The sequence below is a fragment of the Anser brachyrhynchus genome (assembly GCF_964034855.1).
Source record: "Anser brachyrhynchus genome assembly, chromosome: 14".
Classification (NCBI taxonomy): domain Eukaryota; kingdom Metazoa; phylum Chordata; class Aves; order Anseriformes; family Anatidae; genus Anser; species Anser brachyrhynchus.
This window is the reverse complement of record NC_137709.1, coordinates 3,892,153-4,034,074: the sequence shown is the minus strand read 5'-3', so window position 1 is coordinate 4,034,074 and position 141,922 is coordinate 3,892,153. Positions and strand designations below refer to the sequence as shown.

Here is a 141,922-nt window from a genome sequence, read left to right as displayed (position 1 = left end):
TGAGTGATGTCCAGGGGTAAAGCCTGGCAAAGGGAGTGGAAATGAACTGGGACTCTCCAACAGCTTTTTCTGATACTCTTGGCAGCTGAGTTTAGTGCAGAGAAACGCCTTCACCTTCAATCCTGCCTTACAGGAGCAGAGGTTCATCTCTGGCTACCCACAAGTACAATGCCTGTTATTTGTCCACCCATAATGGCCTAAGGGACACACATCTAATCAAGCTCTTACCAACTCTCAACTCTTATTTCACTTTGAAGCCTGCTGTTCCTATTCACATGCACTGGGATGTTGAAAAGCTCTCCTAACTTTCCACTAATACCAGATCATCTGAAAAAAGATTTTATCTCTGCCTACAGACCTTGTGCTGCCCAAACATGGTCAAGTCTTGATAACGCTTGGAAGGGAATTGGACATTCTCACACCCAAACTGATGATATCAGCACTTTAACTGGTCTGAAGGGAAGATTTTCCTCTGATTTCTATAGGTGGAGCATCAAGCACTAAGAAAATCTGTGATTTTACTGAGTTGCTTTCTTTTTCTCTCTACAGAGAAGGTGTGACAGGCTGGTACATTTTCCTCCCTCCACCCTCAAATCTGCCTGACACCTCCTAGAAAAGAGCAGCCACACTTTTTCTGCTGGGAACTAAACTGAGAGAAAAAAACTATGGATAAATGGGGGCTTGCACCTCCTAAGGTGATGGGAGAAGGCAGAAGGTCCCCGTAGGAAAAACAGCCATCACAAAACTTCTCTGCTCTGCAGAGAAAGCTCCCGATGGGTGCAGGTTTGAGGTTCAGTACCCTGCCCTGTTGTTCCCTAATGTTTTATGGACAGCTGTTTTACCATGGAAGAACTGGGGAGTTCCCCCCAGTTTCTGGAGGACAGATGTCTGCTGATATCTGCTGAAATCCTGATATCTGCTGCTGAACAAACACAGCAGGACAAGAGCAGCAGACGCTGCCCTGGGCCCTGCGTGTGGTCACTACGTGCATGATGTCGGCCAGTTTGCTGACCAAGCAGAAGTCTCCAAGCCTGGCCCTCAGCTGGCCACCTCCTGGGTTGACTGGCAAGGCAGCAGGAAGGTCATCTTACCATGGGGTCCCTTCTCATGGTCCCTCAGAGCTGAATGCTTCTGTGGGATAAAGGCCGACAGTGGGGGCCATGGGATGCTCCAGGGGTCATCTCCCCGTCTTGCCCCAAAAAGCAACAGCCCCACCAATGCCACTATCACCAGGTGCTTCTGCAGCCTGTCCTAAGAAACCCCCCATGTCTCCAAGTTCCTGAGAACCACCCATGTCTCCAGGTTTATACCTACGTCAGTAGCCCTAGCAGTCACTCAGCTGTCTTTTGCCACCCTCCCTCCCGATCAGTCATGCTTTGTCTGTCTTTGGTTTTGTTCTGCTCCTCTTTCTGTTCTCTCCCCACTGTCTGTTCTCTCTCTAATTCCTGACATTGATTTGTTTCTTTTCCAGCATTGAGTCTAATCTGAGCTTTTCAACCTTTCTGTTCCTCCTCAGCCTTTATTCTGCTCTCTCCCCCTCCCCGTTCCTCCTCTTGTCAGCCTCAAGCACAGACCAGGCCATGGAAGGCAATCTGCTCTGAAATCCTTTCCAAATAGTGTTTTCCTTCTAGGAAAGAATCCTCCCCTCAAAATAATGAAAATTTCTTTTAATTAGAGAGGCCACCGGCCCATCATTAAAATTACCTTCTGCTGACAGGATGCACTTAGCTGACTGCTGATTTGCTCAGTCAATGAGGCTGCTGGATTTGTTCATTAATTCCAACAGAGGAAAAAAAAAAAAAAGGCACACAGACTTGGTTCTGCACTTAAACAGCACCTGTAATTACAGCAGCACATCTGTAGGTAAGGCTAAGGCAGTGCGCTTCTGCAACCTGTGATTTTCCAGCTTCTAATCTTGCACTTAAGCACCAGATGAACCAAAACTTCTGCTCCTTGCTCCTCAGCAGGTCTCTCTCATCTGCAGCGGCACTCCGGAGAGGCAGGAATGCATTTCTAAGCCCCAAAGACTTTGCAGGACAATTCCCTTGTTTCATTTTTGCATCTTCTGTTAATGCCAGTAATTCCTTGGTTTCCCTATGATGGTTTTCAGATTGTCCAGGAGGGCATTTTTTTGGCTAAATTTGGATGTCAGCTCTTATACCGATTATCCAGCTAACTCCTGTAAATATTAACACACTACATTTTCCTCCTGGCTGGACAAATACACTGATATAATAATCTAATGGCTGGGGGGTACCTGGGGTGTCTCACCCTTAGCCTCCCCATGGTATGTTACCTCCACCTTTGTATCCTTCTGGCAGTGGATGGGCTTCCAGGAGCGGCACGGAGGGATGGTTAATGCAGGTTCCTGATGTTCCTCAGGAGATATCCATCAGTGCCTCTATGTTTGAGGGGATGGAAGGAAACAATATTCATTGATCCTGTCTGATTCAAGAGGAGACAATGTCAAAACCCTACAGGTTTTCGAGCTGGGCACGGCCCTGACCTTGGAGGTGCTGGGAGAGCTCTGGTAGCGGGGCCAACCCGCCCCGGGCACTGGTCCCGTCTTGCTCTGGGAGGCACCCAGCCAACAAGCCAGGCTGCTTTGGGGTCCGTCACTAAGGCTGTGCTGCATCACCCCGGGCAGCCGTCCTGGCCAAAACACCCCCAGGCAATCCCCCTGGGAGCAGCTTTTCCAGACGCTGTTTGCAGCACACCGGCACGTCAAGCAGGTGACGCTGCCTTCCTTAGGGCTGCGGCAAGCTCACAGCACGCTGCAGCAAACCTGCTCAAAGGAGATTTACTAACCAATCTACTGAATTGGTGAAGGCAGACTTAAACAGATACTTCCTTTTTTTTTTTCTTTTTTTTTTCCTCACTAAGTTTCTTTTAAATTACAAACGCGCTGTCTCCTGGATTAGTATTTCTCCTTGTTTAAGAGATGAAGGCTGGATCTGAGACATCAGCCAGCCTTTTGTTGGCTGAGATCCCCAGGGGCTGAGACAGGCTCATTTCTAAATTCCCACTGCCACGCAATAGCAGGTATTATTTTGTTGGTTGTTCAGAAGTTACATCTGAGTAGCGTGGCTACAGAAGGAGAACACGGGCCTGTAGTGCAATAAGTATTGTAAAATGTACGCAGATTCGTCACTGCAGGCTTTTCTCACAATCAATACGATGGCACCAAGTGCCAATTATCTGTTACAAGTTAATCCTTTAAAAGCAAATGCTGTGATGGCATGTTGATGTGAATGCAACACGCTGTCCCATGGGGATAGTGCCACGTGTCACCTTGCAGGGGTACGGCTGTGACGGGTGTCCTTGGCTGTGGCAGGCCTGTGAGAGACCTGTCACAGCTGGAGCAGGCACCACTCAATGAATTATCCTCTTTCTGGTAAACACACAGGCATACACACAAAAAGCAGAAACACAGATATATTATATAAAATAAATGACAGTATTGGACCTGAGGATATGTTGCTGACTCCCTGGTATAATGAAAGCAGAAAGCAATTTATTTATTCCTGCAGGAGAAGGGTATTTAACAAAATTACAATTTAAACATTATTTATAGGGTAACCTTGTCTCCAAAACCTTTTACAGTGGAAATAAATTAGGGATCATCCATCATGAGCCAAAGCTGCCATTCCAGTCTCCTCCAGCATGGTTTCATAGCAGGCTGCGCAGTTCCCCGGGAGCTGGTCAAGCACCTGGAGCTGATCTGATGTCTGCTGCCCGCGGCTGTGCTGGGTTAATGCACCAGCCCAAGTCAGCACCTTGGTGGGGAAGTCTGGAGATGCCTGCTTCAGGTAATCAAAGTCGGATCCCCAGGGCTTGTCTCCACTGAGACGTCAGAGCACACCGCCAGGATGTGAATTCTCAGCACCACGAGCATTGCATTAAAGTGCTCTTGGTCCCCAGTAAGATTAATTTCTCCCAGTTCAGCCCAACCCAGTTGGCCTGAGCTCAGCGACACCCAGGCAGTTTCGGAGAGGAACAAAAGTGCTGCTGTGGCAATGAACGCACAAAGCAGCAACTCAGCAGTATCGGCTCTGCCTGCTCCTTCAGACATGCCAGATGGGTCTTTGGACATATTTCCATTTAAAGGCGGGCGAGTCATCCTCCCTCACTTCCTACCCACTATCTTATTTTAAGTAATGAATCACATGTTTTACTTTTTCTTCTTTTTTCCTTTGTGAAGCTGAAAACACAGATCAAGCTTTTCTAGTCCTTTGACATTCCAGAGTTCTGCAACACCAGCAGCAAGTAACCTCTGCCACTACTAAACATTATTTTACCATTGCTAAGTGTCATTTGTCATAGAGAATGTCGCTTTTCTGATTTCTTAAAATATTCCCCATGGTGATAGACTTCTTTTTTTTTCCCCCAGTTAGCAAACTCATTTCCAATGTTCAGAAATAAGGGGGATGCTCCACTCTGCAATTTCAGGATGAAACTGGATGTCACACCCAGGATCTCCCAAGCAACGGCTGAAGTGAGAAGACCACGTACTCTATTGGGGTGTTTTGTCTCACAGAAAGATTATTTTATAGACTGAATAGAATGTGAGACCTTGGACACTTTCTGTGTGAAAAAATGTCAGGGAAAAGCAAAGCAGTGAACAAACCTGCCCCAGAGCCAATTGATTGCATGTCAACAGTGCCTTGCATGTGGTGTCCTTCAGCTGACAACTGTGTCATTAACAGCTGAGCGTGCTACATCTGCTCCAAGGTGCCCAAAACATGCCAGACTGACAGCTCGTCGCTTGTGTTCTTTATTGCTATTGGGCCTGTGAGAGATAATAACAGGGAATCAATTAGCAGACAGATCATTTAAGTCATATGCAACTCGTGTGGACAAACACCCCCAAGTGTTTCTCAGCCTGTGGCACCAGCATTTTGTCACCCCAAGGCAGCAAGTGTTTTAGGAGAGGAGTCAGAGGTGATGATAGACAAGGACAGTTTGGACAATTTGGGCAATTTGGGCAAGAGATTGCTCCATCACACAGAGCCATTGTGTTTGGTCCATCCCGCAGAAGAGGGATTTGTTTAACCTTCACCCAGCTTCCAGGAGCCATGTCAGCCCCAAATGTGATGCTTTTAAAACTTCCCTGTAGTTAAAACCCTTCTGGACTTGGGGGAAGAGGGGCTTCTGTCTCAACCCTGTCGATCAATTACCTTTTACAGGCAGCGAATAATTTCCAACATAAATAATAATAATAATAATAAAAAAGACTCATGGAGAAGAAACTGAAGGTAGGAAACCTAGAAAAATAATTGCCCACTGGGCCAGCCTGAAAGCTGCAGATTACTTCATGAGCTTGTTCAGACTGCATGCAAGTACCTAAGACTTTTATCTTGTAACAGGTAAAATAATCAATACCTACCCACTTTTAAAATTTAGTGACAATAATGAACTGGTGAATATTATAGGAAAAGCCATGGCACGTTAGGTATTCCAAAGGACTCAGGTAAGTACTACATTCTTTAATACAGTTTTAGAGGAAAGGCTTTAAGAACCTTTATCAGCATAAAACATATTTTGAAATTCATGGAAATTAATAATTGGCACAGAAAAGTCAATTCCATCTAAGTGGAATGACTTAACCCTGCTGGACAGTATTTTTTACTAACTATAATGGTTAATCTGTAAGTTGAGAAAGGAAAATTCTTCTGTTGTTAAATGTAATGGAACAAAGAGGGAACCTTCTCCAGCTGGCGGGGACTTTATGGAAATAAAATAAGGGGGAAGTTCTATAAAATAAGGCCCATTCTCCAAAATAAAACCAATTAACCCAGAGTAAATTGAGGAAACTGAGTCAGAGAGATTTCCTTATGACAGAGCTAGGCACTGGGTTTCGGTCTGGCCTGAGCCTCCAGCTCCTGAGCAAGTATTTTCTTTGCCCCAGGCCCTATGGATCTGACATGAATTTCCCATCTGAGTGCTTTATTCTGAACTATTTGTGCTGTTTTCACACATGTTCAGTGGCTGACTCCAACATATAGCTCTGCATACTGATGGCAGAGCCTAGGGTTTGGATTCTCCTCCCGGAGGCTCTGGGTGACCACAGGGACAGGGCGCAGGGTAGCACAGCCCTGTGCTGCAATGTGTTGTTGAATTTGTTCAATTAAATGTATGAATTAAACACTGGGAGAAGCGTGGCAAAGCTCTGTGTAGTTTAATTTATACCCTGACATTTGTTGAGCTTAAACCTGCCATTCTTGCAAAGAGTGGTCAAACCCCTTGTACCGCGGCAGATGGATTTAGCAGAAACTTCCTCGCTCTTGGGTCTCAGGAGAATTTTGTGCTTTACAGAGTTGCTTGGGATGCATCTTTCTGAAGCTACAAGCCAGCTTCTGGTAGCAATCATTCCTTCACAGGGAATTCACTTTCTTATTATCAACTGCATCCCTGTTAGCAAATAGAAATGAGGCTCCCTGCCAGTCAAACCAAACAATTTCTGCTTAAGCCAGGTACATGTCTTCAAGCTGTCTCCTACCAAGGACTGCAAACAAATCTCTCTTATTTATTCTAAATTCATTTTATCCTCTCTGTGGCTAGTTTCTTGCACTTTTGCTGTTCTTTACTGAAATATGAGACCAGGGGCATTGGCCGCTTACCCTGTTACAATAAATGGGTCCTTCCTGGTTCCCTACTACGAGGAACCCATCTTTGCAGAGTCTTTCCCTTTTCTGGGGTTTATCACATGCTGAATTTTTGGGTTCTACACTGGAAAAAGCCACTGGATCAAAGTAAAAATGGTCACCAAGTCTTGTAGGGTTTCAAGTGAAAGCCATGCAGACCACGTAATGACATAGGGTTTGGTTCTTTGGGTTACAATGGGTGAAGATTGCTCACTATTGCAACTTTAGTTGCTCACTAAAATCTAAGATCAAATGTAATCTCCTCCAGCCTGTCTTTACCACTAAAATGAATGTTTCCCCCTTGACAAATTGAAACCACTACATCTGTCTCCCAAGGTTTTCTCTGTGATCTACTCAGCCTATGGTCATTTCTACTTTATATGTATAATTTGCCTGGTTACAAAACTGCGCTCAGAGACACGCTGTCCACCTGTCATTATCTTCCACAGGCTCCAACACAGAACTGACAATGCAATTTTTCATAGAAATACTCCTTCCTTCCCATCCTGAACTCCTTGGGGCAAAGAATGGTGTGTTTTTTCCTGTGCTGTGCCTGACACAGCAGGGGCCAGATTTGCAGTTAAGAAGCATATAATAGGATCTCCAGCATAATATGGCATAATGAGTGATAACAAGCGGAGAGGTAAATGATGTCATTTGGTGCATGCTGTCCCTGTGGTTCCCTATTGTAAGCTCTTTATTGAACAGTCTTGTCCTCACGGTTTCTTACAGATCTAAAAAGTTGTCTCTATCATTATGCCTATCTCGGTGCCTATTTAACACTTTTCTACAGCTCCTCTTTCTTGCCCCTTGTTCTCAGCCTGCTTCAGGGAGCATGCTTGGGTCCTATGCTCCTGTTTATCCCTTTTTTATTATCATTTCCCTTGCTGCTTCAATGCCCAGATTTGTAAGCCATGTGGCCAGTCCCTGCCTCTAAATGCCAACGTGCGGTGTGGGAATGCAGAGAGGCAGACAGGCCCCCAGAGCAGAGGTGGCCCTGCCAACATCCCTTCTGCTTCCTCCACTGCTAAAGAAATTATACATATATCTTTTCATTATCACACCACTGCCAACTCTTCCTTGGCTCTCATTAGCAGCTACTCAGGCTCCATTTGAAATACTCTTTCTAGACCAAAACACGAAAAGAGAAGGCAGCTTTGATCTGCCCTGCACCTCACAACTGATGCCTCTGCCACAGACCTGTCCGCCCTCGGACCCACCAGCGAAGGGGCTGAGGACTTTCACGTCCCTTTTGCTTATCCTTTGTCTCAGGGTTTAGCTCCCATAGTTCTCAGCCCTCTTCCCATCTGTGCCACCTCCCTCTACTTCCATCTCCAGTCCGCACATTTGAAAACAAGCAGCAGAAGCTAATACAAAGCTGCTTGCTTATATTTCTATTAATCATCTTCCCCGCGTCCCATCTGCCACCTCTCTCTTCCAGCCTGGCCCACCCAGTTCCCAAATTTACAGCACTCACAACGTAAGAGTTAATCAAACCCAATCTCTCAGCAAAATCTCTAGCATCTGCTGCTCCGTATTTGGTTTCCAGCAAGGGCTGCTCAATCCCAGCCGCATCTCCGTTGTTTGTACCATGGTTCCCATTAGATAAAATAAAGCATGTAATTAATTAATTGGTACTCAATCTTGAGAGTTCCACATGGATCACTAGAAATAATCAAAATAGCTCTGCTGTGTGTGAAAATATCTTTTGACTGTTTTTTTCATTCGATCTATAATTTGCATGGTAGCAGTAGGCAGAAGCCCCAGCTAACCCCAGGACCTCATCACTGCAGGCTTGATCTGAAGCAGATGAGAGCTGCAGTCCACACCAGACAAATAAATGGAGGCAAAGGAGCAGGAAAAGCTTCTCCATAGCTTATTCCACATGTGCACTTGGATAATACTTCCATGAGTGTGGTTTTCTAACAGAAAAAAAAATCAGAATCAGTACCTTCACCTCTACCAGGCTTACCTATTTTAAAACAAAATTTCCCAACAGTTATTCGATGTCAAAGAAGAAATTTTTAACTTCATAACCACAATGTGTGATTCACCCCAGATACTAGCAGGGCTGGAGGGCAAAGTCCCGAGAGCCAGAGAGTTGCCTTCTATACCAGACCCCCCTGTGCTTCCTGAGTTTCTTCCCAGCGTTCGCCCTTGGGGGAACATCCTCTCCTGTACGGCATCTGTTTGCACATACCCCTCCTGGATTTCAGAGAAGTGTGAGCCCTTCTTGCGCTAACATCATTGCTTTACTGACATCAACCCAGCGAAACAGTGGGCATGGGGACACCAACGGAAAACCTATTATCCATGAGCCCAATCCTGCTTCTACTTTCTTTTGGAGTGTGCTACCTCAGGCAGTTACTTATTTGACATTCATTATTTTGTTCTGGAGTCAAGCTGCTTTAGATCTATCCCTCTTTTCTTTCCTTTGCAGTGCAAGTCGTGTAGATGCATGCATAGCTCTGAAACAAAGTGCCCGTTTCTTCCTGCGCAGATAAGCCTGGTGCCTTCTGCTGATGGTAATTCATAAGCCTACAGTTCTCAGCAGCAGGGATGTAAAGGGAGAGGGTTGGGGTATGTTTAATAAAAATACATCTTATAATGTTTACTGACCAAAGTGGCATTCGACAGATGCTCCATCTTTAGCTATGTTTAAATTATTCCCTAAGCAAACAATACAAACTGCACACTTTATCTTACCAAATGCAAAGATAAACAGAACATGCAAAATATATGGTCCTGGTATAGGATCCCATACAAAGATCACTGATTTATCCTGTGCTTAAATATTTTCTGCACAATGTTTGCTCAGTAATTTATTTCTCCATTGGCCACTACAAATTAAATGTCAAAAACTGTTTATCTTACGAATTTTCAAGACTAATAGTGAGTCTCCCATTTCAGCTTAAATAATATTGCCGGTGAGATATATCTTGATGGATTGCCTAAATAAAGCCAGCTACAGAGATAAAGGAAAACCATGAGCTGCTTTCTTTCCCCGTTTTTGTTAGTTTACCAGAGAGAAATGGGAATAACGTGATCAGCACTATTCTCCTTAAAACTTCTGAGGTGGCCCGGTGCTTTAGAGAGGAATTAAAAATCAGCACCTGCAATGGATTAAACCAGAGCAGCTTTGCTGCTTTCAGGTCTCTGCGATGAGAAGCCCTCTGCATCAGCCCAAGCTGGGCTCTACGGAGCTGCCAGAGCCTGGAATAAGACTGCAGCTAACAGTCTGTGCGTGCACTTAGTGGCAATGCTTCCCAGTAATTAAATTATTTGCTCACTAGTTGTAAATGGGCTGAGACTGACAAAGACCTTTCATACACGTATAACCACCATATGTTAATTTGCAAACAAGTTATACCAACTTATTTCTCATGAAGCTTAAAAGGCAATTTAGAAACATCCTGGCAGCACTGCCAAGAGCTTCCTATCATATTTGCTGCAAAAGTACAAGTTGGGTTGTTCTCTTCTTTTCTTGAATCTCAAACACAAAGCATTTAAAGTAGCTCTCCAAAGCCCAAGAGCCATCACCTACCTGTTGCCAGCAGGTCCTGCTGATTGCCCCGGGCTTGCATCCCACCGCCCGGATGAAAACATGAAACTAGTCAGGGAAGCTCTGATACTTAATTTTTGTATCTCTCTAACCATGTCCCTTCCCACCGAAAAAAAAAAAACTATTTAAGAGAAGCAGAACAATAGAATAAAGCATCAGGGAGCTAATGTGTCTGATTCACAGTAGTGTTTCTCCAGATTCAGGTAATTCCTCTCAAAACTCTGCTTCATAAATGCAGAAAAACTGAATACACAGACCAGCAGTATCTCCAGGGAAATGAGTCTCCAGGGAAATGGATTGAGGAACTGAGTTCTCAAGGGCAGTGAAAAAAATGCCAACAGATGCCTAGCCCTTCTTAGGTCCTGCACTAGGTCTAGTGCATCCTAAGCACTAGAGATGCTTGGGGAAGCCAGGAGGTGAGGCTGCCGGGGTGACCTACATGGGCACAGGTATTGAGGGGATATTCTGGACTCACCTTCCTGGGGGTGGAGGGAAGGGCAGGCAGCATGCACCCAGGCTCATTCCTCATTTGCAGGTCATCAGTGCCCACGGGTAAATAAATAATGCTTTGGTAGCTGCTTAGCTCTGTCTTTCCTGCTGGAGAAGTCAAAGTGCATTGCAGGTCCCATGGGGCTTTCAGCGAGGGGCAAGGCAGTACGCAGGAGGAGGTGGATGAGTGGGAGCCGAGATGCCCTCAGGGGCAGGAGGGACCAAAACTGGAGCTAGTCGGATAACTGGGATGCTTCTCTGGCTCTTCATGCGTCCAAACCCTTGTGGTGAGGGTGGACCAGTTGCAGAGACTGAAACAGATGGACATTTATGATTAATGAGCTTTCTGTCTGAGGATTAAAAAAGATCTTTGAACAGCAAAAGGGGCAGGAAGGACGGCAGAGACACCTTCCTGAGGAAGAACAGCACAGTACAAAGTAACTTTGTTTTCACGTCAAGAGAGGCAGAGAATTATCCAGCTTGAGGGTCCCACCGTACCTGCGGGTATTTCCAAAGGAGCTGAAGAAATATGGCCTCATTTCTTTGCACAGCCAGGGGATTACTTGTTCTGACTTTGCAGCAGGGATGAAACAGCTGTGTACAGAAGTATTTTCTCTACTTTTCCAAATGTTCTCACTAACTCTCCACTGGAATTCGAGGGCTGCATACTGAACCCTTCAGGTACGTTACTGCCCAACTGTCCACACTCCAAATGACCCATAGGTCAGGACGGTGTTAGAGAGGGTAGCAAAGAATCCAGTGTAGCATCTCTTGAGCTTTATGATAAATGCTTTTAATAAGGGTTAGACAGAGGCTCTGTACAACACCGCACATAGCTTACCTGAAGCAGGAGTCGGGAGGGGACAGGAGATGGGACATCCTGGAGGGTCCATGCTTGAGGCAGCTCTGGGACAGTTCACATGGACTCTTGCATCTGTAGAAATGTGGGGAAAAGAATTTGGTTATAAAAACACAAAACCAAAGCAAGAAATCCACCGTATGTTACCTGAGCTGACTCCTGTCTCTGATTTTAGCCTTTTAGTAAGAAAGCCCTCAATTTCTCAAAAAGAACCTGAAGACGAGGAATTCAGCAATAATAAATGATAAATAGAAAACAAGTAACCTGCTTGGAGTTAAGTACATTAACTACATTCCAAATAACAGCACTAAAATGAAGGTAAGAAAAATGTGGCAGATCCCACGTGTTCTCCAGGAGCTACGTGCATAAAATGGTTCCTTTGTTTACATAAACAGTTTTTCCAAAATTTTTGACATTTTTCAAATATATACTGTGGTCACCCGACACACTTTCTTATTCCTGTGACTTGGTCATGACAAGAGGAACTGCTCTGACTCTGCCTTCCATTGATCCACAGCAGCCATGCGATTCCAGCTGCCAAACAGCGCTTGGGAGTTAGAAGAGTTTATTGTTGAGGAAACACAAACATATACATGGTTGGTTCATTAGGACTCGCAAGCTAGAAAATGCTTTCAAAACGCCCTGAATAGAAATATAGATTAGGAGAAGAAATGTCATAAAATGCCTCTTTGAACAATGCTGTCAATGAACCCAGTAGGACAAATACTTTTATGATATGTTTGTTTGTGAAAGAGACTGTGAAAGTCATTATTCTGCAAAATTCTTCTGCAAGACGGTATTACACAGAGGTATGAATACAGGCCCAGGAATAGGAGCAACCCAGATTATCCTGAATATCAAAATGTGCAATTGTGCAGTGCCTGCAAAGGAAATAAGGATAACTTGTTATTGCATAACTGTAGCCTTATTATCATCATGACTCATTTATTATTTTTACAGCATAGCTTCTTCTAGTGTCAGACCCGCAGTTATCTCCAAATAAGAGGCTTATATTCAAGTTTTTGTAAATCAAACTTGGAACAAAGAAAATTTTGCAAAATACATTTTGTTGACCTTTTGCTGGTGCCTCCGTGTAGTCTGTCCTAGCCAAATCCCTACGTGCCTTCTTGGACAAACAACCAAGCTCCTTCCCCCAGAATTACACACTCATTTTGCAGACTCTTTATTTTTAGTTATTCCATTAGAAAGCAACAACAACAACGTAAGACTTAGCTGAACAGTGACCCCAAAACATGAGAAACTTGCAACCTCTTCTCATATAGTCTATGAACTGAAAAAGGGTTCAGTTACTTGGCTAACAGAAATATTTACCCAGCTCTAGGGAGAACACTCAGCTGAGGACCCACAGATTGTTATCTAATAACTCCTCTGGTGATAGCTTAATATGGAATTTGGATGCAAAAGCATAGCTGAATTTCAACAAAAACAAAACAGAACAGAAAAGAAAAAAAACATTGAAAACCACTTCCTTCTGGCCTAGAGATACTTTCCTTGTTTATGGTATAATATTCTCTCAGTGTATACAAGATTACTCATATTTTATGTGTTTATAGACATAGGTCCCAACACATACACAGGTATTGTGTGCACTGCCGAGATGCAGAAGAAAAATATCTGAGATTTTGGCATCCTGGGAGAAGTTTTACCCAGCTCCCAAATGTCACATGGCAGTTAAAATGGAACTACACTCATGTTTTTATTCAAATAACTACTCTAAAATTACAAAAGATAACTACTACCTTTCAGCATGAATAAACTTGAATACATACTAAAAATAATCTTGCATTAACTCCTGAAGTTACTGCCTTCTGGAAGGTGTAAATGGGTAGAGTTTGCTATTACATGCTTTACATAACCATATGTCAAAAAAATCAATAGAATGAAAATTGCATATCCAAAAAGGGGATAAGTGGATGTGCAGCATTTTGAGAGGCATTTACACACACACACACACACACAATTTAACTCTCAAGTCTTCTAGCTAAGCCCAAGCTTTATGACACAATTTATGTATTTTTTTTTCTCTTATCAGTTGTCATCATAATTTTAGGGAAAGACAAAGAGGTCTTTTAGGAATTAGGATATGGTCTTCTCCCCTGTAATTACTACAGTTTGCACTCAAGAGGGCAAGTAATCTTGGTGAAATCAGTGCACGCGTTTGTGGAGTAAGGCAAGCAGAATCTGACCACTAGTGACAAATGAACTCTAGTGGCAGACCATGGTTTGAACTATGACCCAGTGACAGGATCCTTTTAAAATCTTTTTTTTTTTTTTTTCATATCGCTCCTGTTTTTTTTCCGTGAGCCAGCTGTATGACGGATGAACTATTTCCTTGAGCACCTCTGGGTGAAGTTGGCCCTGGGCGGTGCAAAGAAGAGGTTCCCCAGCCACCACACCCCCTCCTCCTCTGGCACCCTCCTCACACCTCGCAGCTGGCCCTGGGAAGCCAGGAGCAGCAAGAGCAGGAGGGGTCTGGTTCTCGTCCCCCCATCCCCGTGCCACAGTGATACCTCCCGGTCGAGGCGCTCCATATTATTCCTCACTTAGAACAGCAAAGGACGTCCCCATCTGTCTCTGCTGCCAGGGAAGATGCTGAAGCTCCTGCAAGTTCAGAGAGGATTTATTTATTACGTGCCACTTATTTATTTTATATTAAGTTCTCTCAACACAAAGTGTGGCAACAGGAAGAAGTACAGAGCATTGAAGGAGAGATGCACCCCGCACCTGACACTTCAGCAGTTTCTTGGGGGTTCCCTGAGGCAGAGGAGAGCTGGCTCGCTTTTCTTTCTCAGAACTCAGAAGCAAATTTTCATTCTTGAATCACGCATTATTTTCAAAAAGTACAGCTGCTGAGATTCAACAGGAGAATATTTGAAACTGTGAATAATAAAATATTTATTGAAAACAGTACAGCAGAGTAGAGCCTTTTATTCCTAGAAGATACCATGCAGACAGCTTCTTCCTACATGCAAAGATGAGTTCCGTAGATCCAAGTAAAGCAGTACTGCAAGAAGGCAAAGTGTAATACAAAATGAAATCATAAGTACTAAGAGTCTGAGAGTTGTTGCAAAGGGTGACTTCAGATCATTTAAAGCATGGAAGACTGTACCTTACTGTAACAGAATACTTAAGGATTTGGGGGGGGGGGGGGGGGGATATAGTTTTAAAAATGCTCTAAAAATAACTTGACCTTAATCATGCCATTTCTGTACACCTCTTTAATTACAAAGGCACGTGTTATTTATTTATTTATTTATTTTTAATAATGGTATATATCATTATACAATATTTCTACTCCCCAAAGATATAGGCAGTTGTATCCGAACTTTCAAGGGCTTTCCCTGACAGAGGGAAATGGCTGTGATCCAGCCTCCTGAGTGTCACAGGTGATGACACCCAGCCTTCTGTACGAGATAAGATGGATGTTAAGCTTGGTGCAAAATCACATCCTGAAAGGCATCCAGTTGTAACTAAATGAAAACAAGACCTAAGGGCCATTTTCTTAGTAGTTTGTTCCAGCTGCTAATTCCCCAGCTTTTAAGGATTTGCAACTTGGAAAAGGCCATTAGCTCTTGCAGGTACTTCTTCTGGCAGGTGGAGAAGCCCTTCAGTATGCAGCACGTCTCCCATGAAGGTGTACCTAGAATCACCTCCCAAGCTTCTTTTTGCTAACGAACCAGATCAAGCTCTGAAACATTTTTCTAGCTGACAAAACATTTATTTAGCTTCTGACTGTAATGATTCTTTGTGGCATTAAAACCTAATCATTTGCACCAAATAATAAGCCTGAGCATTGGCTCAGCAGGTGATAATGCTATGTCTATGTGCTGTGATCAGTACCTTTGGTTATGAGTCAGAAATGCAAAACCTGATGGACACACTCAGCTTTTACGTGTGGGAGCTGTGACGCTTAACTAAGACAAGTACCATAATATCTCCAGTACAAAAAGCCAAGGGATGCTGCCTTTGCCATGTAACAAACTTGAATTTAACAAGTTGTTAGATTGTTAAACAGTTTAAAGGGTTGTGCAGCACTGGAATAGGCAGCCCAGGGAAGTGGTTGAGTCACCATCATGGGACGTCTTCAAGAAACACTTAGACGTAGAACTTAATAGCACGATTTAGTGGTGGACTTCAGTACTAGGTTAAACATTGGGCTAGATGATCTTAGAGGTCTTTTCCAACCTGAATGATTCTATGATAAGTAGACTGTATGCAATTAGTTGAAGAGCCAAAAAAACATGATCACACAGTTAAGGACCTTTATCACTGGGAGCAGTCGCCATCACTATCCAATTCTCTCTACTCACTTGTCTTAGCAAAGCAGTATGAGTTTATGTCTTATAAAATATAGACCGGATAATTATCATATGTTCCATATGTTGTAGGTCATTCCCACAGCTGTTGATGCTTAATCTCATGTCTCCTGTTTCTCCATGAAGAGGCATCCTACCAATTTTTGATGCATATCATATATTGTGTAGAAGAAAAGGATTCCTTTACTATAGTAAAAAATACAAATATATATATATATATAAATAAATAAATTAAGAGAGAAAGAGAGAGAGAGAGAGGGAGAGAGAGGGAAAAAGAAAAAAAAAACATTTTGAACAGCACAGCAAAACATTTTAATTGAGCTAATCCAAAAATAAGCGCAGTCAAAAAAAGTACCAAATTCTCTCATGAGATGGCAAAATTCATCCAGCTCTGAATTTGTGGGGTGTACGCTGGAGCAGAGATAAGAAATGATACAAACAGAAACAGTATGAGAAGGGAGGGTATTTACAGGAGATGTGATAAGCAGCATAGTGCCTGCCAGACTGCTTCGTGAGGAAACCATTGCAGGATCCTTCGGCACTGACTGCGACTTCACAATTTCAAACCCAAGGTGACAAATTCCTGGGGCTTCGACAGCCTCATGTTTGGGGGAAGGTAACGAGAGCATTTTGTCAGAAAAGTAGGTCACGGCTCAGTGGGAGAGGCACGTTGTCACATTAAACTGTGAAGATTCATAGCTTCCAAGAGGGTTTCAATTTTTTATTTTTTTTCCCTGACGTTATTTCATTTAGCAAAGTAGAATCCATATTGTAAGCAAAACAAGATGGTTGCAATTTATGGGTCAGCCCATTGTTCTTGCAATGGCTTTGTGAAAGAAGAAAGATTGCACTGTCTTGTTACAAAAGACAGTGATTTTGGTAAGTAAGCTCAATTGTCTGAACAATATTCTGCAAATGAGTGTAAAAAAATATATCAGAGAATAAAGTGTGAGTCATGCAGAATTACTCAATAAGAAGCAGTAAGTCAACTTTCATAGGATTTGGGTAATGTGGATATCTCTTGAAATTACGCCTAACTGCAGCAACAGTCATGATGGAAACAAGAGCCAGAAAGCAATAAAAATATCCAGTAGTTTCAAGAGTAACAAGTGGAAAACTTCAGGTGACAAAACAAAACAAAACAAAACTCAGCCAGGTCATATTTCCGATAGCTCGCATGAACACTGCAAAGTGAGCACAGAAATTACCCAAAGAGGACTGAGGAACTGTGGTGCTTTGCCCCTATCCCGTCAGGAACAAGAGACTAATGACAGGAGTGATTGAGGCTGGATTTTGACACTTGAAAGTACATAGAGTAGGTGTAGAAAAGATTTCAGTTATGCACACAGATGGAAGAAGTAGATCACTGGAGAACTGAAGTGTGACAGTATTACGACAGATAAAGTAATTTATTTTATAGGAAAATGATTATACAGTTGAGAGTCTTTTTTTTTCTTTTTTTTTTCTTTCCCAGCAGAGTGAAAAGGAGAGCATATCTGCTTTTCTTGCACATGATCCACAAGATGTGTCATGTGCTTCTGATGGTGTCAGAGAGAAAGAAAATGGTTTAGTGAGTGGGCGCACATTTGGATTTCTACCTGATTGACAACGTGCAAGTCAGGGAATTGGCCCAGCATCAATGAGTGTCTAATTAATTTTGGCAGTAAATGCCACCAACACTGATGGAAAATGGTCATGGAACAGTTTCAGAATCGATACATTATCTTATATTTAAAAAGCCACCATTGAAATTAATAATAAATTTACTAATTTCCTGTCCCAGGCTTCCTCTTGTTGCATCTGGAGCTTCTTCTAGGCTTAGGAGTGATTTTTTCCCAGTGTTTCTCAAGGGTCCATTCGATGTAGTGATGAAAATAAAAACCAAAATGCTGGGGGTCACCCTCTGGGAGTTACCCAGATCTCAGTGCGAACGTCCTCCCAGATCTGGGAAAATATGCTGTTTGGCTCTGAATTTCACAATTTTGTATTACGTTCCAGCAGTCACGCTATGCATAGACCAGAAAATATTTTGCATTAGAGTGCTAATGCTTCTCTCTTTTGCACCAAGTGAAAGCACAAATAAAGCAGGATGGATTTCAGTTTTCTAAATCAGAATGATTTGTAACCTGGCACACCAAGGGCAAATACTCTCTTGTAGCCAATCCAGGAGTTTCACATAAATAAAAGATCGGATCTGAAATTTTACTAGAAAAGGATGGAAGACAAATCTTTATAAATAAGAATTACCTCGAGGTGGCTCAAAATTATTTCAGGAATTAATTGCCTTTGAATTGGCAATTAGATTTAGCCACCAGGTAAGCAATTCCTTCTTTTATAAAGTAAGAGCTCAAAGGTATTTGTATTTTAAAAATGGAGGGGAGAATACTTGTTCAAAATATATATTTTTTCCTGCTAATCTTCCATAATGTTATCTGTAAAACACATGCAGACAGCACAAAGCTATCAGAGCCCTTCACATTCTTTTGTATATTCTTCCTCCGCACACCTCTGTGAGATAGAGAAATTAGGAGCAGAACAAATCATCAAAAGAAATGTATGTGCCTAAATTCCCTTCATTTTAGTACTCTACATATTTTCTGAGGATCTAAGTCCAGAGACAGCAGATGGTCGTTTTTCTCAGATATTTAGGCACCTACACATGCAAATAGGTGCCCAGGGGTATTTTCAAGCAAGTCCAAACACTTCACTCTCTAAATAACCATTAAGAATATCAGTGCAACATTTTCATCCTACAAGATTTTTCTTAAATATCAAAGGGAAAAAATGACTCTGTGGAAATTTGTCAGAAACTGAAAGGATGTGTGCCTCCGGGCTAGAAATAGGGCACCACATAGATTTGTGATGTTGTAGCCAGATGGCAATATGAGACAGGGCAAATCAATGGCAGTGGCTCTAGGAATAACCTGGCACTGAAAGAATTAAAAATCTACGCGAAACTGCTTTTAAGAAATTCTGGAAGTCTGAAATTTCCCCTATAAACGTTCAGCCATGAGCCCTCTACAAAAAGAAAAGACCGAGGCATCTCAGAAGGGAGAAGACCAGACAAAATAACTGTTAAAGAAAAATAGCAATGTTTACCCCCCCCTCCCATGAGCTTGCAGTGTGTACTCTTACTCCGGCAGAGCTCTCTACTCAACCTAGCAGGCTGTGCTGGGTTGTACTAAGCTGCACTTGCTTTTTGTGAGCCTTCCTTTCACAATCTTGAGTTGCCACAGGGTGCTGCACAAAAGGAGCATCTGCACCTTATGGCCACTACAAAGAGTTTGGTGCTGCCCGCTTTGGCACCTAGTGAGCGTCCCAGCCTAGGGAGGAGGCCAGAGGTACAGCATCAAGGAGCTTCCCAACCAGTCACAGTATATATTAAAACAAATATGTCTTTTTCACTTGTGAGCAGCATGCTTAACATTCCTGCACTCTCACGTAAGTACTGGAAAACAAGACCAAAGGCAGCCCTCAGCTTCAGAGGTGTTTGCTGGGGACAGGGAGGAGTAAGGCGTTCCTTCTATTCTTCAGAAGGATGTGTGCTTTTAAAGCTGCTCCTGCAGGAGACAGTTTTAAACTTAGAGATTTTTTTAGCCTCCTGATAGTTCAGCAAATTAGTTTACAGCAGAATACAAAGGGAGATTAGCTTGGGGAACAATTAGAGTTTTAAAATGAAACAAAAAGTTACAGGGAAAAGTCTCTTAACTATAATTCATATTTCTGTCTCAAAGGGAATTAACAGAATTTTATGACTTTGATCTTCTGAAAAATGGGTTTCCTAACTATATTAGTCATTTTTCTCAATTTTAGATATGGATTCGATGAGAGATAAAACCTCAGCAATTTAAAAGGGACAGTTCCGCCTATATTTGTCACAATTTCCCTACTGAAAAACTCAGAAGTTCAGTAAAAGAGATTTTGTGGCAGACAATCTGTTATAATTAATGAGTATTCATAATTAATGGCTGGCCTGATGTAGCCTTTGAGAATGATCACAACCTTTCTCTCTCCTTAAAAATTTAGCAACGGGTTAAATGATAGCAAGAGTTGGATAATTCCACCATTAATCAAAGTTAATAGCTTGCAGTTCTCTCAGACTGCACTAACTGTACTAATTATTATAAAGCATGAATTTTAATAACAGTACTGTGCTGTATTTCTCACAAGCATAGGTTCAAAACTAATTAAATACAACTGGAATGTGTTTGCCTCTATATAGGCAAGGTACATTACTGAGGAACATCATCTTACTGCCTCGTCTCCAAAAGGAATAACTTGATAACTCTGCTTTCCTCTGCAAAGTTAAATATCAGGTGAAGTTTTATTTTACCAACCGCGGTATAAAAGATGCAAATATTTCAAGGGTCTAAGATTTGAGGTATTTCTGTTAGCTTTATATTTCACGCACTTTTCCTTTTATGACCGCTGTTATCAATGTGAAAAGGATAATATTGTTATCCTAAATAATTTTGGTTATTGAGCTTGTCGAATGCATTTCCGTGAAGTTATAGCAATTGAATTAAAACCAATTTGTTTGCTCCGTGAAAGAGCAGATATTCCAGAAGCAACAAGATTTTAGATGATTAAAGTAATCTCTGTTACGGGCTGATGGATTTTCTTTTTAAGTGTATTCAGTAAGCATATTCGTCCAGCCGTCTTTGCTGCATTTTGCATTTTACGTCTTTGGGGCATTTTCCAGCTCCCCTGGGTGCTGGTCAGTGAACACCAGGCTGCCCCGTGCTCGAGTGCTGGCACGGAGGAGCCACCGCCCCACAACGGAGCAGCTCTCCCAGCTGCTCTTTGAAAGCTGCTCAGCATTGCCACATGGAAAACAGCATTTAAAGCACCCCTGCCCTTGTATTACAAGCCTGGTGGCCGGAGCCACCCGGGCTCTGGACGTGAGGTGAGGACACGCAGGTTTTGCTACCAGCACGGCCTGCGTGTTGCTGCTGGGGGTGGCTGACCAGCTCTGCTGCTCCCCTTCTCGGTTCGAGCTACAGCCTCCCAAAGCAAGGGCTTGTGCCCAGCTCAGTGCAGCCCTGCCCCGTTTCACAGCTGGGGGCAGCTAGCTTGCCTTGACTAATAATAATTACAGTTTTAGGCAATGATTGCTGAGAGCCAATGACACCAAGCCAGGAAGCCACCGGAGTAAAGAAAGAGGGTGAGGAGCCAGGCCCGACACGGCTAAGCCCAGCAGATAGGAAAACCAAGACAAATTTGAGTGCTTTCTTCCCCCTCCAGCAGACCTTGCTGGCTGGGCTTTGCTCTCACAGACCTCCATTCCCACCTCTTCCTAGCAGCCAGGCTTTCCCCTCTCTCCTGGCTTATAAAAACCCATCAATAACCTAAACCAAACCTCACTTCCCATAAAGGCCTGACCAGTAACCACCCAGAGAAACAAGGAGACGGTGGTCCTAGGTTTAAATGGGAGCCTCATAAATCTGCAACATGAGGAAAGGGCCCAATTACATCAGATTCAAAGCTGGGCCTGCTGCAGGCCAGGACATTTCATAGTCACTTATAAAATTAACCTAAACATGGAACTCTGATAATGTACATCAAGTCCACCAAAAGGTGGCAAAAACAGACACAGAAACCTGGCCTACAAGGCTATGAGCCTTTGTCCTGCTTTTGGGGCAAATACATCCAGTGAACAATGCAAACGTTTCAGCTCTGCTGTAGAAATTGAAACTACAACTTTACCCTCAAGTCCTCCATCAGTCCTTCTCCTGTACATCTGTAAGTCTTTTTGGGAAGGGAAGAAGGAAAGGGGTTGTTTTTCTTACTGATTTCATTAAAAATAAAATAAAAATTGAAACAAATCCTTTTGTTCTGCCACCGTCCAGGCGACTTCAGTCGGGGAGACAAGAGTTCAGCTGATGGAAACCGTGGGTGTGGAGTGGACGAGGCAGCCCCATCCCTGCCGCTGCCAGAGATGCTCTCGGTGTGCTGCAGAAGGCTTCTGCTTAACTCTGAGAAGATCTCAGAGCTACAAAGAACCAGCAATGTGATCTGTTGAGTCAGACCGTTATGAATGATAAATTAGAAATTATAAAACTGTTCTTTTTTATCAAGCAGCACACAAACAATTAAACATCAGCGCTCTTCCCCGGCCTGCTGAGGAACACTGTGTTCAGTTTTCTGTTCATTTTTTGCAGTCAGAGATGGAAATGTGCCTTAAAGCAGTAGCCACGCAGAGTTTGGTACTTGCCAAACTAAAGTTTATCTAAACCTCTGAAGTTTATGCCTGCTCTGAGAAGGCTGATGTGCTGCTCTTACATTCGATTTAATTCCTGCCTCCAAAGGGCACCCAAGAACCCATGAGTGAGCACCATTTGTGTGAACAATATTTCTCTGAGCTAACACTGTAAGCAGGCTTAGCTCACACCAAGACCAACAATAAAGAGTCGACCTTGAGCAATCCATTTGCTTTACTACCTTACACAAGCAGGGAAACACGCACACCACAAGCCCTAACAGTGCTCAGAGGGAGAATTTCCTACGTCGGGCAGGGAAGCTGTGCTAGCTGGTTTGTTACTCCTTTTTTCTTGCATCAGAGCACCTTGCCACCTTCCGTGATCAGTGCTCAGGACCTCTGCAGGGTGAGGAAGTATTATCAAGCCCATTTTTCAACCCGGGAGGTGGGCTGCAAAATGGACCACTTGTATAGGACCTGATCAGAGTGATAAGAGGCTTGGCGTGTGCGCAGGGAGGCTAGGCTGCCCCTTGGCTATAAAGGAAACTTTCATATTTCTCTCTGGGGATCACCCAGCTTTCAAAACTCACCCTCACTACTTGGGGTTGGCTCCTCTCAAAATTTACAGTCATCGAGGACCTTAAAAAACAAACCAAAAATCAATAACTCGAGAAGAAAGAGAAACCCCATCTACCCAACCTGTCATTTACTGTCTGGCAGAAACTGCCACAGCTTCCCATCACTGACAGATCATGCCCAGATGTCTGCAAAAAAGGAGGAACCGTTTCTGACACCAGACAAGCAAGAAGCAATGAATAAAAACAAGCTCCAATAATAAAACGCCCCGTGATGATCTGTGAAGCTTCCCTAGCAATCCTCGTCTCATTCCAAAAACCTAATGCTCGCAAGAGTAAGGTAGGGAAAAATAGGGTGATGCCAGAGAAAGAGGGTTTCTAGCTGGGAGTTCAACACTTTCTCAAAAGCTGGTGGGCACATGCAGTCCTGCCTGATCAGAATTCCCTGCATGAAGCCAATGTTATGGTTAAATGGGAAGTTTTACAACATACAGGTGGGACATGCAGAGGGAGAGCTACATGCAGGTGGGACGTGCTTTGTGCAGCAGCCTGGAGAGAGGCTTTTTCTATTCCATTTGAGAAGAGAGAGGTATAGAAGAAAAGAGATGAAAAATGCTGTTCCCCACAGCCTCCCCAAATACATGGGATGAATGAAGGATTTGGGCAGAGCCCTGATAAGATGCACACAAGCTCCCATCTCCTCTGGGTCCGCAGACTTCTTTGGACACCTTCTAAATGCTTCTGTTTCAGCTGGTGAAAACTCACCCTGAGAAACATAATGTTAGAACTCAGTTTTAAATATGAGACAAAAGATCCTAAAAAAAAAAAAAATAAATAATATTTTCAGGCTTCTCAGCACTTGGGCCAATTTCTTCAGGCATCCAGATTTGTGTTTAAGCACCAAAGGCAGCATCCCCTCATTAGGTGTCTGGTGATTAGCTTTAAGACCCTGCCTTTGAACATATGGTCCTCAATATTTGATTCCCAGGCACTTGGAAATAAGTGTTTTACTTCAGAGGGATTAAAAAAGGAAACAACCTCTGTATATTATTTTTATTTCCTCTCCTCTTTAAGGTTTTAAGGCTGCTTCTAAGTGACACTGGAAAATTACAGCCCATGATTTGTGATTTCTGGTCTGCTAACAGAAACAATCCCCCCGACTGCCACTTACTCCTCAGAGCAGAAGAATCGTAACGCAGATTGTAAATGGTTGCATTACCGAGAAAGATAATGCCTCTTTCCACTCTCATTTCCCTCGGTTGATATTTATCATGGTAGGGGTTGCGTAAGCGTGGAAGAGACAGATCATGCATTATTTACCGCTTTGGAAACGGGGAAAGGCTCCAGCCTTCCACCGCACAACCAAACCCCAAGCACTGGTCACCCTCTAAGATTTGCATCCTGTTTGTTTGCAGCTTGGCTCAGTGTTTGTTAAAGCAAACGCGATGGCCCAGGCCACCCAGAGAGCTCCAGCAAATGGTGCTGAGGTTCACAGGCGCTGGTTTCCCTTCTTTCAGCCCTGGGGATTTTATGCCAGGATTTGTATCAGGCTACGGCAAGACTGGGCCAAGCTTAGGCCGCAGCTGCCACCACGTCACCATGACCCTAAATAAATGGCCTGGGCCCAGCCGGAGGGACAACATCCAGGTGGGTCACCCCAGGCTGAGCACCCAGAATGGGTGAGCAGCCCCTCAAGGGGCTGAGCAAGGGGCTGAGGGGCTGAGCAGCCCCTCAAGGGGCTGAGCAGCCCTTTTACTTGGGCAGAACTGACTGCAGCAGAAGGAGCTGCTGGGCACGGGCACCCGAACGAAGAATTTGGGTCTCTCACAACACAGAAATGGTGCTCAGCCCTGTCTTCATGACAGCAAGGGCCCACAGGGCCCCAAGGCTCATCCCAGTGATGCCACCAGGGATGAGGACGCTGGCCCAGCTTCCAAGCGTGCCAGGAAGCCACAGCGCCGTGGGGTTTATTGCTGCTAAACTCCAGCCACCGCCAGAGCCCCGACGTGTGTCCTCACAGCACCACTTCCAGCGCACATTAAAACCTTACCAAAACAGGTCATTACGTGCTGGAAACCTTAAACAAAGAGAAATAGAAAACAAGCAACAATAACAAAGGTACTAAGTAAGAAGTAAGTTAATGAGGAAAAATTACAAGGAACTGAAGACTTTAAATGAGCTTCCAAATTAAGGGAAACAGAGGGAAAGGATCAGCTCTTATTTTTTGCAATTAACGTATTATTTATGGCAATTTAGGTTTTTTGAGATTAAGCCCGGATATGGTGCTGTTGAAAACACATTTGATTTACTCCCAGGGCTTCTCATCTGTTTCTCTATCAGCCTCAGACAGACAGCCAAAAAAACAGGAGGAGTTTTACACACTCCAGAGCCTGCACGCACACAGGGCGCTTGTAAAACACCAGAGGATTTATTCCAGCACTGGCTGCCAGGTGCTTGGACCGTGACCATTAGCAACAGTCCTCAGCCCAAAGCGATGGTACTGGTGCTGCACAATTGCATCCTCAGGGCAAAAAACAAATATTTCGAGAGCACGAGATAACATTTTGTTGGAGCAAAAGGGAAAATATTCTGGCTCTGTGTCCGCGTTTGCAACCTGCATGCAAACGGGAGGGAAAGGGGAGGCTCAGAGCCCTCCTGGCAGTGCCACCTGCCCCTGGGGACACCTCTGGTGGCTCCCAGGAGCGTCCCCTGATGTGCCACTTGGGCACATCCATGGCAGCGTTTTCCCCCTGTATTTCAGAGTTGGTAACGTTTGCAGACAAGCCTTTTTAATAAACTTTGTGCTAAAGTGGAACACGTAGACTCTCCTTGCTATTTATAGCGCTCAGCCCCCAGCTGCCTTTCTGCTTTTCCTACGGACTAACAAACTCAACAAAATAAATAAGCAAAGAAAGGACGCAAAGTTTGGTTAAACTGGACAGAAGTTCAGGGAGGAAGAGGGGAGGGTGCTGGAAAGACATCCAGACCTCCAGCCATCCACGTCCCGCTGCTGCTCCAAACCTCCCTGACTGCAAGGAGACATGATAGGTAAAACAGTTGCAAACTATATTAGCTTTTTTATGACTCTGTTGACTTTTCCAGCCCCTGTGCTGGCTGCCTGCCTCTCTGTCCTGTTCTTTGAACCCATGCAGAGTAAATATGTGTAACCACGGTTGCTCTGCAGGCAGGAGAAATGTCCCCAGGAGGAGCCATGCCTCCTGCTCCAGTGTTAAACAGACAGGGAGAGGAACCCGGGCTCTTTGGAGAGCAGCATGTGGGAGTCAGCTCACTTTGGCTGAAAAGGGGAAAAAAAAGGAATAAAATAAAATAAAATAAAATAAAATAAAATAAAATAAAATAAAATAAAATAAAATAAAATAAAATAAAATAAAATAAAATAAAATAAAATAAAATAAAATAAAATAAAATAAAATAAAATAAAATAAAATAAAATAAAATAAAATAAAATAAAATAAAATAAAAACAGCAGAAACTGTAGAGGAACATCTCCCTTTGAATTCAATTCTTGACTCAAGGCTTGGAGGCAAACACATGGGTAGGGCAGTTCCAGAAGCAGGAGGATGTGGGCATGGGGCCATAGGGACATGAGAGCCATCCCCTGCCTCTGAGACAGGCTGGAGGCCCGCGGGACTCCCCCAGGCACTCACAGATTGCCAGAAGGTCAGGAAGATGCTGCACAAGGCCTTGGAGAGCGTTGCCTTTAAGCAGAGACTTTGTTTTCTTTGATTTAAGTCTGCTTGACCTGCGTATTTCTCCTCTTTTAATTCCCTCTCTCGTGGCGGAAACATTTATTATGCTAATTGAAATGTTTAACCTCCCTGGACCGTCAGCTGCAATGGCTCGTCATAAGCAGCATTAATGTTTGCTGGGACTGGTACCCTGGGGATGGAGAGCATGTTTGACACTTTCTTCTGTCAAGTTCCCAAGCTCTCCTCTCTTCCCTGCTCCTCTCCACCCCCCCTTTGCCCCCTTCCCAAGTGGCACTGAGCTAAACCGAAGTATTAACCGGGCTTATCTGATGCACGGGAGTGAGAGTGTGAGAGGGAGCTGGCGAGCAGCCAGCAGCTAATAGCAGCATAAAAGCAATTTGATGAAAAAAAAATTAACATGCTAATTGTCAGGCTGGAGAGGGTGCTGGGGCCCAAGTGAAGAGAAAAAAAAAAAAGAAGAAGAAAGGAAGAAAAAAGGCGTCTTCTATTTATGCTAGAGAGAGCAATTTTAACAATAGAGGTCTGAGGAAGAAAGAGATTTTGAAGCAATTTTCTTTCTGTCCCATCCCCTGTTACCCTCCCCCGGCTCAGAACCTCTCAGCAGAGCCCCGGGCTCTCGCAGGGCTTTATCGGCGGATCTCTTCCCTTAGCATCATGTCACTGCCAGACACGGCGGACTTCAGAGCCCGCCGGCGGCACCACCGTGCAATTCCTCCCTTCCCCCGGTAGCAAGTGACGCCGCAGTGGAGCCTCTGTCGGGAGGAAAAGTCCCGTTTGACACAATTCTGCACAGTCCCACTTCGCAGCGCCGTGAGGCAAGGGCAGAGAAGAGGTTTCCAAACTGCCACCCCCTCCAATTTCTGGGGAGGCTTTTTGCTCTTTCTTTTTTAAACAAAGGGACCTTGATCTTGGATTTTTTTTAATTTATTTTTATTTTTTGTCTCTCAAAGAAGCCAAAAGGAATGCCTAGAAGGCTAAAGCAGCAAGCTCATCTGAACGTTGGCTACCCGGTGCGCTGTTAACTGGGATTAAGAAAGTCCACCAATGCTTCCCAGCACTGGGATTTCGGCAGCGAGGAGGATCCTGGGGGAGCAACCGGCGACGGCGAGCCCAGCAGGATGCCAAAGCGGCAGCTGCCTCTCTCCGCAGATCCCGTTTAACCCCGGATTCGCGTGCATCCCACTTCGGAAAAGCACCTGGAAGCCCGCTGTGCCTGCCCCTTGACGGAGAGCGAGCGGCGCCCGCCGAAGCCCCGCTGCCCCCCGAGCGCTCCCATGCACGCCCCGTGGCCCCGGAGCCCCCACGCCGCAGGACCGAGGTACCCGCACCGGTTTTCCTTCCTAGCCGGGGATGAATGCTGTAACTAGGAGCCACGGAGATTTAAAAGAAACTCCCTAAGCCGTGCGAGGGAATTAATTTGCTTTTACTCGTAGACAAAATGTGGCTCGCTCTCAGCCTTTTACGAGCAGCAGTGTTATTCCCTTCCTGTGCCAAAGAGTGACCGTGTGTGCTCTCCTTCTTTACTTCTACCGTGGAGGAAATTTAAGCAAGAACATGTATAGTGAATTGCTAAATTCAACCAGTGCCACCGAAGCTCACCTCATCATTCAGACCAACACGCCCTACCTAAGCAGCACCCAGAGACCCGTGAGCTCCTCGGCGCTGTACATGTCGACAGCCAGGGTGTTAAAAGAAGGGGAAATAAATAAGCCCGACCTGGTGACTTACATCATCCTGTTTTTCTTTCTGCTCTTGACTGTGACGCTCATTGTGCTCTTCATAAACTGCCAGCTGAAAAATTCTTTTTTTGCTACTCTTCCTTACGACAGATCCCTCCGAGAAGCAAGGAGCCCGTGGAGGACACAAGCTGTCTGACACGAGAGAGAAACAATGTCTTACCACAGTAGCGGGAACCAGAAACCCTGTGCAATAAGACTTTTTTTTTTTTTTTTCCATATGTCAGTGAGTGGATTCAACCCTCTTTAAAATAATAGGCTGCATCGCAGGAAAAGATTGCTGAAAAAATATGCCATATGCAAATCAGAATAGCTGTAAATAAAAAGCTCTACTATGAACTAAAGAGGTGACGCTTTAGCAAATTTATACGGTTTCATGCAAAAAAAAAAAATGCCCCTTGTTTCCAGTTTAAGCTCTATATGTATGCAAATGTCATCATCACCCCATTCAGTGCCCATACAAGGATATTTGCATTAACAACAATCCCTGATTTGTGCATCTGGTGGAGCTTGTTACCCACGTTTATGAAGCCATAGCATTGAATGTAAAACACGGTGTATTTACCTAACGGCTCCACACCGAGCAGGAGAGTTTACTTTCCAGACCTGTTTCTCTCAACTGCTGCTGAAAACGCTCGGTAATGTAACGGGAGTCACGCCTGGCAGCGGGAGAAAACTAAAAAGGTTTATTTAGGTTTTTGGTCGTGATTCTGCTAAGGGTGGTTTTTTGATGTTTTACTGCATCTTCAAGGAGGTTTTAAGTTACTACCAGTTATGTGAACCACTAAATAAATATCTAGGTAACTTGTTTTCAACTTTCTTAAGCTACAAAGGAAATTATTCACCACGGCACGAAACCAAAAAAAAAAAAAATCAGGATGGAGAGAAGGAAGGAGAGAAAATAAACATCATTAATCGTATGTAAACTAATGAAAGGAGAGAACAGAGTGCTCTGAGTTCAGTATAAAAAGCAGTATGAAACTTCTGAAACCACAAAGCAGTTTTATAGGAGCAGTTGCTTTCACGCACGGCATCTCCACTCCTTGCTCTTTCTAAAAGTCCAGAACAATTAGAATCATGCTTTATCTGTAGGGCAACAGCATGACTGATTCAACATTCGTTACTGGTAACACACTGTTTTAGATTAATTAGCAATCTGGTTTTGTACTAAAAGCTATAGTTCTGCTTCACCCTGTTAGCAGACATGCTATTTTATAGATAACATTTTTTAATAAACTTGCACTTACAGTGCCATAATTCTAGATCATGCAGCACAAATCCCAGAACAGTATTCATGTTTCCCACAGTGGGCAAAGGGCTTTTAAATAATAAAAATAAATAAATAAAACCACAGTGTCTCAACAAACGGCTGAACTGGGGGTAGCCAGAAACTCTCTTAAAAGAATTTTTTACTCCAATTTTTTCTAGTGAATCACCTATCAAAATAAAGGAGTTCAAGTGGTGTTAGAAGCTGTGCCCCTAAATGCATTGTTAACATGCAGAATACAGCAGAAGTGCTGTGTGTATATATGTACATAATGTATGTAATCCAAACAAGAAGATTGTACAGTGCAATTATACATACATGCAGGCTTCACTCAAATACAAAACGCGGATACCTGGGAGTCTGTCTGTAAACTCTTTTACACGGAAAGAAATTGCACAGTTGGTATACTTCCATGTCATTGTCTTGGTTACCATGTTTTATCATGCTCAAAAAAGTTAGTCTACTAGACAGCAGGCTTAAATATTTTATTCCTTGACAGGTGGCTGATTTTTATCTCATCTGAACCAAACTTAACTGGTGTAATTCCAAATAATTACTCTAATGTTGAAAGAGAGAATAAATTTGAGTGTGTTTATCTCAGCCCATTTTGAATAAATTGAGTTTTTATCAAATCAGGCATTTCTTTTACTTTTAAGTAATGACAGCTTGTTTTCAGCCACCAGCCATAATGAGCTTGGTCTAAGAATTTCTGCTGGCAAAAGCCTCAAAACCTGATGAAGCACGTGTTACATTGCACCACAGTGCACATTTCCTTTTACTAAAATGCTCTAGAATAACCCCAGAATAATCCCATCCACACCCCCCCAGCCTGAGATTTGGAATAGTACCCCCAGAAGAAGCTGCCATGCTCAGGGTGCTGATGTCCTGGGCAAGCTTTTAGGCGCACAGCCTGCGGTGCTTTCCTCGATACCCAGAGCCACTGCAGAAGAAAGCTCTACCAATGCCATTTTAACCTATGCATGAAATACGCGTTAAGAAAACATTAGATATTTTCTCTTTTACCAGGCCCCAGTTTCCAGCTGACCATAAAATCCACTTCCCGACCACTGGCATGCCAGGAGAGGCACCAAGAAGCGTTTGTTCCCTTATTGTAACCACGTTATCGGGTGCATGACACCCCCAGGGTCCCTAATGTACCCTTCATCCCTTCCCCTTGCCTGCTGCCTGTCCCATGCTTGCCCTGACCCAAACACAGCATTCACCGGGCCTTTACAGTGAGACCCCTTCCCCATGTACCTCTCAACGAAGCCTCTCCATGCTCAGAGCCTTGTAGGGCCCCCCCCTGCGATGGCTCCGCTGCGAGGCGGACGGGAAGGCGACGAGCTCCCACAAGAAGGACAAGTGACACGCCACAAGTCCAGGGCACGCTGCTTTGGGAAGCAATGCGGCCCCATGCCAGAGAGGCTCTTTGTTCTGTGTTTTGCTTCTGAGGGACGAGTGGCTCCCATAAGGCTTGGAGAGCATCCGTACCCTTCAATACCCAGCCACGCGCTCTGCTGCACTAGGACCCATGCTGATGGACGTTGCACCACTTCTTCCTCCGACCAGGGAATCGCTTCCATCCAGCAGAAGTGACACCTTTTGCATCTGATGCCACTCTTCCTATAGGTTATTATTCTCATTCGTTTTCAGTCTGCTGGCTTTAACCCTTCAGACCACGGATGGCTTGGAACCCAGTTGCCCAAGCTGGTGGCACGGATGATCTCCGAGATGCGCTCCCCACCGGGGCTGAGCAGACACTGCCAGAACGATGCTCCGCTGCTGAGCACCCACTGCTCTGCCTGAACGCCAGCTGGGGCAGGCCAGCAGGACCCATCCTTCTTGTTTTTCCTAGGTGCAAAGGGGTTGGGGTGGGCGTTCACCTCCTGCTCTTCCCTTTCCCCCAAGCACTAACCAGAGGTTGAGCATTTTCTACACCGTGCCCAACGGCCATCAGGGCTGACACCTGGAAAGGACTCATCAGTAGGACACACAAGGCTGTCATAAAAGCAAAGTATGCAGCAGGGCAACAGGCAAAGAATAAAATTTGTAAGCTAAATATTTAGTTTCCATTCAGGACGCCTCAGGTTGGTGCTGGACGCAGCGCTGTCTGCACGGCCGCACCATCCACGTGGTGTCAAACCACAGAGCCCCAGCAGTTTGTAACGGCACTTGCTCTAGTGCTTCTAGTAACTGCTTCTAGTAACATCTTAAAAAGAATTGAAGAGCCCTTATGCCAGGACACCACTTGAGAACAGGAATCACCACGACGAGGGCTCCTCCACAGCTCAGCTCTCAGCAAGAGGAGGAAGGAGGGAGGCTGGCAGTGGCACGAAGCTGTCAGCAAACGCTGAGAGCAGCGAGCGGTCAGCCACTCCGGAGTTACACCCTGCAGAGGGGTTTTCTGGCTTTCTGAGCTCACAAAGATGAATGTCAACGAACAGCTGGGTAGGACGTGATCCCGACTGCCCAGGGACGAGCGGTCCCGCTGGCCTGGCCACGTACATGGCAGCGTGAGGCCTGACCCGACACCAGCGGATGGGTTCAGTGACGTTTGGTTCTGCTCTGTTCTGCGCTGCTCTGACCACGGCCTGTGTTCTCCTAACCCTTCTGAAAACCAGGAGCTTTTTCCACCTGGTGTTTGGATCATTTAAAACTTCAGCAACGAGATCAGATCGAGAAGAGGAAAGGAAGGCCCGTGGGGCTGTGCTCGCCACGCAGGTGGCTGCAGCAGTTTGCTCTCTTCCTAGCCTGAGCTCACCAGGCCCCGAGCAAATACACAAACCAGAGGCCGAAGCAAAAAAGTTCTGTTTAAATCCGTTAATCCATATAGAACGTCTCCTGGGCAGCAAGTTACACAGCCATGTTTTTGCAAGTTCTTTTTCTCCCCTTTCTCATTTTCACCCTCCTGACAACATCACATCCCCCCTCTGGGGCCAAGCCTTTGCCCAGGGACCGAGCGAGCGGCATACCCCAGTGAATAACCTCCGTGGACACAACCTGTTCACTCCTGATTTCCAGGACCGGGACACTGGAGACTCTTGCAGAAAATTAGAGATTTCTTTCTCCAGACTTCTTTCAGAGCGAGACTGTTCAGAGACCTGAAATCTCTCCGGTCTCAGGACACAGGGCTCTAGCGGGCTCTCACAGAGAAGTTTCTATTTTGCCTTGCACTGTCTCTAAGATTTCTCCGCTCCAGCTGAAGTCTAACTCGCCCACACTGCTCTGAGCTTTCTCAAGAGGCTGATGAGTTTGCTGAGAGTCAGCTCGAGATTTAAGACACTTCAGAAAATGCGATTTCACAGGAATGACTGGATTACACAGCACTTCGTATTTAGTCCTGGAAATAACAGTGCTGTTTGCAATAGATGAACAACTTCAAAAAAAGAATGGAAAAAGCTTGTTTGTACAGAAGAAAGCACACCTGTCCTCAGAACAAAAGAGCTGTCAATTCTAAAAGTTTTTCTTTTTTAATGTTTTATGGAAAAAAAGAGGAGACAGCAGGTACCTGCCCTGCCTTTTTTTTTTTTTTTTTTTTTTTTTTTACAGAACTGATCAAGCAGGGACCAGCTACTCTGCACCTACAGCTGCTCTGCCTTATCAGCAGTTTCCCTGTCACATACATTTAAGGGAAACATCGGGGCTAGCAAACAAAATATGTCGGATATAGGAGAAGTAAACATTGCACTTCTCATACGATTTATTTTTTTGATAGATCTGTCTTCACTTCTTGTGGTACAACGAATACTTCTAGGGTCCTCGAGCAGATGTTGGTGCAGAACTGCCTGCTGTAGGAGTGCCCAGCCACCAGCTCTAGACCCGGTGTAACCATCTCACCCAGAAAACAGGACGCAGGACAGCTGCGATGCCGATTTCTTGCCTTCTTTAGAAGAGCAGCTGATTATCAAGACAGCACAAATTTAAGGTAGCAGGGAAAAAAAAAGAAAGGTTTGGTGCCTGGCATACTCTGCTGGGCTCTGGATTTCTTGCCTTCAGCTTATTAAATTAACTTTTAATTTTTTTTTTTTTTTTTCGGTCAAGTTCAATGTTACATGCTGGCTATGGCTGCTATTTTCCTTTTAACCAGACCCCAGATACCCTACAGCAGCATTTACCAGCCAGCAACGCCGCAGCCTCAGACACACCTTGGGAAGCAGAGGACTTGAGGACTAAGAGGACTGCAAGCCAGACCTGCCCTTGTGCTCGCACCCAACTAGAGCCTAAAAAATGTTGTTTACAGAAGTATTCATACAGCACACTTGACCACGTGGCCCTATAAGGCAGTTAACAAGAACAATATATTCAAAAAGAATTCGACGCAAACTGCCTGGAAATTGTAAAATGCTGCAGCACCCATCACATGGGCATTTTATGCATTTGCACTTGGGCCAAGTTTTCTTTCATTAAGGCTTGCTCCCTATTTTCAAATGCAAAAGCACCAAGAGAAGGCAGTCAGCTGAGGCTTCTTTCTTACCAGTGATATTCAGGTCTAGTCCGGCACATCCTCAATGCACGATGGGCTGTTTTCCCCAGCACATCAGAAAACCTGGGCAAGCAGTAGCTGCAAAAAAAATTTCTGCAGAGAATTAAGGTTTCCTACACACTCCCCATGCACAGGTAGGTGGCCATGGCTCCAGTTCCCTTCATTTGGGTAGGGGAAAGCACACATAAAAGGAGGAAAAGAGCATTTTTATTTATTTATGGCTAAAGGACACTTGTTCTTTTTTATAACTTTCCAACTCCTACAAGTCACACCTGATCCGAACAGCTGGGAGCAGCAGCGAGACGTTAGGGCTCAGAGTGTATTTTGGTGGATTTAGCGATAGCTTCACACTGTGGGGATAAATAATTTCCCAAATTTTAGTTTCTGTTTTGAAATCTGCTCTTCCTGCCGCACAGTGAGAGGCCTGGAGACGGATACAAGTCCAATGACATGGGTCTTGTACCTCCAACTCTATACCACGTGCGCGTAGGCTGCATTTTTCAGTCCAGGTAAGCGATGTGCCAGCATACAGTTTCTTTCTGCGTTGCTATTACATTTGCCAGCGGCTGGAGTGCGAACCCAGAGTACAGAGCTACAGCCAACCATCTTCACTGTGCCTGTATAAAAATGCACAGGATGACATTTCTTTACTTAGAAGTTTCTACACAGATACCCAAAACTTCAGGGGAATGATTACTTGTGTTGAATGTTATTAACCCAAATTGCTAATGCTGGCTGCCTACCAAACACGAGTCAGCACAAACTAACTCTCTTGCCAATACTCATCAAGCAGAAAGATGATGCAGTATCTAAAAACGTACATTTAACCGAGGGGCTGGTAATTTACAGGTACTTTGGGATTGCTACAAATGCCTCAGTGCACACAGAATATAGCAGGCTCTGCATCCCAAATCAGAAGATAAGCTGTTTAAGAATTTAGGATTAAAGCCAGTGCCATCAGTGAGCATGGTCCAATGATTTTTTTTATTATTGTTTTTTAATGCTGGCAGTATTTGGAAAGCACACCAGGTATACACAGCGGACCTTTCTAGTAACAGCAGGTGGAACAGATTCTGCTCTGACTCGTCTCACCCCTTGTCACACCATCAGCTGTCACAACACACAACCAAATACACCTCCTTTCCCCTCCAGCCCTCAGCTCGCTTGTGTTCAGTGCAAAATTCAGTGATACAGGCATGTAATTAAAGAGGTGAGCTCCCTAGACAAAATTCATCGATTTCCTGTTATTTAGCTTCTGTGTAAAACTTCCTGAATGCTGATCAAGCAGGGGGAAAGTAAATATTCTGTAAATATTTGTCAACTGAGCTCTAAATTGCATAGGCCTATCCGGAATTTGGAAGTCAAGCGGAATCAGCGTTTCCACAACGCCAAGTGCTTCAGGAAAGCTGCCTGGAACATCCCCGTTCTGTACGCCAACTCCAGACCATCACCAGCATCCTGCTGCATGGATCCACGCATGGACAGGACCAATCTAACTAGAATGTCTCATTTCCCAAATTTTCCTAACTTCTTTGGAACAGCTTTTCTATGTAAGTAGAATTTCTTGGGATGGAGTCAGCGAAGGCAGGGATCACTGCACTAGACGAGGCAGGCAGATCTCTCTTGGCACAACACACAGGCCACCCAACATCTTATTACTCTAAACGCCAGTTACATGTTTGCCTTCCTCTGTACTCAGTGAACAGAAGCGGCCTCTGACTCACTTAACACACACCGCAGGTTGGGGTGGGGTGGGTGAGGTGGCGTTTGCCCAAAGCTTTTTCTTTTCTAAAAAATAATTTAAAAAAAACACCCAAATAAAACAATAATCCATTTCTGAGATTACTTTGGCTAGCTACTCACAAGGACGTTAACCATCAACTGTTAAAATACTTCTAAATTTCCCAGAGTAATAGGATTAACATAACCTCTTAAATTCTATTAAATAATGTTTTAAAGCTATTAATAACCAAGATTTTTTTCTTACTTTATAGAAAGCTATTAACACAGATCCAAGTTTCTGGAAAACCAACCAGCCACTGCAACGTGTAACTTGAGAAGTTACTAACCTGCAAAAAAGCCTCTATCACGTGGGCAGTACTATCACAGCAAATCTTTTGTCAACTTTTCATGGCCATTATTCTCTTGGAAGAGCATGAAAATGGGATGAGAAAAAAAAATTCCCCTTTCTCCCTTACATCTCCCAATCTCAGTGGAAGTCTCTTCTACCTGTCTGAGCGCTCCTTAGTACAGTGCAGTTGCACACTTATAGGAAAACCAAACCAAACAGTTACTGAGGAGACTGAGAACTTCGTGGAGTGTATCCGGAAGGTGGTGGTCTGCTAGCAAAACGAAGCCCCAAAACAGGAAGCACAAAGACGACAGTACTGGTTTTGATTTGTCCTTTCTGTAGATCTTACATGGAATGGCAGATTCGCGTGGAATTGGGGTTCAGTATTTTTGCACTCGTCCTACTAAAAAGGGGACTTCTTTTGACTCATGCACACGCTCAATTACTATTTCATCCTCTGTTTCCGTAGTATCTTGATAAACAAGAGAAATGTTTTCTTCTCCTCAGTCTTCAAAAGTTAGTCTAATACACAGTAAAAGAAAGTTTGCTAAAATGCTCCTAAATTTCTATTTTATTGGAACAGTAGTTGAATTTCAGGAGATATTCAAACAGCTTTCTTTTCAATGAAAAGGCCATTGGTCATCAGTCTAAAGCAATTCAGACATGATGAGCGGCTGTTTAAAAAGGTTATGGTCAACCACAACAGTAGAAACTTAAAAAAAAAAAAAACAAACCATTAACCACCCCCAAAACACACTAATCAGAACATTACTTACAGATACACATTGCTGTACTACCGTTGCAACTATTTTTATAAATATCAGCAAATCAATATAACTCCTGCAATCAGAATTTTTGGCTGGCTGTATTCTACAAGCCCCACAAAAAAAAGAGCTCTTAAATACGTGAACAAAATAATTTAGCGTGTTTCTGAGGGAACTGCAGCAAAAAGCTATAGGAAAACACTTTAAATTATAAGATCACATTTGTATTAGGAGGAACACGTACATGGTAATGCATCAGCAGTGAGTTGCAAGAACTCAATATAAGGCAACCCTTGTAAATAAGTATTTCAACACATACTGAGATACAGATAAAGGAGATCAGAAAAATCTGTAGGTTTTTTTCGTTTGTTTATTGAAATATGAGCAGCAGTATGCAAAAAATATCTTTAAAACATAACATAGCAAAACCTAGTAATTTTAAAATTAACAAAATAAAAAGATGTTTAGAGTTAAATGAAAAACTCATTGCTAGAACTGTGTTTCCTACAATGTAAACAAAAGCATAAAGGTTATGCTTGCAACAAACACAGAAGCAGGTTTATGGAGCAGCACAATAAAGCAAATTTATGTTGTAATCTGATGGTTTGGTCTATTGATTTCAATTCAGAATGGGTTTCCTTCCTAAACAGAAACTTCACAACTACAAGAAGTTAGTCACATTTTTGTCTTTTGATGCAAAACATTTAGCGAATGTTTTGTTGGTTTCTCTAAAGACCATCACTAGCAACACTTTGGGCAACTAAAACAATACACTGGAAAAACATATTTTAAACTAAGAAAAAAGCTTGACACATTTCAGTGTTTGTCTAGACTTCCACTACAAGAGTAGCTGTCCAAGAACTGACAACTTTCACACTGTAATACTGTGGGGAAAAAAAAAAGTCATAGCTTCAGGCAAAATCCAGAAGAATTCCAATATTTTAAACAGTTCCACACTGAATCATGATGTGTAGGCTGTTTCATCACTGTTTTGACTAATGGGCTGTTTTGTTAGGCTTGTCTCTCATTGGTCAGCCATATTAGAAGTTTCATTTTGGTTTCCTTTGGTCCTACAGATTTTATAACCCAATGTCAACTCTTCGTGTATAACTGCTTCATGCCTAACGCAATTAAATGAATGTAATACTTACACAAGGCACTGGATTGACTGCCAGCAAGACTGAAGTTCTTAGAGAAGGAATATCCAAGCTACTATCTTAGTGACTATAAAAGCAAACCCTGAAAACTTCAGCATATGCCTGTTTCAGGCTCTTTACTGGTATTGCCAAAGCTGTTAATTAATGCTGTGGTTGGTTGTAAAGTAGAAACATGACCCAAAAGGAGAAAATACGCTTACAAAAGCCAAAACAGTTTTGACTGAAGAGTAACGTTCAGTCTAAGCTGGGTTATACTGGAAAGGCCCCATCTTCCACTACCACACTACTGGCTCATTCAATTTCTCCATCCCTCCATTTAGGATAAGTGACTTATACACAAGTACGCTGCAACAGAAGCAGCAACTCTGGTATCACTCACTTGAAAGATAATTAGTGTCACACAGTTCTCATCCAACCCATCCATGCACTGATACCTGAATTTTGTATCAGCAGCATAAACTAAGCAGGATTAGGACCGCCATGAACCAGTAGTGCACACAATTTGCTAACTAAGAAGCTCTCAAAAAAGTCCTACTTAAAAGGAACAGAGAAGCAGAATATAGGCAAATCTTTGTTGGTCTGCCCTTGCAGATATCCTTGCAAGGATATCCCCAGCACTGCATATATTACAGATCAAGAATATGTACACAAGCACAGAAATGCCAGAGTACTTTAGCACTTAATGACAGCATCAGAAGTGGGTTAACTAGAGAGTATTGCAGAAATTATGGTTCATTGCATGGGTAGCCAATCTAACCACAACACTAGCACTAAGCAGCAGCTCTGACTCACAAACTCCCACTTCAGCACCCATTCTTGACTCATTTAGTTGGCCACATCCAAAGAAGTGAACAGAGATGAAGCCAGGTGAAAAACATTTTGGATAAAGCAAGATCTTGTACCTACAACTGAGATCTTTCCTTAATCCAACGTGCCATGACATTTATTATAAAAGCTAATCCAGCAAAAAAAAATCTGTAGTGTCAGATATACATATTCGGCAACTTGAGAAAAGCCAGGTCTAGGGAGTGGAAAATGCAAGTCTGATCCTGTGGCCATCTGACTTCGCATCTTATTCAATCAGCAGAACCATCTGCGGGTTGCAATCCCGAAGAATGAAAGAGAAGGCCCCAAAGATGAGTGGCAAATATTGATTTTTTTTCCCCTTCTCCTGAGGATGCACTTGTTTGCTTTTAAACACACTGGAGAAACTGCTTAAAAAAAAGAACAAAAACACCAAGTAATATAGAAATTCCTGTACAAGAGAACATTAGGGTTCTGCAGAAGTGTTACAGTTTATCTTTATTCCTTTAAGGCATTTCATAAGAAACATTTTAATGACACGTAAACAACTTTATTCCTTTAAGATGATCTGTTACTTAGGTACCATATGATGCATGATTTCCACATTTGAGCAGAAACTGACATTCAATAGAAGACAAAAGAACTTGTGTAAGCAATCGATGTCTCAGGATCGCAGTAGTTAACTGCAGCGCATCTTTTAGTGAGCATTTGCATTTTTAAAGTTTTCAGTCTCTCCCCCAAACACTGAACTCTTTCCTGAAGAGGAGTTAGGGAAAGAGTAAAAAAGAAAATGAGGAGTTCTGCATGCAAAGGCATTTTGTACATAATTAACTTCTAATTCTCTTAGAATATTTCTTTCAACCTCATTTTTTTTTTAATTATTTTAAAGGGGAAAACTATGCATATGTTACTTAACTGATTTCTTTTAGTGTTTAGCACAGTGTTTAAATTCAGTAATACAACAGTACAGGCAACAGGATTCCTTACATGACAGAGAAATTTCATCATCATATTAATGCAGTCCTTGAATTCCATAAAGCTGCCAATTACAGTTTTGAGTCTTCTGACTGAACACCTGCCTTTAAGGTCAGGCTCAAGACCACTTTTCACGTAGGCTACAAAGAAGTGATTACTTTTGGTCATTACCAACAGGTCTGTATTAAATTACATGATCTGGAAGTAAAAGCTTCTGCATTCAGTTACTAATTTGCTAAGCCACTCACAGTCTTCAAAGAGACTCAAACTCATACTGAAAGTGAATTAAATAGTGTAATCACTAATACTGCATAATGTCTACCGAGAGATTAAAAAGCTTAACACAGATCAATTCCAGACAGGTAAAATAAGCTAGAACACCGAAAAGAAAACAAAACTTATTCCTTCGAAAAAGTAGTAAGCACTGCCATTTACAAATTGTAGTGTTTATGTTAAAATAGAGAAAGGTACCTAAAAAGAAATAGGCCTTGGCAACCACATCCAAACGGCATGAGTGTAAATCAAAGCAAAACAAGAATTACTACTCCAGAAACGTGCAAGATGTTTATCTTGTATCAATTACTATTTAAAATGGTGGTTAAAAGCAATATTACAAAACTGAAGTGGGAAAAGGCTAAGAACTGCTACTCTGCATTAATATACAGTGTGTTTACGACAGCATTTTCCAATAGACAAGTGTTTTTACACCACTCCAATATTTGTAAAAAGTATATTTCATGTGTACACTTAAAAAAATCATTGTTCAATCTGAGGCAAATTAGCCATAATAGTCTAATTTTGCTTATGACAGATGTCAACCTTAATTTGTTAAGCAACTATACTAAAAATACAGCTTGCAAGCTGGAGCTGCACATGTTCAAACAGTTTTATAAATGTTTAAAAAAAATCCCAAACTATGATATGTATTTATTTTTCTGAAGTCAGTCTTCATAATTCTTGTCCCTACAGGACAAAGAGAAAAAAAATTTCCAGTTAAGACATATGCCTGTTTAAGTTCTACTCCAAGTAGGGGAAAAGTGTTCTGAATTTTTCAATAGACTTTTTTCCCTTAGGGCTCAACTGTCACTTAAGCATCACAAGAACAAATTGAAATGTAAAACTGATCAGCTATACACAATGGAATTGGTCACAAAGGGATTTAAAAAAAAACAAAAAGTTAAACCGTAAGATCCATTCTCCATACAGCTCACAGTATCCATACTGGAAGTTTCTCTAGAGTTGGAGCAAGTTCACTAAAAATAATGCTGAAGATAGAATTTCAGCACTATGAAACAGATGAGATGGGATTAAGAGGAGAACCCATTTGTGTAAGTACTTTATCCAGCCACTGGAGGGGCCCATGAAGATGAATTTCTATCCAGCACGGGGTGCTCGTGACATCTTGTCGATGATATTCAGCTCCCCAGCCCTATAAAAACGAACAAAATGTTATCAATCAAGTTGAGAATATAATCACATTTTAAAATAACTGTACTAACAAGCGCTAGAAAGTAATCTAAGATATTTATCTGAAGGTAATTCACAATCTAACAACAAATCTTATCTTTAGATATGAAAAAAACTCAGGTTTGGAAGGAGTGGTAGGGAGGCTGTGCTCAGAAGCCTTAATCAAGACCTGGAGTCATTACGTGAGCTCCAGAGGGACTCCTCGCTCTAGCTGCATCTCTTCTCTGTTTCTCCCTTCTGCTCCCTGTCCTCCACACTCTCAAACTGAACACTGTTTATCACCATTGGCAAAACAAACAATTGTAAGATTTTGAGAAACGTGTCTCATCCTGTGCTTATGCAGTATTTAACTAGCTGGAGTTCATTTGGGTCTGTAGGCACCACTATGACATATACCTAAAGAGTAGGACAGCGTATAACATATATAATGATATATCTGGTTAGCTTGAAGGAAGCAGGAGCCCTACCATGTTTACTAACTCAGGCCAAATAGCAAGTGCAACAGGTACAAAAAGATCCTTGAGGCAAGATCCGCAGAATTCCTTTGGTTTTAACAAGTCAATTTATAAGTGGTACAAAGATTTCCTACTGCATTTCATTTTAACCTTGAATACATTGTATCGAGGTTTCTTTTTGGACAAAATGTGACAAAAACTGGAGAGTCAATCAATTCTGAGGAAACATAACTGTGAGAATAACAGGACAGTTTGGTTTCATGAATTTAAATTATTTTATTTCCGTATTACCAAATACGTAATTATATAACTGTATGGAAAGTGTTAAACTATTTGACGGAGTTGCACATTTTTTTATTCACTTACGCTCCTCTCTACTCACATTCTTGTAATGCTCTTGTAGTTCATTTTGCTCAGATCTTGAGCACAAGCTCAAATCTCTTTTAATAACTTTAGAGTAACTACAATGATTAAAACCCTGTCCAGAATACTTAAGTAACTAAATACACAGCCAATATTCAACAGGCAAGCTGTGCTTAACTTTTCACGGACCAATATCCTAATTTCCTTCATTTTTCTCTCCTAATTCAGCATTTTCAACATATTTAAAATCAAAATAAAATATATATATATAAAAATAAATCAAAATAAAAAAAAATAATCAAATCAGGCTCAGAACTGCTTTGCTACATCGCTATGGTGCTACTGTAAATTATTGCTGAGTACCCAAATCCACAGTAAGTTTAAATGCCCCACAAATAATTTCTTTACCTTCACAAAACTCATTCGAATGGTGCACATTTTGGTGAGTTCATATACTGCTTCAAATCCGTGGTTGACAGACTGAGCTAAAAGCTGAGCAAATTCCTGATTGTTAAAAATTTTCAGACTGCATCCACTAGGAATCTTGCATACAGTTGTTGGATGAAAGCCGTGGTGGTAGTTGCAGTTCCTGCTCTGTACAAATATGCTGCTATCGCTTAAACACTCAGCATAGACTTCCCCACCAACATAGTAGAGATGAACACCTTGAAAAAAAGTTAAGAGAAAAATGTTTCAATTTTTTTTTCCAAAAAATACAGTACTTAACCCCCTTGAAATCAGAGACAACTACGTAAATTTTCTGTTTAACAAGTTTTTTGAAAAAGCTGTTTTGTCCCAACCGTCTTATGCCCACAGTATAACACATTTTCAGTTCACAATACAACAGGCTTCATTATACATCAACCACTAGATGTCCTTCTCTCGTCAACTACAGAATAGAATGAAAAAACTACTTCCCATGTCAACAGCTATTTCAAGCTAGTTTCCTAGAGAACTTATGCAGATTTTAAAACTGCATTTTTAAAAAACTGTTGGCTTCCGCCCATGGGAATTCCAAAGGAAATAAAAGAGTCTTCGGTGCAGGGGTAGTGATAGACATGAATGAGAAAGTATATCCCTAGTCTGCTCAGATTTTCAGCCTATTTTTTCAAGCAAAGGGAGATGTGAGTCCCATTATCTGTACAACTTAAATAACATCAGGTATTACAGACTTTACAAACCAAGGTAGACCCTAGATTTATTACAACTGCCTGGTTTCAGCTACGCACGTAAATAATTCCCTCTCTTTATATTCTGAAGCTCCTACTAGAACACTACATCTGACTCAAAATTTAAACATAAAAGCCTTTAATCCTTTCAGTGCCTGACCATGGATTCCCACTGCCACTTTTCTGCCAGATCTTCTCCCTTTCCCCCACCCGCCACTGCCATACAGTTGTGTTTTGGTTCAGTTTGGTTAAGTCTTGCTTGAAAGGCTCTGAGAATCAACTGCTGACTATCCCATCCTTTACCAGGCGAGGCTGTAGCAAGCCAACAGATGCAAGCTGATCTTTTAGACAGCAACAATGTTGTGAACAGTGCTAGATCCACTAGGGACTAAGGCAGAATGAGGTTTACACAGAGGAACCCTTGGCTTGATCAACTATAAACAGCTGGCAGAAAATCTGGGTGAGCAAGAATACATCTTCACTACACAACCCTATTTATGGCACGGAGACCACCACCACTTGCTAGCTGAATTATTTTCGGTAAAGGCCTCCTGAGGGATATAAAAAGAAGGGAGCTGTATAATGTAACAGTCTGAGAAGAACACTGATACTTCAAAAATAATCCAATGCACAATTAGAAATAATTTATACTTGCAATATAATACGTCTACAGAACAAGTTCAGTGAATAGAATTGGGTAGTTTTTGGGAGGCAAAAAACCCAACACCTTCCAAACAAAAGCCACACATTATCTTTTATCCCAAACCAATCTGAATTTTTCTCACGATTGCTACCATAAAACAAAGTTTTAGCTTAATAACTAGTACTAGACACATAGCATTTTAAAGCTCCAGATTTACTCGCAGTCACTACTACTCTATGTGACCTTGGATCCATTTTAAATTTAACATTTCTCTGCCAATACCATCAAAAGTGGTCAAAGCAAAAAAATCTGACAATCATTTTCCCCTACTCCCATCCACCTCAAAAAAATGAGTTGTTCTCCATTTATATTATTTACCCTTTTTAGACAACAGAATTGCAGAGATAAATTTCTAAAAAATATCAATATACGTCTAGCAGTTTCCAAAACAACTGAAAAGTGTTGCCATGTTTATAGTAGTTTCTAATTAAAAGCCTCATAAGGGACAGGACAGACCTTGAAGATACGCTATTAGCAATAGTGACTTGCATCTGGAAATCTGAAGCCCAACCACACCAAACAATTTTAGCTGCTAAAAAGGCCTCTGGATTGGTGCAATAGAAATCAGGTTCTCTTCTGAGGACTTCGCCAGTTAATTGCAAAAAAGGGCATGCTCAGAAAGGGAGCACTACATTTTAAGATAGTCCAAGCACATTCCATCAAGGATGAACACTGCGCATCTATACATGCTATCAGCCAAACATTATGGGAAAACTAGAAGATCTTGCAAAACCTGCTGTCTCCAGGAATCCCTCCCACACACATACACACCCATGGATTCACTCAGACAAATGAGCCCTTGCAGTTTTACATTAGCACTTCAAAGTCCTGCTGCCAACTTAGGCAAGATATTTGAACATACTGTAGACAGCAGTGTAATACCCTGCATGAACAACAAAAATAAAAAGTCTATCTTTGATATACTGTAAAGTGGTACGAAGAATTTGATTTACGAAGCAGATATAAAACTTCAGAAGTCCTGCAGTGTGTTTCTTGGTGCTGAAATAAAAATTTCTATGTACAGAATATCACTAACCATAACAAAAAGCCCCTATGACACTACAGTTTGGTAAGAAAGAGTTAAACTTTTAAATTAGTAATAAAGAAAAGTGGATGCCATTTCTAAACCAATAAAAATCAAACCATGCCTAAGTAACTTGTCTTCAGATACTGGAGAAGTAGATAATAAACCACAGAATACCTCAGCTTCTCTGTTCTGCAACAATGACTACTCACAAACAAGAACAGAAGTAGAAACCAAGAATTTAGCTTCCCAATCATGCATAACACGACAAAGCTTTACCTTTCCCAATATGTCGTCTAGTGTTCTCAATTGTTGAGTTGCGATTAACATTTGAGAGCAAACCTAAGCAGAACCTGTTCTTATTATTGGAGGGATCTGTAAACCCATCTACTAAGACACTTGTAGAAGATGCATGAAAAGCCTCTCCAACACGATTATTTAATTCGTAATACACGATCGAACACCAGTGTTTGGGTTCTTCATAGGCAACAGGCTGAACATCTGAAATAAAGCAAAATGGAAATAACAGTTTATTTAAATGTCAAAATATTAAATCTAACACTGTAAAGCAAGTCTTCCAGAATATCAATAATCAATAGCTTAGCCAACATTTGTGATGGGCAAGAACAGTCCTGATTAAAGTCTTAATTATTTTAACATATTTTCATGCATTTCAGCTAGTCTGTTGATTTTAATCACTTTCCTATTTTAAGTCTGATATCAAGAAAAAAAATACACAAAAAATACAAATGATTGATACCAGGTGAAACATTATTCTTCTCTCCACTTTTATTTTTTTTTAATTATTGCTATTTTGGCAATTTTCAGAGCCTTTGTGCATATACAATTCTGACAGCAACCAAAAGTAGCAGGAAAAACCTTAATTCTGAGAAAGAAAAAGTTCAGTTCATCATAAGCCATACTGCAGATCTGAGGCATTAAAAGCAAGAGAGGCAAATGAGCAAGGCAAGTTTTGCTTCTTAGTTCTTACTGTTACAACTCCAGTTTTTCTTGGACTACTTCCACTTATCAACACAGATTTATTGCATCATTTGAAGTTATGCATTCAAGTCGGTTGTGAGTACTAAGAAGCCAAACAACATTACTTTTGCCCCATACTATACAACTTACCTCTGGTAGATATATTTGGCATGATCTGAGGGATCATTGTATTGCTTGTGTCCATAGACTGAGAGTTATCCTGCCCCATCTGATCATCAGGGGGCATATATGCAGGAGGTGGAGTATCAGCTACAAACAAGAAAAAAAAAAAAAGACTGAATAAACCTCAACCATTTCAATTATTTATTTATTTATTCACTTTACAGTCATAAACACATTAAAATATTCTTTAATAGGAGATATTAAAACATTTGGCCCAGTTTTCAAAGCAACATGAAGACAATACAGCCAGCTGTCTTTACAGCAAACTTCAACAGCTGTATTCTTAGTTTAGAAGAGACAAGGTTAGACAAGAGAAAAACTAAGATATGTGCCTTTTTTTTTTTTTAAAATAACTGCACTTCTGCAGCTGGGCAAAATGACTATAGCTCCCACTTTTTGTAACACTAACACTAGCTTTCGCACCCACCGCTCCACTCTGTTCAAAAAGAAACAAGGAAGAGGTAGAAATACTAATGTTATTTGCTATAGCCTAATGAAGGCCTACACCAGACAGTTACTTTTTCACTGCTTGTGTAGGCTGAGTTCACTGCACAAGTGTGCATCTCTGCATCGCTCCCTCCATTCAGCAGCAGTTAGTCTACTAACACACTATTATCCCCTATTTCTGAAATACCCTCTGGATATCACCCTTCCTACTGATCTCAGTCAGTCCCCACTCAAGAGGGATATCGTGCTGACTGGATACTCTTTTTGCAGCAATGGGCAGTCAGAAAGAAACAAGATAAGACCACTGAGCTGCTGGAAAGATGAATTCTTTAATTCATTACCTTCACTGCTTTCTAAATCACACCAATAACCAGTCAGATTCAACATGGCTTCTTCCCTCTGCCCCTTTCAGTCAGGCTTCCCCCCCATTTTCACCCAAATCAGTTAAGGTTGTCCCACTGAGAATTTACTCCATTTTTTTTCCAGTTAAATACCATATTTAAGTGTTCTCATTCACAGAAAGACATTAAAAAAAACTTTTTGCTAAGCCTGTTGCATCAGCTTTCTTTTCAATGCTTGACATTCTTCTAAAGCGTGCGTCAGTTATTCTACATCGAAGCTGTGCAAAATAACACACTACTATGGTATCTGTGACAAAGAATATTTGGAAAGATAAAACAATTAACTCTAATCAGCAACAAATCCAAGATTAAAACTCCTTAACATGCAAGCAACAAAGCAATTTATTGTAAGTACCATGAATTCCTGAGTTAAGTCACAACAGGTCTTAGCGCTGCAATAAAACCTTTCAATTACTTTTATTAAGTTCACATTTATGCTTACGTGTACTTACCTGGTAGCTGAAACGGACTAGATGGTCCAGAGCTGGCTGGGGAGCTTGGGTAAGTGCTGCTGGCTGGAGAAGGTGGATAGGGACTGTTTGGCGAAATGGAAAATGGAGTGCTGTTGGGTTGCTGGAAAGAATCTGGAAATGTCGCATTATGTGGCATATGTGGTTCGTTGTGGCTTAGGTTCCTGAACTGAACTAGTAGGCTGTGCTGTGGATTGAATTCACTATGTCTAGGCACTAACACTGGAGGTAGAACTGAAAAAAACAAGCAAACAAAACCCAGAGAAACTTAGATTAAAAACTGAAATAGAAAGAAAAGGATATAAACCACGTGCTCGCCATGAAAATTTCAATACCGGTATGTGTGGAGAGAAGAGGACTCATCTGTCATGACACCACCCCATCCTCTCTCCTTTATTTTTAAATTACACTTTATCATGGACTAAAACTTTACCCTTGCAAAAAAACAGAGCAGAAGTACACTTATATTTCATGCAACTGGAAGCTATTTTTTTTTCATTAAAAGCAGTTCACATGCAGTGCATAACGAAGTACTGATTCGGAAGTGCAAAACCCACTGGATCTGCACAATCAAAGCAGTACAGACAGAAATCCAGACAACATTACTACGGTCGAACTATATAGCTACATTTAGACCTTTTCACTGAAGACAAAGAATCTGTAATACAGTATACAACTATTGCTAAATTGGAGTTTGAACTTTTAAATTCAAGAGTGCTGAAGTCTGGAATTCAAGGGCTACAGTAGAGCCCTTGAGCACAACGATCAGTTGCAGCAGAGATGCAACCATTTCGTGGAACAACGGAAGGCATTTTCACCACACCTTCCAGAGCAACCTAATTCTTCTCTCCCACTCGTAACCACAGTCCTCCCTCCTCACCTTCTCCCAAGGCAATGTGTCTTAACAGCAGACTTGCAACCTGACACAAATGTGGTACCTACCTTGATCTACGCAATCATTCCTAGTTCTGTTCAGCTTTGCTGCCTACTGGTGGGAGTCAATGTGGGGAACACCAAATGCCAGAATTTTTTTAATCCCCTCGGTTCATGTCACTCACTGATGAAATATTAAACCCCTGAGAGAATGCTACCAACCTCCTTGCAAGGACTGAGGTTTGTAAACAAGTGTCTCAAAGAAAACAAGGTCTTTTGATTATTGCCTTCCTACTTTTTGGTAAATGCGGACTTCACCACTAAGTTTTCAGGTAGCAGGCTGGGGGAAAAGCATGATTTGCCACCAAGAAAAACAGTACAGAATGGACAACACACCTCACCATAACCCCGCAAGAAAATTACACTTTTGAACGTTACTCTTCCAAACTCCCTCTTACACCAAATTTAGTTCATTGTATAGTACTGAAGTGAAGAACACATGTGGCTCCTGGAGATTTTATCCAGCTGTCAGATAGCCATGCTCAAACATACCTGGGCTCTCCACCCTCTTATAGTGGTATGGATTGATGCAGACTTCCTTCTGTTTAGATCCAAAAGGAAATTCACAAATATCCAATGGCTTCAGCTCATGATGGCTTTGGAGATCAGGCCAACGCCAAACACGACAGTAAATTACATGGGGAAGGCCTTTTCTGTGAGAAACTTGAAGTCGTCCATCTAAAGACCGGGGGATAGTAACACACTTGCTGGGCTGTCCTGGACTGCTCAAGGCTTTCTCCAGTTCTTCCATAGCACCCTTTTTCTTTTTCAGCTTTTTTACCAAAGCATCAACAGCTTTTTCTGCCCATTTTTCTTCTTCATCTCCTTGTTTCCAGCCCAACAGACGCTTTACAGCTGGGCTAGTAAAGGAGAACAAACTGGCCATTGACGTCATTTGACACAAGTCTTCAAAAGGTTTGTTGGGTTTTGTCTGTTTTTTTTTTGTTGTTGTTAGGCTTTTTTTGGATGTTTTTCCTCTTGTTTTCAAACAAATGTCAGTGTATATCAAAAGCAGTTACAGCCACTGATGAGCTGTGCTTGGACGCTGACAAACGAACATAGATGCCAGTGATGAAGTCTTCACATCAGAAATAACGATCAATTCTTCCAATTTAGCACTATTAAGAAGATGAGTAAACAGGCTATTAGTAAAGAATAAGGCAAAACAAAAAAGCAGATATTAAAAGAATTCCTATTTCAACCCTAGCCATTGCATCTGATTTTGTTCCAGAACAAAACCCCTAAACTATCCGAATCTCTGCCTAAAGCTGAATAAAGTAATACGTGATCAAAGCCCCCAGCTGCTGCATTTCTGATTAGTGGGAAGAGGGACAGTTAGAGGACCAAAGAGGCAGCATGGTTTCTGTCAACAATATTGTCCAACCATTCCTTAAATCCAAGAGCTTCTTCCTAAAAACAATTTGGGAAACATGCTGTAAAACTTGTGTTACATCCCTGTCACGGTGCTTCACGAGAAGACAGACTCGCTACCAAGAAACAAGGAAGAGGCACGGTGGAAGGAGCAGTTCCACACCCATTACTCCAGAGAAATAATCAGCTTCTCAAATGGATCTTTATTTATCAAAAGGAGAAAATACTAATGTATCTACTAGTTCTTGAGCTCTGATTAGGTGTTCCATGTTTTTCAAAGAGTATTAAGACATCCCCAAGCCAATCCCTCATGAGCCGTTCAGAAAGGTGGGCAATCTTTGCAGCCATGGCTATTTTTATGTTGCACTTCCTTCTATCTTCTAAGAAGAATATTTGAAGCACTGGATATTTTTAGCTGTTGGCAAAAAATAAAGAAATCTTTTCCGTTCCCCAGAAAAGAGGAGGGGGGAAGGCATGGCAGTAAGTCCTAGAAACGCGACCTTTACTACTGTGTGCCCCAGAAAGGGGAGAAGGAGCAGAACAATGCTGCACAACTCACGCAGCGCTCATGAATGGCGGGGTTTTCTACCACTCACCAGCTCTCATGCAAATCCTTACAACACCACCCCCCCTCCCAAATTAAGGAGTAAGGATGACAAGAGGAAATGATGTGCCGTGGCAAAGAACTGATAAGAACTTGTAAAATCTCTGGTGAATACTAAATAAGCAAGTATAGACAATGAGCAGCTGGCAAAAAGCAAGAGCAGAGCTAAGAGAAAGGATGTCAATAACAAAAGATGTTTCCTTTCTTGCTACAGAGACTGCCAAACAACACTGTCTCTCAACTTTTGATAAACCATGGTGAATTAAAACACCTAACATACCTCAGGACACCAAATCTGCACTTAAGAAGGGGGAAGGAAGAAGATTTAAGAACCTCTACGCTGGTTCCCTTAGATTCCTATATTTAATCAAGCGGATCTTTTCTCCTCCCATCTTTGATTAATTAAACGTTATCTGATAAGGCTTTCCTACACGTTTAGACACATTTAAAAACACGCTTAAAGACACAGATGGGTACTTTCCTTTAGCAAAATTAAGGACCAAAAAAATGCCTTTCAATAACCCTAGCAACTTACTGCCTTTTGGTATTGCAACCGCAAGACAAGTGCTGAAGCCTACACCAAAGCAAGCAGTAAGCATCACCAGCCAAAGGTACAGCAAGCACCCCCCGACAAAGCATTTGTACTGCCCCACGTGTAATTGTTCTAGGCCTTCTACTGCGGAGGGACAAAGTGAGGAAAGCAGGGAACAGACCCAAGGACACTTGGCTATGATGAAAAGTTTAAAATCTTATAAATGATTTTCACAGGAAAAATAATCCACTTATTTCAGCCAGTAGCTTAACTCCACTGGTGGTACTTTGATTCTTCAGCTTTTCTTCAACACTACGAAAAAAATGGGGAAAGAAAAATGAACAAAAACAAAACGAAAAGAAATTTAAAAGACAGATGCCTCTAACTGTCTCAGCAGTCCTTAGGAGAAGGTATTGCAAAAAGGAAAGAAAAAAAGCAATACCACCAACTTTCTGAAGAAATATCAGGATGTGGCAGCATCTTCAGTAGAAATTTAGTTCCCTAGAACAATTACACATGAGAACCTCTGCACCCTTCAAAGTAACAGGAAATACATAAAGGGAGAAACTTGGCCAAGAACACGGACTGAATTTATTCTTTTACTGAGGATAAAAGTTTAGAGTTCTAAAAAGTAAAAGCTGTTTATGGTGACAATTAACTTACTTCCAAGCCCTGGGTACATTCAATAGTTGGAAGATTTCAGCAGCTGCTCACACCCCTAAAAAAGGAAATGAACCCACCTACAATCTTAAGACCAGCGAGAAGACAATTAAAAACTTCTATTTCTGTTTCTCAGCTATGCTTTCAAAGAATCTTAAGCATCATCAAGGCAGAACATACACTAAAAATTCCTACAGTTAAGCTCAAAATAGATTTCGAGAAATGCTCGTCTCCTGTCACTGGTCTATTCCATGACAGCTGCCCCATCTATACTGTGCAATCAGGTTTACTGATGTATGATTCTATTCTACGATTGTGTATTTTTTTTTTCTTTTAGTATTTCAAACACAACAGTAACATGGAACAACAAGGAACAAAATTTTACTGGTTGTCTATCATTTCAACGTCATTTACCCACAACTATTCTCTTAGAATAAACAAGCAACTCAAAGCAAGGAAAGCTGAAACAGTTCTACTAAAGCAATCCATTACAATAACTGGTATTTGTAGGGCAAGTCAAGAGAATTTTGATAAATGACTGTCTCATAAACAATGATTTCAGAAAAAGTCTTTTTGAAGTAACATAATTAGCTCTCAAAACTTTACAGAAGTCTGAATCCCTATCAACAACAGCAAAGCCTAGTAAAACAAGTATTCCTGAAGCATCCTAACAATTTGATCTGATTTGTTTCATCTTCAGAAAAGTTTCCACATACACGCTTGTACTATGACCACTGAAAAATGAGACTGCTGAAGTTGAAAACATTAATATCATTTATAGTAAAACTGTTCTGCCCCGCCCACGTAGCTTTCTAGACTCTCTTGCTCAAGAGCATTTTTACCTGTTCAAGAGCAGCGAGGGCAAAAAAGAAACCCTGCAACAGACTCCTGTACTGACAGGCTTCCAGAAGTGTAAGAGACACCAATTGTACCTCATTGTAGGCCCTCTGGAAGCTCATTCTGGAACAAAAAATACTGAAGGTTTACAGCTTTTTATTATGAAAACAAACTAGTATTAAGAAGCTTCATAAATTATTTGTAGAGTAAAAGTATTTCCTTCTTCGAAGCCATTTAAGGTCACAAAGCAGTAGGTTCAGGAATTTATGTACAGGAACAAAACATTTTCATGTGGAAACTACAGCTCTTCTAGGATTTTAAAACTTCTGAATGAGTTAATACATTTAGAACATTTACTTGCATTTGATGTAATTCCAACACCTAATTATTGAAAGGTTTCTAACTAATCATGGCATCTGCTGTGAACTGCTTCACCAGATCATCTATATTTACAACCAGTTTCTTCCAAGGGCTCACACATGCACGTTATGAGCCAAGATTGCAGCACAACAGTGCATCACCCTCAGATGAAGGCAGAAAAATATGCTTTAAAGAGTCACATTTTCATTCGTAGTGCTGCAAAAATTGCTCATACTGCTGTACCTCTAGAAGCAACAGGCAAACAACTTTCACAGGCAGATTTCTTAAATTTCCTCGGGAGGCAGAGGGTCTATTACACATCACCTTTTATTAAATAACTTTTCAACCAAGCTACAAGTGAACCTTGGCTGAAAAACATTACATTGAAAAACAAACAACAACAACAAACATTTACAGTCTCTATAGAGTAAAAGCAATGCATTCCATGAGGTGACATGAGGGAGCTTTGAATGGGCGAACACAGAAGGAAGTAATTGCTGCTCCAAAATTAAGACTTTAGGGCAGACGTTATTTGAACTTACAGAGTTCTTACGGATGAGTACAGCAAATAGAAGGAAACTAGTCGTGTGAACAAGTCCATTGTTTGAACCCCTTCTTAATACCTCATCATGCCATCTAAATACAAACAAATTTGGGTAACACCACAACGCACAAATGACTTTTCATTTGTGAAGAGGGGAAAAATAGACTATCGTTCATCTACCATCACAAACACGAAGCAGCAGAAGTATGTTTTGGTTCCTCTTCTGAGATTTTCTTAGTCTACTCCTACTTATTCCAAACTACAAATTTCCTACCTGTAAGATCTGAACTTTAAATCCCATTCACCAAGTAGCCCATCACCCTATAGGAATAAAAAGCATAAAATACCTAACTACGTGATCCTCATCCTTTCCTACTGTCAACACTAAGCTTGCATTTCAAGTGTACAAATGCTATTCTTTGCTGCTTCATTTACTAGTTTGCAAATGAAGCTTCCTGCAGCACCCGATCCAATCAGAAGTGCTCCTGATTAGAAGCTGCTTTGAGACTCAGTTTCACAATATAAACAAACCACCCCTTATAACTAGCTACACAATTGGTAGGTCGTTAGAACTGCTTCAGACTTGCCAGTTAAAACTGTTTAGCAGTCAGCTCTGGTGCCTAACCTCACTGCCCCTTCAAACTTAGAAATGCTTCAGTACTTTGCCTCCACGGACACGTCAGAACAGTTTGTGTGTTCATACAGAAAGCTCCCAAACCCACTTTCAGTGTAATAAGTTTATTGTGCTATACTCAGCTATCAACATATTTTTAAAACTATCTAAAACTACAACTTCTATTCACTTGGATTCGCATCAATTTCACTTTGTTTTAGTAGGATCCTTTTCTCCTTATAAATGTCTTGAACAGGAGCCGTGCAGGATTGTGCTTGGTTTTGCGATCATTTTCCAAAGCCTACATCTCACACTGTGGGCTAGCATATGGTCCCATGCAATGGCATTCATTAGTCTTTATTGTGGACAAATACAGAAGACACAGAGTTCCACAATTTTTCCATGCACATCAAAGTTAAAATGAATCCTAAGGTCACATTTGGGAAACAAACTTCAAGGGCCTACGAATTCCCTGCCATCGCCACAGCTTTGGAACAGAAAAGATTTTTCTTCAATTATCCAGTGCAGAAAAGCTATCAGGAAAAATGAAAAGTATCACCCATCATTTGGTTAACTCTTCTCCCCCCTCCCCTCAGGGGTAAGGAAAAGATGAAAGGAGATTTTAGGAAGGATACCAACACGGAACTTGTGGTATTTCCATCAGAACTGGGCTTGCATATCTAAAAAGACATCTAATTGAGTGAAACATAATTGCTTTTATACTAGCTCTAGATTTCTTTGCTTCAAACATGCCTTGTAAGGCAATATTTTTTAATTAATAATACATGTAAACAAGAACAGAAAAGAATTGTCTGGTATCTTCAAAAATTTTATTAACTGTGACTGCTCTCCCAACAAAAACTGTATTAACAACTTCAGACGTGGCTTTCTCACACAATACTAGTTCTTTTCATTTCCACATCTGTACATCATCTAACACAGCTTTAAAAAAACCTGAAGCATATAACTCTGTCAGCTGAGAAGTATTTAACTAGCGCTGGTATAGAAACAACAAAAACTGTGAGGCCAAGCACAAGATGCAAGTAATGAATAGGACATGGAAGAACTGGTACCACAGAAGCCGTATAGCTCAGACCACAAAGGTGATGCCTGTTTGCCTCTTTTTTCTTAGTCTTCTCAAAATTCACTGCAAGAAAATAAAACAAGTGATAAAGATCTGTATCTCCAACGAGGTACAGCCAGAAAGAGTTCACTAGAACTCCACTGCATTTCAAAATGGCAACTGATGCCAAGAAAACCTCAGGAAGAAGTGTGACCAAAGAACAGAAAGTTTTGAACGTGTTTTGCATCATGGTACAACTCAAGTTTAAGTGTGATACCGTGGAAAAGAGACGGAGGGGAAAAAACAAAACCTTCCCAGGCCTGAAAAATGTATCTATTTCTTAAGGCATCCACTTAGAACACAAAAATCCTGTGCTCACATGGCTCTGGTTTCCACAACTGCTCTAATTATTCAGCTTTGTAGAAGTCTCAAAACCTGCAAATTCCACCTTAGAACCCAAATCTCTCTTTTAAGTATTTTACCAGAACTGTGCATTTTCTCACACTCTTATTTCACCTAACTGGCATTTTCCAACAGAAGCATTACGCTGAAAAATGCCATCATCAACTGTAGTCAGCACTTCTGAAAGTCAGCCCTAAAACTGCCTCATGTTTTTAAGGTTACTCAGGATCTACTCCAACCACAGCAGATAACTACAAGTTAGCAGCTGTTTCTTGATTAAAATCACATACGAGGCCATCACTAAATTTCACTAAACATGAAAGCAAAAGCTTATTCTTCCACTGGCAGGTTGGTGGACATAGCCAAGCAAATGGGTATTTGAAATGGACTCAATACTCCACCTGAAAAAAAAAAAGGAAAAAAGAAGACATACTCATACTTTCCACAAGCCCTGAAATACATTAAGAAATTAAAAAACCTGACAAAACCTTCCAAAAATGTAGCTGCTCACACAGAAAGCCTTCATTAAAGAATAAAATCCTAAATACTGCCACTAAAAACGTGATTTGGCAACAAAAAATGTAACTTGAAAGCAGGGACTGCAGACTTTCATAAAGCTTTAAAAGAGGGGAAGAAGAAATAAAGATGTATACGTGTATGTATTCGCTTCCACTCCAACTGAATTGCATTAAGACTGTGACAAGTTTACAATGCCTACAGGATTTGGAGGGAACACTGACAATAGTAATTCAGCAAGCCTTTTTTCCCCCTTGCACAGAAAGAATGAATGGCGAAGTATTCTAAATTTGTCAGTTTGTGACATGCACTGACCCAGAATTCAGAGACACTACCTCATAGCTGGTGGATCAGTAGCAGCGTCCTGACAAAGATCCTCTGTCAAGGATGACAGTCCTGGCGGGCGCAACCTTGGTGGTAGGTCAGGAGGGATACGGACTTGGCAGGCGGCGTCCCGCACCTTGCCAACCCACCCTGGTCAAGCGGGCTGAAGCGCCGGCCAAACTTTGCGACATGGTCACAGGAGCACCGCTGAGAAGGCTTCCAGAGAGCAGTGCAGGAACTTGCACCGAGACTAATGATAACTGCGAAAGTTTTGAATTACTGTTCAACTTGCTTTTAATGAGTTGTTTATCAATGTTAGCCACGAAACATCTGAAGTGTTCTCAGCTAACACAAGTACCTTTTAGTTCTGAGCATGAACTGCTCTCCTTACTTGAACGGACTAAACCTGTTGCTATAAAAAATGATCTAGGGATCTTTTAAGGAATATTAGCACGTTTAAAATAATTTTAACAAAGGTATCACAGACATTAGAAGAAACCTGCATTTTAAACAACAAGGAGCATTTAACTTGCAGCAAAGTAAGGAATACGGACTTGCAAAGAATTGCCCCAGCAGTATGTCTGCAGGTATATAATTTAGCTAAGGGCAACAAAGGAGTTTTTAGAGTTTTCTGTAGAGAACCATAAAGAGAATATAATAGAACATCTTCCTGAAATTAAAAGCGTCCTCTGGAAGATTAAAGACCACAATGTAATTTGCAAAGGCCGTTTGACCAAATACAGAAATACAACATTTAACAGAGCATTAGCACTCTATCTTAAGAGATGGAATTTCTTCCAACTCAGATACCATTCTGTCATCCCGAAAACTCTGCAAAGGAGATCACCTGCTCAAGCTGCGAGATGAATCTTGTTACAAAGTCAGATTCTTCAAGTACAGGGTCCACAGCTACCGTTCCTTCAGGTTGCACCGCAGGTTAATGCTCTAAACCTCAAAGGAAAAGCACCCACTACAGCTGTATACGCTGCACACCCTTTTGCTGTGATCTTCCATCATCAAGAGGAGAAATACAAGGGAAGCCTCTCATCCTCTTCTTTTATTTCTCATCCCTACCCCAACTGCCCACCCTCCTGGGCTTTCACTAGGAAAGCTTTCTTTAGGAAAAAAAGAAAATTCCCCCCTCAAGTGTATTTTCTCCACTTTTGAAAAGGAAAGAAAGGTTTAACAATGGCAGATACCCCAGCAAGCACAAGGTTTGCTGTGGTTTTCTTTTCCAAAATAAGTGCCATTAAACACTTACTGTCAATTTCAAGGCCAAAAGAACAAAATTTTATATCAGATGTTAGACTAAACCACTATCAAACAGTAGGGATTAAGACATTAAATTCAGCAACACCCTACACAGACATAGCACTCAGAAATTACAACATACTAATTATGAAACATCTTCAATTAAGTTATTTGCTTCATCTATTAACTTCCACTACCACCAGCTGCCAATTTCATAAAGCATTACAGCTTTTGAAGAGCACGGGCATGTGACTGAGAAATGTATGTACCATTTTTTTTCCCTTCTCTTCACTGGGATTCTCTCAGAATATCAGGAATCAGAATATCGGGAAGATAATCCGTGCAGAACTCCCATAATCGGGATGTGCACTGCACAACACCTGCTTCACTTGTCAGGATTTTAAAGCCACACATGACAGATAAATTACCTGAAATTAACGAAGGAATGAAAACCAGCAAGAGATTTCATCTAAAGCCATCACACACTGACAATCTAATTTCCCATGACAAGACAAAACTCACAGGCTAATGCAAACTTTGGCAGTTATTCCTCAGAGGCTGCGTTAAAGCAGGGAGCCCACGTCATTCACTGAATAAATCCTGTAAACCCATAGATTCCACCACGAGCTTCAAGGCCTCTTACTGAACCTTTGGGAAATCAGTTCTTCATTTTCCTAAGAAATACCTTCATTTAATTTGCTTTAAGTCACATCAAAAACTACACTACTGGAAGAGAACGCCGATCACTTGATCCCCAGTCTTGTGCTTTAACCGCAAGACCATATTTCCTCTATTAAGTTTACAACCCACAGAAAACAAAAATTGCCCCTCTGAATCAATTCCGCGGCCCATCTGTTGTCAAGCAGCTGTCAATGCCGGGGGAAGGCTGGCGATGCCGAGGCGGACGAGGGAGCCCGAGCGAGAAGGCGCCGCTTCACCAGCGCGCCCGGGACACGGGCAGTTATCCCTCTCCTCTTTCACTTGCTCAGGCCTTTGACAATCTAAGAGCGGAGTTCCTCAGCTTAAAAAAGGGGGAGAAAAAGCAAACCTTTTGTGAGTACTGAGGCAGCTCCGTGCACAGCACGAAGCATGGGTTTGTGGGGTTAGTGGGGCTGCTCCTCCAGCCCCCCCACACCCCCCAGCGGCCCTGTGAGGAGGGTCCCGGCCTCAACCAAAGGGTCAGAAACTTCCCGGGGGGGGGGGGGGGGGGGCACAAACTTTCCGACAGGGGCAAAACCTCTCAGCGAGGGGCACAAAGTTTCCAAAAGGGGGCAAAAACTTCCCCAAAGGGAGCAGAAAGTTCGGTCCCGCGGCTCTCCCCACCCCCCAACTCCCCCCCCTCGCCTCACACCCCCCCTCCCGAAGCAGATAGCGCCTCCCCAGGCTCCCGGGCCGCCCTCACCCACCCGGCACGGAGCGCGGGCGGCCTCCCGGCCGCGGCGGGCGTCCCCCTGAGGGCCGGCGGCGGCGGCGGCTGGGCCTGGGCCTGGGCCGCCCGCTCCCACCACGACGCGAGGGGACGGCGGCGGGGCCGGCGGGGCCAGCGCCGGGACCCGGATGTGCGCGGAGGGGCGGGGGGAGCCCCGCGGGGAGGGGAAAGGGGGGGGGGGGGGAGAAGGGGGCGGGAGTGCGCGGGCTGGCGGTGGCCGCGCGTGCGCGCTGCCGGGAGGAAGCGGCGGGAAGGGGCAGGGGCGGGAGCGCTGAGGGGAGAGCGGCGGAAGGGCCCTCGGAGGGAGTCGGGGCCCGGGGAAGTGGCTAAAAAAATGAAAAAGAAATGAAGCAGAACCCAAAATTTAAAAAAAAATAATAAGAATAAAAGAGATGGCCGTGTTGTCTCGTCTCAAATGTGGCTTGCCACAAGATGGAGCATAAAAAGCTCTGCTCGAGCTCCATGTTGGCCCGCGCACACCTCACCGCGCTGGGACCTGACCATGGCCTCCGCTGGCCACGGCCTCGCCGTGCCCGGTCTGCTCGGCCCCAGCTGTGGGACATCTGCCGGCCCTGCCTGCCCCCTGCTGCCAGCCCACCATTTGGCGTAGGCCTGACCTGGTCATTTGGGGGACATTTTCTGGCACTGGGTTTTATGCGCAGTCCTGAGGTCCTTCAGGCAGCTAGATCTCACAGTCACCAAAAAAATTATTAAAGTTTCAGGAAAATGTTAGCAGTATTAGAATCATAGAATCGTTAAGGCTGGAAAAGACCTTCAAGGACATCTGGTCCAACCTTCACCCGACTACCAATGCCACCAACCTTTCCTCAAACACCTCCGGGGACAGTGATATTAGGAAAATTCCACAACGGGCCATATGCATGAGAATCTTCATGCTGGGTGTAACACCCGAGTAGGACAAACACCTACTTTTCTCACAACCATCCTCACTACGTGACATGGAAATAAATGGAAATGGCCACCGCTTCCTCACAGCCACTTGTTGGAAGGCAGAGAAACTCATTTCAGAGAGGTGCCCGGCCAACGCCACCTCCAAGAAGCCACAACAATGCCTGACCTTGATCAAGAAGACTGCAGCCTAATTGTTCATTTCTTGTCATTATTAACTATGTAAATCAGTGAATACGAGGGTAAATTAATGAAGAATCAAGTTCAGCACCATGACTTGAAGTTACAACATTTTCACGTTTGAAATTCCCCTCAACAGGCAACAGATATTGGAAACTCCAAAAGCCAATATTTCAGCCGTATCTAAAGAACACGCATACTTCCATTAAAATCTACAATAAAAATGAGTTGTTAATGTCTCTCATCATGAGGAAGGACTGGCAAAGTCTGGTTTCCCTCGTGAGAGATGAGATACTTGAGAGGCCTCCATGAAGGCCTAACCAAGCCTAGTGCTGCTGTCCCGGCTCCTGAGCGGGTGGCACTGCTCACCACAAAGCACTGGTGAGGCCTAAACTGATGGCACAGAGAAACGTGGCTTCATATTCTTGATGAAAATATCCACAATGAGGGAAAAGTATTTCACGCTTCAGTCCACAAAATGATTTTAAGAGGAAACTTTTTCTACAGGAAGACTACTTCAGAACCCAAAGGTGCCTCAGGCCTGCCTGAGGCCTACCTGAGGCCTTTTCAGACACGCTGCTGAACTTAGCCGAATGGTTGCCTGATCCACTACAGAAATTCCTAGAGAAAAGTTACTTCCCCTGGCAAAAATAGCATATGGGAAGGATATACTAGGCAAAACCATCCTTTGCATACAGATCTGTTGCAGGATGTGTAACTACACCATTTCTGAGCCATTAAAAACCTGGTGTAGCCACAGCTTACGGCATGCCAACTGAATCTTGGTATTAAAATTCTTCCTTCAAAAAAAAAAAAAAACTAGAAACAGGGACATGTAAAAGAATTATATATACACACTATATTGTATATAATTAAACCACTTATTTATTCGTGTAAATTAACTCTGGTTAAAAAAAATATTAAGGAAAATTAAAAAAAAAAAAGGTACAGTTTGTAGCAATGGGGAAAATACCCAATGAGACAAACTGTCCTTGCTGCGTGACATGGAAATGCCACCGCTTCCTCACAGCCACTTGTTGGAAGGCAGAGAAACTCATTTCAGAGAGGTGCCTGGCCAACGCCACCTCCAAGAAGCCACAACAATGCCTGACCTTGATCAAGAAGACTGCAGCCTAATTGTTCATTTCTTGTCATTATTAACTATGTAAATCAGTGAATACGAGGGTAAATTAATGAAGAATCAAGTTCAGCACCATGACTTGAAGTTACAACATTTCCATGTTTGAAATTCCCCTCAACAGGCCACGGACATTAGGAACTCCAAAAGCCAGTATTTCAGCCGTATCTAAAGAACACACAAACTTCATTAAAATCTACAATAAAAATGAGTTGTTAATGTCTCTCATCATGAGGAAGGACTGGCAAAGTCTTGTTTCCCTCGTGAGAGATGAGGTACTTGAGAGGCCTCCATGAAGGCCTAACCAAGCCTAGTGCTGCTGTCCCGGCTCCTGAGCGGGTGGCACTGCTCACCACAAAGCACTGGTGAGGCCTAAACTGATGGCACAGAGAAACGTGGCTTCATATTCTTGATGAAAATATCCACAATGAGGGGAAAGTATTTCACGCTTCAGTCCACAAAATGATTTTAAGAGGAAACTTTTTCTACAGGAAGACTACTTCAGAACCCAAAGGTGCCTCAGGCCTGCCTGAGGCCTACCTGAGGCCTTTTCAGACACGCTGCTGAACTTAGCTGAATGGTTGCCTGATCCACTACAGAAATATCTAGAGAAAAGTTACTTCCCCTGGCAAAAATAGCATATGGGAAGGATATACTAGGCAAAACCATCCTTTGCATACAGATCTGTTGCAGGATGTGTAACTACACCATTTCTGAGCCATTAAAAACCTGGTGTAGCCACAGCTTACGGCATGCCAACTGAATCTTGGTATTAAAATTCTTCCTTCCAAAAAAAAAAACAACCTAGAAACAGGGAAATGTAAAAGAATTATATATATACACTACATTGTATATAATTAAACCACTTATTTATTCGTGTAAATTAACTCTGGTTAAAAAAAATATTAAGGAAAATTAAAAAAAAAAAAACAAGGTAAAGTTTGTAGCAATGGGGAAAATACCCAATGAGACAAACTGTCCTTGCTGCGTGACATGGAAATGCCACCGTTTCCTCACAGCCACTTGTTGGAAGGCAGAGAAACTCATTTCAATGAGGTGCCTGGCCAACGCCACCTCCAAGAAGCCACAACAATGCCTGACCTTGATCAAGAAGACTGCAGCCTAATTGTTCATTTCTTGTCATTATTAACTATGTAAATCAGTGAATACGAGGGTAAATTAATGAAGAATCAAGTTCAGCACCATGACTTGAAGTTACAACATTTCCATGTTTGAAATTCCCCTCAACAGGCAACAGATATTGGAAACTCCAAAAGCCAATATTTCAGCCGTATCTAAAGAACACGCATACTTCCATTAAAATCTACAATAAAAATGAGTTGTTAATGTCTCTCATCATGAGGAAGGACTGGCAAAGTCTGGTTTCCCTCGTGAGAGATGAGATACTTGAGAGGCCTCCATGAAGGCCTAACCAAGCCTAGTGCTGCTGTCCCGGCTCCTGAGCGGGTGGCACTGCTCACCACAAAGCACTGGTGAGGCCTAAACTGATGGCACAGAGAAACGTGGCTTCATATTCTTGATGAAAATATCCACAATGAGGGGAAAGTATTTTACACCTCAGTCCACAAAATGATTTTAAGAGGAAACTTTTTCTACAGGAAGACTACTTCAGAACCCAAAGGTGCCTAAGGCCTACCTGAGGCCTTTTCAGACATGCTGCTGAACTTAGCTGAATGGTTGCCTGATCCACTACAGAAATATCTAGAGAAAAGTTACTTCCCCTGGCAAAAATAGCATATGGGAAGGATATACTAGGCAAAACCATTCTTTGTATACAAATCCTTATTTCTGTTGCAGGATATGTAACTACACCATTTCTGAGCCATTAAAAACCTGGCTTCTGTTATGCCTACTGAATCTTGCTATTAAAATTCTTCCTTCCAAAAAAAACTACTATAAACAGGCAAATGTAAAGGAATTTTATATACATATATATATATATGTATATACATACAATATATTTTATATAATTAAGCCAGAAAGTAAGGACATGAAACCCCTTCTTTGTGTAAATTAACTCCAGAGAAAAAATAAATAATAAAAAAAAAAGAGTGAGGTAAAATTTGTAGAAATGGGGAAAATAGCCAGTGAGCCAAACTGGTTTCAATTTTAAATAAGTTTGAGCTTTGAATTTATTTTTTTTTCTGGCTGAAAACCATGTGGCTTTTGATGTAAACAGAAGTTTTTAGCACCAATGTACTCTGATCAGATCTATACAGAGGTCAATTAATAGACCAACAGGAAGGATATCCCTACTAAAGTTCATGACTAACAGAGAAGGTGCATGGGTTTGGTATAATTCAGTCAAAGAACAGAGCTAACCGCCCTAACCGCCTTTGGGGACTTCTATGTATCTCTGCACCAGCAATTGTTCTACTTTGGCCAGGCAGTCCAAAATATGGAACCAAAAAAAAAAAAAAAAAAAAGGCTGTTGGTCTTTTTCCAAATCTTTTGTGTAACTTAATTAATAAACCAAGTAACAAACAACAAATTGGCAGCAGCATTTGAGGTGCTGTTCATGTGCCAGCCATCATGTCTCTACAAAACAAAATGTTCTCTTATTAAGAAGTTACAAAACAGTTGCATGTTGTCAAGTGAAGCTACGAGACAGAGCTCTGATGTGCTTCCTCCTGCGGAGGTTTGAGTTTACGAGGAACACTGCAGGTGTGCATGCAAGCTTATGGGAAAACTCCAAGTTTTCCAAAACTCTAAGTTGTGCAAAGTTCCCAGTTTAAAAATACAGGCAAGTTAGGCATGTCTGATCACAACACACTACTCCTTAGAAAGCAGTGATAATCTTAAGCACAATATACAGACTTTTGGAGTAGAGTAATAACAAATATAATCTACCAGCTGAAAAATAGTTTTCCTCTTTTTCATCATTCTGCCACAGACTAATTCTTTGTCTAATGTTAAATGGCAAATGACCAACTGCAAAAGACAAGTTACCTGCTTCTAGTCAATGGGACAGAGTAAAGGATATAGTAAATTACGTCTGCTATCTCATGATTCAAGTCTGTTTATGCTTAAGGTCACAATAAAATTAACACCACGTACACTTCTGTCGACTACATACGAACCTGTATGTAGTCGACAGAAGTTGGTGTACTCTAGTAACATACAAAACTCAAAAAAAGGGTTACAGGAAATAGACTTGAGGCATCCTGCACATAATTTCTGGAAATCATGTGACTACATGAATTTGGGAAATTCATGAATTTCATAACTCATGAATCCATCCGTCCTCTTTTAGCATTGGCAAATGTACATTTTTCAAAATACAGACATGTAACTCTGATAATCTAAGGAAAAACAACTAGCTAACTTTCTACTTAAACATTTTAATTATAATAGCGTGCTCAGATTCTGCAGAGACAACTGCACGCATTTATACATTTGCTCTAGCCTTGTAAAGTCAAGTAAAGTACAACTACCTGTTTCACATTCCTTTGCACACAGTCTAATACCAATGAAGACAGAAGACTGTCTTCTCATAAAACCTGAGCTGCTGTGCATGTTTATGTTGGACTAGCTATAACCTTACAGTCTGATCAAAGTGCAAAACAATCAACAGAAAAATTACCGCTGTTTTGTATCAGGCCTTGCATGGTTGAGAAGCAACTATGAAGTTCAACAAGTATCTTAAATTACATTATTTTGATTTTCTCGCTAGATTTTGAATACGATCTCTACATTTCTTAATGAGATTTTTTGTTTGGTTAGAAATGAATGGTGTGAAAATTAAATAGATTGTTTGAATTACAAGGAAATAGTTTTGGAAAAAAAAAAAAAGTAGCTTTATTATGAAACTTTGGCCTTCCTGTGACTTCTAAAATGACTGCATTGTTCAACTTAATTCCCTATCAACTTTCTAAATTGCTGGGGGAGGTTTTTATTAAAAAAAAAAAAAGGCAGCAAAATAATAGGATAAAAAGAACATATATATATATATAAAAACAATTACCATGTCTCTACCCACATTAAACATTTGTAAGGCCACTTTAAAACTATGTCAAAAAAATCCTGCAGTGTGAAAGATGACTTGGATATTTAAACGAAATCCAGCTTCAAAACAAAATCAGGGGAAACAGATAGGATAGCTCCTGAAAGTTAGACTCTCACAGCTGTCTGCTGAGAAGAAATGGGGGAAGGGGGAAATACTGTGAATTTTTTTATTTTTTTTTTTTGGCAGTGGAGAGGGGAACATGCCATCCCTATTCGAAAATTTTCAGGGTGGGAAAGGCTAAGGAGGGGCTAACATACTATACATACCTTTACGTATATTTTTGAGGCAGAACAAGAGGGTTATGTCTGAGCAGAGTTCAGCCAGTGGAAAGGGAGGTGGCGTTCACTCTGGCCATTTGGTCCTCTTAAATAGCCCCGCAATTTACAGCACGCTGAGAACAAGCACAATAGATGGTACCTGGCTGCCTCACAACAAGAAAGCAACACAAATGTTGTGTACATTACATCACACATGTAAGAAAGTTAAATCCAAATGAAAAAAATTGCTTAGTGTCTGGAGGAAATGTATTAAAAGTGTTTATCTGCAAGGCCTTTGGTGGTGTGGGCTACTGTGAACTTACACTCACTGGCTCCTAGCCACTGAGTTCCCTGGTATTGTTACAGCCACGCTTCTGGAAATCTTACATTGCCCAACTCACACAGCACTGCAGAAAAGGATTACTCTTGTTTCCTGAAGCTATAGGTACAGGACCCCACATGAAATTGTAGGTCAGGGGAGGGAAAGACAAGCTAAAGGTATACTTCCAAGAAAAAAAGCTGCTGGCTTTTTTTTTTTTTTTACTAGACTGAACGAATAAATGAGATCAAACAGCTGAGTGCTGCTACATCTATGAAGATGTTTGAACTAAAGACATTGTGTAAAGGTTTTATTAGTTTAAATCAGCATTGTCTTTTCACACTAGAGAAGAAAAATGTAACTATATTAGGGATGGTATATCTAGTTTAACAGATTTGAGAGTCAACTAAAGGTGCAAAACTGAACACGCAATCCAACCAATAAATGTCAAAAGAACAGACAAAAAAGTCAAAGTCCTAAGAACGGTGAGAGGACAATGCAGGAAGAGTAAACGCATAAGTAATGAATAGAAGAGAACACTGAGGCCTGTTGCAAAGTCCATATCAGAGTGTGAACCCTCGACCACTGAAACTTGTGCGTAGCATCTGGTCAGGGCAAAGTACTGCTAAGTTGGATCTGCTTCGCAGAACGGGAGGCGGAACCTTCCTGGAGGAATGGAAAAAAAAAATCCCAGCTGATTAACGTGAAGTAATACACTGCTTCACAGAGGAAACGATAAATAAAAGAATTTAAAATGGCATAGTTCCTTTGAATATTCCTCCACTGTTGCTAGCTTTCTAGACTACCTCCCAGCTTGCATTCACTATCACTGGCATTCTTCTAAATTGGTGATTTTCAACCATTTCCAGAACATGACCTCACATTGCAAGAACACTTTCTGGGGTCTGTCACCCACTGCTAAGCTCAGAGGGAAGGTAGCCCCCACCTCCTGAAAGCTGGCTGTAGCAACCGCATCAAAAACCTGTAGGCAGCAGGAAGATACTTCATACGTCACTGCGAGCTTTTTTCTTTTGTGTAAACTATGCTCAAAATTACTCACGAACAAAATTGTGTTGTTTTCTTCTTAAAGATTTACTCACTTCCCTAGCACCTGTTTAACATCCTGCACCGTTAGCCACCCTTGGAGCTTTCTGTGCACATTCTTCCAATTTATTGCCAGCATGGGCTCAGTTTTTCCCAGGGCTTTTCACTCCCAAGGCCAAGTGCTTCCTTGGGAACATGCTCCCTTTGAACGTGATTGGCATTTGGGTGGGACGCATTCTCTGTTTGGGACAGTGAGATCTAACACACAACCTCACATTCAATACAACCATCTGTTGACACAGTCGTGATCTGGAATTCCATTTCTTGTAGCAATAGTTGGGACCAACATCCACAATAACTCTGCACTGAAAAGTTGTATTTGTGGCTCCATGGCCAAAACCACAGGGAAGCTATTTTTAACACAGCAGAGCTCTAAATAGTGGAAGCGCTGAAAATTTAGCTCACATTATGGGCCAAATTCTTCTCCTGGTTACACCCACTCTATGGAGAAGCTTGGATACAATAAACAGAAACACTCTCAAAGAGAGATTAAAAAAAAAAAAAAAACTTACTTATGAGTAAAAACAGTATTTTAAACTTTAGTTGAAGAAAGGTACACATCCTACATCATTCCCTCTTAATAAAGGAAAGGAAAAAGGAACAATTTGAAATACAAATGATTGAAATTTGAAATACAATAATTGCACCTATTGTGTTAAAGATAATGCTTCCCACTACATGTGCCTGAACCTACCTATAGCTAAAATCTCTCCATTCATTATGCAGGCACTTTTGGCTTAGACCAGCGAAGAGGACACTGAGCTTTATCTGCATCTTGAGAGAAAACACAGCCGATGACTCTAGTGTATGAGTAACAAATCAGGTTATAATAGCTAGACCTAAGCTTAATTACTCATAAGACAACTTTCTAACAGCACGTTATCACCCAAGGATTTCACAACACAAAGCAATTAGTGATGGCAATACAGACTACCAAAGCTTTCCCATGGCGGAGCTGACAGGACTTGACCTTCTCCTGGGTGCATTAGGTGTATTTCCACCGAAGTCCTCAAGTTACACCACACTGGGCCTTTACAACTCGTATTTAAATTTTGTGGCACACTTGGGAAACAAATTTTTTTTCAACCCTCATGACCAAATAGTTGGTTTTAATAATTTCCTTTACAGTATCAAGATCTGCATATACAAGCATAATAATACCTATCATAAAATAAAAGTGTTTTGGGGCAGTAGTATGGTGTAGTTTGGGACAGCACGTTGCAAATTATTTGCTTCTGTTCACAATAAAGCCATTTCCAAAGAAGTCTTATTTAAAAATAAATAAATAAATAAATAAATAAATAAATAAATAAATAAAAAGAGGAAAGGGAACTGGATCATTTTCCGAAACAGAAATTAAAACTTGTGGGAGAAGCCAATAAGATGAGGAAATCTCTAGTTTCTCATAGTAATAGGCAAATGTTATTTTTCATTCAGGGTTTTATCGCTGATGGGATTTCGTCCACTCTTTAAGCACTGCCCTATGACATGTGTTTGGAAAGGAAATACAAGGAGGAAAATCAAAAGGCAAAGGATATATTTTCAATTTTGCTTACATTTTTTGCAAATCTGAAATGTTGGCATTACTGTTATTATCCCAACACCTTCATATTTCACATGGTAAAGGAAAAATTAGAAGGTCATAAACCTTTTGCTCCAACTGCTGAGATGGGCCCCATGTGAGGCACTGTCACTAAAATAGTTCACAACCTTAATTACAATTCACCACAGCTTGGGAATGACAGAATCACAGAATCATTTAGGTTGGAAGAGGCCTCCAACATCACCTAGTCCAACCTCTGACCTAACACTAACAAGTCCTCCGCTAAACCATACCACTAAGCTCTACATCTAAACGTCTTTTAAAGACCTCCAGGGATGGTGACTCCACCAGCTTCGTTGCCCTTCTCTGGACAAACTATAACTTTAACCATACTTTGACTCCAGGACAGTGTTCTTTTTGAGTAAAATGCTTGAGTGAGATGTGAACTCACAGAGCCTGAAGTTTATCACCCCACACCCGCCTTCCCTGTGAGTTCATTGAAACTCCAGCCAAAATTTAGAGAGCCTTCATACGCTAAACTGATCTTATGTACTCGTGACAATGTACAAAATAGTACAGAGAAAAAAAAAAACAACAAACACTGAGCCAAGAAGCATCTCTTAGGGAAAATGTATTAACATTTAAGAAAGCTAACTGCTGCAATGTAACATCACGTAGAACCGTGTTCTTTAGCTTTTAGTGTCTCTTTGGCTTTCTGTCTGCTGGCTTCTTATCGTCTGTTCCCGACTCTTGGACAGGTAACCACTTCAGAGGATTGCAGCAGTACATAGGCCACGGCAGGAGCGTTAGCAGACATGACATTTAGGACTCTCGAGGCGCTTTCAGATCATTTTTAGACTGTGAATGTAACTTCAGCTGCTACTAAGTAGATTTTATTTTGTACCAGATTTTAGCCTTTGGAATGTTATGTTTGGATTGAGCTGGAGAAATGGGAAAAAATGCGATAGTTTGCTTAACCAACTGAAATAAAACTCCTAAAACAAAGCTAAACCATTTTGTCCTTTAATGTTCATATTCCAGTCTGAGCATTGGCACGAAGTCCCTGCTCTTAGATCTGGAAGTCCCCATTAAGATTTGGGAGGGGGGTAGGCAAAAAACCTCGCTGCCTGTTCTGACTCCATTAGTGTAGCTAGCGAGAATTCCCGATCTCCGTACGCATTAAATAAGTATTTAACATTTCAGGATTTAATCGGAATCCCAAAAGTTAAACAATAGCCTCTGCTATCGGTGTCGCTATCTCAGGGGTTGTTTTCGCAGCCGTATATTTAGATCTTGGCCACATCGCACAGTTGCATTACGAATAGTACAACCCCCCCTTAAAAAAAAAAAAAATCAGCAAAATCTGCAAACTTTTATAAAGTGACGCCATCTCAGCAAGTCTCCTTCCCTCTGCTCGAAACAAACCAAGCGAGAGGCAGGCTCGGGGAGGAGGGGAAAAAAAAAAAAAAAAGACAACAACAACTGAGCATAGCTTTACCTTCAGGACATTACTGCCGCTCCATTTTCTGCCCCTTCCCTTTCGCTCCAGCTCCCTTGCAAGCGACGGCCAGCCCTCTGCCGTGCGCTCATCCTGGCGGCAGCGAGGAGAGGGGCGGCGCCGGGCAGGGGCTGAGCTGGGGCTGGTGCTGAGCTGGTGCTGAGCTGGGGCTGGGGAAGGGGCCGGGCTGGGGCTGGTGCTGAGCTGGGGCTGGGGAAGGGGCTGGGCTGGGGCTGGTGCTGAGCTGGGGCAGGGGCGTGGAGTTGAGCGGCCGCAGGCTGCGTGCATGCAGGGCAGGGAATTCACATTCCCGCTTTAGAAACTTTCTGCGATAGCGGCGTGGCAAGGCTATTTTTGCTTCCTGCCTTCATCCTGGAGTAATGCTCCTCGGTCCGCTGCAATGCAGCCATCTTTTGTGCCGTGTCTCTCACGCAATCCGTATCAAAAGCACTTTGCCGGTGTAAATCGTGCCCGTGGCGAGGCTGGCTGATGGTTTTTGGTGAATGATTTATCCAGCACAGTCTTCTCTGTGTGCAAAACGGGAGCGATAGTCATCGCAGTGCGCTTTGCATTAGGTCGCTCTGCACAAAAAGCATGACATACACACAGTCTGGATGCATTAAATGTATATATAGTGTGTAATACATATGAATAGATCTATATGCATTTAATGCATTAGATTGTATGTGTATGCACAAGTGAATACACCCGCGCCTCAAATTGGGCCAGCTTAATTAGGATAATGGCCCTTTCCATGTAAAAAATACCATTATAAAGTATGAATGATCCTCATACCAGGCCTTCTAAATTTGCATTTTACCACTCAACATGTATACATAAAGATGGCAAAAATAGAATGAGAAATATTTTAAAATGTAAGTCTGCAAAAGATAGGTCACTCTGTGAACTTACAGACACAACAGAAGTCATGTTGACAGCAGAGCACGTAGAGGTTTCAAAGTTCAGTTAATAGGAACAGTCTGACAGCTGCACATCCTAGAAGAATCACGGAAAGCAGAAGATAAAATTCTTGTGATTAGGTGCTTGCAGACTCAACATATTTATTATTTATTTAATGAGATTATTATGATTATGCCTAATCATTAGCCATTGGTCTTCATGAAGATAACAGGGGTTGTGTCTAAATTATCAGCTCAGTCCTCTCAAACTGTTTCTCAAGAAACTTTGTGTCTACCTCCCACGGGTTTTGTTCCCTTGCAGAGCTCCAGTTATCTGCCAACACTGGAGCCAAGAGCAGACAGGAAGGTTCAGACACTCCCATAAGGCATTCACGGAGAAGGATGAGCGTGGCAAAAGAAAGCTAGACCTTGCAGATCACTGCTGGAGTTCTTTGAAGGATTCAGCCAGCATGTGAGGCAGATATTTCCTTGCATTCTACTTGGATTTCTAAAAAAAACCTTGACAACATCTCCCACCTTTATCAGGGAAGAAAATCTACCAGGGGAAAGGAGGTAATAATCTCCCAAGAAGGTATAACTACTGAAAGAAAACGAAGCTAATACCTGGTTACTGTTGACAGCAGAGGGAGGTGGAGTTTCACAGGCACAAGTGCACATATTGGTCCAGCTCAACCTGTTCGTGAGCGAGCTTGGGAAGGGAGTAAGGCAATCTGTGGATAACAAAGTTGTTGGAAAAAAAATTAAAAAATTAAAAAAAATAAATAAATACAAGACACCAACCTCTGGCTCTAGAATTTCCCGGGTTGCTAAGTTCTTAGGTCCCTAAGTGCTGGGAGAGTATTCTGTGACATTACTGCCTGCCCTGTCCTTACAGTCTTCCTCTGGGCATCCTCTTGTTGCTTGTAGTGAGGGGCCCAAAACTGAACACAGCACTTGAGGTACGGCCTCACCAGAGCTGAGTACAGGGAGACGATCACCTCCCTGCTGCTGCTGGCTACACTATTCCTGATACAGGCCAGGATGGCATTGGCCTTCTTGGCCACCTGGGCACACTGCCAGCTCATGTTCAGCTGAGCATCGATCAGCACCCCCCGATCCTTTTCCTCTTCACAGTCTTCTGGCCACTCTGCTCCAAGCCTGTAGCGCTGCATGGGGTTGTTGTGGCCAAAGTGCAGGACCCGGCACTGGGCCTTGTTAAACCTCATCTCATTCGCCTCAGCACAGCAGTCCAGCCTATAACATTATGTACAACAAAGAATATTATGTTTTCAAATGTACCTCTGGTCCATCTCTCTTCCAGTGATACCAAAGCCATGTAATAAGAAATTTCCACTCAATGCTAGGGAACCTAACTTCGTGCTCAACAGGAGCAAAACCTGGCTTTTTTTGTTTTCTTTGAAGGCAAAATTGTGGCAAGGAAGAGAATCAAAAAGCTTTTAAAATCAGAGAAGAAATGAGGAACATTTAATGGAAAAGTCATATCCAAATATTTTGTTGTGACTGTGATTGCAGCTTGTGATGGGATTGCAGCTGAACTTTTCCATTTATCCATTTTCCTTCTTCCCTAAACTTGCAGTAAAAAAATATAAAAAATAAAAAAATCCAAACATCAATTTGGTACAGAGGTTCTCGGGTGTAAAAACACAGCAGCTGCAGTTGCACTGAAGTCACCCTGAATACCGGCCTTTTGGAGATTCGTAGAACAAATAGGTGTTATCGTTCTCTTTTACCAAGGACATGTTTCTGAGAAAGCCACACAATTCAACATGAAATAAGTTCTTTCCTGCCTTTCTGATACATACATAATCACACCCAGATTTTAATGTTTTCCTCTTGCAAATCTACTCTGCCAATTTATTGTATAAGCAACACCTTGATCTTCATTCTGTGATACAAATTTCCTAGAAAAGCTCTGAAATTAGTGCCAGTTTTTATTAATGGGATAGTTGGAACAGCAGAGAGAAAGCTACAAACCTCAATTTTAGCAAAATAGTTATTAGTGCTTACATTTAAGTGTGAAAATAATCTCTTTTTTATTCAGCAAAGTATTTATTTCTATGCTTTACTTTACTGCACACTTAAATTCAATTACCTTCATTTTAATCATGGGCTTAAGTGGTTTGCTCTCTCAAGATAATAAGACCATTGGCATTTCATTTAGCTCGCCGAGCTTGTTTTTAAGTAAATCTCGTACTCTCAAGCGCAAACTGACAAACATGCAAATAAGTGTTACCTTTTTTGCCTAAAGACAGAAAATGATAAACCCAGTAGTTTTGCAGTCCATGAGGGGAAACACCTAGGCATGGAATAGATTTTCATTTCCCTGATACTATCATATTAATTGTCTGCTAGTGAAATACTGCCTTGCAAGCTGAGGTTGTACCATCTTTGATCTGCTTCTGTACATTAGCAAGGGCAGACTTAACCATTATTTTCCATTAAAATGAAGAATGTTGTTTGCTGTTTGCTAGACAAAAGCAAATGTCTTTGAGACATTGTGGGCCATAGCTTCACTTGATATAAATTGGCACGTCTCTTTCATTCCAGTGGAATTACACTAATTTTACACCTCAGAGTACATCCCGGAGACTTTCCACGTCATGTATAAACTTGAATAGAGAGATTCTGTATCATGAGGTGAGATCATAATATTCAAGTGTTTCACAGACTTAAAACTATGAGGTCTGGGAATGCTTGACTGTAGCTAGTAAATACAATATGGTCTGGTAATTAAGTGGGACTGATTATTTATAAGAAGAATAAGCCAGTTTGTAGGCAGAGCCAAAAAGCAGTTTTCTTTGCCATGGTACTCTTAATTAACACCTTTTCCCCACCGAAGCAGTAAAATGCAAAACTATGGTTTTATTAAGTCTTACGTTGCTCAAAAAAGACCTTTCAAACTTCATTAACATATGATCTGTTCACCAGCAAAGTGACCATTTTAAAAAGAAGTAAAAGAATAATTGCAAAATTTGAACATAAACCAACTTACACCACTGGCTAGAATATTCCTGACACAATTTGAGAACCGGCATAAAATAATGCCAATTTTCCACCATTCAATTTGAAAGGAAATAAATTATATTATGTTGTATCAGTTACTTCAATTAAGCTGAAATAAAAGATTTTCAGGATTTGCTAACACCTTTAGTGTTTATGGAATCAGACCGAAAGCAAATCCAGCAAAACTGAATTGTCTGCTTTCCATGCAGTCACTGCTACAAAAAGTGGTGTTAATGGAGGCTTCGTATAAAAAAAAAATAATAATAAATTGAATTTATGTAGCATACTTACATTTTTATCTTTCGAGCATTACTGCAATTATTTTCATATACAAGAAGAAATATTCTTAGCGGAAAAACAACAATGCTGAACGGCTATTAGGAAAACTTTAGGAAGGAGGCCTGATACTACCAAAACCAAAAGTTTAGACAAAAGCTTTAAGTCTTTCACGACCAATGTGGAGATCTGAGAAACTGCCTCAGCTCACGGTTACAATAGCTGAAGACAACCGTGGATAGGAGCGGGTGCCATGGGTGCCACACGCAGCCAGGAGCAGGCCCAGCAGGGCAGGCTGGGCCGCGGGCGCCATCTTGTACCGCAGGCGCCATATCTTGTACCGCAGGCGCCATCTTGTACCGCAGGCGCCATCTTGTACCGCGGGCGCCATCTTGTACCGCGGGCGCCATCTTGTACCGCAGGCGCCATCTTGTACCGCAGGCGCCATCTTGTACCGCAGGCCCACAGGCCAGGCCAGCCAGGGGAAGTGGGGAGCCCGGCCTTCCTCTCCTGCAGCCCTCACTGTTGCAGGAAGCATGGAGGACTGGTAGTGAAAGGAGACTAGGAGCAGCTTGCGACAAGCACTCAGGGTTTTCCTTCAAATTACAAAATGTCTGTGCTGCTCCTGGTTGCTCAGAACTTACAGACAGTAATGTTGAATGAAATGGCTTTTCCAGGCCCTGCCCTTCACCTGACTGACAAATACCTTTTTCTGAGTTGAAGAAATACTGGTTTGGATTGGTGGAGGCCTGGCTTCTGGCTGACAGGTTCCTCAGCCTGCCTTTTTTCCTTTCCTCTTCCTGTTGCAGGCTTCACACTGAGAAGAGCATAAGGCCATGCATAGGCCTGAAACATATTATTTAGTCCTTTCTTCCAGAAGAAAAAAAAAAAAAAAAATGTCTGGGGGCAGAATGATTTCAGGATGTTCAAATTCCTAACATGGAAAACCCTGTGGTTAGGCAAAGATAATCCTGTTATTTCCACCAGTTTTACAACACTGTAAGCATCGCTTTCCACCGGGTGGTTATGAAGCTACATCAGGGCTAAGGGAGAACAAAGTGAAACCATCCCAGCCTCTGAGTACAGAAGGGCTTTTGGACCTCCATAAAAGTTCACTTCCTTGCTGTAAGCAGCAATAATTCAGGATAATTCTTCCTAGGTTCTTCACATTTAAACATCAAATAGAATGCATGGCCTCAGAAGTGTTTTCTATCTGCACTGCAAATCAGAGAAAAAGGCAGTAAAAGTTAATAGCTTCTTTGGAACAAATTGTCATTTACAGCCAGCTCACCATTGATGTGTACCCGAACAATCACCTTGAGTTCATCAAGTTCAGTGAATTCAGTGTTATTTAACTGTCATTCTTATATATTAAAAGGCAAGTATACATACATGTATATAATATTTGTTTTTGGCTGAAGTCTTGTTCGTTCTTTCTGAACAGGGCCTGATTAATGACAGCAGAATCCAGCTTCATATTAATGCACCATTCAGTGCCCCATTTTCACACACTGCAATACTACATCTGTGCCTGTTTCATGTTCTCAGTTAAACTGGAAGCAAAAAGAACAGATTGAAATGGTGCATTCCAAGTATCTTTCTCATAGCTTTGCTTGCAAGCTGAATGGACCTTTTTGTAACCAAAAGAACCAGAAGCAGCCTCCTTTCCCAACTGGAGGCCTTTTTAAAATCTGGCTTCTACATTTCTTTATGGCAGCAGAGAGAAAAAAACATAAGCCTGTACTGATGCTGTGTCTGCAGGTTGTCTTTCATAGCAAGGGGCACAATGTGTTTCCCTGGCTGATGCATGGTTGTGCGAGAATCATACATTTTTATCACTTTCGGTTATTGTTTCCTTCCCTCACCACAAATATTTCCCACAGTGCCACTGTTTTCTATTGGCCTCCTTACTCAGCCAAGCTAATAGTTAGGGGCACACTGGGCATTTTGTTATGCTTTTTTTTATGTTCTGGTAGGCATGAAAACACTCAGTAGGGATTCCATTATGTTTTAGCACTTGTGTTGAAGGGTGAAATAACTTCACAGCCTGTCAGAGTAGTGATGCATCATGAATAGTTCCTTCTTTATTCTACATTTCTACATATTTTTATTCAAACATTCTTAGCCATGTTTTGTAACAAGCTGCTTTCACTGTACTCGACTGTCTGGAGGAGGAGGATCTGTTTTAGTTTTCAAATGACCATGAAAGATTGGAAAGAAGTAACAAACAAGAACATCTCTGTATTAAGTTATCAAACTTATTCCATGGATCTGAAGCTGGAGAGCCAAATCTCAGCAAAAAAGTTTTTACCTCCATTCAGTGTTTTACTGCCCTTGTTTTCAGAAGTTTCTGTTGTTTTCTCCTGGGTATTGGTGTCTCAAACTTTGACAATTTTGTCTCTTCCGTGATTTATTTGAAGACTGAATCTGTCAGAATTTACATAGGCAGAGCAAAGGGAGAACCAGGGTCAAAGCCCACAAAGTTTGTGTTCATTTGACCCTTTTCACAGATTGTTGCCTTCAGAGCCTTGTCAACAGCAACTGCTTTTCCAACACCACAAAATGTCAGATTTGCTTTTTTATTGTGTTGCTAGAACTCATCTCATTCCTACATTCAGCTGAATAACTGCACCAAGCCCCTGGTAATGCACATCTCTGATGAGTTCATTTTCATGAAACACCCAAACTATCTTTTTCAGTATCGAATGTGTGAAGGTCGTTTAGCTGCAGTGAGGAGTGCTGCTTGGAAGGGACTGTGACCAAGGTCAAGGATGTATAGCATCAGCATGGGAGAAGAGGAAAGGGCATTTCTCTACTCACATTGCTCCTCACAGTGCAATTCAAGCTAGAAGTCACTGAGTATTCCCAACTGTTCCTCAGCTTTTTAAGATAAGAACGTCAGTGAGGGAAGGATTTTCTGTACTCACAAGATAAATGCAAGGCAAAAAAACTGCAGTATGTTCTCAGTCTGGCAGCATCCTTCTGACTCACCACAGCTCTCCTTTGGGTTTACTTTTGGGATCTCTCTGGGGCTGTCCAAAGCCACCAAGCCAGACGGTAGATCAAACTGGGATGACATACCAACAGTAACACAGCCTCTGTTGTGTTCCCCTATGTGCTGACCCATGCTCATCGGCAAAATTTCTTGAGTAGGCCATGACAATATACGTTCCCTAGAGGACCACCTTTAAAAACAGGTTACACACTAAATTCTAGAACATTAAGTTGAAAACACAGGAGCAATTTCGTCGCGGTACTTCAAAGGGCCCCATCAGGGGCATCTGCTGTAGCTTTGCCCTAAACCCCACTGACGGTGAGCAGGACACGTGCTGCCGGAGGCAGGCTGAGAATCAGGTCGTGACTCAGAGTGTTGTTAATCTTCCTTCCTTAGGGTTTCCTTCCTCCCTGTCTCCAGGAAGCGGGTCCTACACCAGCTTTCTGCCTGGAACAAAGGGCGGCCCCACCGCAGCATCTTGGGCTAACCTCCTGCAAAGGAAAGGAGTTCACTGCGCACGCAGTCCCATCAGTTCCTGCTGACATCCAAGGAAAGGCCGGAGCTGCCCGGCTGTGACTGCTCGCTTTGATGCTACCCCTGGTGTGAACAGAGCAGCACGTCCAGGGGCTGCTCAGCAAAGCCAGACCTGGACACGTTCAAGCACTCTGGGCCAGACCCTTCATTTCACTCAGCACCCACAGCAGCAGGATGCTGAGCAAAACGCGGCTGTGTTGTAAAAGGCGGGATGTGAAGTACAGAGACCGTAGCAGTGTGCTGGCTCGTGCCTCGCCAGAAGTCCCAGGCTGTGCCCACTGCATGATCCCCTCCCGGGATCTGCAGACTCACGTCCCCGTGCTGAAACCAAAGCCCTGCTTCCCAGCCCACGCACCATGTCAGCTGCACTCTGGCTCGTACAACAGATACCAAGGGACTTATGTGCACAGCAAAGTCAAGCTTCAAATCCCACCCTCTATTCCTAAAGTAAAACGCAGAGAGAAAAAAAATATACTTTAATCAGTCCATTGCACTTCTAAAAATATGGGAGTGAACTGGACTAAGACAGCACTCACTAAAGGGAAAGATGAGAACCCTCTCTCTAAACCTCTGTAGTCCTCTGTTGATTTACAAGTCCTAAAGACAAAGTTCATTAACAGCATTTCCCTTATGACTTGACCTGGGTTGGAAATATTTTTTCACCATTAGCTAAGAATATATCCTAAGAATGGTAACACAATATTTTCCTATTGACCCAGCAGAAAAAAATTCAGAATCAGTTAAAATAGATGGCTGTATGGATTCAGCTGTGTAGCGAGCTGCGTAAACTAAAGCAATTGCACCAAAATTATAGCAAGAAATTTTAAATAAGCAATAAAACATTTTGGCTCTGTCCTTATGTTCAATTTTCATTGATTTACTACAATGGGATGCATTGAAAGGAACCTTCTGCTTAAAATCCATGGTGAGCTATAACAAGGTTTCTACGACATGATGGCAAATTTGAAAAAAAATTTGGAAAGCTCTGCATCATGAATGTAGACTGGCCTTTTAAGGATACCACGTAGTGCCTGGGTTTTGCAGAAGCGATTCAGTAAATTTAGCAGCCCAAAGTCAACAGCTTCTTGTTCTTTCAGCAGTTATGTGGTCTTGGGAAAAAGAAAAAAAAAACTTCCCTTTATCTCAATTTTCTCAGAATTTTGAGGGTTTTTTTCGCCTATTTTTTAAATATAAATCAGCAACTCTTTTACGGACCCATTTATTGCAGGAATAACTGTAAACTGCAGGTAAAATTGCTGGCTCAAAGAACTCAAAGGACACAAAGCAGACTTCGTGCTCCCTCCTGCCTCACAGACATTTTATCAGCTGGAGGAAAATTAATAACATCCCAGAAGTGATTTGCATTCACAAGCTCAATAAAAGAGAGGCAACACAGAAAAAGTAATCACACGGGAATGCAGAGAACATTAAAACCAGCAGGAGAAGACAGCGTATAGTCAAAACACAGGTGCTTCATCATCATATTTTCACTCGAGTGGCCGTATCCTCAAATAACCTGCAGAGAAATCCCTGGAAGAGGTGGTGGTGGGAGGACTGCAGGGGATGCAAGAAACGATCTGTGGAGGGCACGGAGCTGGCTCTGCCGGCACCAGGGGATCAGAGGCAGCAGAAGGGGCTGCGCTGAGCTTCTTCTCAGTGACCCAAAGATGCGAGGGCACAGCTGGGCTCTCCAGTGGGTTACCTGCTGTTTTCTTAGAAGAGCAGGTAGGCCCCATGAGTTACACGCATAACAATTTTGGTGGTTTGTGAATAGAGAAGGAAAAAAAATACACCCCTTTGGGTCTGCCTGGCCCAGATTTTTACAGGTGGTGGTTGCAAAGTGGGTTGAGACATGAGCCCTTGCTGGAGAAGGGGAGAGCAGAGGGCAGGGCTGCGTGCCACCATGCATGGCGGTGGCAGCCACCATGAAGAGCAGTGTTCCTAATGCCAAACGTGTTGGCACTAAATCACAGCAGAACAGACTCCAGAAGTCTAAGAGCATCTGCACGCATATTGTTCTGGTTACGTGCTGCCTTCATCATGGCAAGAAAGGTGCCTGAATAGCCAGGGCTGTAGAAGAGATGTCACGTTCACTATTTTACCATCCCTGATCAGAAGAAGGAAGGAGAGAAACCATGTATGCTTACAATTAGAAGCCAGGGGCCTGATCCAGAGTCTATTGAAGTCAACAGAAAGGTTTCCATTGACGTCAGCGAGCGCTGGGATGGGCCCCCAGAGCTTCGCTGCATGCTAACAACATCTTGACTGTTGTCAGCTGGGGCTCCGCAGGGTGAATTTCAGGAGTGGTTCGGATACCCCGTCTCCCTCACCCTGTGCTATGGGTACAAGGGCAGCCTGCAAGCAGGGGGCTGCAGGTTTTAGGCTGGTTCCAAACACAGACCAAGCAGCAGCACACTGTGCAGCAGCCTTGGGCTGTGCTAAATTAATGCCATCTGCTACTGGCCTTCCTCCCCTCGCCTCCTCCCACCTCCTCCCTCAGGGGGCTCCTGACAGTGGAGAATAGCTGGAGTACAGTCACAAGCCTCACGCCTCTTCCTGTCCCTAACACACCCTTTACACCCTTTGTTTCTCTCTAAGTGTCATGGGTGGAGTAGGATCCCAGTACGCTGGCTCCAAACCAGCTGGCAGCATCTGGCCGGCCTCAGCCCCATTTCTCCCAGGCCTGGAGGACCTGAAGCAGGCAGAGCTTCAGCTCTGCAGTCTCTGGGGGTTAATGTTTTTTTCTTTTTCTTTTTTTTCCCCCACCAGGAGAGGAGTTATTTTCAGTGACATCACTGCCCCCCTGGCTGAAAGCTTATGAGCTTTCCAAACACAGAGGAGAATAGCAAATGCTGTGTGAAATCTCCTCTCACCCTAGCTTGGAGCCTTTGCCAACAGCCCTCGAAGGGGAAAGCTCCCACTGCTAGTCTGAGAGTTCAAAAGGTAGCAGCCATTTCTCACCATGAGTGTTTGGGAAATGCAATTGAAAGTAAAGATCCTAATTACATTTGGCATTTCTAATAGTCAGTCTCCCGCTAAACAAATGACATCATTTGTGGCATTGGCAGCAAAAAGGGCCCACTGTAAAGAGACTGTAAACAAGAGTCCATCCAGACTCATTCTGCTCTAACAAAAGGAAGGGGAAGAGGGGTGAGTCTTGCTCAATGACCACGATGCCCACGTTTTTCTCAAGTATTAAACATGTTCTGATACCTCCGCAAAACAGTTTGGAAATAGGGAAAAACACGCAAAGAAACGGGGACTTTTGGCAATCAAGGAAATCACCGCGCTCGGCTGTGCAGCTGCTCGGGCCAGGGCATGGTGGCTTTTCTGGATCAGAGCCTTGTCAATACCAAAGATCTGTGAGGCTGGGGAGAACCTCCTCTTGGTTATCGAAAGCTATATTTGACATGTTGATGGGATGCCTTTTCCAAAAGAGGACTTACATTTGCAATTCCCCTTGAAAAAAAAAGTTGCACATCAGAGCTTTCTTCCTCGTACAACACTGCGTGCTCTTCGCCCTTCACGTGAGGGTGTCACAGCTCACATCTCCACTGAAGTTGCATTTAAACCTACAGAGAGCTCCCTCTAGAGAGGAGCAAAGAGGCTTTTAAAGAGGCTTTTCCCCAACATGGAGAAACTCCCTACAGTTTTTGTGCAAAAATGCATCAGCACAGCCTTTTGGGGGAAATACCAGCGAGAGAAGGCAGAAGCTGTGCACCAAAATGTGGTTAAGGGAAAAGGCAAAAATTTCCCCTCTTATTAAAGAAAATTAGAAGATAAATTAAAAAAATCAGATGGCTGTATTTCAGTCTCAGTTTGGGTATTTTCCAGAAATACCCACAGCCTGGGTCTAGTGCTCTGTCCTGTGGCTGTGCTGGGGTCAGCACAAGGCAGGAGGATCGTTCAGAGCTCTCCTCCCCTCCCGGTGATCCTGCTCGACCCCACTGAGTTTGTCATAGTTGAGGGCATCCCAGCATGAAGCGGTGTGAACACAGAGCATTAATTGTAACAGGATGTGGTTAGAGGCTTTTTGATATCCGCATGCCCGTAACTGTAACCCGTATTCAGCTGTTTTCAGCCCTCAATGCAAATAGAAGTAACATTTGCATTCAGATTGCCTTTAGTGCATAGATGTGCTGGGTGATAAGTTAAAACTACAGCATAAGGGGAATGCGTATCTTTTCCATGTCATATTTATTGGTGTTTTTTTTTTCTCACCAGGTGCTGGAGATAAGCGCCCTCTGTCAGATTTCTTTTTAGGCAGTTGCACTCACTGCTGCAGAAAAATAATGTGAGTTGAACCGAGATCTTAATCCTTTCCCGCTGCTTGATTTTTGAAATTGCTGTGCTTTGACCAGCTTCCTTCCCCTAAGGAAAGATCTCGGCCCGCTCTCTTTTTCCTTTGCACAAGTCTGACATACACTTTTCGTCCAGGCGTATGGAAATATCCCCTCGCCTGCAAAGTGAGATGGGTTCATAATGTTCCCTTTTCTTATTAGTTGGGTTGCATGACACTCTCTGAACCTCACGCGAGCCCTTTCACGGTAGTTAGGCCTCATTCATGGGAGCACTCGCCTTGCTGAGTGTGAAAGAGGCCATTTATGCCTAATAATGATAATAACCAGCAGTTGGAGGCTGGGAAAAGAAAGGAAAATAAAACGCCACAGAAGTTTACAGGAAAGGCCGCTCAGCGCTGCCAGGAGGGTGAGAAGGTCAGACATCTGGTGCTCGGTCCTGCTCTGGATCACAGGCAGGAATGCACGGCCGCGGCGGTGGGGCTGGGCCGCCTGCCCCGGCCGGGAAGCCGGTGGCCGGCAGGGCCTGGGGCGTGCTGCCCTGGGACCTCTTTCCTTTGGGGTCCCGCAGCCAGATCCTCCTGCCCGGCCAGGCTCCCAGCAATGAGAAAATCTGGCACAGAGGAGGAAAAACGCACCCTGAAAAAGTCACGGAGAGTAAGCTGGGGTGAGGACTACAAAGGAAGTGTTTGTGAAATCCCTCAGAAATCATGCTATATTTATCTTCATTAACCGTAAAAAAAAAAAAAACAATTACAGTGACCTGTGCGCCCTAACTCAGCAGTCCCAAGCTTTCTGGGCACAGGCTGCCAACGTTCATATAAAAAGCATGTGTTTCTGGGAAGCCAGCTGCAAACCACCTTGCCCCTTGTAGGTTCTGCTTTAAGGGGCCACAGACATTACAGCTTTATTCTGCTCCAGCAAAGCCAAAAATTGCAAATATGCGGAAACTGTGAGTATGAAAACCATGGCTCATTCTGGATACACGGAGCTCGCCCAGATGTTGGTATCTGGACCTCTGCACGTGTGGCACACACAGACCGGGGTGAAGCTGGTTTCAGTATCATGGTAGAATTTGCAAATGCAAATCACCAAGCAGTGCCCTAGCATCTTCCTGCTGTGAAAGCAACGGGAGAGACCTCCCATGTAGGTGCAAGTCACTGAAACATATAGAGTAGCAGGACCTACAGTTTCCTAAATCCTAGAATAATGCTTGAGTTTAATGCTTGAGTTTAACCTTCAAGGGCTCAGCAATCCACAAGAGAAGGAGTATCTTATTACCAAACCCTGCAAGATCTTGGAATGTTTTTCCTTTGATGCTGCAATTTCAACACCTCCGGCATTTATTGTAAGCTATCTCAAACCTTCACTCTGTTGTTCAGTTTACGTTCATCTCCATCTATTTTTAACAAAAAATAAACTCAAAAGCACATTGAAGAAGTACGATATTTCTCCTGAGTATCATAAGACTGCTTGATCACATCTTTTCCTGGCACTTAGTTCATTGGTTTATGAATTATTTTGTTACACTGAGTGCATAGTTGATAGTTTAATGGTCGAAAGTGATCGTTCTTGAAATACGGATGGAGTTGTCATGGTAATACATTGCCACGAAGATTAAGGCATGCTTAAATTAAGGCATGCATTGAATTCTCAGTTGTTTTAGCTACTCTTTCCTTGCCATGTTTGGAGAACATCATATCTAGTGAAATCCTCCAAGACATCTTACAGGATTACCCATCCAGCAGTGACTAACCAACGCCTTGAGTCACCAATTTGCCATCCTTGGAGCCAGGCCAGTCATGTGCAGCGTGCGCCCTGGCCCTCTTGAGCAGGCAGAACAGCCATTGGGCTCCAGCACTGTCTGTTTTGCAATACCAGGAATTCTTTCCACCCCCTTTGAACTAAATCTCGAGCAGATGAATGCTCCGCTGGAGCGTTTGGCTCAAAGACATGCAGGAAGATTTTCAAGAGCAGAGAAGAGTTCAGACAACAAGGAGAGATGGGTTTCGAAGGTTTGATTTTATTTTTTTAAGGAGCTTTAAAAACAACACTAGCAGTAGATGGGGTTAAGAAGGCTTTCAGAAACGCTTGTTGAAAGCGTCACCCTCGGAGTTGCCTCCTACACACCTTATGCAGCAATTTGTTGAGGAAGAAGTCACCACAGTGATAATTTCTATCAGAAACTCTGACAAAGAAGATATTAGTCAGGTGTAGAGTATATTTGATATCCTGATAGCATTTCTGACTTGAAAGAGATCAGCTCACACCAATTAAATGTCTGGTCATGGGTGACCTGTCACTGGGGACTTTTCGTGCAGCGCGCCCTCCCACTGGTTCACTGACAGGGTCTGGGGGGAAGGATGAAGCATCATTTCCCCAAACCTAGCTCCCTGTAACCAGCCTACTCCAGTGTTCATGGTAGTTTACAAAGATTTAGTCTGTGCCTCCCCATCTACGCACAGTGGTGAAAAACATATAGTAAAGCCTTATCTTTGACAAAATTTGTATGGGAAAGGAGCATTATTGCCAGTCCCATGCAGGGTCTCAAATCCGTGCTGGTATTTGAAACACAAGTAAAGAGAAACCTCCAGGCATTCAAACTCAAAAGAAGAAAAAGAAAGAAAAATGCCTAGTCTATTAATACGTGGAAATACAATTTTCAGAATTGCCTAAGAAAGACAGAAGCCCTATATTTATTTCTAAAGCTCCTATCACTTTGGAGGAAGCAAATCCACAGCAATAAACATTTGCAAAGAAAACTGTTGTAAAATCCACTAATGCACAGTAATAACACATTGCGACTGCAGTCAACACCTTTCTCGTCAATCCAGCAAATTCACTGCCCTGTACGTGATCTGCAGCTTGCAGCAAAGATGACCCCAAGCACATGGGAAAAGGATCAAAACAAAAATCACGTGATGATTCTTAACAGAAACTCCATCATCCATGGAAGAGACAAACACACATGGCCTTCAGATTCTTGTAAAACAATACCAGGGCTGCATCAGGACTGAAACTGGGAAAAGCAGATGCTGCCCAAAGAAGAATATGCTGGAGATGTTTAACATGCACAGCACATATCAGGAAATCATAGTGCTTTCATGTGAGCTGAGAAAAGCTCATTGCAAGCTCATTTCCAGATAGCATCGATGAACCTAATGAGGGAGAGACTCAAGAGGCAGAATTCTGAACAGAGGCCGTAGGCTCGCTGGGGCTGGCTGAGTGAGCCCTTTCATTCACTTCTCCTGGAGACAGGAGCAAACTACAGAAGTAAGGCCAGCCTTCGGGTCAAGAACTACCAAAAAAAAATCACAGGAACAGTTCTCCAGCATTTCCTCTTAAACAACCCCATTATCCGCAGCAAGGACTAGAAAACTTCAGGTGGTGCTCATTCATGGAACAAGAAAGACTTGCACAAGGCAGGAGGGTCCCTGAGGCACAGGGGAGAGCACTTCCCTGTCCCCCAAAAGGCATTTTGGACTCCTTCAGAAATGTATTGAGTTTAACCCTTGCATTTGTTTCTCTAAGTGTATGAAAACCATCTCTAGCTTCTAATAGGTACCAAATCCATTGTTTTAGCTAGAAACTCATATTAGCTTTGGGCCAGGGGAACAGACTAGATGATCCACAGAAGTCCTTTTCACAGTGGTTTCCATAATTTTATAAACCAGTTGCAACTCTCATAGACCTTTAGAGGCATCCAACAGCAAGTTTTGTACAGTACAGACCTGTGCAGATCATCTGGAAGCTAGCAGTATTATTCCTATGGACAAGTACATCTTAATTCCTTTTGTTTCAGTAGAAGAACTATTCCTGATGCACAACAACAGACATGGAAAAAATTTCACTGTGCTTATGGCTGATATAGAACTAAGACACTTTCTGGCTCAAGCATGAAGAGGTGGCAGAGAAATCATATTAGATAAAATCGACAAATATTTAGGGTGTTCACATGGGGTGTTCCTGGAGCAAGGTGCGGAGCTTCAGGTGTGTGTGCAGTTGGGCATTCACTGTTTTCCATATGCACAGTTTGCAAATGGGAGGAAAAAGAAACCTCCGTGTTCAACCACAACTACCTCCAGAATGTCTGTTCACCAGATTTCAACTCCTCCGTTCTAAGAACACAAAGGCCACCACAATTTCCTCAACTGTCATCACCGAGTACAAAAAGGTGATGCTTGGAGTCCCAGCTCAGTACAGGCGTGCTGCACCCGTGGCCCTCCAGGCACATCCACCAGGCTCTTCCAGAGACACCGCAGTGCCACGTGAACATCAGGTGAACAATGGCAAAACTCAAGCCAAAAGTGACAACAGAAACAGCTGGGTCCTACGGAAGGGAGGTGACTGCGCCGATGATGTTGCTGTTGGCCACGGGCCCTGCTGCAGGGCAGCTGCAGCGCCTTCTGGGGAGCGCAAAGGCCACAGCTGCCTCGCTTTTAGGATGCAAACTGTGCCTGTCAATGTGAAGGAAAAGCAGCTTGTGCCCTGAGTCTATTCTCACCCTTCCTTCCTCTTAGAGGAAAAAATAAATAAATAAATAAACACTCTCCCCACATAAAAAAGAAAAACAGGCGATTAAAATGTTGGGGCTGACACTTTGTCTAAATTTTTGTTGTTGTTGTTGTTTTAAACCATCTGGTATTTTAAAGTAATATGTCAGGGGGTGTTAATTATCCTATAGGCATCAGATGAAGCCCAAACCCCCTCCTCACCAGCAGTGTGAAAATGCACCGACAAGCACCATTCACACAGTTAACGCAGTGCTGGCGTGACGTGCGAGCTGCCCGCCAGAGAAACACGTGAAGCAGCCACTTGAAAAACAAAATTCCCCACTTTCTTGTGCATGTGGAATGAGCATGATTTATCTGGGAAGGAATTTGCCCTCAGTGTTGATCTCCTTAAAAGAGACTGCAACTAAAATAGCTACAAGGCTGTTCAAAAAATTAACCAGTTGTCGTGTGCAGGGACTTTCACGGATTTTCCCCGCGTCATGAGCCAGGCTCTTCCCAGCACTGCTGTCAGTGCCTCACGAGCCCTCATCCCACAGCAGATGACGGCAGTGGGTCCGAGTGGGGTAAAGAAATCACCACTTTCAGGTGATTTCTAACACAGGAGGTTCCAGCCGAGAGCAGGATCCCAGCTAGGAGCAGGCCGCAAGGGCCCGGGCCTTGGGCAAGGCCTGTGGTGGTTTGGAGGCAGGGCCGGAGCCAGCTGACACAAATCACTCCCCCAGCCAAAGAGGAGGATAGCAAAGCTCAGGAAGCAGGATTAGAATCACAATTTGTTGGCGCAGACAGTGTTGGCTTCGTAGCATTTGCAAAACCTAAAGTGAATTGCTGGGGGGCGGGGGGGGCACCCAACCAAAAGCCTCCCAAACAAAACAGTCTCTCTTTTGTAGGTTCAGCGTACAAACTCTCCCACACAGCCAGGCCCTGAGCTTTGGGCCAAGCTTGGCTTCCATTTCCAAAGCAAAGCAGCAGCAAGACAGGGGTCAGGGCCGGCCTGCTCAGTGACCATGGGCAGGGACAGACAGACCATGGCCCCCCCCACCCCCCACCCCGGGCCCGTAGCATGGTGAGACAGATTTCATGTCCTTTTACTCCTGTTACTCACAAAAAAATCTTCATTTTTGTCTTTTACATAGAAAAAATAAGAGTTCATTGAAGGGTTTTAATGAACCTTTAAAGACATCACTGCACGGAATGCTGAATTAACCTGCCAAAACAGCATTATTGAGCTCCTGGAAATTCATGACAAGGAAATGCATGTTTAATGTACCTCATTTAAGCCATATTATTCAGGGGAATCAGCAGGTGTATTGCTCTGAAGCACACAAGATGCTAATGGAGACAGCGTGCAGTCATTCACCCTGTGCCTTTCTAGAACTGAAGAAAAACAGTCAAAAAAAAATACTTTCCTCTCTTCCAGAGGCAAAGGGGGCTTTTAGTCTTTTTTCTTTTTTTTTTTTTTCTTCCCACACAGGACAGGTCTGTGTGTGAAGCAAGGGGTAGCAGACTAGGTCGAGTCTCCTGCCATGCCAGGGACAGCCCAGAGCCCATTTACTCCTAGCATTTCAGACCCAGACCACAACCCTGAAAGCCCTGACTTCCCTGCTGCCTCACCTGGGAAGCACTGTGATGCCATCGAGCCCTTAAAACTTCCACATGTGCCCCAAATTGCTGCCAACCCCGCAGCCTCGCTTTCCCTCCTGCATGAAAAAGTGGGAGGTAGAAGATGTGGCTTCCTGAGAGAGAGTCTGCACCACCAAACTATCAGCAATTATTTCTGAATGCATAGTTTTTCACGCTGCAAGTAAAGGTGCACAGATAAATTACTGAAGATTCACTGATGCCCAGAGCATGCTGCTGCAGCACACTGCCAGAGTGGAAGGGGAACAATTCTGGTCTTTACTTCCAAAACTGCTCCATCTGATGGCGAGCTGATGTAAAACACAGCCAGAATTTTAGAAGCAAGAGCCCAGGAAGCTGGCTCTTTGCTACTGGCATCCACCTCAGGTCCCAGCTCCTTTCGTAGCATTACAGCAGGGAGCAAATGCTTGCACCCAACAACTCTGTCTTCTTCAACAGCACTGATTCACTGAAATAAATCCCTCTAAATTTAAGTTCCTGACATCTTTATGCCAACACTGCTTCTCTATAGTGAAACCTTTCTAACAGTGTGGACAGCACATTCTCCCTGAAGACTTATCTTGCACAGAAACAGCAAAGAAATTGCCCATCTCTCCAAGTGAAAAAGGAATAGGAATAGCTAGCTACAAGTTGCCTGTCAATACATCTTCGCTGGAATATAGAAAATTGCTCCATTGTTTAGGAGGCTGTGGAAAACCTGCCAGGCTACAAAAATACTGAGATGCTCTTATCAGAGTGGCACGAGTGCATAGAAAAGGAATTGCATGAAATTGCCCAAATGCAGCCACATCTAGAAATGCCTGCAAATAACAGTGTACTCCCCAGACTTTGGAAAAGACACATCCTCCACAGAAATGTTTCTGGGCACGTGAGGGCCAGAGGGGTGACAGTGCAGTAAGAAGTAGATCTTGACCAGCTTCACAGCTATGGAAGACAGAACTGGGGAGCTCTCACCAGTTGGCCTCTGCTCACTGTCCTGCTGGCAGCAATGACTGGGATTTCAAACAGAGCCTCTCACGTGCGCTGTAATGTAAGATGATGGAGACAGTTGGAAGAGATAAGAAGGGGATTATTCTCTTATTTCCCATAATGTGAATGAAGAGATGAGGACACCTGTAAGTACAGCAGCTGGAAGCAATAACACCATATCCCCCATTTCAGACTTTCTTATTCAGTGCTGAAGAGGACAATCCTTCCTGATGCCCTGCAACCACACTGCTCAGTATTCATGCCCCATTTTCCCCCCACTTGTCTTCGTTTCCATGCAGGTATTGGCAGAGCAGTGCCACCAGCGGGGAGGGGACAGCAGGAGCTGATGGGCACGAGCTCCCCAGCCCTCCATGCTGCGGGTTTCTGGAAACAACATTGGATTGCTCCCACTTACTAAAACAGGCGCAGTTTTTACAGCACCATTTAAACGACTTCCTCAGGAAATTTCACAGGCACACTGGCAGGCATTGATTTCAAGCAGAAAATAACCCAGCAGGAAACTCAAAGAGGAAAGATGTGCTGTAATTATATCTCTTCGGGGCTTGCAAGACAGAGGAAGACAAGACATAAACTAGCACATGCACCGAAGCTACAATGTGAAGCAATGCTGTAATTAATACAACCAAAGCTTTCAGAGTGCTTTTCTTACAATCAGAGTTTCGATGCCTAAGCACACAGTTATCCCTTTGCTTACACACACGAGCTCAGCAGCGTCGTTGTTAATTGGCACGGACTGTCTCATCTCTCCGCAATCCGGTTAAACAGACACAAGCAATTAAATACCTGTGACGATTTCTAGCTCACAAAAAGGGCCTGGGATGCAGCTTAGGCTTTCACTCCATTTCTAGAAATAAACGCTTTAACAGAAGAAAACAGCACAATGAACATAGGTAACGGCTCTGATATCTGAAACTGCTTCACACCATCACAAGAACAGACGCTCCTTTTATGCAGCTTCTCTCAAATCACCTTTTCTCAGCCAGCTTAGGATCTGCACGCACACTCCCTCTCTTTAGCTAATTGAAAATTAACCTGCGGTGTCTTTTTGCTTCAAAGCACATGATTGACAAAGCACGGATGAGTTGTACGGTGATAATTACTTTCAGCATATCCAAGTGAAACTCTCAATGGAGAAATAGAGGTTGGAGGAGGGACTAAATTCACAGCTATTTTTTTCCATCCAGTTTCAATGAAATATATTTCAGGACATGTGCCAGAGACCCCAGATATCTTAACATAGGTCCCACAGTGAGGCTGCAATGGAGCCCAGCTTTCCCACGGCCCAGGCAGCATCCAACCTGTTGGACTCCACTTTCTCTCTACAGCACTCCTGAGATGCTGATGTCCTCTGGCTGCAGAGGAGACAACAGCTTGCAAGTCTCTCGATATTAGCTCGCTCTGTCCCTCTGTTGAAAGGAAAGCCTCCCTACCACAAAGGGCCACCCCAGCCCTCCAGCACCCCAAAGCCACCCCATCACATGGAGCAGTGATGCGGACAGCCTGTGGGGAGTCAAACAGCACAGCTGCTTGTTTAGTGAGGGGCTAACCCTTGCAGCCAAGGTCAGGCACGATGAGGCTGCAACCACAGGTCACGTCAAATGTGCCGTGAGCCGGCACCAGCAGCTGCTGAACAATAACTGTTTTCACTTTTAGCCACCCAGGCTGCCCTTCAGCTTGCACTGCAGAAGACAATAGCCCGACCCCGGCTCAGCCGGGCCCTCCCTGAAGAATCAAAACCAATGCTTTCACCCAAAGGAAGACTACTTTTTTTTTTTCCTCTAGGTTTTGACTATATTATTGAAAAACAAAAAAAATTTCTACCCAGTTCTTGCATCAGAAAAAGTGTGAGACAAGCCTCAGATTTATTTTTCTAAACCTGATTTTGCAGGAGCATTATGTAAGCAGAAGTTTTTCATCTCCCATGACTATAATTTAACGCCTATTTTGACTTTGCCACATACACCCAGGTACAAACGCAACGTTTGTTTATGGAAGGGGAAAACACATTATTTTACGTTTCTCCTCAGTGCAGATTTATCCATTTTGATTTGCAAGAAGAAAAGAAGAAAGAAAACCCTTTCTATTGCTGCAAACCCCGAGCCTGGGCACATTTTTGCACTTTCCCCCACTGCCACCCGGTGACTTCTTGCACTTTCCCCACCTCGGCGCAAAACACGAAGCAAAGCTTAAACACGAAGCAAAGCTTTCATCGCAAGGCTCGGGTTTGCGTTGTTACCAGCAGGGCTATTTATATTCCCTGGAACAATAGCTGACCTTGGCCCAGCTCGAGCCCTTGGATACCCCGGGCTCGCATTGTCCCGCAGCATTCCCACCCAGCCGCCTGCGGCCGCCTTCCCTCCCCAGAGCTGCCAAGCCCTTGGGTGCAGGGTGGGGACGCGGCAGGCACCATAAACAAGGCGAGGCTCCACGCTCAAGGCTCGAAGCCCAAAGGCGAGGAGAGGTGCTGCTTTCTCCATCCTCCTGCAAGCACGGAGGAAAGGTCACCGCTTCCCCAGTGACCTCCGCCACGAGATAGTTTGCTTTGCTAGCAGCGATCGCTTCTCGGAAACACAAAGCAAACCGTACTCCCTAGCGGCTGGCTTCCTTTCTTTCTGGAAAGAAAGGAAAGGGCCCGGCGGAGCCCCCCGGTGCTGTACCCGGGCGTGCTCCTGCCGGCCAGCCGGGGCCCCCCGCCCGCAGCCCGGCGGCGAGGGCGCTGCTCGGGGCTGTGGCTGCGGAGGGGCCGCCAGAGGGACCTCGCGACCAGCGCTGGGACAGCCGAGCCCAGCAGTGCCCCAGCACCCCCGCAATGCCGCAGGACCCCCGGCACAAGGGGCAGGGCCGGGGGGCGAAGCAAGGTCCCCCCCGTCGCCAGCCCGACGCGGAGGCGCAGCGGAGGGGATGCGCTCCTGCGCCTCCATCCCGGGCGTCGCGCTCCTCTTCTGCCCGCTGCAGGGCACGCTTTGAATTCACAGCTTACAGCCAGGCAGGGGGCACCTTTCATCCCCCACAGCAACATTTTTGAGTAGGAATAATTCCTTCTGAATTTGGGATCTCCCCCGAGAACGAAATCAAGTCAATATACGCATATAAAAGCGTTTGAGAAACTGGGATCCCTGTCTCCAGGTAAAACCATTTCGTTCTGGAAACTCCTGAAACACACCTGGGAGGACAGGCAGGTACCTGCCCGTGCCATCAGCCCCTTCCTGGGCAGATCCGGGGCTGCACAGCCCAACTGGACTTTATCAGAGCAGCTATTTAAGGCTGAATAATTTCCTCCTCCCTCTTCTAACAGCATCTTCAGCTGGCATAGGGCCCGGGGGCAGGAGGAACCTGCCAAGGAAGTAGTTCTGAGTTGCAGCAGCTCTGCTGGGAGACTTTAATTTTTCTCTAGCATGACTCTGAGTATAAATAAGGTCCAACAACAATTAGATTAGAGGTTAGATTGCCTCCCAAAGCCCCAAGAGAGCAGCAAGAATAACAGGGAGAGGATACAGAGCTGCCTGGTAGGCAGCTCATGCCAGCACACACCTGCAGCAGACCCCAGCCAACACCACAAACAAAATCCATCAGGTCACGTAACAGCAGGACACATCCCAGTAGTGCCCAGAGCAGCCCCCACTTCTTTGGGTCCATGGAAAGAGCTGAGGCAGCTCTGTCCGTGCTGCACAACCCCCTTTTTTTTTTCCTACCTCTGGGAAAGCCTCAGATGCATGCTGTTAGTCCAGGGCAGGAGCGCTAGTCTCCAGCATGTCCTATGGCACCTCAGTTGGAAACAGCTGGCTAGGCAGCACTCAGGTCTTGTGCAGAGCATTAATTTAGAGTTTAATAGCAAAAACGTAGGCATAAGGATTTTATTATTACTTTTACTTTTTGGTTGTTTGTTTTATGACTTATTCTTTCAGATCAAAGATGCTAAAACCTTGGGAATGAAACCACCATGAGGAGCAAGAACTTTCCCTTGGAGTAGGCAGTGGAAGCAGAGAGGCTCCGTTCTTGAGCTGGTTTTGGTGTTGTTGTTTGAACCACAACACCATGGTGATAGCCGTGAGAAAACCTCCTACAGTTTGGACACAGATCCTACTGACTTAAGCAATTTCAAGGATACCCAGTGCATTTTTGAGGCTTGGAATGACTGTGGCTGTGTTGAAAGTTTGTTCCTTTGTTGAAGCAGGTTCATCCCATGTGCCCGCTGGACCGCAGCCACCCCCTGCTCCCACGGCCGTGCCCCACGGCCTCTCCTGCTACGCCTGCTGGGAGGTTGGGTGGACTCTTTCTGTACGTCACTCCCAATTTACCCCTGCACTTCCAGCCTCTTCTTTCCATTCACATTTTAAATTTTAACTTTTAATCCCCTTCTGCTGAGTCTGAACATTGTTTTTAGAGATGCCTCCCACCAGTCCTTTCCTCTGCCCCCGTGCTGCTGCGGACCAGGGCTGCCCCCCCCAGAAGCCCTTCCCAAAAGTTGCATTTTCCTTTTTGTCCTGAAAGTTCAGAATGAGAATCCGACCCAATTCAGTTTGTAAGTCATATCTCCATATATTTTTATTACGCTTTTCCTCCATTTATTTTGGTTGGAAAGATATTCCTGAGAGCAAAACCAAACACCTAAGGCCACCACAAATACTTCATCCCAACAATATAGTCCTGATGACACACTGACCTACCCCATTCTTGCCTCACATACCCCCTCACACATTTCTGCACACATTATGATGCCTGCTTCTCCGGTAAGCCTCAGGTTTAGGCGGTGTTCTTGTATGCTTGGGAAAACTATTCCCATATTATTTAATAGATTCCATCAGTTGCTTTTTTGCACACCCCTGATCACACCACACTTCAAACATGCTCTGAAAAAGCCATGAATCAGCTGTTGATATTTATTTTTATATGAGCAATTTCATTGTGGAGCAGTTTTCAATGATGCTGTGCTGCCTTCAGCTCGGCTTAACCCCCTGCTCCCACCAAGGAGGCGGCAGCTATGCACATGCACCTCTCCACCTGGTTATCATTAAACATTGTGCTGACAACTGAAATCTTTAGTAATTACATGACAAAACTCCAACCTCAAAATCCTCCTGCAGCTTCCACAAACATCTCCCACTTCTTTTCATGAGGCAGCAAGGCCCAAAGCGAGTGGGGAAACAATGCCTGCGAGCTAAATCACCAGCGCTCTGAATTATGCGCAGATTAATTCTCGTATTGATGTTAAGGGGGTTTCCTTTCTTGATATGATCATTTCCTTTAACTGCTGAACTTGGAAGGGAGCCGTCCCCTTTGCCATTGTGCAGGGCTGAACCACACTGGCCTCCCCAGCCATGTGCCTTTGTGCATGCAGGGGCTGCTGGTGCCCCCGGGGCCTCTCCTGCCCTCCGGGAACCAGCACACCCCATCCCCGCCAATGCCACAGCCCCGTGCCAATTCCCTGCCCTTCTTCCATAGGACACTCAAGTCTTTTGCTGTTAGGTTTTAGTTTCCCTTCTCTCAGGCAAAGGGCAGCTCCGTGGCCTTGCCCGTGACCTCGGAACACCCCGTCCTTTCCTGAGCTGCCCTTGTTGCTTGTTCCAGACTCGTGCTCCTTCTCTCCCTGGTGCCATCCACAGGCTCTGGGTCCCTCTCCAACAGCAGAGCTTTTGCAGCAGCCTCCAGACAGCACCTCACCAACATCTGCTTTACCCCTGTTTTCTCAGGGCCTGAGACGTGGCCTCAGCACAAAGCAGAGTTTCGTCATTAGCAGGAGCTACAATGCTCTAAAAATTACACAGCCGCCTCATCGCGCTGCTGCTGATTAATGCACCGCAGCCGTGGTGGAAACAATTTTTGTTTAAAATAAAAAAAAGAGCTACAGAGGGAAAAATACTCCCTATGGCCAAGTTGAACTCTCACTGAAATTCCCGTAACTCTCTCCTCTGGCTCCAGGGGGAACTGGACCAGATGCTCTCCAGGCCTACAAATAGATGAGATTTCTGTACAAGTCATCTATATATACACAGTCAATTCTAGCTCCTTTCTCCTCTGAGTCTTTTGTCTCATAAACAGCAGTAATGTGAGGAACGCTGTCCTCCCGTCACCTCAGTCCCTTAATGCCATAAACCCAGATTCCTGTACATGGTGGCAACCGCGGACTGCCACGTACGAAGCATCACCTCCTGACTTCGTTGCAGCATGGATTCGCGTTTTTCTCCGTGTCAGTTTTTGCTTACAGGCATCAGTTCTGCAGCACTTGGAGACAGCCATTGCCTGCCACCTGGGTGAGCAGGAAAGAGAGCAGTAGCTACACCAGCACCTTTGTAGAGCCAGGCATCAGGAAGCCATTAACCATCATTAACGAGTACTTTCTGTAGCTAGAGAGCTTCAGAATGTTTAAAGAGAGGTAAGCAGCCTTATCTGCTAAAAGGATTTAAGCAAATTGAGGTCAAAAGAGCTCTTCGAGAACAACCAGAAAAGCAAGCAGACATGGGAAGTCTTCCAGATCCACCCTCATCGGCCTGACCAAAACACACCGCAAGTCCATTTCAGGGAATTTAGGAGCATCCAATGTGTTTTAAGAGGAGATTGCTGAAGACACTGGCAGAGAGAAGAAATGCAGTAATGACAGAGAAGCTTTAAGAAGCAATGAAACCTCCCTCACACCACATGTCTGAAACAGAGGAACAAACAAAAGCTGTAATTACTAGAAGGAAACATTCCCAGAGCCAACGGTTATCTAATTAAAATAAAGACGGATATATACAGGATGGACCTGAGGACAAGCAGCCAAGTCCATGTCCCCAGACTGCCCCCCTATAAACAACACTTTCTGCCAGAAACCAGGCTTTCTGGTGTCTCGCAGCCAGAACCTAAACCACACCACACCAAGGCTTTTAGCAGCCACATCCCTCCCCTCCCCAGGGCCTCGGTAGGACTGATGACTCCAAAGACTCACAGACCCTATGCAAGACGGGATGCTGCCATGATCATGACTAGTGACACCTCGAGGCAGTGTGATAGAATCACATTCTGAAGAGGAAAAAGATTAAAAAAACACCAAAACAAAAAAAAAAAACCACCTTCACCTGCTTAGTATACATTTTTCCTTTTGGAGGGAGGAAAGTTGGGTTCAGATGGCCACCTCCCACAACTGAAACACATACACTGGCCCTTAGGACCTGTCCAAGCCTCATTGACTGCATCACACTACATTACTTGGTGTGGTTGGCCAACAGTAATCTTAGGAGGTGTTTAATTCTCACATTGTCTACAGCCAGAAGCTTAGCATTAAGGTCAGAGACGGTCATAAAGTGCTGGCTTCACACAACCAAAATGGGGCACAATAGCTTGCTACTGCCTTCCAGGATCATCTTCCCAACGCATCCCAGTGCCCTTCTCATTTCTTGGTATTAGAAATTAAATTGTCCTCACTCTGAAAGATGAGAGCACAGATTTTATGGTCTCTGTAGTTAGGAGGAAAATCAGACTAAAACAAACACCGATGTAATGTTACCTCTAGAACTGTGATTGAGCTACAGCTGCTTTTCCCCCTAATGTAATTTTCAACTTTTCAAAACTCCATTTAATTAACTTCATTTATTGCAACAAAATTAAAATCTAGATAACTAGGGAAATTTCCTTTCATTTACAATTTTTCTGCTTTTTTAATTGCTTGGCCCAAAAGCAAGCAGATCTTTTCTTATCAGCCTTCCATGCTTATTGTTAATTTTCTTCTATAAACTGAACTCCAGACGTCTTCCCAGTAAAAGCATGCCAGAATTTACAGTGGCACGAGGCTAAAGCAATAACTCCTGCAGAAACTAAGCAGATTTCATTACTGTCAGCATGTTTTTCGCATCAGAGGAAAAGGTTGGACAATTCAAATGTCACATAAAAGGTGGGATCATTTTACTAGGAGGGAAAGCTGGAAGATCTTGGTCCCCGTGGTATTTCAACAGCTGTAATTCCTCCTGCAAGGCAGAGGAGGAAACTGCAGAATTCTGGAGACAAAAGGCTGAAACAGAAGCTTTCTCTTAATTTCAGCAGAATTTGGACCAGCACAGGTATGTAGAAATAAGCTTGTTTTGAGTTTCATTCAGCTCCTACAGAAGGTATTGGCTCCTATTTCAGCTGGAGCAGACTATTGCTGCGTAAGAAAGGTCTGGAAGGTAGTTTGCCAAAGCAATGAAGAAGCTAATAGACCTTCGAAAGAGAAATCTGTCCTGTAGGCCAGCGTCTAAATTCCTTGTTAATTCTCTAGTTGCCTTGTGCAGCCCCCAGGAATTCAACCAAGTGCTCTGGGGTATCAGATATTTCTTTTTAAATCCTACCAACGCCCCATTTATTATTTAAATTAATTTTTATGCAGGTCTCCTTTTTCTCTTCACTTTTCTCTAAATCTTCGTATTTTACTCCTCTTCCCACATGAGTTGTTAGCCAAGGTCAAGCCCAGTCACGGCTTCTTCCCCAGTGAGGCCCAGAGGAGAGGCAGGCAGCCTCTAGGGAAGCCTGGAGGACTATCATATCTTTGGGCTGCTTCCCTGCAAGAACAACCAGAGAGAAACAGGAGATGCACACAATGCTTGCCGAGATCCTTGCCTTTGTCCCAGAGGAGAGGAGGTTGGCAGCAAGAGGCACCCATCTGAGGCTTTTGGTTACAGCAAGAAACTAGGCCCGAGGAGCGAACCTCCATGGTGTCCTCCCAACCTGAGAGAGGAGAGGTGACCTACAGGACATAGCATTTTATTTTTTTGTTTGTTTGTTTGCAAGAGAGAGTATTGTCTGAGTAAAATCAGAGACAAATGCTTTCTTCAAGACCTTAGGACCAAGCTTAGGTATTTCTGACTACAACTAGGGGAAGGAAAAAAAAGCGTGGCCTTGAACAGCAATAACAGTCGAGAATCCTAATAATTGTCCTACATTGCTTTTAGGTTTGACAATGAATAACTGCTCCTCGTCTCAACACAGAAGTACTTTTTAATTTTAATTCAAAATTAACTGGAAAAGCATCAATATGCAAACCATTAGCCACATCTTTGCACTAACACCACATTCAAAAGCTTTTGTCTGACATCACCCCGAAAACCTCACTGCTTTACTATCTGTATGTGTTCAGCATCCAGATACGTCAGAGTCCTGTCCCTCCAGCCCCTAAGGGCCAGCAAGAGATAGATGGGCTTTTGCAAAAGGAGAGCTTAGGACTCTTTCCAGGAGGCTGTGGAGAGCTGCCCCTGCATGAAGATCCACAGGGAGCAAAGGCAACAGGAGTGGAAAGAAAGATGCTGCTGACGGACCCATACAAAAAGCTGTGCTCTGTTCAGGACCCTGTGGAAAGTTAATAGGAAAAGAAGTCTCCAGCCATTGCCTGCCCTTAAAGCCAGCCCTGTGGCCACCAGCTCTGCAAGGCTAGGTGAGACACAGCCCAACCTGGGGCCAGGTTGATCTCTTCCTTCCTGAAGGTGACCTGTTTGGATGCCACCAACACCTCCACAAAGAGCAACTATGGCCTGGAAGGAGAGGTCTTGGGTCAAAGCCCAGTGAAGATCAGCCCTGATTTTGTAGGGCAAAGGAAAGGCAGTTCTGCTAATTCCTATGAAGCACTGGTTATTGAGGAAACAAATCATGACACAGTAGCTCACTTTAAACTGCTTTGCAGATGGTGAGTAGGCTGCAAATGAAAACCCAGGACACACAATGTTATAGACAAAATGAAAGCTTGAAACAGCAATAAATTTAAGGAAATGATTTTTGAAATCTCTAGACTGTCTGCATAGAGTCTGGCCATATTAAAGTGACTGTGCTCTTTCCACAACTAAAATACTTGACATGCCTGAAGAAGCCTTATGCAAACAGGCAAATAAACATGCTTACGTTTGATCTAACAAGCTGGCATTTCTTGTGGCACTGCACATTGGCACAACAAGTTTTTAAAATGGAACAGAAAAGCGGAACAGGCAGTGGGAGAGACCCTCCCAGGAAAACCACACAAAACCGTGCAAAATACCCTGACAAACAAGGCTCTGCAACACCTACCCTGCCTGCTCTGCTTCTATAGGAGAAGCCTCGATGCCTGGAAAGAACAGCCAGTGAAAATCTACTGGTACTTGCTCTCAGATTACCTCTTGGAATAAGCCAGAAATCATTACGATCCACCGGGCTGTGCACTCCTTGCCTCCCTATTCCTTAGCTTTATAACTGCTCAGAGCTCTTCTATACCAAAAAGCAATAGGAAATTCTAGCTTATTTGGTGTTACAATTTGCAGTTTCGTGTGAAGCATCTTCATGATCTAAGTGCTTCAGAGCGGCATTCCTTTCCAATTAACCACATACAATTTGCAGGAGATAGTTTCTTTGGAGAAAGCAGCAGCATGTCAGAAGGACATCCAAAAGGCTATGGCTTGGACATCAATGCGAGAATGGAATAGCTTTCAGTATTAAAAAGACATTTTCCATTAATATTTGGATGTCAAGTGAGTAATTTCAGCATATGAAAGCTACTGCCGGGGAGGGATGCCCATGTGTTAATGAACAAAGGTCATCTATCCCGTGTAGCCTCCCTGGAACAGACCGGCTGCTGGAGACAGGACAAGTGGTGCTTGATTCAAAATAATCATGGCCTCAACCCAGGCTCTGCTAATGAGTCATTTTTATCTGGGAACATTTCTTCAGTGCAGCTGCTTTCAGATCCTAGTGTTGACATGCATGGTTGAAATTGGTTGAAGTCTTCAGAGACACAGGGAATTCGGGCACAGCTTCCAACACCCCTCAAGAACAGGGAGTTCTCCAAGCATCAGGCTCCACGTACAGAGCCTTTTTGCTCAAGTGCCATGAGTGCATCCACGGATATTTCCCATGTTGAAGCTTAAGGAAAAAGTGAGTGTGGGCAGTCAGCGCCTTAGACGCTCAGCAAAGCTGAGGACTTGGCCTTCTTTCTGTAGTCAGAGACTCAAACACCAGTAGCTCAGCTGCACTCCAAGCTCCCCACACTAGTACATAGCTGTGTTGGACAAGCCAGCCCGAAGTAGCTTCAAAGATACTCCCCGTGGCTCCCAACATTTGAATGTTTGGGCTGGAAGTTGCTGGTGGCCACATTGTGCGCTGGTGGCTGCTGAGAGCAGCCAAATGGCTTGGGGAAGCCCCAGGATCCCAGAGCAGCCATCCTGGGACAGTAAGTCTGTCCACAGGATCTCTGGAAAGAGAGGAGTGCCACAAAAACCATTAGCACAGCCAATTGTCCGTACCAGACACACAAGGGAGACTGAGGATTTGCTCCCAGGCAGTAAAAGATCCCTGGGGACCCCGATGACCCATTTTAAGAGAGCTTTGCAGCAACAGAACAGTTAGCAGCTGCCCTGTGGCTGACAAAAGTCTGCTGTACTTAGTTTGACTTAAGTATTTTTTTTTTTTACCTTTGTTCCCATGACTTGATGAATGCAGGAGTAAGAGGAAAAAACCCAAGTGCCTACTACATTCATCCAAACCTTCCATTTGCTTTGACATTCCTCCTTTCCCTTTTCCCTGTGGCCTCACAGGGACAATAACTTTTCCATGCCATGAGCTGGAAGCAATTAACAGAGACAACAGAAAAACATCCTTTACAGATTAGTTCACATAAGTAATTGCATTAGAGTTCTCAGTAAAACCGTGTTGAAGCCAAAAAGCTCCTGGCTTTAGAGCATGCAGGTGGTTCCAATTACAGGCACCTTCTTGCAAGTGAAATCACAGGCTTGCTTCAAGTGACAGCAGCTCTGTACCTACAGTAATTGTGTGACACTTGTGATATATTTGACTGCCAGAAACATGGCTATCTAATCTCCAGGAACAGATTACCAGAACCAGAAAAATGTGGATGGAGTCTAGAGTAGACAGAATTATACTACTACCTTACCGTGGTGGTTTATTTTTTACATAAAACTCATAAAATGCAAGGCATCTGTATGTGCAAAATGTAGAGGGATGGAGAAAAAACCCTCATTAAAATCCAGCAGATGAGGCACAGACAAATTCCAGAGGCTTTGCCAGTATTAAGCAAGCAGTACTTACAGCCATGGGAGACTAAAACTTTACAGACGTCTGCATCCCATACGCACATAGTGGCAAAAAGAGAGGTAATCGTTCACAAATAGACCCTGTGCCATGGTTTGAAAGGCCATGCTAACATGAACGTACACTTATTATCTGAATGGATCTGCTATAGATGTAACATCAGTGTTAATATACCATATTATGTCTTTATTTAGGTACTTATATTAGGTGTGTTAAAATACATATAAATTGATGTAGGCAGTTTACTCAAATGGAAAGACATAGCTGACATAGCAAAGGCATTTGCGGCTCAGCTTCAGCATCACGCCAAGCACAAAGCCAAGGTCTGCAGGAGAGCTCTATGAGGTTGGGATGGGGAGGGAGGGATGAAGCCAGGAGCTGCCACTAGGCAGAGGCAGGGCCACGGGCAGGTGTGCTGTTGGCTAGCTCACACTTGCATATCCTCGAGTTCCTGTCCTGGTCAAAAATAACAAGGGAAACAGAAGGTACAAATTTCTCTCCATGAAGGAGTGAGCTAAGAGCAGATAACTCACGTATGCAGCGTGTTCCCTCTATGAATAGATACCTGGTGGGCAGATCTCTTTTGTAACAGCAGAACTAACAAATACATATTATGTATTATATATTTATATTTTTGTTTTGTTGTGGCACGTACAGATCACCACAAGGCATTAACATCCAGGCTGTGTCAGCCCGGCAATGTGCATACACTACAATTCACATAACTGATAAGCCCAGAATTACCAGGATGTGGGCGTTCAGGCTGCTAACTTGGGCTGATGGCCACAGTAATCTCATTCTGCTTTTGTTCCCAAGCCTTCTGTCCTATCCTACAGCCCATGCTGCATGCTGTTGTAGGGATGTGAGTAGGAGCAACTGCAGCAGAGCCTTATTCTTTCTGATGGACCCAGTTCTGAGAGTCTAATTGATTAATCAAGGCTCCTATAAGGTAAAATCTATTTCAAGATGCTATCCCACTTGCAGCAGGACAGACTGACTCAGCTAAAGCCCCCAGCAGAGTAGAAAAAGCCATCCTTTGCAGAGCAGTCCCCAAACCAGGAGCTGGTCATTCCTCTTCTCCATCCCTCTCTAACCAGCTGCCATCCCTCGTGAGCAGCCAGTACCGATACTCCCCAATGTTCTGTTCCTGGAGCTTCCCAAACCCATGCAGAGAGCTGGGACACCTCCTGCATCTCTCACTGAAAGGACAAAATGTATCACTAATCTGCACCTGAGGTGTGGGTGAGCTCCTCCAGCCTAAATCCAGCCTGAAATACCAGCAGCTGTTTCTCAAACTCCAGTGGGAGTTGTGCTGTGATGGTCTCCACCCCTCGTACCGCGGGTGGGCTATTAGGTACAATGAGAACGCTTGTCTCATTTTACTTTTCACAAAGCTATGGTTTCAGCGAAACCACATTTCCCAGCAAAGAAAGGTTTCACTGGAAAATTCCCAAAGCAGATCTAATTCTCTTCTAAATGTCATAAAAATTCCAGGACAGCTCCTCCAGTGCTGTAAGTCCAGCGCCCAAGGCATGGTGGAGCAATGCCACCTCAGCAGGGACCTGGCACACGGGGCTGTGGCCAGCTGCTTTCTTCCTACTCTTATGGACATTTCAGTTTGCCTTTACCTTAAGCAACCCAAGCCACACTGGACAGCTGTAATATTAGATGCATAGCTCGTTCCTTTTTTCGTGTCTTGCCATCCAGGCTGTCATGGTGATCCCTTACACTGAACCATCTGTAAGCTTGTGTTTGGCAGTGGGCAGTGCAGGGCAATGTCTTCATGAGTCAGTATTTGTTGTCTGGAGCACTGGTTTACTGTTGTCTGCAGCTTTGGTTTTGGGGACACAGTTACCTACTTCCATGTGGGTTCCCCCCCCCCCCAACACACACACAAATGAAGGGGCTCTCAGCCTTGCTGTATCCCTGCCATTCCCTAGTAATCATGGCAAGATTGAGAGAATAAGTATGACAGTATTATTCTGACATTTCCACTAAAATAAATAAAAAGATGGGAAGGGGTCAGGCAATGCCCATTCAAGCTGATGGGCAGAGACTTAAAAGCAGTCTGCAGCCCCAAACCAGACAGCATCACAGAGCTTAATGTAGGCAGCCAGATTTTTTCCTCATAAATTATGCAGAAAAGGGATTTCATTGATGGCCTTTCAAAACTAGTAAAGGGACCTCCTCCTTGCCACAGCCCTGGTGTCTGACCTCAGCTGAATTGCTTTCTTTTACATGCGTGTGTTGCTGAATCCCTGTGGTCTGGGAAGGAGCTGCCCCAGGAGACATCTGCACACAAACACGGGTGACAGGACAGCGTGCTACAAAGGGACGAGGCTGTTCCAGCAGCACTGATGCACGAAAGCAGGGAAACAGACGTTCGGTCATCTCCTCATCTACACGTGCCTGTGAGATCCATGTCAAGGCTTTGACCTACCACTGGGTAAAACCATCACTAAGGCTTCTGGAGAGCCACAGCTCTAGAGGGAAGGTACGTGGGCAGCAGCAGCCGGCTGAGCACCCCAACAAGTCTCTACTGAAGGGAACGTAAAAGAGCAAAGACAGCAGCAGTGAAATACCTTAACCACTTTCACAAGCCTCACCTGGTGACACCTGGGGCCCAAACACTAACTAGGAGACAGACAAAACATTTTTCTCTGCTATGCTGTGCCCCTCCTGCCTGCCTACACATCTGCAGAGGCTCAGAGGGACACTTCATTCCCACCAAGCGTCTGCTTTGAGTTAGACTTGTTCCAGATAGGAGAACATGAAGAACCCATGACTCACACTGCCATGCCTGGCCCAGGGAGCTGGGTGTCTCAGGCAGGGAAAGAAAACCCAGGGATGCTTCGGAGGGGATGGCAGGAGGGTGCCACAACACAGAGCTGCCAGGGGGTCTGTGCATTGCCCATACCCTCAGACAGGACCTGAAAGCAGAAATCAAGCTTCTATTACGGGTAATGCAAGGTCTCAGATAGATATTCACCATATGCAACAGGACAAACACTTCTGGACACTTCTCAAGGGAAAAAATCACTCAAGCGTGGCAGGCTTTGCAAACCTTAGCAAAGCCCTTAGCAAATCTGCATGCTGAAGGAGATGCAACATTAAAGGGAGCTGCAGGATTATGTGGTGACAAACAACTACGAAGCTAGCCTGTTTAAAACCCCTGCAACTGAGAACATTTCTGTGGATACTGTCCAACCGTCCCCACCTTTGGGCTTGGCTCCTAGGGTATCTTCCCAGCTGATGAAAAAATTTTGTTTTCCATATAGTATCTGCAGTGACAGCATAAAAGTACAGAAAAAGCAATCGCACAGGCCTCTTTTCTCTCGTGCACCCAGCATTGCCCACCTGGGTGCTCTACTTTCCTCCCAGGACTGAACCAGATAGCTTTTCTACTCCAATGCACTCTATGAATAAATTTGCTGCAGAGCTCCATATTTTATACCGTAATAAAGCCTTCCTGAGATCCCACTGCTGTTCGTTGCTGGAATTTACAGGAATCCTTAAAAGTTCATTTCCTTTTACAATTTTTTGGCCTCTTAACAGGCATGCTGCTCACTGAAAACCACCCAGACAATGAAGTGCAACTCAGCCTGTGCGCTCCTCCAGCCAAGCTCACTGCCCACCATTGACTCATTCAAAAGAGAATTAAATCATAGACGTGGATGAGGATTTGCTACCAAGAGAATTTGAAAGTAATAAAGTCTCAGCATCAGAACAAAATTTTAGAAAACTCTTCTCTTTCCATTATTGCACCATAATAAGAGCTCACTGCTGAAGCTCTTAAAAATATCTAAATATGAAGGCTGTAGCAGGGATGGAGGAGGTTATTTCAATAAATACTCCAGTTTATAGCTCTGTACTTCTCCTCTTCATTTTGAAGATGCTTGATTTGAAGAGTATGATTACAAAATATACAGAAAGGACATTGGAATCATTTCATCTCTACGTCAACACCTTTGACTATGAAATGACATAAATCACTTTTTAAAAGCTTAATAATGCCTTTTGCCTGAAGATGGAATTTAGTGACTTCATAAATGGCAGAAGCTGTTTAAAACAATTCCACAAAGATTTGGTGTTAGATTTTTTTCCATTTCATAGAGCTCCAAAATATCTCAATACCAAATAATGAATGAGCAGAAACAAGAAAATCCTAGAAAACAAAAAGCTTGAGGGGAAAAAAAAAAACCCCAAGCATGAAGAACCAGATATGAGCCCAAAGGAGTTCATTTCCTTCAGGTGTCTGCTGCTCACACTGGCCTCGTCCCTGACTCACTGCTTTCCATTCAAGTTCTGCATTGTTTTCCCTCAAAAGCACATTAAGGGCTTGAAAATGCCAATCCCCTGAGATGGATAGCTACCATGAGAGCAGGTACAACACACATACCATTACTGAAAGCTTTCCAAAAACCCTTTTCTGGCCACAAACAGCCCTAACTTAAAGATTTTATCATTATCCAGCCTGTCACATCATACAGCACAACTGCTAACATTGAGGTATAACAGCTTTTTTTCCATTTATTATTTTTTTTTTAATTAAGATAACCTCCTTCCGTATTGCCATGCAGACATACTGTGTACAGAAAATGGGCTGTCTGGAAGGGACCAACACTTCAAGAATCATGAACTGTTTTGAGGCTATGAAGCAGTGGAAGCCTGTTGCTATTTAGACTTTTTTTTATTATTAAAAAAATAGATCTTAGCTACAGTTTACTTTTCCCACTTAGAAACGTGGAAAAGTTTGTTCAGCTTAAAATTTCCTGTTTGGCATTAGCAGCTGCTGGCTATGGTATTTATAAATATTTCAGCAGACATTTCTAGGGGAATCTGGTTACGATTAGGTGGGGAGCGACACGGCTCCGCAGCCCTCGGCTCGCGGGCAGCCCCCGTGCCACAGGAGGCGAGGGTCACTGCTGGGCGAGCGTCAGCAGCCGGGGCTGAAGCTTTAGGGGGCCTGTTTTCAACCAGGAGAGTGAAGTCACTCGCTTGTGGTGTCCAGATGTAGTAGCTTGGGAGGAACATTTGGGTGGCAGGCCTGGGACCACCTACTCCAAGCACAACTCATTGCATTTCCCTGGCTCCCCGGTGCCCTGCAGCACCCTCAAGTTGTTTGTGCAGGGCAGAAACACGCATCCCCATGCTCAGCATCCCTCCCTGCCCATCAGCCCTGCACATCCCAGCGCTTTGTGCTCTCCCTGGGTATGCCCAGCCTCAGTTTCCCCTGATTCCCATTATTAGGACCTAAGCATCATATTAAAACAAAGCATCAAAGAACAAAAGGCAGTAGGAAGAGCCCAGATGAAGGCAACCCTTTGATTTCCCAGGCACGTCCTCCCACAGCTTTCTGAAGCCTTCATCCCACTGAACCAAAGGCCTGCTATTTCTCCCCTGGCAGCCACCACCTCACTTCAGGGCTACCCATGGCCAATTTCTTCCTAGCTTTTTTTTTTTTTTTTTTAAAAAGTCTCCAGTATGATGTGGACTGCTCCGCTCAGTAAAAGAGCCCCCAGACATCTCAGCATCACCTTGCTTTCTGCAAGGCTTTATGCAGTGGGCACAGAGCATCCTGACCAGGCACTTCTGACCCTCAGTGCCATCCCTTGGTGGCAGGCAGAGGAAGAGGGACACAGCTTCCCAACAAGCCAGCTCACTCAGGGGAGGGTCAGGAAACCTAACAAACAAAGAGGCAATGGCATTGCTTCAGAAACTGTTAAGCTGGAAATGAAGCTGCACTTCGTACTGTAAAGGTACTTAGTGGGGGCAGATTACTCAGAGAAGATGCATGTCAGCGCATTGCTTTTCCCCCAGACCACCTGGTTTCTACCTCCCTAAAGACAGGGAGGCTCCCCAAAAGACGGGCACAGCTCCGCGGTGGCAGCAGCCACACAGCCAGTGGTGGCCAGCACTCATGGCCCTGTCTGTGAGCCCCAAGCAGGCCTTCTGCCAAGCCTGCCCACCCCAGGAGCTTTTCGGGCCTGCACAGCTCCGCCATGGCTCACAGTCAGCACTGAGGTGCACAGAGCTGATCTGAGCTCCTGGCAGCGTGGCAAAGCTGCAGGGGCCTGCGGGGGACATAGGGACCAGTGAGCCATGGGCCTGCACACTCGCTTTGACACCTTGCCCGAGGTGAGCAGGTCTGAGAGAAGGCTGTAGTGGCTTCTTGCTACAAAGCAAGTGAGCAAGAGCATCCTGCAACATCTCCCCAGCGTCACCCCCAGGCAGGTGGGACAGAGATCCTCATCTAGCCCTGTCTCCTCTGTGAGACTCTCAGTCTCTGTAGACACACTATTTTTTTTTCCTAGAGAAAGGGTTCGTTCCTGTGTATGTCAGTGCGGCAGCCTGCCAGACCCTGCATGTGAGCACCCTGGTGCAATGCTGCCAGTCCTGGGGGACCTGGATGCTCTGGCACAGCCCCTTGCTGCAGAGACCCCAAGCTAACCCAGCTCAGAGTCCTCTCTTTTGTAACTCAACTCAGGCCTCGGTAGCTTCACAGGGATATCAGAAAAGCTTGGAGCACGCGCCATTTTATCACTGCTTCCCCAGATTTCAGGGTAACAGCAGCACAAGAAGGTAAAAAGAGCCCAGAACAAGAAAACAAACAATCCTGCAGTCGAAACATCTTATGAGAAAAGTAGCTAAGTTCCCCATTTGCTGGTTTTACATAAAAAGAGAAAAATATGCTGAGCAAATGAAAGGCACAGCAGCGCCTCGCCCCCAGCCTGTTTCCGGCCATACCCAGTCGCACCATGAGCTTGGTGAGGAGCAGCATTTCCTGACCCTCAAGTGCTCGCAGCTGGTGTTGTCCCAGAGCACTTTCTGCTGATGCTCCTTGGTTCCCTTTGCCTTGCGTGACTGCTCTGCAGCTTTGCTTTGTTTATCCCACTTCTTCCTGCGCTTTAGTTACAAGCTAAGGAAAGGAACCAGCCACTTGTGCTCGTCTAGTTACTTGCTGGTGCCAGTTCACATCTGTGTGGGTGATTAATGGGGTGTGTCACTGTCATCCACGGGAACCAAAATTGCAAAATCGGGTCCCACTGAGTGCGGGGACGGACACACCACTGTCAGGGACTCGTCTGTAAGTGTTGTAGCCAAGCAGTCTGGGGTCTGCAGGATAAGAAGGCTGAGGTTCCCTGTCCAGTTGTAGGACCAGACTTGGTAGGATGCCCCGGCCAGCCCCAGGGTGCCCAGAGGCACCAAGCTGGAAGGCACACCACCGTGTGAGCCTGACCAGTGCCCAAAGCAATGAACACTACTGACAGCACTGCATGCACACCGTGCCAATTATATGAAGTAGGAAGCCTACTGCTTACAGCAGCTGGATGCATCCTCAGACTAGTGTTATAAAATGAGCTTGAATTATAAGGTCAGGACTGCTGTGACCATCGCTTCACCTCTCTGCAGAGCCATCCTCAGGCTCCTTATGGGGGCCAGCAGCTCTAGGAGTGCTGTATGTATGTGAATAGTGCTGCCATACTTGCAGGGTGTACAGTTTTCCACCTAATGGTCACTGAAATAGGTCACTTATCCGCTTTAAACCAAAGGCAGGATGCTAGAAGAGCTACACAGAATCACTGATGCAAGTCCTGAAATCTGAGTTCATCCACCTGCCTCCACAAAACCAAAAATTCAACGAGCACCCTCGGAGGGCCTCCAGGTTCTGCACAATTATTTTCCAAACCGGAGATCTTGATTCTCCTCCAAAAGCAATGGTCAATATATAACCAGCTTTGCATTTGTCACAAACAACAGAGCTTGATGCACAAGCGGTGTATGGAAAAAACAGGTGTGCCTTCAGAAGTCGGGCAAAGTCCCATTGGAAAGAACTGACTGAACAGAGAGAGAAGACAGGCTGCAAGCTCGAAGCCTAGGAGGAAGCCAACCTGTGAAAAACCACAGACACGTCAAGGGTGAGCAGGAAAGAGACGTGCCTGGGCCCACTTGTGAACTCTGTAAGAACTTTGCCAGTGTCTTGAATGGCCATGTTCCTTCCCAGGAGGAAGGAACGGATCCTTCGGAGGGCTGGGCTGCCTCTGCAGGGGATGTCCCCATGCCCTGCAGGCTCACTGGATACCTGCTACCGCTCTGTGTTCACAGCGGGTGACCTTTCTGGGGAACAGTGCTGAACTTCTGCAAAGCACTTACTCGAAAACTTTACAAAACATTGAGGCATCAGTAGCTGTTGAAAGGAAAGTACCCTCAGATATTTTTATTCAAGGAATTTTACAGATTTCTGCAAAGTCTCTCAAATGTGTCACCGAAAAGCACTCCGAAGGAAAACCACACGTGTTGCCTGAGCCGCAGCTGGCTGCCTCGGATCCCGATGGCTCCTTCGAGCCCACCCTTCCCCAGCGCCAACCTCACCCGGCATTTTCCTTTGCGCTCCCTCCGAGGCAGCAGCCAGCAGGTGCGATGGCTTCCAGCAAGCCACGTGTAGCAAGGAGCGCTTCCGTACAGCAGCAGAGCAGGGAGCACATCCCTAACAGCGTGTGGGTGGCCTCCCCCTGCCCTCAGGGGTCATCCCGCAGCACATCTGGCTGCGGCGCCTCGGTGGCGCTCAAGCAGCTGCCCCGCTCTGCCTGGCCTTGGACACAAAGCACACGCTTAAAAGCTGTACTTTTCCTAACTGGACTTCAGCATACATTTAATTATTTTGTTGAACGGGAGCCACTGAAAGTACACAAATTATTATTATAAAAAAGTAAACAAGGGAGTCTGCACATTCCCAGAAATATTCAACAAGAAAACATTCATTTATTTTTCCCCCTTTTAGACTTAAACCTCCCTGAGAAGGCTCATACTTACTCATTTTTTTATTTTATTTTTTTGGAAAAGAAAGAGCCCTGAAAAGAGCTCCTGTGGAGGACAGCTCTGCTTTGAATGCCCGCATGCACCCATCTGCTCTGTGTTTTGGGTGGAAATACTCTAATTGAGAGAAAGCAACGTTGCTGATGCAGTACGTTCACGTGCCAAATACCCTAGGGGTGTTTGCCATGAAAAGCCCAATCCCAAACACCGCTCGCTGCTTCTCTGCAGCACAGGTAATGATGCCCAGGATGCTGCTAGGAGCATCCCTGCCCTGACACATGCAGAAATAGCCTTTAAAAGGCTTTCCCCCCCCCCCCCCCCCCCCCTCTCTGCCCCTACGTTGTTTCTGCCTGGAGACCCCCTGGAGCCACCAGCAGTGGGGCAGGCACGCGGGGTAGCAGCACAGCCCGGGGCTGGGACATGCCTCCACCGCCCCCCGGCAGCCTGCAGCACCCAGGCAGGCCGGGGGGGCTCCGTAGCCTTCAGCCAGCACTTCCCCAGAGCAGCTGTGTTCCTCCACACCCCCAGCAGCTTCCTTCTGCCTTTCACTTCCAACTCTCATAACATTGCCAAAAAAAAAAAGAGAAAAACCCTCTTTAGAAGATGGCAGATGAGTGGGACATTCCCATCGCCTCAGCACTCCTCGTTTCCTCATCTCCCAGCTGCTCGCCTCTTGCTTCCCCCTCCTGGGAGGGGGGGAGCAAAAACATCTCCCCCCTGGGGGCAGCTGCCTGCACCGCCCTGCCTCTGGGGGTGGAGGGACCCCTGGGGGAAAACGCCCCTGAAACGAAGCAAGAAATGCTGCTGATCAACTAAAGCAGCTCAACTGTCATCTTCAATCTGGGTTTGCCCCTCCAGAGGGCATCGGGTTGAGAAACCAACGTGGAGCTGGGAATTAGGTTGTGTCCAGAGTTTTCACCAGCACAAGTCATCAACTGGAGACACCAAAGCACAGAGGACTTCTAAGAACAGAGCTCGTGGGAAGGCTCCCCGGGACAGCTTCCCAGGATGTGGGATCCCAGGGAAATTGTAGGGAAGACAGAGCAGGGACGTGGGCCCTGCGGTGAGCTCGGATGGAGCAGGAGGTGTGTGGGAGGGAGCACTGCCAGGGGGCAGAGGGGACATGCCATGGGAGAGGGTGAAAAGGGATCAAAGGGGGTTGAAAGGATAATCCTAACAAGGAAGACTGTCCCTGGAGGCCAAAGGCCTGTGGAAGGACTTCTAGCACCTACCAGCTGCTGTGGAAACCTAAAGCCAACAGTAAGACTTTCAGAGCCCTGTATGTGGTAGGAATCTGCACCTCTACCTACTGCAGGTGTTGTTGCGATTCACAGGTCTGGCAAACTCCTTGAAGCAAGCCAAGCAAAGTCAGACCACGTACCAAGCACAAAGACCATCACTGCGTCATCGCTAGCCCCAAGGCCTGCCCACAAACCAGGCAGCAGGATGCCAGAGCTGTGCCAGCGGAGGGGACATCTCAGTCACATCTAAGCAAGGCTTGTCCAGTCCCACCTTCTGTAGGGGCTTCATTTTTGCAAAGAAACACTTCACCAGCCAGGTCAGATACAAGGAAGATACCAGCAAAAGGCACTCACCTAGGTGAGGAGCAGATCTAGCTTCCAGCTTCCCAGACATCAAAGGATTTCACAGTGCTTTTTCTTGAAGTGTCAAGGGAAAACAAAATGAGACAAAAAAGAAAAAAGCCCTCTGCAACTGAACACACTACTGAGCAAGCTGCAAAAACCTTTCTCTCTCCCTCTCTCAGGCTTTTGTATGAGTCGATAATTGATTGTCCTAATTGCAAAGGGCTGAGCCTCCCCCAGGAGCCTGTCTCCTGGTGCAGCCCATCTTCCTGAGGCTGCTGGGAACAGGTAGCTCAGGATGTTCCCCATCACCTCTCAGGGCTCACCTAACGCAGGGCTGGGCCACAGCAGAAAAATAAAGAGATGGGAGGTTGGGGAGGGGCAATAAAAGAAGAGGCTGGTTATTTTTCACACATTTGAATTATGCTGATGGCTTACATGGCATTTCAATTTGGGCTTTTAAGGGAAGAAAAGGCATGTTTCTCAGCCAGGGTGGCCAAAAGAATCTGGATTTTTATTTTATTTTATTTTTTAATTCTGCACTTGATACCTTTATTCTCTTTTTTTTTTCTCTTTTTTTTTTTTTTTTCAACCCAAAAAATTATGTAAGCCCGGGATGAGAGAAGAGGGATGTTCACTGTTAGGTCTGTAAATACTGATGTGCCTCACGCCAATCCCCCTCCTCAGGTGGTCAAACTGCACCATCAAACAACTACACACAAACGAACAAACAAAACCAAGCATTACCAGCACTTCTCATATTTATATTTTTGATTTTATTTTTAAATTTTTTATTAAAAAAAAACAACCATTATTACAAATGAACCATTTACTGGAAGGCTTCTGCCAGGGAGAACTCGCATTTCAATCTTCTTTTGTGAATAAAAGGCAGCACAGTTAAAACCCGTAGACAATAAACAACCCACTAAAAAAAAAAAAAAAGAAATTAAAAAAAAAAAAAGAATGTTTCAAACCATAGCTTATAATTATGCAGTTTCCTCAATATCAATAGAGAGGCTTTTGTTAAAAGCCTTCAATTCATAATTGTGTGGAAGACTCTTAAAACACAGGGGAAGAAGGAAAACAATGTTTGTTTCGTATGTATATATGTATTGCTTGGATACCGTTAGTGAACTCAACAAATTTACTTCCTCCAAAGCAACCACCAGACATACAGTCGGTCCTGAGTGACGCATTTGCCCAGAAAGCTGAGCACACACAAGTCATTCTGGCCAAAATTTCCCATTTCTGGCCCTGGTTTGGAGGAGGGTTTTCAGTGAGCTCACACCTGGCTTCCCACTTTGGGAGCCTGGATTCCCAGAGATGGGAACCTGGAAGAGGGGCTTTAATTCATCCTCTTCTGGTGTCCCCGAGGGAGGTGGCCCCAAGGCGAGCTCTGGGCAGCGCTGAATTGAGCCCCTGCCCTTGTACATCATAGGTATCAAGCCCCAAACTGGGTATGTCAAAAACTGCAAATTAACAACTACTTTGTAAAAACAAAACGAACAAAAACAAACAAAAACCTATCCTCAGTGGGGGAACTTTAAGGTCAAAAACAAATAAAAACGGTCTTAAAATATATACATATATATATGGCTTTTAGTTTTTCCTATCCATTTCACTGGAAACAACAATAAATTTAAGGGTGATATTTGGTTTTTTCCCTGTAGCGTTCAGCAGGGCGGGTCGGATGGAGGCGCTGGCTGCAGCTCAGAACCCGCCCGAGTTCTCCTTCATCTTTGCTAGTAGCCTGGAGTAGACGGGAGCTGTGAAGGAGAAGAACGAGGTGGGTTGGACAGACACACGGACACCATCCCTGCCCGGCTATGCTGCATCTTGCTTGCCGCAAGACAACAGAATAAACTTTTCTTTAAGGGACAGGACATACGACAGAAATTAGAAACAAGCCTTACCTAGTCGAGGATTCCTTTGAGAAACCTACATGGAAAGAAAATATAAAGTTTGAATAAATATAACAAATCTCCGGCAGCTACAAGATGACTTTACATGGCAATGTGTTCATCCTTAATCTCCAAAAACTACCCTGGAAGGTGCTGGGCTAGAGTCAAGGAGCAGCGCCGAGCTGCCTCCCCAATGGCATCTGTCTGACCTACGGTTACACAGGATGGCTTTAACAGAAGAAAGCCTTCTGTTTCGGACATTTGGGGAGTCACATTCGCTGCTTGCTAGTTCTCATCCTGACACTGTCAGAAGTGCTGCTGGATGAACGGCCCTTCCATGCCATAGGCATTATGGAGGTTGACACATACAGTAATGAGCCAAGGCTGCATCTACAGCGTGCTGCAAATCGTAGGCTTCATGTTGCAAAAAGCATTATTTCTTATATAATTTAATCGCAAGAGAGGATTGATAAGTCCATGAAACACATCTGCTTACTCTCTTTGGAGGTCAAAACCTGAATGTGATGTTATCTTCAAATCACTATTAGCAAAATGTAATTTCTGTGGTTCTACATTGACAGTTTTTTTGCTTTGTTTATGGTTTTTACCTTAGATAACGCAGACGCCTGTTTGAAGATTTCTAATGCAGGATCTGCAGGCTCGTCACCTCTTTCTTGCGGCCTTGACGCTAAAGGTGGGACATAGACAGCACTGAAATTACTAGGTGCGCAGATATACAGATGGCATTCAAAGCACACAGGATGCTTCCTTCCAGCATTTCAGAGCACGTGCTGAAAACCCCATAACAGATTAATCCTCCTCAATAAACTGAAGGAACTGCCACATGTCACCTCCCCCTCCCCAAGCAAGGACGGAGATGATGCAAGTTGGGACCAAGGTGAGGCCACAGCTCCAAACATGAGCCAGCTGCAGCCCACAGCCCTTCCTGCCCCCTCTGCTCAGTTCCTTGCTGTTGCCCACATTAAACGAGAGGGGTTTGTGCTGGCAGCTCTGCCCTGGTGGAGCAGCTCTGAGCATCCCAACCATGACCTACCCTGAGGCTGCAAGACGGAGTTGACGGCGTGAATCACACCGTTCGTGGCCATGATATCGCTCTCTGCAACAGGCTCCTTGTTGACGTGTATTATGTGGTTTTTCTGTTCAGGAGAAGAAAGAAAAAAAAAAAAAGAAAAAAAAAGAGAAAATGAGAAACTTTTGTCATCGGTGCTTTCCAATTTTGTCTAAAAAAAGAAAACCCTCACACCCTCACTTTGCATTCATTCATCGCTGGCTGGCTGTAGGCATTTTCATCTTTTCATCTCTCTTGCCAGTTGAGAAGGGCATAACACCAAATGATAGCTGGAGCAGTCAGTCCCCGAGTGGCCAGCAGGTTTTGGAGCACAGACTTCCTACGTGGGCTGGGTGGGAGTGCTGTGCTGCCGTGGCAGAGCCCTTCCATCAGCATCCCAGCGCTGCTGCTTGCACAGGCAGGGATTGCTACAGAGATTGTGGCAGGAGTGAGCAGCTCGGGGCTGGACGTGGCAGGAGCCTGGCACACAAGCTGGCCAGCTCGATGCATTTTGAAGCACCAGCCTTTCCATTTTTGTCCTGCTTTTTCTTCCTTGTGCAAAGAGCGGGCCATGAGTTATTTATTCTCTGAAATATATGTTTTTTTCCTCAGCAGGGGATCCTGCATTCTCTTAATGTAGTGCAGAATTTCTGAGATAAAATTGTGCATCTAAATAAATCCTGCTGTGCTAGGGGAGCCCATGCAGAGATCATTTTCATTACACTAAAAAGACATGTTAGCTGAACAAGCTATACATCTAATTTATTTATGTTTTTTTTCCCCATGACTCAGAGATAAATTTATAACAGCTCCTGGAAATCATTTGCAATTGGTCTTCTGGGGAGAAAGCTGAAGAAAACCACATTTCAAGGCTGCCAACTCGCTGAATTGAATACATGGCAAGAGTCTCTCCACTACAGCCCTGAAAACACTGCCGATGGGGCCGTACGCGCGTTTAGAAGAGGTTCCCATAGCACCCACATGAGCACGGACATTCTTTGCTCCCCGACACGGACATCTAAACACATAACAGGCAGTGACTCACGGCGCTGACTTCCAGTTTGTCCCCCTGCATGGACTTCAGCCTCACGAGCGCGCTGACCGCGCCGCTCACCAGGATCTCATCGGCCATGTGGAACCGGAGGATGTTGCCAAGCTCCTTGGCGTTACCTGGGGGGAAAAAAACATGTACATTTGTGAAACCACGTCAGAGCTTGCTTCCCGTATTGCATGTGCTGGAATGACATTGCGTGGAAATACCGTAATTTCCTAAAAGGGCAAGGAATCAATGTAAAATTAAAAAGACCGATCAGAAGCACCTCGGTTGGAGCTGGTTAGGACATGGGGGCTGTTCCTGCCTGTGCAGGTCAGGATCCCAGTGAGTCCAGGAGGGATGTTGTCCCAGTGTCCCACCTTGGCACACATCAATCCTGCCCTACACGTGAAATCCCTATCTCTTGGTTATTCTGCAGTCTATTCTTTTTCTTACTGTGCATTATATTAACTTTCTTCTGTTGCTGCTTTCACTTCCCAAGAAAGTTTGAAGAAAAAAAAAGAAAAAAAAAGAGAAACAAAAAAACTTATGTGAAATAGAGCACCCTACACTTGCAAATATCACTATTTTCACCAACACCAATGACACTTTACATGGCATGATTCCTGGGTAGGAAGGGGAAGAGCTCAGGAGAGATGTCACTGATGGTTTATAGACTGCCGGCCTGATCCCCGCCTCACTGAGTCTCTCTCTGCTCTTCAAGCTGTGCTTTGAACCAGATCTCAGGAAGACAAGAGGCTTCCCCTTCACCACCTGTTTTCCAGAAGAGGCAGTGATGTGCACAGCACGGGCCAGCAGCCCCGCTCCATGTTCTCCTTTAGAGGCTGTGACTAAAACCCAGAGCAAAACCCAGAGACAGGCGATAGGGAAGAGCTAGTGCAAAAACTGGCCTTCATATAAGAAACCAGAGAAGCTACAAGCAAGGTGGACTTCTTGTTTTGCTGCCCCTATCCGAACACACTGTGAGCTTTTTTTCCATTACCATTTTTCTATCGTAGCCACAGCTCACACTGCGTATCCTCACCAGCATGATTCACTTCTTCATCACAAGCATAAACTAAATATTTGTGTGAAAAAACAAGAACATCTGAAGTGCCCACATCTGGGATACTTCATTCCTGCAGCCGTTTATAATAGCTACAGAACAGCCCTGAAATATTTATACATTAATCACTAGGCTGGGTGTGCAGGCTGATATTACCAATTCCTCGTTCATGCACTTAAAAGGATAACCAGCCACCATGGGCAGATGCTCCACAAATTATGACGTCAATGTTTGGTTGGGCTTTAATGACGAGAAGACATTACACTCAAATACCTGGCATTGTTTCCAACCACAGCCAATTTCCAACACGAAGAAAACAAAAAAAAAATCCTGCAGCTTACCCCAAAGAGGGTTATTAAACATTCCCATGCTTTTTTTTCCACAACTGGCCTGCACGTCTGTGCTTTTCAGGATATTGGTCTCTGTTTATGCTAGACCGGAATATTTGTTGTCTTCTCAGGATCAGGTTGGACTTCCTGCTTTGTCCATATACAAATAGATGGAACAAGAGCTCCATCCTTTTACTACTGAAATTCCATACAGTGTAGCTTGAGTCTGAATGCGGGCCATGTTTTCTGTTTGCAAAACTTACTTTAGATACCCCAACCCTATGTTACCGACGTCCATTTTCACTCCTCTCATCCCTGACTGGAATTTCATAGCACACACTCCAAACATTTCGTAGCACACACAAGCACAAGGGAAGTATAAACCCATGCCCACAGTTTTTGTGAGAGTTCAGTGCCACTCCTTTCTGTGCATCCTCAGCTTTGTGCTGGCTAGGGCTTATCCTAATCTGTTTTGTAGGATGTCCATGCGACCAGAAGACAGACTCAAAGAATATGGCAGACAAACGGAGCCATTCCTCCGGTATCATGCCAATAATACACAGCAGCTGTTCACCTGAATGCTCTAAAAATGCTCACCCATTAGTTTGTTCAGTTCCCCTTGTGGCATGGCTCGGAAAGCTTCATTTGTTGGAGCAAACACCGTGTAGGTACCTGGCCTGTTCAGGTTCTCCGTTAGACCTGCAGACTGGATAGCAGCCACCAACGTACTGCAAGGCAAGCAAACGTACAACATTAGTGGCTTCACCACAAACTACATTTGTGGGTCTTTGAGCAATAACCTCTTGTGTTCAAGAGAGTTGTGAAGTTACAATTGCAAAATCTTGCAAAATCAATTAACCCAAAAGTTGATCGGGTAGGAAACGATCCCGTGAGGTCCAGCCAGAACATGTGAGAAATGGCAGAGCCAGCTGGGGATCCTGAATCCTTGGGGGCAAAGTGGCCAGTGAGGAGACACAGAGGCTTGGCCACAGCACTACTGATGGCAGAGATGGCTTCAGAGCTGGCTTCTAAATGTGCTCACAAGGGGACCACACACTCTTGGCTCACACTTCAATGAAAGGTTACTTAAATCTCACTCCCTGTAATTTAAGAATGAGACCGTGGTTTTGGGTACTCTTTCCATGTTAAAAAAAAATAAATTATATGTAGTCATGACTACAATCCGTAATAAATAGAATAACAAATAGAAAGCAGAACAGCAGCTCTTCTGCTCCTAGCTGGCACCTAGGAAGAGCAGAAAGGTCACCTGAAACGATGGTCTGCCTTGAGAACATCCATCACAGAGCCAGTTGGTGGGGTCAGCATTTTGTCCACACTGAACAGGGTCCCAAACCTTCCTCTCTTGTCATGGGCAGCAATGCAGGCATTTTCAATACACAGGTTCTGCAAACACAATCACAGAAAAACAACCTGATTAGTATGTACTTTGAAAGAGGGATATTTACGCATTTCATAATGCTGTTATACTTTTTTCATGTTAACTGTACCAATACAAGTTGTTCAGCCTGCAGAATAGTTGTTACTTATGGTAAGGGATAACAAAAAACAGCTTAATCCCCAGGTCCTGCTCACAATGAAGTGGTCATTTAGAGGCAGTGGTTAAACTGACCAATTTTGAAAAATTCAGCTGGTTTCAAGAGGCCGAGGCCAGACCCCCACCCAGACGGGGGCTCCCCACATGCTGGGGATCCCACCCAGAGCACTGCCAGCTGCAGGCACTTACGTTGCGGTACACAAAAACTCTCAGCTCCTTGTCACCCAGCGTCTGCAGTTTCTGCCCATGGTAAAGGTATTTAGAGGAGAGCTGATCTTTAACAATGTGGTTCAGAAGCAAGTTCTTCGTGTTGCTGTCAACAGAGACAGGTTTATCTGCAGCAAAAAAAAAAAAAGTGTGGAAACAAGCAGTGATTCACTTAAAATGACCAGAGCCACTAAAAATATCCAAACACGGATTATTTCCCACACCAGGTTTTAATTTTGAAGCTACATGCCCCCGTCTGTAGCTGAGGCATTTAAGGGAGAGTTTGCATGTTTGCACACTGAAACTCAGCCAAAGAGAAATTGTCTGAAGCAGGTCTGTGGCCCACACTGATAGGAGAGAGAGATTTACTCCCCAATTTACCTTTGAATACATCGTTCACTGGGGCAAGGAGGGTCACCCGCTCATTGCCAGTTAGATGAGAACTGAGCCCTGCTTGTCTGAAAAGGTTCATGGACTCAGAAACTTCAGATTCTTGGGCCAACTCAAACAGGGTCTTAGCTGAAAAAAAATATAAAAAAAAAAATAAAGTAATGCATAGTAACCTTGCATTAAAGGCAATCCATCCATTCCTACAAAATACATATGTCCTCTAAATCCATTATTTTTTTGTCAAAAAGAATAATAGACAAAAGAAAGGCAACACAAAGAAATGCAAAAAGCCTCCAATACCTGAGTCAGGGATCAGCAGCTCATTAACAAAATGTACAACGCCATTAGTAGCCAGGATGTCCTTGTTGGCAATGATGGGCTTCCCATTGAGGGTCAGATCTTCTCCACTGCAGCCCACATCCAAGGTGGTCCCTTCCAGCGTCTCCATCGTGAGGCCAGCGATGATGGCCTCAGCACACATGGCTGACTTCAGGATGTGGTGGTTCAGCAGGTCTGCAAGAGAAGCAAGTGCCTTAGTGAGCTGGAAAAGTCAGACATAGAGTTAATGAAGATTTAGGGGCCCTCTTCAAAGGGGAGGGCCCCCTGGATGGCATTGCACAGGGCTCTACCCTAAGGGGTGTGCAGTCATCTCAGATTGTGCTGGCTTCGATTCAGCAGCCTGTGAAATGAAGTGTTCCAAAAGAACGATTTTTATACACTTGTCAACTTTGGTTTTGTGTGGTCGTTTGATTCATTTGTCAGGGGAAGCTACGCTGATAAGTTCTCTTCTGTCTTTAGGTGGATAGAAATCAGCATCACATACGGGAATGCTAAAGAAAGGGAACTGCTCCGGCTCCCTGCTCCGAATCTGGTACCACCCTGTGCCACGTCTACACGCCTTTATCCCAAGAGCTCTGGGCTGTCCAGTTTTAAAAGATGGAAGCTGCCAAGCGTGTTTACTGCAGCTGTCGTCAGATCGTGTCAAGAAGCAGCTCAGATCTATTCAAAAAGGAATTCAAAAGAAGTGCAGAGCTCTCTTCAGTCTTTCTCTGGCCTTGGCAAAGAGGCGCTTACCCCTCAGGGCTTCAGGGTCCCCCAGGATCCTGTTCAGGGTCTCTCGTGGGATCTTCTCAAAGGCTTCGTTGGTTGGAGCCAGAAGCGTGTACTGCCCTTCGCTTTCCAGCAAGCTGTTGAGGTCAGAAGCAGCCACAGCGGCCTTCAGAGAAATGAGGAGAGAGGGTAAAACACGTCCAGCCAGAATGCAAAGGTCAGCAGCTTTGTCCAGGCAGTCACTGAGAGCCAGATTTATTACAGCTTTTAGAATTTCAGAGCGCTTACAAAAATCCTGAATAGCTTCTTTCAGCACTTTGGTCCCTTTATAAATTTGGCCTGGCCCTGTGGTTCTCTTGTGCTCCAGAAATCTGAGTACAAGAGCCTTTTTTTGGCCAGCCTCGGAGCTAGTTTGAATACCCTGATATGCCTGGAAAGGGTCATGGTAGTTCCAGTGAATAATTCAGACCAGACCCTACTGCAGAACCCCTCTGCTTTCTACTTTTTTTTCCTTAACTTGGCAAATACCAAAGCAAACAAGTTGATACTCATCAAATCTGAAGAGTTAACATCTCCTAAGGCCAAGTTTCTGATACAACAGCGAGGAGCCAGACTCCGGCTACATCTTTTTACTGACAACAGTAGCAGGGTGACAGTTATTCTCACAAAACCCTGCTTGCACTGATACCAAAAACATCTCTTCCTAAAGTAAAACAAGCTATATTGGTACAAGGATTTTATCAGCAGCTTTAGTCACGGCACTCAGGCACTGACAAGCTTCACTGGGAATGGGATGAGTGAATATCTTTAGGGATCCCTGGAGCACACGTGGGTTAGACTCACCCGAAGAGTTTCCAGGCTTTCCTCAGTCTCGACGATGTGCTGAATGCTGTTTGTGGTGGTGGAGATGACTTTGTCAATGACGTGAACCACCCCGTTGGTGGCGTGGTGGTCAGCTTTCAAAAGCCTGGCACAGTTCACAGTCACAATCTGCGAAGGGAAAGACGCAGGGGACATTATGTGCACTGAAACAAGAAGGTAGAGCAGCCACCGCTGCTTGTCTATTTCAAACGCAGTGAGCGCTGTAATATTGAAGCAGCAGGAGCCAAAATGTGGTTTAAAAAAAACAAAGAATGAGAATGCTCTATCAAAAACCATTTGAGTGGTATCATGTTTAAAGAGCTTTGAAAGTAATCAGTGGTTTTGTCTACCCCAAGAAAATATGTAACATCAAGCACTTCCCCAGTCACAGTGCTGTACAGCAACACGGGCAACTTCCCCGCGACAGCATCTATGAAACTAGCCTCTTATAAATACTCTTTTCTAGCTCCTTCTGACCATCTATCCTGAATCAGGAGTTTTCAGCCTAAGCATGACATAGTCCTGGAGGTCCACGGACAGTGCAGAGGTGCAAGGCAGCAGAAAAGGAAGCCCCTGGTGGGTAGGTTTGATGCAAACATCTTACCCCGTTGGGATAGTGGTGAATCTGGATAGGCAGGTTCTGGTACATGGAGTTAAGCGTTGTCCCATGCTTCAGGTCATCCGTGAGGACCCTTTTGTTCACCATGTGGTAGCGGAGGGCGTTGAGCAACTCGATGTTGACATTACTGACCAAGGAGTCCAGCGTTTCCTGAAAATCAGCAAAATTTGTTTTTTGTGCTGAGCCTGTTGGTGGGGAGAGTACAGAGGTTTGGCTGCATCGAAGATCCCTGCGTGTTAGGTGAGGTACTCAACTTCATGCCACCAGGGCAGCTCTATTTTCCATAAAGCTCCATCTTTGGCCTTCAAGCAGCAGCGAGCAGCTCTGGAGGCCCTGTCCTTGGCAGACAGATGGGCAAGGGCAGCAAGCTCCCGTGTGGGGTCACTGCATTCACGGGGATGCACCATTTGGTGCATCAGAGGACAGTGGTGGCAATTTCAGCAGTGGGAATTTCACAAGACACAGAGTGAGAAAACTGAACCCGATGTTAAGGAGATGTAGATGTAGCAGAGCAGGGGAACTCACTGATGCAAGGAGGCTGCAGGTTTTCAGAGGCTCCGGTTGGGACTGGGTACTTGTACCAGTTAGTAAGAACAACCGGAGTGGTGAAGTAGGGGCCAGCCAGAAAAATAATGAAAGGGATGGAAAATCTCTTGCTGTGGTCTTATTGCAATCCCTGACACTAAGAAACAGGGAAAACTGAATGAGGTGATTTCTGCGTCCACCCACTGGGGAGCATCCACACCTCTCTCCAGTGCTGGGCTCGTTCAGAAATCAGGCTCTGGGGCTGATGGACCGGGACAGCGATCCCCATCTCGGAAACTCTCAGCCCTCCCTGCATCAGGACCGTGCCTGTTCTGCCAGCTGGGGCTGGAGTCAGACCCCTGCAGAGCTGGATCTCCACTAGAGAAAGCCAGAGGAAGCGGGGAACGAAGAGGAGTTATATCTTACAGCAGACAAGGAAGCCCAGGCCTCATTACTTGGGGCAAAAATCGTAAAACTTCCAGGTCCTTCGATTTCTGGCCGTAGGTTAGACCGGTCGGAGTAGAGCTGCGTGGTGGCCGAGCCAACAACTCCCAGGGTTTCGTAGATGTTTGAAAGTGGCAGCGCTGAAAGAAGAGAAGGTTATGTTCCCGACACACCACTCACCTCAGTCACAGCGGTGTAATCCAAGATCTGGTCTGCGGGCTTTGCTGGAGTCACACCGCATGTATACAGATGTTTAGGGGGGAAAAGCAGACTCTAACTCCGTGTACCTGGCCCGATACACGCCGCTGCTCACTGCAGCCCTGTGGTTGAGTGCCAGCACCCAGCTCGGGGACAGGAAGCGCTGGGACAGCAGGAGCAGGAGCCTTGCTTCAGCAGAGCCACCAAACCCGCTCCCGGCCCGCCAGCAGCTGAGCTGTATTTGCTATTAAATGAAATTTTGCTCAACTCACCCTTGCCAAAACAGAAATGAGCAGAGACTGGCAGAACAGTCTGCTGCTTTATCGCTACCTTGCATTGCGTTTCCAACACAGCTCTATTACTTGTTGGACTCGGTAATTCCCCACAGCCCTCCCTTGCTTGATTGACTTTAATTATATTCGAGGTTTTTACGTTGTCTGGGACTTTCTGCATGCTTTGGAGCTGAGCTGGTGCTCAGCTAGTGCTCTGCTGAGTCCGTTTTTGACTCGTTCAAAGCAAGCTTGTGCACAAATTGCAAAAATCAAATCCACTTTGAGCAATTTTCTAATATTTCCCTTCAGTGGGCCGAGGTATAATTTTAAGAAGTGTAAAAAATGTCAAATGTCTTTACCAGCTGGGCAGCCTTTCTCTCCAGGAACTTTTTCATATCCAGGACAGCATTCATAGCTGATTACTCTGGAACAAGAGATGGATACGGCAGATTAACTGATAGCTCCTCACTGCTTTTTCTCTGTTAGCTACAATCCTGTCTGCGTTCATCCCTGTGTGGTGAGGTTTCCGAAGCGGCGTCTTCCTTAGAAACATACACTTGAACAAAAGGCAAACCACGGTTTTTATCGCCTCCAGGGCTGCGTGTTGCCAGCCTCCCCACAGAACAAAAACAGACAATTTATTTTCAAAACCACACTTGCCCAGCAACTTTGTCAGTCCCTGTACAAACGGTGGCTGGAGACCGATGCCACGGTCCCAGCAGATGACCTGAGCAAGGCAGTGAGCGCAGCACAAGCTCGAATCAGGACCTACACAGCACAGGGAGAGGCAAGGCAGAGACCAAAATATCCAACATATCTGAATTATTTATTTACTTAGCTTCAGGGGGAGTCCAAGTCATCGAGTTCAGCCTCTTCCTCGGGAGGATTTGGGGTTCTCCCAGTGTTACAACCGATCACAGTTTGGGCAGCGCACTGCAGCTCCAGTACGGCTGCCCTACAAATCTGCCGAGCATCGCCCTGCGTTTCACCCCATTCTTGTCTGCCACCAGAAAATATTCGCTTGTTTAGAGCAAAGTTGGCATGACAGGCCTGGAGGCAAAGGGACACCTCTGGTCTTGGATGCCCTGGCCCCAGGACCTGGAATAAGCCCTGCAAGGAGAACTTCGCCGGGATGCCTGTGCCTAGGTGGGCATCCCAGGGGGTGACGCTGCACCCCTGGCTTTGCTACCAGGGGGCAGGGGTCCCCCTCCCGGGGACACAGGGAGCCCCAAGGGTGTCAGATGCTAAAGAAGCACGAGCTGCCTGAATGCTGCACCCATTGTCCGCAGCTCGGTGGGAAATGGAAGTCGTCTGATTCTCAAAGCTGCCCTTTAAAGGGAACATGTTTCCATACAAACAGGGAAAAAAAATAATAAAAATCAACCCAGAAGTTGCCTGTTTAATTTTCACGAGGGTTTCTTTCTCTTATTGCTTTTATGCTTGGTGTGAAAGGAGCGAGGCAATCTGGTAGATGGGCAGGGACAGCGAGGCACTAGGTGTTCCTCCCAAAGACAAGCCTTTCCTCTGTGCTCCTGCCTGGATTCAAGACAAGCCCGGTGCTGTAGTGCTGAGCCTCCGCATACTCACTCAGAGAGAAAGGAAAATCCTCAAACTCAGATATTTGTCATCATTTTAACACTGTTAACAAACAGTGGAAATGCCTGGGGTTTAAGAGGGAATTCTTCAGGGTAATTAAGAGCCAGTAAGTGAAACAAATACCTGCTTTTCTGTGACAGAAGCAAATAAATTCTGTGTCACGGTTTCCTAAGAGAATTACAAAGCAAACCCAGACTGATTGTCTAGACATTATATATTCCATGTGGGAAAGAGCTTGCCTAAAGCAATCCCTTCCTTTGACTACTGGAGATCTTAACACCCTGCTGCTCCACTTTCCCCAGCCCCCGGCTCGTGTTCATTAGAAACACACACTTTCTCCCCCCACCACTTCCCTCCCCGACCTCCAATTTTTCTTTTTTTCACCCTAGAAACTAAATCCAGTCTAGACAGTTCCCTCGGTTCAGACCTGTAATCAAAGACGACGAGCTGATTAAAAAGAAATCGTTGCAGAGTTCAGCATAAATAATTCCTGAGTGCTGACGTGGGCTTTAAAAGGCGTATTTATAGATCGATCGGAGATTAATGAGCCGCGAGGAGGGGCAGGACGGGGCGCACGCGGGCCGTGGCGCGGGCTCAGGGCTGATGCTGCTCCAGTAGCAGGGTGAGGGCAGTGGGACGGGATGCAGGGACCACACCGCCGGATTTTTTATTATTTTTTGGGGGTGGGGGAGCATCTCTGGCACCACCCCACCGGGGAAGCCAGAGGCAAGAAGCACCAAGGCCAGTTATGGGGTCGGCACAGGCCCCAGTCTCTGAAGCTGACCTACCAGCACCGCCTGGCTCCGTGCACCACGTATGCCATTCCCACCCTCACCTCCCTGTTCCTTCTTCCCATCTTGTCCTGTATGATCTCAACTGTGATTTTTTAATTTTTAATTAAAAGAAAAGAAAAAGGACCAGGTGAACACAGAGGTGCTCAGGCAAATGTTTGCGCCTACAAGGAGCCAGTCCCAGGGATCACGAAACCATCTTCAGCTTCAGCCACTTGCTCTCCTGTGGCTGTGCCTTGATGAAAGCACAAGACCACACAAGATCTCCAGCCCCCAGGGAGCAGCATGGCCGTGGCTGAAGGCTGCTCCACCTCATTTTCAGGACTTGGTACCCTGTACCTCCATAAGGGAGCACGGCTGCTCCTTTGACACGTGCTCCTCCGTGAGGCCCAGCGGAAAGGGGCTTTCCCATGCCAGAGGCGGATAACCTGGCCCTGCTGTCCACGGGCTTTGGCTGCACCAGGAGAGGGATCAGAGGGCAAAGGATGCCCCACAGCACAGCCCCGTATGGAGACGTCGCCCCACCTGCGCTCCCCTACACCGCCAGGCAGGCAGCACCAGAGGAGCTGCGTGCTCAGGATCAGAGCATCAGCCGGGGGGTTGCTCTTAATGGCAGGGGGACACAGCGATGGGATAAAGCCCTAAAAGCTCCCTAACCACGCAGCAGATTCAGCACAAAAGCCAAGCCAAGTGCTTAGAAACGCTGTACTGCTAAACGTCCCCGTGTCCTGGCGCAGAAGCAAGCTCCCTGCCTTTTATTAGTCATTGTCTCACCACCGCTGCATTCTTAGGGCCTGAAATTAAAATTTAAGTGCATTTTTCAAGGTAATAAAAACAAGCTAAGGCATGTATTAGTGAATAAAGATCCATTTGTAATAATTTCCTGTAATAAGTCCCATATGTTTCGTTTTCGCAAAAAGAGTGCCAGGGCTCATATTTTTTCCTGAATAGAGGAAAGTAAATCAGACAAAAAAAAAAAATTAAGAGGAAAAGAAAAAGAAAGTAGTAGGGCAACTTACTGCTACTAGTTATTGCTCAAAGAAAAAAAAAACTAAGAGAAAAAGGAGGAGACTCTCGCCTTGTTCACTACACAAAAAGAGCGCGTGTGGGAGGCAATCAACTGCAAACCCCTCTTCTAGAAGAATGAGTCCAGTGCATAAGGGAGATAGAAAAATATAAAAAGCACAGGCGCAACTATGAGAATATACCCTAAATAAACTATTTCTTTGGCCTAGGAATAACCAACAGTGGAAAATTACCTAATTACCAAAACAATCTTGTTTCAGTGCTCATTAAAATCAAAGTAGTGTCGGACTTCTTGCCAACTGCCTTATCTCACTTCATCAGAAAGTAATGCAATGATAAAATGTACATAAATCCTCTATCTAATTTCTCCCTAACCGCATGAGCCAATACTTTAGCAAAGAGAAGAAAAACAGTGGAAAAAGAAAAGCAGATAAAGAGGTGGGAGTCCCCTTCTGATCCATGAGTTGAATTTTCCATCGCGCACATCCAGTTCCAGCGGCGCACTCCATCCCGATGGACCCAAAGATGCCAGTCAAGAAGCCAGCGTGCAGAGCCTCAGCACCAGGTCTCATGTTTATGGCCATAGCTGATTTCTTTCTGGATTTCTTTCTGGACACAGCTCCTCTGCACCCCAGGGGCCCCGAAAGCGAGCCTGGAGCAGGCACTGAAGGGTCATGCACATGGGGACAGGACCAAAGGCCAGGCACAACCGAGCCTCTCGTGTCACTGCATGTCTCTGGGCACAGGATGCAATTGTCCTAGGAGCATCCTATGACTTACTGCTGTTGGCTTGCAGCAACTTTTCTGCCCTTCTCTCTCAAAGCTGAGTTTCCTTTCTCCCAGCCAGCTCTGCGGGAGCTCACTTTGCTTCTCTGCAATACCTGCTCTCTCACTGACCTCTCTCCCTGCTACCTGTTTGAAACACAGCTCAGAGCAAGAAAAGAAATCAAAAATCAAAGCAGTCAAAGCTGTCTTCCTAGAGGCAGGTATTTGCATCTGCAACTCACTTCCAACCTGTGGCACCACTGGCCCTTTAAGCAAATAAAGAGGATAACTGGTCAAAAGTGAAGTAGGTGAGATAGGAAAAGCATCTCCCAGCACAGGACTGCTCCTCTCAGAGGTGGAAAAAGCCTTTAGGAAGAGGAGAGAAAAGACCATGCTTATCCACAGGTGCACCAGCTCTGGTGGGAGACGGCACAGGGTCCCCTGCAGGGCTGCAGGAGTGTCCAGCCACCAAAGGGAGGACCCAAGGACACAGCTTCGGGAGAGGGCTTCTGTACCAAGGTATGCTGCCAAACGTGCCAAACCCTGACTCTTTCCGGGATTTAAAGGCATGCGGTGCTCTCAGAGGCTCTCCCAGCCCCACGCAGAGGGCCAGTTTTGGGGTTCATGCTGAGCACCATGGACTATGCCCATGCACTCTCCTGGGAGCCCAGGCACCAAGGATGGAGCAGCACCAGGCCCCTGACACCTCTGCAGAAGTCTGATTGCTGCAGCTTAACGCCTAACATCCCGACCGGCTCCTGATTGCTTCCAGACGCCGGGAGCACCACGTCCAGTGGGAGCCATCACCAGCAAACGCCTGTAATCAGAGCTGTGTCCCGGGGTCCTCCGGAAAATCTGAGTCAAGGCACGTGTCCTTTGTTCTGCACAAGCACTGCGAAAGGGCAAAGTAAGGCACAGGCTCCAAAGTGACTAGGAAAAGAGGAAAAGACAGTAAAACCCATTGTTGAGATGATGCGAAGTGAAGAATGGTGAGCTAGTCCCACGTGCAGTGGGAACATTATCTCATAGGTTAACACACAGGTTAATGGTGTGCATGCTTCGTTCTCAGCAGTGCGTCACTGGAGAAGACATTTGGGGAAAAGCAGAGCAAGAGAGGCTGGAAGAGATCACCCCAACTCCCCCGACGAAATCCAGAGGTACAGCCAGATGCCAGGCCTTCCGGCTCCTTCTGGAGATAAGCAGCTGAGTTTGCCTCTGCCAAATACAGCTGCAGACATGGGTTGCTTGACGTTTAGTTTCTGATCTGCTTCTGAGCTGAAGCAATCCTGGGGTGGAGCAGCAAAGCCACCCCATGTCCACAGCGGAGTCGCATTTTGTTAGGAGGCCCACCATGCCGCTCTGCTATCTGAAGGGGCAACAATGATACCACATGGCCATGCCATAATCTGGTCCGTTTTATGTTAAAAAAAAGCCACTATTCAACCAAGATGAGAGTCTGAACTCTAATCATCCATGTTAAGTCTCACCAAATTTTATGGTTTTATAGAATTAGGGTTTGGAGGAGAGTGTTTGTTTCTTTTCACAATATTGCCTCTCTCTCTTTTTTACAAAGAAAATTGGACTTAAGGGAAACCTGCCCAACACATGGTACATCCTGCAATGCATCCCCCTGAATTACAGAACTGCCTTATTTGAGATGAACTCATGGGTAGAACAATGAAAGGACACGCGCAGGGCCACTTTTACCTCCCTCCTCACAACACCAACACAAAACCCACGAAACTAAATCTGATAGCCGGCAAGCACAGCTAAACCAACAAAGGCAACCAAAATAAAAGCAGCCCAGCTCACCACAGCTGAAGATCTGCTGTTTACTTCACAAACATGGCTTATTTAATCCCCACTAAAGAACAGCATGTTCCTATAGATCCAATTACAATTTACATTGGACCACACCAGACGCACACCGGCTGATTTCTGCTGCGTGTCCTAGATCAGCGGTTTCTTGCAGTCTGTGATTTCGGCCTAGAAGAAATCTCCTGGACTTTCCTTGCAGCTTTTGCTGTCTGAGGAGGGACGGTGCACGGCTGGGGGGCCACCACCTCCTGCGACTCGTGTGGAGTCCCCAAAGCTATCTGAGAGCCATGGGGCCGGGGCCGGCAGCAGTGGCTAACGCCATGTGCGTGCTCAGGCCAGGGCCAGCAAATGTCCCCGAGAGCCCTGGTTGGCCTACACCAAGGAGAAAGCTTCCCCCGTGCTGCTCTGCAGCCTGGCAGGGAGTCAGGCACGCGATTATCTGCTGACTGCATCGCTCAGAGGAATGTCCCGGGGCTGCCCGCACGGCTACGTTACGCGACAGCTACTTGAAAATTTTTGTTTGCGATCTTAGATGTGGAATTGGCCTGCAAGTGTAATTAACTTTCCTGGTGGAGTCATCAGAGTGCTGGCTAAAACTGACACTTCTTTCCCCTTATTTCTCTTTCCTCTTCCAAAGAAAACACATGTAGATGAATTTTGTGTTTTCTCCAATAACCATCAGCTCTGGGTTGCCTTTTTTTCTTTTTTTTTCTTTTATTTTTTTTCCAGCGAGGCAGCATTGGGCCTAGCAGTGAGAGAGGCACAGCTAAGTACTAGAAACCATCTGGAACCCACTTCATCACAGCATCGAGAGCTATACAGGTACGTATAGAAATGCAATTAGAATAAATCACCAGGGTTTGAATTTACACGGTATTTTCCATTCTTAACATTGAAGTGTTTCAGAATAATGTTTGTCATTTGGAATAAAAAAAAAACAAGACACAATATTTCTTTGGTAGTGAAAGGCTAAAGCAACCCTTAGCACACACACAATATAAGTTCACCCAGTGTCTGTTGCACCATTCATTTTCCCCACCCAGCAGCCGCCTCCGCTTGGGTCTTGGGGCGACCCGGGGGGGCTCCCGAGTACTTACGTTGACTTCCCGCAGATCTTCCTCTGGTACCACTGCTTGCAGTTCGTGAAGTATTTCCTGTTCGTGCCGATCAGCTTCTGCACCGCGCAGACGTTGGGGCTGCAGGGAGGGACAGAGCAGAGGAGGGTCTGAGAGCCTGGAAAGCCCCACCGTGGGTGTGACGAAGGGAACCGGGAGCTGCGAGCTGACTTTGCAGGTCTCAGAGTGAAGGAAGCAGTGAAAGAGACCTCTCTACCTCTCTCATTCTGCAAGGTTATATCTTCCTTCACTGAATGCAAAGCTTGGCTTCTCTCCATGTTCCACCCCTCCCCAAAATATGAAGGAATTGAGTTAAAGATAGTAGTTCGGTCGGGATTTCTATGGTGAACACCAACTTCTAATTTGGAGTCCTCAGTGAAACCCAATAAATTTCTGCAATATTTCAAATATTTCCCCCCAAACCCATTATTTTGTTGTTTAGGACCTAAAAAAGGACATATTTATCAACACCAAAACCAAGATCGGCACTTTTGCTGCCTAACAGACTCAGCCTATGCTGGACACAGACGTGAGCTACTGAAGGGGAAGACGAGCAAGCGGCACTGCCCGCCACGGCTTCGATGCACTACGCGTGGCGGCTGTAAGACTTCAGCCTGAGAGGCACCGATCGCTGCTAACCCACCAGGGAAGCCCATGCTCAGCACCACCCGTGTGACTTGTCCCACTGGAAGCTGGCAGCAGCCTTCCAGCTGTCGAAGAAGTGGTGTCATGGGGAGCAAAGCTGTGGTCAGACAGGAGCTGACTCGCATTTTTGGCCAGCGCACCATTCCCAGCTCACCGTCTGCAGTTGCCACCCTCCATGGTTTGTGTGCCAGCAGCTCTGGCCACGGGTGTGGGCAAGGCAGGGGCCTTGAGATGTGATTTTATAGACCTGGGCTTCAAAAAGAGGTGCAGCGAATGCCCCAAAACACTGCAGATGCTCGGCCCAACTGCCCCTGGCTTCCCAGCACCAAAACCATGCCCTCATTGCAGCAGCGGCACAGAAAGTATGAGCAGAGTTGGCTGCCAGAATGATAAGGGGAAAATAAATAATTGAGTAAAATACACAAATCATCACTTCGAAGCCCTCTGCTCTGCACCTTCCAAGGCACAACTCTGGATGGGGCACGGAGCTGCTGCCGTGGAGGTCTCACTGACCTCCTTCGGGAAGCAGACGGACATTTGTCCCCATGTGGCTGGGACACTGCCACTCACCTGCCCCAGCTGCCAAAAGCAGGCTCTGCAGCCCACCGCCAAGTCCTCCTGCAGGCGTCTTTGCTTCGCACCAGCATCCCAAACCCAGCTCTCTCAAACAGGTCACCCTGCCCATCCTTAGTGTGAATTAATATGAGGGTCTCCTCTACGTTGGTTAAATCCAGCATCAGCCTCAGCAGGAGCTTGGCTTGCCTCCAATGAGCTTTTGCTGATGTGACTGCAGCAGGGCCCTGCGGTGGCAGGATTTGACCCTGCCAGGCCCTGGCACTGCCACAAGGGACAAAGTGGGGACCCGTGGGACCTCGGGGAATTAGGCTCGCTGCATCCCGTGTTACTGCCCTACCCAGTCAGGGTAGGTTGCTGCTGCATGAAAGCGTTTAACTCCCTTTCTGTACATAAGGTGAGGGACAAGGAGAAAGAATCTACCGAAAAAAGGTAGAAATCACAAAGCCAAACTTTCAGCTGGTGCAAGCTGGCACCGGCTCAGCAACTTCCACGCCAAATCCCGGCTGAGAGACATGTCTGTGCTCAGTGACTCAGCCCACCTCGGCTCCTCCGGCCCCGGCGCGCCGAAATGTGGTTCCAATTACACTGAAATTCCAAATCTTGCCTCGATTTCAGCGTCTGGCTGACGGCAGTGGACAATCCCTCTAATATTCGTCTTGACAAGCCTGGCTACTGAAGGACTTGTTTGATCACTTCCCCCATATCCCTGGGAGCAGCCTGCCAAGAAAACTCCTGGGTAGCCCCAAACCTCCTGCTTTGCCCCCTCCTCCCTGCCCGGGACCCGGCGCCGCCGGGCTGCTCGCTGACTTTTTGGGAAAAACTTCCCCGTTTTAACCCCGTGCGGAGCAATCCCCCCGAGGGCCGCATTATCAATGATTCCCACAGGCAGGCTGTAGTAGCGGCTCCCCGCCGTGCCTGTTCTGGTGCTTTGCCCAGTCTGGCTTAAAATGAATTTGTCAACACTCTCCCCGCTCCTCGTTGGAGTTCATCACCTCTGCCATGCCGTTCCCAGCTGACTCGCGGATAAAACCGCCCATTGTTCGCCTGCGTCTGAAGCCTTCCCCTTGGCAGGCAGCAGCTGGGAGCTGCCGGGGCAGGGGCAGCCCTTGGGAAGGTGCACCAAAGAGCAGGACCCCCGTATGACCCCCCGAGTCCCGCAGCAGCTCCCTGCCGTGACTGCACCCACGCACCCAGATTTTCATCTTCAGATGTTCATACTCCTCCCCACATGCTTCTCATCTCGCCCCCCAGCACCTGAGCTGATTCACTTAAAAATAATTAAGCTGTACGAGTTTTGCTGCAGAGCCAAGCCCTGCCACCCAACTCGTTCCCAGCTCAATGGGAGCATTGATGGTGCGGGGGGATGCTCAGAGCAGAAAGGGTGGCATTCCTGGTCGCACATCCCTCCGGAGCTCCTTCCTGCAAGCGAAACAACACGCCTCACATCCCAGAGCTTTTGGGCTGCTTTTCTGTTGCCGTGTCCCTTTGACACATCATTAATCAGCGTTCAGAATTTAGTTTAAAAACTCGCTCGGGATAAATTGCTCTCCCCATCGGAAAGCAACCAGCGAGCCAAGTGCTGCTGTCAGCTCTGCCGGGTTTATCTCAGCAGAACTTCTCCTCATCTGTAACCCTGCCATACCAACGCCTCGTGCCTCCTGCAGCTCTCAGGCACCGGCAGGGAGTGAGTTCACATCCCACCCCGTGCCTCCCGTGATGGCACAGGGACCAACAGGCTGCTCCTCAGACACAGCTGCACTGGTTTACACCAGGGATATCGGCAGAACGGGATATTTACTTTGTTTCAGATCATGTACAGATGGATAGCAGCACTGTATTTGTGTGTAAATCCCTGCAGCCCTTTCGGTACTGAGATTTTACCAATAGGCGTCCGCTCAGGATTTGCCTGTAAGGTTCTCCGTCGGGTGAGATACCCAAACAGTGCTCCCCTTCTTGAACAAGGCTGACCTGGAGCCCCGCCAGGTAACATATCAAATTGCAATATCTCAGCCTGGTTTTTTACAACGCGATTCGTGACCCTGCCCTCAGCAGCCCATTTAAATGGAAGCTGCGGCTCAATCAATGTCAGCACCGCCAGAGACAAAAGCCAGCTGAAGCGTCTGTCATCGTTCACTCTGCCTATTCCCCATTCCCCATGCGTTATAAAAGCAGTGGGGGCAGCCGCCAACAGCTGGCCAGCTCTCCACCTATCAATAAAAAGAGTCAAACCACACAGCCCATAACACAGAGACGTACAGAGACGTCTACCTGCGTTTTTGGGGTGTTCCTTATCTCAGAAGGTGTAGGATTAAGTAAAGGATTAGTTTGCTCAGGAAAACTTTCAGGACTGATAGCTAAAGACCAAGTTGGTGCTTACTCCATAAAGCCACCCGTCTGCCACTGAACCAAGTTCCTTTCTTTTTCTGCAAACTCTTGAAAAGGGGAACTCCTTCCACGAAACGCGTAAGTGAAAATCCGATGATTTTTTTTATCCCCTTCACGGGGATGAACTGATAAAGAGGGGTCTAAAACGACCACTGGACCATTAAGCATCCTGAAGGAAAGGAAGAAAGGGGAAAGAAGGAAAAGCCCCCGGGGGTGGGAAGCCCCCGGGCAGAGCGCAGCGAAGGAACCCGAGCCGCGACCCCCGAAAAAAAAAAAAAAAAAGTTTTGGGGGGGGTGTTTTATTTTTTTTTCCCCCTTCCCCTCTCCCCTTCTCGCCCCGGGGGCGCGCAGCGGCCGCTTACCCGTGCTGGCGGCCGCGGAGGCGGCTGTGCTGCAGGACCTGCTGGTACGGGGACTTGGCGGCCAGCCCCAGCCCCAGCCCCAGCGCCAGCCCCAGCGCCAGCAGCAGCGGCAGGCGTGCCATGGCCGGGATGGGCCGGGACGGACCGCGATGGGACGGGACGGGACGGGACGGGACGGCTCGGGCCGGGCCGGCGGCGCCCGCGCCTCCCGTTAAATGCGGCGGCGGCGCGGGGCGGGGAGCGGAGCGGCCCCGCGGGGGGAGAGGAGCCGCCGGGCGGCCCGGCCTTGCGGGAGGGGAGGGGAGGGGAGAAGGGGAGGGGAGGAGGGGAGAGGGAGAGGGAGACGCCCCCGGGGAGGGCATCCGTCCACCCACCCATCCATTCATCCACTCCCACACCCACCCACTCACCCATCCATTCACCCACCCATCCATCCCCCCGTCCATCCATCCATCCCCCTGTCCATCCATCCACCCACCCATCCATCCACCCATCCCCCCATCCATCCACCCATCCGTCCATCTCCCCATCCATCCATCCGTCCATCCACCCATCCACCCACCCACCCACCCACCCATCCATCCATCCAACCCCCCGTCCATCCATCCCCCCATCCATCTATCCCCCAATCCATCCATCCCCCGGAGCAGAAAGCGGCCAGGGGCAGCCCTCATCCTCGCTTCCAGCACAGCATTTCACCCACGATCTCTCTTTCTTCTTCTCCTGGGCATTTTTCTCTCCCCGCCTCCCCTAACTCATGTCCCTGATGCGCTCCGGGGGTCCCATCTGATCCCAGCCCCCGGGGAGCTTTCCTGCCTGCCCCACAAGCATCCTTGACAGCCACCCATGCCGCCTTGCCTGGCACCTTCTCAAATACCTGCAGGCGTTGCAGCCCCCTCCCCTGGGTCCTTCCAGCGCTGTCAGGGGTCACACTTGGTGAGGGGTTTCTGGTTTCCCTTAAACCACAGCAGGAGCAGCAAGGCTGCCATCAACAGCCCCCTCCTTGGCCAGGTTGCTTGTTAAGCCCCAGGGTGAATTCAGCAGCGAGCTACACGGGAACCCCTCGCTCTGAAGGGCCACAGGCACTCAGAGGTACCAGCCCACTGTGGCCAGCGTGACAGCGCCCTGGGAGCCAGCCCTGCCCTGGAGACAGCCTCAGCACCCCAGGCATTGCAACAGCTCGCTTGGGAAACCTCCGGTCCTGTCAAGGGCACCTTGCTCCCATCTCTGCCCAGCCTGACGCACCGCAGCATCCCAACCGTGTTTCTAGTGAACTCGCTCTGGCTGGACCGACACCAAACTTTAAGGGCTCTTTTCTCCTGAAATCTTCCTGGAAGGCAGAAGGAGTCCTTTGTGGCCACTTGCTCTCAGGGACTGACTTCTGCGGAGGCTCGTGAGGATTTGCAGGCTGCAGGAAGGGCAGCTGCTCAGCGAGGGACGGGAATTGAAATGTATCCAGGGAGCAGCCGCTGAGCCAAACAGAAGAAGTCTTTAGCAATAATAAACACTTTCTATTTACAAAGATATTTTCCCCCCTGCAGTAAATAAATCCGATTAGTGTAAACAGCATTAACGCTTCTTGGATAAAATACACAAACCCTTCCCCAGTGTCGGGTTTCCTCTCCCTGGGAAGTGCCTGGCTGCTGCCTCCATTACGGAGATGAATCACAAAGCCTTACCTGCAGAGGCTCATGACTCCAGCCCCAAAGACAAGAAACAGAGATTTCAGGTCTTCCTGAGAAAAAGGGGAGATTTAGAACTCTGTAAGGTATTGCTTAACCCCAACCTTCCTCATCTGCAGCCCCACAAAATTGAAGGATTTTATGACTGCTCTCTGGGGAAGGGCAATGAGCCCCTCATTCACACAGCAGCCTTGTAGGCCCAGCTGTGAACCCCGGGATGTGCCCGAGGAGTCAGAGCACCAGATCCTGGGAAGAGCATCTCCTTCCCCAGGAGCATGGGGCTGACGGTCCTACCATGAGCTCCAGGGGCTTTGTGGCACTGCCGAGCTCACCAGGATGTTATAACCCTCCAAAACAAGACCTGGTGTCCTCACCTGAGGCCTGATATTCCACCCAGCCAGAAGGCAAACTCCCCGTTTTCATCTACCTCTGCTGGTTTTCTTCCTCCCCACCTCTCCCTCCCTGTCCCGCCGCCTCCTTGTTCCTCTCCGGTGCGTCCCCATTCATTATCCCCCTCCAGCAGGACTCTCTGTACTGAGCAAGCCTTCAATTAGTTTCTGTGAATCTTTTTGAGAGTGCTTCAGCTGTTCCAAAGAAATATTTAAATAAATTAGGCTATCAGACTGTGACAAACTTATTTGTGAATGGCCATCACTTTCTCTTGCACTTGTTTTAACCCCTGCCTTCAGACGGATGTTTAGTTTGAAATGAAATCCATTGGCAGTGGGCTCCGTGCACACTCATACAAATACTCGAAAATCAATCACGTAGAAAATCGCACTTACACAAATAGACACTTCTGTACACAGTTCAGAGTAAGCAAGAAGCAGAAATAACAGCTGCTCCACCAAAAGGGAGGAATCGCGAGACATAACCCAAAGCCCAACCAGAAAAATCTACAGCAATACTAAACATCTATTATTTAAAGATTCTACTGTGTAAACAAAGCTGAAAGCTGAAATTACCGAATCGTTAAGACCATAAATATTTTTACTTTGTTCTGTAGCTGCATGGGGAGGCCAGAAGGAGAGCTTTTAAACAACCACCGCCTCCCCACCTCCCCAGTAACAGCTTTAGGAGAACTGATCAACTGCATGAAATTTAAAGGGTTATATATATATATATTTGCCTGCCATTTTAAGTTTCTACTATCTTCATAACAGCATAAGCAATGATTGCCACGATAAAAAGTTCTAGCTACATTTAGTAAAAGCCACATCCCTGGGAGAGGCTGAATCTCCAATTAATTTCAGTCTCTAGGTAATGAGCTAATGCTCACGTGTTAAAGACATGGCAGATGCTCCTTCACGCCACACTCTTGCTTTCACACTGCCTTGTACAAAGATCCTGATTAAGACCACCTAATCCTCGTTGTTTCCCTTTGTAGGCAGCTCCATCTGATGGGGCTGGAGCCTGCGGAAAAAGGAAGAGGGTTAATCCCACTTTCCCCCGTAGCTCCGACATGCATCACATGCTGCTGCAGGGAATTCATGGGATTTATCTCTTGGCTCTTCTCTCGGCTCTGTCTGAAAGGCACTGGGTATGGGTACAGATCTCTGCACAGTAACATCTCACTCAGCAGCGTGAAGAGCAGTGGGCAGCACGAGCTGGCTCTGAAGCCTCAGATAAGCCCGCAGCCTGTGCGGCCCTCTAGATATGTGACATACAGTGGAAATTCAAACCAAAATAAAAATCAGGGTTGTGTTTGGAGAGAAGGGAAGAGTATAGAAAAACAGAAAAAAAGTCTAGAACAGAGAATAATAGAAAGAAGCAAAAGAAGACATGCTTTGGCTAACAAATTTAGTGCTTTGTTTAAGCCCAAGAGACAGAAACCTTCCTGCTTCCTGCTGTGGTGGTAATAGCAAACTTATCTCCATCAAAAGGCATGAAACTCTGCCAAGTCCTTGGTCTACAGCATCCACACGGGGCTTCCATCGGCCGGTTTGGGGACCCAGCAGTGCGCAGACCCGGCATCTTCCTGGGCAGAGCCACGATGCTCCATCACAAGGCCAGTTCCGACACGTCCTCCCAAAAGCTGCTTGGAGGAACTCAGGTGGAGTCATGGTTTGTTTGGCCTCTCCTTTCTTGTTAAGAGCAAAGTTATTGCTGAATGCCTTGTTAGGCCTGGCCAAATTAATCTCCCAGGAGATTAAATGACCTCCCCACAGGCATGTAAGAGGGTAGCTGCCATGCGTTCGCTCGCGAGCCCTGAGAGGCACCCCGTCGTCCTGGCCTCGGGGAGCGCCAGCCAAAAAGGCAATTACACACAATATTCTGCTTCCTTTTAATTTATCACTGTGTTGGAAGAAGTACGTTTTATCTCCTCTGGTATAAACAAAACAATCCTCTTACCTCATCGTACAAGCTTGTAATTGTCTTCCCACATTAGATACTTTGAGATAAATCTTTTTAAGAAGGTCTTTGCACTGCTCTCTGCTTCTCCCGCACACACCAACAGGCATAAACAGAAAATAAACCCACTGAAACTCCTGAGCAGTGGTACGGGGCCAAGCTGATATCGCCGCATCTGTTTTCTATTTCCCCCTGCCCCGTATTGCAGATATACGATACGGTATGATTCTGGAGCAGGAAGGCACAAGAAGTAGCAATTCAACCTTCAAGGAATGATTCAGTGTCACTTAGTCATATTGTATGTATATGAAAAAGAAAAAAGAGAGAGAAAACAGCTCCCACAAGACGTTTCTAGCTCTCACATGTTCTTATTTTATTCCTTATCCTGCAATTTATCTTCTTGTTTTCAGCAAGCCAGCAACGAAGTAGAAAAACCCTAAGAAATCCTAGTCTGACGTATCTTTCTAGGGAGTATTCATTTCCACACATAGCTGCATAAGCCATGGAAAAGTCTGTGCCATCACTGGAGAGCAAACCACTTGAAGAGCAGAGTCTACAGACCTTAAAATGGATAAAAGCAAGTTTCTCCTGGCCTGCTTCTCCTGACTTAAAGGTCTGATAGACGCCCGATGTCAGCGTGGTAATCTGCTGAGGTTGGCTGGGGGCCACTTTGTACTGCAGGAAGAGAGCAAACGTTCGAGCATCCTGAGCCAAATTACAACAGACTGTTATTTTGGGATGCTGAGCTTTGAAATCTGAATTCATTTAGTTTAATATGATATATTGGAACTTCCTTAAAAAAAAAAAAAAAGATACTAGTTAATTTCTGTTAAATACAAGAGGCAGATGAAATCATTCCCTGCCAAGAAGATACAGAACCTATCTTGTGTCAATAAACCATCTTGTAACTGGAGGTGCGTAGCCAGAAGGTTGCTTCTGTTATCCTATAGACTTTGGATGACGTTTAGCTCACTGAAAACTCTGCCTTCAAGACCAACCTCAGAACAACCCCCCCCCCCCCATAGCTCGGCACAATAATTTCTTCAGCAAGATTTAAGGAGCTGTTTTCTTCTTTTTTTTTTTTTTTCCTGGTTATTCCGTTCTTCAGACAATGGCCACCTCAAGCACCAAGGGGAAGCAGGATGCACAGGATGGAAAACCAAATGAAGACCACCTTTAGGAAAATCAGGTCCTAACAAATTCTCCCTTTTTAATGAAGAGAGTGCAAAGTTCAATGACATTAAAGGGACACCTCACAACACACCAGGTCGTGCCTAGTGCCAGACCAGTGCCAAGGTCCATCAGACCCACAGCAGCCCCCCTGGGGACCCCATCACCCTTCTCCTGGCTCTGCGGACGGCTCCGACCCACCACGGGGCAGCAAGCTCACCGGCGTGGTGTCGGGAGGAGCCGTAGGGCCGGCACGGAGCCAGCTGAGCAACCCCCCCTCTTGGCACCACAAAACCCCAGTGGGCAGGGTGGGAAATCGCCTCCCTGGGCTTTCAGAAACAACTGGGACAGCCGCCTGCTGGGAGGGGGGACTTGTGCCAAGCTCAGCCCCGGGACGGGGAGATGGGCGAGATGACCTGAGCTGTCAGTGTGCATTAGGGCCGCTTACAGACTCCCCGGCCAGGCTCTGTAAAGTTCAGCGTTGCGGCTGACTCGCCCCACAAAGGATGTTTTTTCATCTGCCAGGTGCCAGCAACTCTCCCTGCCTCCGTCAGCCTTGCACGGTGCTCGAGGGCAGCCAAGCAGCTCCCCAGGTCCCCCAGTAGCGAGGGACAGCTTCCCAGGTCTGGCTTCCCGTTGGGTTCATGACCTGAACCAGCTCCTCAGCAATCAGATTGCTGCTGGGCAGCGGGCAGGACAGTGCAGGGAAGTGAGCAGCCCCAGCAGCAGCAGCAGACTTTCTCCGGCTGTGAAGCTCTGTGCAATGAAGGTGATCACATACCTCATCAGCTCCTTCGTGCCTGGATTTTACCTTTTCCTTCTGCTTCCTCGTGGCTAGAAAACTTGCGTGCCAAGAATGAGACATCCCCATTCTCTGCCACCTGCGTTGGGGGCTGTATGCCGAGCAGAGCTTCACCCAAGCCCGTGACTCTGGAGCATTCCTGCCTGCACACATGCACACATACATGGACAAAACCGCGTATGCACACACACTTATAACTTAGGTCTTGTGGGCTCATCATCGCCCCAAGGAACCAGGGAGGACATACAGCTTTATTTAGTTGCAGTGGTTTTGTAGCTACAGCTGAGCAGATAACAAGACCAGGCTAGTAATCGTTTCTGAGGGAATGATTTAGTAACGCAGCCTACAGAGCTTGTAAAGGCTCCTTGATAAAGGGCCAGGGAGAGCTGGAACAGTTTGGATCCATTTCCTCCCCACTGCTAAGAACGAGTGTTGCAATGTGTTAGGAGGCTTGAATGGAAAATAATTGCCTTCATTATGCAAGCTCGACGTACAGACATATGTTCCTGGATAAATGACTTCTGCGACCAGCCAGGCCCACGTAGCTTATTTTCCGTGAAATACAAAGAGCAGTGTTTTCTACGGGTTTCAGCCCAGCGCCAGGAGCAGGCGAGCACTGTTTACCCAGCGGGGCACACACACGTTTCTCGAGTTCACGTGCACTCGGGTCTGTTGCTTTTTACAGGAGATACAGGTGTGGGAATAGGTCTGGTAGGGGATGTCTGAACACGCACGCAGACTTTGGCATATCTAAAGCCGAGAGAAAGTGGAGACACACATTTTTATAGGAGAGACAGCACGTTGTAAAGCAAGATAACTTGGGCCCAATCCAGTTGCTCTTGTTCAGGCAAACTGACCTCTTGATTTCAGTGGTGCTTCTCACTCAGGCAAGGTAAACAGAAACCGAGCTTTTGGCATTTATGGGAAGAGTCAGAAAAGTTATTTCTTTAGTGCAATACAATAGGACTTTGTATTAGAATTAGCCCCAAGTGCCTGGAAATCTGGAATTCAAATGAAGCAAAACCTCACTACAAATAAAGAGCTGCTTAAAACCAAAGTTGTTTTCACCACTGCTTCGACAAAGCAGGGTTGCCAGCTACTAAGAACATGAATATGTGATGCTCTAACCTGGTAGGATTCCAGCAGGATTAGTCTGGCAGTTGCAGCACAATCAAGACATACTAATTTCTTCATTATTAGTTTTTAATTCTTCTACGTCTGCTTTTCACAATGGTTTGGCACCGTCCGCACTCAGCACTCTCCGACTCCAGAGCTGGCAGGCGGACACGTTTGCTTTCTTCTTTTATTACCCCGGAGGGATGGGCTAATTTACGCGAGGAGAAGTCCATGAGCCTGTGGAGCTCCTCGGGAACCCTGGAGCTGCGGGAAGCAATGCTCCCTCGCTCCAGCTGCTGCAGGAGAGACGTTTTGTCCATGAGCAGGAACAAATATTTATCAGACAGGCTTTCCAGTCATATGGTCCTAATCCTTGCAGCAATGCGAAACTCCCAGGATGAGGTCATGGTTGTTTAATCCCAAACTGTACTTTTTTTTTTTTTTCTAGAGGCCAGATCAGGTAGGTAGGAGGTGGCAGAGCGCTGAGAGCAAACCGCAGGGACGTGGCTATGTGCAGATGTGCACCCACCAGCCGCACGAAGTCCTGCTCCAGGGCAGAGCGAGGCTGCCAGGCTGCAATGTAAAATTTCCATCATTGGGTTCCTGTTGCTCCGAGTTTTCAGGACTCGTCAAAATTCAAATAGTCAAGCTCCCTGAAAGCTCTTTTAAATTAAAAAAAAAAAAAAGTGAAAAAATATAATAAAACAAAACATTTGTTTAAAGGTCATCAGAGGATCATCCTGTCTGATTACTGCTGGGAATACTTCTTTAGGTGTTTGTGTCTTTGGCCTGCTCATCAGCCTTCCACTGGACTTTGGTGATTTACACTTTAAGAAATGAACCAGGGAATTCCCCGGCTCCTTTCCTCCAGGGACTTCTTGGATCGGGA

General features: G+C 44.9%; 2 protein-coding genes and 3 long non-coding RNA genes across 6 annotated transcripts; 2 read left to right on the top strand and 3 right to left on the bottom strand.

Annotated features, from left to right (window-relative positions):
• Positions 1-10,686: 10,686 nt before the first annotated feature.
• LOC308177726 lies at positions 10,687-14,451 on the bottom strand. The gene is made up of 3 exons (XR_013939364.1): positions 14,300-14,451; positions 11,537-14,176; positions 10,687-11,006 (listed from the first exon to the last, which is right to left on the bottom strand). It is a non-coding gene; the product is annotated as an uncharacterized lncRNA (long non-coding RNA).
• Positions 14,452-26,077: 11,626 nt separating this feature from the next.
• On the top strand, positions 26,078-29,998 carry LOC308177727. The gene is made up of 2 exons (XR_013939365.1): positions 26,078-27,714; positions 28,226-29,998. It is a non-coding gene; the product is annotated as an uncharacterized lncRNA (long non-coding RNA).
• Positions 29,999-30,664: 666 nt separating this feature from the next.
• LOC308177724 lies at positions 30,665-37,310 on the top strand. The gene is made up of 2 exons (XR_013939362.1): positions 30,665-34,016; positions 35,224-37,310. It is a non-coding gene; the product is annotated as an uncharacterized lncRNA (long non-coding RNA).
• Positions 37,070-111,480, bottom strand: SMAD5 (SMAD family member 5). 2 transcript variants are annotated; one of them, XM_080555391.1, is made up of 10 exons: positions 111,326-111,480; positions 71,254-71,360; positions 70,643-70,726; positions 69,731-70,311; positions 48,742-49,367; positions 47,299-47,550; positions 45,966-46,085; positions 45,114-45,335; positions 42,347-42,603; positions 37,070-41,082 (listed from the first exon to the last, which is right to left on the bottom strand). In XM_080555391.1, the coding sequence occupies exons 5-10, from the start codon at positions 49,142-49,144 to the stop codon at positions 40,939-40,941; spliced, it is 1,398 nt and encodes a 465-aa protein (XP_080411517.1). In that variant the 5' UTR covers positions 49,145-49,367; positions 69,731-70,311; positions 70,643-70,726; positions 71,254-71,360; positions 111,326-111,480; the 3' UTR covers positions 37,070-40,938. The 2 variants fall into 2 exon arrangements, with proteins under 2 accessions (XP_080411517.1, XP_080411516.1); XM_080555390.1 differs by lacking the exons at positions 69,731-70,311; positions 70,643-70,726; positions 71,254-71,360; positions 111,326-111,480 and adding an exon at positions 58,733-58,894.
• Positions 111,481-112,066: 586 nt separating this feature from the next.
• On the bottom strand, positions 112,067-134,163 carry TGFBI (transforming growth factor beta induced). The gene is made up of 17 exons (XM_080555389.1): positions 133,912-134,163; positions 129,926-130,024; positions 123,192-123,256; positions 122,345-122,502; positions 121,379-121,543; positions 120,757-120,903; positions 119,938-120,079; positions 119,164-119,376; positions 118,855-118,992; positions 118,456-118,601; positions 117,979-118,115; positions 117,309-117,439; positions 115,329-115,453; positions 114,269-114,371; positions 113,823-113,902; positions 113,227-113,251; positions 112,067-113,079 (listed from the first exon to the last, which is right to left on the bottom strand). Exons 1-17 carry the CDS (start codon positions 134,031-134,033, stop codon positions 113,024-113,026), a joined length of 2,052 nt encoding a protein of 683 aa, XP_080411515.1. The 5' UTR covers positions 134,034-134,163; the 3' UTR covers positions 112,067-113,023.
• Between the last annotated feature and the right edge of the window lie 7,759 nt (positions 134,164-141,922).

Coding starts and splice junctions, on each gene's coding strand:
- SMAD5 (XM_080555391.1), bottom strand. CDS start 49,144: ATGACGTCAATGGCCAGTTTGTTCTCCTTTACTAGCCCAGCTGTAAAG. Junction 47,551..48,741: donor TAAGAGGGTGGAGAGCCCAG/GTATGTTTGAGC, acceptor TGTTTTTTTCAG/TTCTACCTCCAGTGTTAGTG. Junction 46,086..47,298: donor TAGTCCGTTTCAGCTACCAG/GTAAGTACACGT, acceptor TCTTGTTTGTAG/CTGATACTCCACCTCCTGCA.
- TGFBI (XM_080555389.1), bottom strand. CDS start 134,033: ATGGCACGCCTGCCGCTGCTGCTGGCGCTGGGGCTGGCGCTGGGGCTG. Junction 114,372..115,328: donor ACAAACTGGAAGTCAGCGCC/GTGAGTCACTGC, acceptor TCTCCTGAACAG/AAAAACCACATAATACACGT. Junction 113,080..113,226: donor TCAAAGGAATCCTCGACTAG/GTAAGGCTTGTT, acceptor TCTCCTTCACAG/CTCCCGTCTACTCCAGGCTA.